Source organism: Cibotium barometz, chromosome 52 (assembly GCF_041138505.1).
Source record: "Cibotium barometz isolate CiBa-2024 chromosome 52, ASM4113850v1, whole genome shotgun sequence".
Taxonomy (NCBI): Eukaryota; Viridiplantae; Streptophyta; class Polypodiopsida; order Cyatheales; family Cibotiaceae; genus Cibotium; species Cibotium barometz.
The window spans coordinates 7,429,218-7,573,396 of NC_141097.1; the positions used below are offsets into that span (position 1 = coordinate 7,429,218).

At 41.6% G+C, this 144,179-nt stretch overlaps 3 protein-coding genes and 1 long non-coding RNA gene across 4 annotated transcripts; 2 read left to right on the plus strand and 2 right to left on the minus strand.

The window, feature by feature from the left end:
• Positions 1–16,449: 16,449 nt before the first annotated feature.
• LOC147608741 (peptidyl serine alpha-galactosyltransferase) lies at positions 16,450–70,996 on the plus strand. The gene is made up of 8 exons (XM_086788756.1): positions 16,450–17,388; positions 30,637–30,807; positions 30,925–31,168; positions 54,774–54,974; positions 55,102–55,640; positions 59,527–59,691; positions 59,883–60,126; positions 69,858–70,996. Exons 1-8 carry the CDS (start codon positions 17,015–17,017, stop codon positions 70,557–70,559), a joined length of 2,640 nt encoding a protein of 879 aa, XP_086644882.1. The 5' UTR covers positions 16,450–17,014; the 3' UTR covers positions 70,560–70,996.
• Positions 63,811–66,661, minus strand: LOC147608742 (uncharacterized). The gene is made up of 4 exons (XM_086788276.1): positions 65,059–66,661; positions 64,615–64,930; positions 63,983–64,529; positions 63,811–63,866 (listed from the first exon to the last, which is right to left on the minus strand). Exons 1-4 carry the CDS (start codon positions 66,489–66,491, stop codon positions 63,811–63,813), a joined length of 2,352 nt encoding a protein of 783 aa, XP_086644402.1. The 5' UTR covers positions 66,492–66,661.
• An 11,549-nt stretch (positions 70,997–82,545) lies between the features above and the next one.
• LOC147608743 (uncharacterized) lies at positions 82,546–86,109 on the minus strand. Its single transcript, XR_015264385.1, has 2 exons — positions 85,467–86,109; positions 82,546–83,901 (listed from the first exon to the last, which is right to left on the minus strand). It is a non-coding gene; the product is annotated as an uncharacterized LOC147608743 (long non-coding RNA).
• Positions 86,110–96,495: 10,386 nt separating this feature from the next.
• LOC147608744 (putative GPI-anchored protein At4g28100) lies at positions 96,496–97,603 on the plus strand. Its single transcript, XM_086788304.1, has 3 exons — positions 96,496–96,702; positions 96,735–96,953; positions 97,286–97,603. The coding sequence occupies exons 1-3, from the start codon at positions 96,496–96,498 to the stop codon at positions 97,601–97,603; spliced, it is 744 nt and encodes a 247-aa protein (XP_086644430.1).
• Positions 97,604–144,179: the final 46,576 nt, after the last annotated feature.

The following is a 144,179-nucleotide window of genomic DNA, read 5'->3' on the forward strand; positions in this document are numbered from 1 at the left end:
GAACTCTCAGGCTCCTGGCAGCTTTTTGAAGCACTATTAAGCACTCAGAAGCAACAAAAGGCACTTAGAAGCACACAGAAACATTTAGATGCACTTGGAAGCACTCACAAGCACTTACAAGCACACAGAAACATTTAGATGCACTTGGAAGCACTCACAAGCACTTACAAGCACTTGGAAGCACTTACAAGCACTTGGAAGTAGTTCGAAGCTCCTGTTATCACTTCTGAAGCTCTGTTGAGCCATTACAAGCATAAGCACTTAGAAGCATTTGGAAGAATTCTCAGGCACCTGGCAGCTTTTTGAAGCACTATTAAGCACTCAAAAGCAACAAAAGGCACTTAGAAGCACACAGAAACATTTAGATGCACTTAGAAGCACTTGGAAGCACTTACAACAAGCACTTGGAAGCAATTAGAAGCTCCTGTTTTTATCACTTCTGAAGCTCTGTTAAGCCATTACGAGCATAAGCACTTTGAAGCATTTGGAAGAACTCTCAGACACCTGGCAGCTTTTTGAAGCACTATTAAGCACTCAGAAGCAACAAAAGGCACTTAGAAGCACACAGAAACATTTAGATGCACTTGGAATGACATAAAATTCCTTGGAACCACTATGAACCACTTAGAAGCACTTATGATCACTTGAAGAAGTATGTCAAGCACTATCAAGCATGGTTAAGCAATATAGTGCACTATCGGGCACTTAGAAGTGGTTTGAAAATGCTCAGAAGCACTAAGATGCACTCATGACTTGGAATTTCTTGGAATCACCATGAAGCACTCAAAAGCATCTGAAATCAATTGTAAAGCTTTATAAAGCACTATAGTGCATGGTTAAGCATTGTAATACACTGTGAGGCACTTGCAAACATTTGGAAGCATGGTAAAGCACTCTAATTCTCTATCATACAAAATTTTAGTACTGTCAAGCACTCTAAACCACTGACATTTAGAAATCAGTATCGTATAGAAGAGCATATCCGGATACACTATCAATCATATGCGAGCAACTGTGTAGCTCTTATAACACACTCTCAACACAGTGATATACCTGAGGCAAATCGAGTAGATGCACTGGATGCTATACATGCGCACTCTTGCCTATCCTCTTTTGAACAACATATTTCTTGTTTGGGGAGATGCGAGTTTCCACCGACCAAAACTGAAACACGATTTCCCTGATTTCACTGGTGATGGTGCTTGCCCTATGCAATTGACGGTGACAAGAATCCAAGGGAAGTGACCCTTCCTCCGCTTCATGTTGCAGCCAAAAATTGGCCACAATGACATTCCTTCGATGAACTCCTCAAGCCTTGGCAACTTCTCTACCACTCATTTGATTGTCAACACCAGATGCGACATTGAGGCATGCCACGATAGTAGCCCGCTTTAAAAACAACTCGTTATTTGAATGGGGTGTCTTCACCTCAGATAATGTATGACAAATGTTAGAGAAAATGAGTCTCTCAACTATCTCTGACGTGTGCTACAACACTGAGAACGTTGGATGATAGAGGAGTTGTTGTAGAATCTTTGTTTGAAGGCCCTCGGAAAGCCCGTTTGTTTGTTTGCGCCAGCACTGAGAAACTGCTCTCTACAGATTTTCTTTGCCTTTCGCTCATCAATGTCACCATCCTCGCGCGTACGTGCCATCCTCCTCTCAATGCTTCTTTGTTCCCTCTTCTTTGCAACCCAGTAGTTTCGAAGACTTGGCAGAAGTTCTCTCGGGATGTGTTGTGTGATAGACAATGGGGGAAGATATATGGAGCCTGTATTGCCATTCTGTATACTATGAGACTCCATGTGGAGCCAGTTATGAGGGAGCTAGGAGGCTGAGGTTATTGCAAAGAAGACCATTAAAGCAGTTATGAGGGAGCTAGGAGGCTGAGGTTATTGCAAAGAAGACTATTAAAGCACAACTATAGTCTTCATGGAGAGAGAGAGAGAGGGAGAGCGGGAGATAGTACAGATGAATACAGCTTGCGCTCAGGCAGGAAGAGAGGCCCTTTTGTGTAGGCGAGAAGCAGAGGCTATGGCAGAGAGAGAGAGAGAGAGGCAGAGAGTGAGAGAGAGTGAGAGAGAGAGAGTCACGGCGGTAGGCCAATGGATTGCAGGACGAGTGCAGAGTGGAGGAGAGAGAATATTCAGAAGCGTTTAATGGACACGCCATTCCCTTAATGAATACATAGCACACACACACGTGTGTGTGTGTGTGTGTGTGTGTAGACATACACACATATATGCAGACCAAAGTGTCTTATACATTCTTTAGCAATGTCAGTGCCATATGTCACAACATCCCCATTATAACCAAGTATGATTTCTACAATAGTTTCTCTGTACCTTTTCTAGGATAGTTTTTTTTTAAACCTTTTAACATACATGATGTGTCCAAGAGATCAAGCCTTCTAGATAAAAACCTAGCTTTGGCAGCATCTTTAGCATCATGCTCATCTAGGCATTTTACATGGTTGTCTAGAGCAGCTTCTTCCTCAGTAGGATTGAGTCTGAGTTTGCCTTTATCTCTTAACGTGACCACTTCAAAGTGCACATAGTTGATAATTTGTTTGCTCTTCTGAGCAAAACTCTTTCCACACATTCTAACAATACATTGCATTTTAGAGACCAAGAGCAGCCACTTCTGCATAGACATACACACATACATATACACATACATGCATACATACATACATACACACATATTGACATACATGCATGCATGCATTCATTTAGACATAAGCATATACATATATAGACATACACACATGCATACATACATGCATATATAGATATACACACACATACATATATACATACACACACACACATAATAGATATACATCTAAATATACATGCACACACATATATATACACACATACATAATAGATACACATCTAAATATACATGCACACACATATATATACACACATAGATATACATACATACATACATACAGTGATGGGTCCTGCAAACTCTTGGACCTGGCTTTAGTAGGCCATGATGCAATTTTCGTGAGTCCCAAATTTTATGTATATTCACATACATGTATATGTTTATGCATAAAAAATATTCACATATATGTGTTGTAGACCATATGAGAATTTTAGTGTGTGAATATATTTGTGTGTCTTTATGTATGTATATACTCTATGTGTGTGTTGTTTGTGTGGGTGTCTTTATATGTGGGTGGGTGCTTTTATGTATTTGTGTGAGTGTATGTATGTCTCTCTATGTGTACACATGTTTGTGAGTGTTTGTCTCTCATGTGTATACACATGAGTTTTGGTTTGCATGTGTGTCTATGTTTATATACACATACGTACATGACATGTCTATGTGTATACAAACATAGACACACACATGTAAACCTCTCTCTCTCTCTCTCTCTCTCTCTCTCTCTCTCTCTCATGAGTACACACATGTAAACACCTCTCTCTCTCTCTCTCTCTCTCTCTCTCTCTCATGAGTACACACAAACCACACACATATATATGTGTCTATGGATGTATGGATGTATTCATGTATGTATGTAAATTACAAACACATACACACTACATACATTTGTAAGAGAACATTCTTTTTTTTGTAAAGCTTTGAATATGTATTTTTCTAAATGTTTATGTGTAAGTGTGTTAAATTATGCGCATGTGTGTGTGTGTGTGTGTGTGTGTGTGTGTGTGCATGTTTTGCTTTGCATTGTGTGTATGTGTGTATCTATGGATGTATGGATATGTATTATGGATGTATACATGTGTGAATATGTAAGTGTCTATGATAATACATATAGTTTGTGCACCCACAGATATAGACACACACATAGTGTAAAACTACACACACACACACACATCAATAATCGACACATACACACATGTGCATGCACATGCACATGCACATGTGTGCATAGATAGAAACATGTGTAAATATGTAAATGCATATTATCATACATAACACTCACACTGAAAATACGGAAGTACACACATTGTGCAAATCAAAAGCATAAACATAGAGATAGACAATTGACACACAAACACACATACATACAAAAAGATACATATTCAAATATTTTTTTAAAAATGATTTCCTCTTACAAATGTATGCATGTAGTGTGTGTCTGTGTGTGTAATTTACATACATACACACATGTATACATCCATCAACGCATATCCATACATCCACAGACACACACATACACATAGTGCAAAGCAAAACATGCACACACACAGAGGTGGATAATTTGACACACTTACACACATAATTTCTCATGTGAATGTGAAATTTTAATATACTTGTAGTTTAGTATCTACAAGATATTACCTTAAGATACATGCAATTCCTTTGTTCACAAGAGGTGCAATTTAATATCCACGCTGGATTCACTAGATATTAAGCTTAAAAATGCTTAACAAATTTTTTTAAAAAGAAAAAATTGACACAAATTAAGCTCCCAATCAAAAATTAATAACATCGAACAATGGAAAATCATTCATTCATCATTAACTTAGTCCTTCACATGGATGCAAGCATCCATAGGCTCATAGCTTGGCTCCCTAACAGTGGTGCCAATGTTCACAGGGGTGCACAATGCTTGGAGAACCACACCTATGCCACATCTATCTCCTTGGGGATCTTGCTATAGTGATGGAGTACAGTGATGCACTCACCTAGTTGTATGCTGACATGGAAGGATTTGACCCCAACTTTTACCATCACAAAATAAATTTAATAGAGGATGTAATCCCAATAAATTGGCAAAGGTATCAAACAAACCCTAATTATGAAAAACAAGTGAAGGAAGAAATTGACAATTTACTGAGAGTATGACTTTTCTACCCTATTCAGAAGCTACATGGGTATTCCCCATTGTAATTGTGCCTAAAACAAACCTTAAGATCAAAGTTTGTGTGGACTACCAAAATTTGAATGTGGCCACTATTGTAGACCCAATTTACTTTCCCTCTATAGACTAACTATTGGATAATGTAGCAAAAAGGAAGATGTTGGATGGGTTTAGTCGCTCTAATCGAGTGAAGATAGCTCTGGAGAATAGAGAAAAAACTATCTTTGTAATGGAATGGGGGGTGTTTGCATCATGAGATGGCATGACCTTCATGCTCAAAAATGTCCCTATAACCTTCCAAAGAATGGTTCAATATTTCTAGAATCACAAACTCTCAGTACGCAAAGTTTATCCATGGTTAGCCCACTAACCATGGAGGAATTTTATCATTTGATTAAGGAATTTACGACCACAAAAACTTCTTGAACTACACAAGAAGTTATTTGTCTCTACGAACAAGAGCCAATTAGTCTCTACTACGGACAATTTCAACTATCATCCATTAACATGGACGGACATGCGACGTTGATGAAAATCAAACTTTGGCAAGACTATGCTCCTAGAAAACAAAATGGCAAAACTGAAGGTGACGATCCTTATTTCCAGTAGGTCACCTAATTGGGGGTTTGCCAACTTTGTGTGCTTTGCCACATTTTCCCATAATGTGCCCTCTCCAGCCAAGGGAAATAATTCTTCTAAATCAGGGTAGGAGCTCGTAGAGGGTATGGCATATTGTGCTGCTTTGTTGGTGTGACCTCGGATTAGGCTTATGGCATGATCCGTCGAGTTGTCTCAAATGGAATGATTTGCATGAGGACCTTGAACATCAATTTTGGCTTTAAGAGAGGATTGCCAGCGCGAATAAAACCCTCGTACTTTGCAACAGACAATGATTCCAAAATTGTGTCATCAGTGAAGGCTTCAATATTATCCTGTGGAATAGGATAGTGTACCTCTTGAGGGTGCAATTGTGGAGACGAGTGAGGTGCCAGTATCTCCTCGAGGGCAAGAGGGTTAGTGGGAAAATCTATCTGTTGAGGAATGAAGGTTGAGAAAATGCAGTCAGGTTGAGATGTGTTAGTAGGCGGTGTATTAGGATAGGGGTTAAGTAGCTTACTAGTAGCGACATTAGAATAGACAGGGTAAGTTGACTTTGAAGATGAGGATGAGGATTCTTCTTAACCCTGACCTATGCTAGGGGGTGGGTGGCTAGGCTTGTGAGACTTTATAAATTCTTGTACGTCAAGGATTTCCTCGGGATTGATAGTATGATATTCAATGTGGGTAGCATCAAAATTGTACTATACATTTGTTAACATGGCTTCTAAGTGTTTGTAGATATTAGAGTATAGCTTAAGAGTTCCAAAAGGATGATACAAAGTAGACTCACATAAGTTTAGATGCTGGTGAGTATTATATACTTTGAGCCACCCATGAATTATAATCCACTGATAACTATGTGCTATCACCTCATAGTTGGCCGGTGTCTCGGGACTATCATCTGGGACAAACGTGTCTAATTTTTTGACATTGTTGTTTAGAATTTTAGAATTTTGGAGGACCCGACACCAACTATGAAGGTTTAACACTATAGGATGTAATGGGTAAAAGAAGATGTCTTGTGGATTACTTAATACTATGTCCCCCCGCAAAATTCCCATTATTATTGTAGGGTCAGCATCTCATTCGGTATTTTGTTTAATGAGGGTTAGTTCACCTAGGCCTATGTCTTTAGATAGATTTATATCGTATTGAAGTAAAGAGAGGATTATTGTAGATAAAAATAAAGTGAGAGTTTGAGTAGGGGCCCAAGGAGTTACTAGCAACCAACCCAACTCCGTGGCACGCTCAAGGAGTAGGCATAGGTCATCGATAGGCTCTGGCCGCTGACTTCTGTCTTGGATCGCCAAACCGACATTCTAACTCTTGTAAAGTAAGAGTCAGTGTTGCTGAGGAGGTTTGAAATTACAGTTTCCTAAACCATCCTTGCAGCCTCTAACTCCTCAAATCTTCGGGTTGCATCCTCCTAGGCATGCCTGGCCATTGCTTCTCTTTCTTGAGCTTCGGTGATTTTTTGGAGCCTTTCGGCAACCAGCATCTAAATGTTCTGTAGTTGTTGTGTAAGCTGTGCCATTGCTTCTTGGTTTGCCAATTATTTCCTTTGTATTTCGACCTGGCTTGCACTTATAGTGTCATTAAGTGTTCTTATTTTTTCTGCATGGGCCTTGTTTGTTTGTTCTCTCTCTTTCTGTAAGCAAGTTGCCCTCTCCTCCACTACTTTCAAATGTGAGGTTAGCTGCTGGATCTAGCTTTACAGTTCTTCTTCTTTGGCCCTGGCATTGTGTTGGAGCTCCTATACTTGGTGGGCATGAAGTGCTGTGAGCTCATTGGTGTGGGTGACCTCCTTCTAAAGTTGCTCCTTAGCTTGTTCTAACTTTGCCTTGAGGTCCACATTTTCCTTGATTCTTTGTACAATTGTTTGGCTGAGTACCATATTATTGCTTTCTAGGGCTTTATACTTGTTCTCTTGCTCCTCTGTGGCCTTCAAGTTTTTCATTACGACATCTTTATGTGTGGCTTCAGCTACTACTACCAAGTGGTCTTTTAAGCTTTGTACTTGTGTGTATGAGTCATTAACCTGCTTCCAAAGGGCAGCATTACGATCGTGGAGCATGTGTGTTGTGAGGAAGTGGCAACGCTAGCCCTTTTGTTCCTGCTCCCAGAGTGCACTTGTGCTTGCGCCTTCTTCGAGCCCAACCTGTGGTTGGTTTGACAGCTCATCCAGCCCTTCCATGGTCTCTTGCATGAATTGTTGATAGTCGACTTTTTATAGGGAGACTAGCTAGGGTATTCTTTTCTCATTTTCCAACCGCCTTCTTTTTCTTGGGCTTGAGGGCTCTGCACTTCTTTGTTTTTTGCTTGCTTCATTGTGGGCTTTTGTTTCATGTACTTGAGCCATTGCCGCCTCAAGGCTTTGTGTTTCCTCAGCCTGTACTGATGCTTCTTGTTCGGGTGACGTCTCTATGGGCGTGTCTACCAGAGCTCAATCCTTGAGTGGGGATAGATCCATGAATATCAGCTCTGCTGGGCTTGTTGGGGGAGTAACTTGCTGCATGGGCTCCTATGTGACTTGGCTGATTGTGGTTTCTTGCAATGCTTCTTGGTATGTCCGGATTTCCTATGCCACTTCCACCTCTAATCTTTGTGATTCGGCAGCTATATCTGGGATAATCCCTCTAATTTTCTTCTTTGTCTTCTTCTTTCTCCCCTTCTTGATTTCCTTCATTATTGCCTGGGTCTCCATTAAGATAGCTTTCCCCTCTTGCTGCATGTCTTTAGCTATTAGTGTTGGCTGTTCTGCAATGCCAGTTGCAAGTGCTCTGCTGGTTCGGGCTCTGGGAGAGGCCTTTTTGCCACGTGATTAAGAACTTGGGTGAGCAGGTATGGGTTGCAAATCTTGGATTGGTGGACCTTCAAATAGTTCATCTCTCTAGGATATAGTAGGCCCAGTCCTCCTCTTTCTCCTCATGTACCTTAGCAATTTTATTAAAAGGCACCCTGTTATATCTATCCACGGGCTTGACCTGCATCATTAATGACATGGTCCTGCAAGCTTTTCCTGTAGCCTCATCATGGATGTTATCGTACTCGGCCCCATTGGAGTTGTAAGAACCTTTCTTAAGCATTGCATCTAGAGGCATTTTGTTGAATGCGTGGGCGTGGACCTTGACTACTAGCGAGAGCTGCAAAGCATCCTGTATGAGCTCTTCTATGATTGCTATGTAGTGCCGTCAGCCTGTGATAGTTCCCCGTTTGGTGCCCTTGTCCTAGGTCTTGATGTATTCAACATAGAGTTCTGTATCGATGCTTCTTAGGAGTATACTGGCGAGAGCTGCAAAGCATCCTATATGAGCTCTTCTATGATTAGGAGTTGCTATGTAGTGCCGTCAGCCTTTGTGATAGTTCCCCGTTTGGTGCCCTTGTCCTAGGTCTTGATGTATTCAACATAGAGTTCTGTATCGATGCTTCTTAGGAGTATTTGTGCCATTCTCCCCAAGCCTACCTTTTCCAACTTTGCTTTTACTTCAGTCTCTTCCAGAATTGGAGGCATTCTGGGCTATGGTAATTTAGGGCTACCTTTCCATGGGCCGTGAGGGCTTCTTTGCTAATGATGGCCCCATGGAAGGCTTGGGCATAAGGGCCCAAAAACTTCAACTTCAGGACCCGCACTGGTTTTTTTTTCTGACTTGCTGTGGATCCAGTGGCGTTGGCTTGAGTGGCAATGGGGTCTCGATAGCTTCCGACTCCGAGGGCTAACATCTGTACATAAACAGCACATCAGTCTTCCGACTAGTGGGGTTGCTACCATTTCTTCTCTTCTTCTTCTTCTTCTTCTTCTTCTTCTTCTTCTTCTTCTTCTTCTTCTTCTTCTTTTGGGTTAATGGGTAACCAGTTAGTTGAAATGAGAAGTGTGTTAGTGGAGGAGTAATCACATGGTATGTTAATAGACAAGTGAAAGCTATGGTGTGAAGACACAAGGTCTGAGTGGTTTTGTGAACCTGCAGGCCATGAAGTTAGGTTTCGTGAAATAATGAGGTTTCGTGAAATGGTGAGGTTCCGTGAAGTTAGGTTTCATGAACTAGTGAGGTTCCATGAAACGATGAGGTTCCGTGAAACAGTGAGGTTCCGTGAAACACGGTTTTGTGAAGTTAGGTTTCGTGAACCGGTGAGGTTCCGTGAAGTTAGGTTTCATGAACCGGTGAGGTTCTGTGAAACACGGTTTCGTGAAGTTAGGTTCCGTGAAACGGAGAGGTTCTGTGAAACACGGTTTCATGAAGTTATGTTTCGTGAACCGGTGATGAAACAATGAGGTTTCGTGAACCAGTGAGGTTCTGTGGAACTACAGTTTCGCGAACCTGAGGTTTCATGAAACTACAGGGTGATAATATCGTGAAACTTTAGTGAAGGTGCCGTTTGTTATGTTATTGGTTTTCCATTTTTTCTTTCGTTGTTAAGGTGCCGACTGTGCTTAATGAATGTGAAGATACCGTGAAGAAATCTTAGAATAATTATGATTCAGTAATTTATGTACAACAAGTATTGCCGAGAAGATATTGATAACCCATGAAGATCAAAAAATAAAAAGGAAAAAGAAAACAAACAGGGAATGGATCAAGCTCCCACCTCGATAGAAGACAGCCGATTATAGCACAAAATTCGGGACGGAAGATGCATAATGATCAGCAGCGGAAGCACAATGAAAAAGCAAAGGTCACACAATGCAAAATGACGAGAAAGGAAAGAAATTTGATTTTATAACGCAGCCGTCAGACAGGGTGGCTGTCTTAATGAAGAAAACCACTTTGGCGTTGTTTGATTGGCCCGTACATGTAAGTGTGGGTTTTTAGAGGGAGACTCTATGTGTGTGTGCACGTGTATGTGCATATGCTACCATGTGAAGAGTGTATACTTGTAAGTGTGGGTGTGTGTATATGCTATTTACATGTGTGTGTTTTTAAAATTTTATGTTATTTTTAGTTTTATTTTGGGTTTCAAGTTTTTTATCATTCCATATGTATGTACAATTAATAGGAAGTGCTACGTTACATATGTACAATGGGGTTTTAAGATTTTGGCTTACCATGTGGCTTCACCTAGCGAAGGCAGAGAGTCGCTTGGGTTTCAAGTTCTTAATCATTCCATATGTATGTACAATTTATAGGCAGTGCCACATTACATATGTATAATGGGGTTTTAAGATTTTGGCTTACCATGTGGCTTCACTGAGCGAAGGCAGAGAGTTTCTTGCCCATTCACAAGGAAGGCTTTGACATCATTGTCACCACCACTAGCTTTACTTGCATGCTTGATTGAGCTTTGTCTTTTTAATTCTAGCTAGCGAGTTGGTGTTTGTGGCATGGTGTACAAGGGTGTTATGGGATCGTGGTGATCTTTTTGAACCTCAGGGGTTGCTTGTATTGGCAGTGCCATACTAGCATGTGTATAAGAATTTCTTTATAAAGAGAACTTATCGGGACACTCGGAAATTCAAGGATAAGAAGGCTTTGATGAGGTGTGATATGTCCCTCATGCAATATTTGCACTCATCACTTAGCTCATACTCACCCAGAGGTGGGCTTAGACCTACCAATGTGTAGGAAATGTGCACTAATCCTTCCCTAAGAGGTGATGCCTCTATTGGGATTGAAATGAATTCATCACCATCACATTAGAGAAAATATTGCGGTGACTGATGACCCATGGAAGGCCAACTTTCACCTCCCACTAAGTCCTTCACTACATCTAGCAATGCAGTTGGAATGGTTCCAGAGGCAGAGGTTAAGAATGGTGGGTTTAGCTATAACCCTTGGCATGCTCTGAGGTTCCCTTACTAGTTTTGTGGAATCTAGTTGGATTGGTTCCAGAGGTAGAGGTTAAGAATGGTTGGTTTAGTTATAACCCTTGGCATGCTCTGAGATTCCCTTACTAGTTCTATGTAATTGACTCTTGAACGAGGTCAGAGGTAGAGGTTAAGAATGGTCGTGGGTTTGGCTATAACCTTCGATAATCCAATTTTTCTATGAGGAGTATGTAAATTGCCACTTTATCCCATACTCTCTCAAATAGTCATTGAAATCATTGGAGAAGTAATCTCCACCACCACCTGTTCTTAAGCGTTGTATGTGCTTTCTCTACCATGGCTATGAAAGTGAGTAAATACTTCACTTTTGTCTTTCATGAAATACATATACACTTTCTAGTGTGGTCATCATCAATGAAGATAAATGAGTAAGTCCTCATTGTAATGCTGAATAAGTTAAGGCTTGCTAGAGTGGCTCATATTCCTTCTACTAGGGTGATTGTCACTTTGTTGTTGGGACAAGCATGTTTGAGTCCTCACTGGTAACATGTGCCTCCATATGTAATGACATTGGGATTTGGTAGTGGATTCAGGTATAGAGTTGGGATACTTAGTGCAACGGCTATATGAGGACACTCAACAATATGGTGTAGGCCCTTGCAATGAAGACATTGAAGAGGTGGCTTCCGTGACACGTTATTGAAGTCTCTAGCTAAGGACATGTGTTATGTGAATGCCTTTTGTAAATCCCTTCAGTTTGATTAGCGTTTTATCCTCCTTGTGTTCCCTATTCTGAATGGAGAAGAACTAGAACTTTGCTTCATGGTAAAGACACTTCTATAATAAGATCCTATGGAAATTAGGACTATTGCTTATATTGTGTGTTTTGAGGAACACTTATCCCTAATAGTATTACAAAGGAGACATGTTCTAATTAGCATAACTATGGTTGTTAAGCTACTTGGTCATGGTCAGCTTGGGATAATCCCAACTCAAGATCGACACCAAATGTTTGAAACAATATGGCATGACATGGTTTGACCACTTCTTTTAGAGGGAGTAAACCTTGAGGTTCCTGATCTTGCTCCCTCTCTTGCCCTAAAGCTTCGCCCAAGGAAAGGGCAGTTTAGTGCCATTTTCATGAAGTTTATGCTGTTGTTTAGAGAGCCCAAATCAAGATCTCAAAGGACTGTGGCAGCTCTTATTTCGAAGTGTTCTATTGTTTGTCCACTCATGTTTGTGTTTAGTTGGATCATTTTGTCCCAAATATTTTCTTGTGGGAGGTGGGTTAGAAGAGGTTTTGCCTTCTTATAAGGGGAGCACTCTATTGATTGTCGTTTATTACTGGGAGTGAAGACTGGTTGGGTTTGAGAAAGTGTGGTTTAATGCACTATAGTTAATTGTATTCTTGTTTCCACAACAATTAGTCTAGATCAAGTTTGCATCAAAGGTTTCACTATGGTTAAACGATCTCTAATGCTTCCTGACAGGTCAAAAATTGACTTTAAACACATCTATTCTACTCAAGCTATGAAAAATGTTTGTTGTTGGGGTTGAATGATGGGTGGATTTGAGAAAGTGTGGTTTGATGCACTATAGTTGAATGCATTTTCATTTCCAACAATTAGTCTAGATCGAGTTTGCACCAGTGGTTTGATCTCTAGTAAAATAGTCTCTAGTGCTTTGGATAGGTATAAAATCAATTTTAAACACGTCTGTTGTGCTCAAGCTACAAAAAACCTTTATTTTTAGTTTTATTTTTTGGTTTCTTTCAAATAGGCTCATGTCTCTAGGTTCACGCCTTTAGGCTCACATGTCCAAGCTCACGTCTGTAGGTTCACATGTCCATGCTCACATCTTCAAGCTCACGTGTCGACTCACATGTATAAGTTCACATCTTCAAGCTCACGTGTCTAGGCTCACATCTCTAGGCTCGCATCTATAAGCTCACGTCTGCAAGCTTACGTCTATAGGCTCATGCCTTTTTTATATGAAGTAGGTTGATGTACTTTATTTTTATGAAATAAGCCTACCTGGGGTGCTGACTTTTACGAACTAGGATCAAGTACTTTATTTTTATGAAATAGGCCTATCTAGGGCACTTTTATGAACTAGGCTCATGTACTTTATTTTTATGAAATAGGCCTACCTAGGATACTAATGTTTATAAAATAGGCTTACCTAGGACACTAACTTTTATGAACTAGGCTCACGTACTTTATTTTTATGAAATAAGCCTACCTGGGACACTAACTTTGATGTAATAGGTTTATAACAAGGTTGGTGTTAATTATTGTGCAATTATTAGGTATTCTACTTCAATGCCCCAATAATTACAAAGGATAAGAAGTTTTCTAAAAAATTATAGCTGGTACAAATTGTATGACAAGAAAATCCTTAAAGGAATCCTTTAAGGACATGAGTAGGTACACCTTTACAAGTCTTTAAAGCAGTAATAATGGGTTGGTACGATGATGGAAAGGAAAAAGCAGCATTAGTGAGAGAGATTATCTTATCCATTAAAGGATATACCACATGCGCTTGTGCTCCTCAAACACTAAAAGTAACTTCTCCTCATAAAGGGGGCCTTTAAGTCTAGAACTAGCCAATACTAGGGTGGAGCATTGATAAATTGATCAAGGGTGGTGGATGATGGGCAAAGAGAGAGAGAGAGAGAGAGAGAGAGAGAGAGAGAGAGAGAGAGAGAGTTGTGAGTGTAAGTAGGAATGCAAGTGATGGGGTGAAGGGGGTGGTGATAATGGAATGGGTGATTTTATGTTGTGGGGGTTGGTTTGGTGATAGACTTAATGAGGTAGCTTGGTACACATTTTCTAGAGAGGGCAAAAGGATGCCGGGGGAAATGGTGGGTTTAAAAATAAACCTAGTAGCATTGCACATAGAGAGAAGGTGATAGGTGTGAGATCTTGGGTCCCACAAAAGTTTTAGTGGGGTTGGGAGATTCTCAGGACACTTAACCTAATATTCATAGAATAATGTAGTTTTCTATGATAGATTCTTCCTAAAGTTTATCCTCATAAAAATCTAGTAATTAATTTTACACACGTATGAGTCCACCGTATTACATTTATATTTATCAATCATATTCACTCATCATCACATCATCAATGCTTTATAGATCACTTGACACCCATGTTAGCACATCCTCTACTATGCAAAAATGACTTAATAGAATGGTAGAGGCCATGCATCACCATGGCCTATATTTGTTTCCATTCTATTAAACCATTTATTTCAAAATTTGCTTTGATAGAATGGCAATGCATCTCCATGTATGTGACTATACATGTTTTGAACTATGCCTTCTTATGCTTTTCATATTGTAAAACGGTCCTATTCCTCAACGCAAACTCTATCTATCGTTCTTGCTCATAAAAATCTTCCATCTATCCATGTTTTGAACTGTGCCTTCTTATGCTTTTCATATTGTAACGATCATATCCCTCAATTGCAAATTCCATCTATCATTCTTGCTTATAAAAATCTTCCATTGCAATAAGAAAATGGAAAATTAGACTAATGACAGGTTAGCTTCAAAAGCACGTTAGATCTTGGCTAATGTTTACGGCAACTTATTAAGAATCTTTTGTTAAAAGGCTTGTAAGATAAATTTTGAGCTTCAACAATACGTTTGATCTTCGCTGGTTTTTATGGCAACTCATTAAGGATCCTTTATGAAAGGGGCTTGTAAGTAGAACAAAATTTACTTAACTAGATAATGCTAAAAAAGTTGGACTGCTATTTTCATTTTCATAAAACCCCTTGAACTTGTACTAGGAAAAGCTTTTCAAGATTTTAACATAATTGTGTGAATAAGTAGCTACATATTTCAAAATCTCACATTAAAACCACAAAATATTGGGCTTTTTTTAAAAAGATAATGCATATATTAATATTTATTAGGAAAAGATGATAAATAATTTGTTTTCATGTTTTGGAAATTGTAGACACAATCATGAGATCCTTCTTATGATAAATTTACATGTTAAAAGCATAGGATATAAATTCACATGTAAAAAAAGCATGGGTTATAAATCATATCTATTTTTTAAAACTTGATTATTTGGTGCATAACAAGGCTTTTGACATGATGCAACCGCATACAAATCACGTGGAAATATTTTCTTCTACATTTAATATGGACCATATTTCTCAAAGTTTAAGAAAGTGAATTACCAGAAGGCTTAAAAAAAACTATTGCAAGGCTTATAAAAAGATGTAATGCCTTATACCTTATTATATTGACTTAAAAACCCCAAGGCAAAAAATGCCCCTCAATTTCCAAAGGAAAACATGATCAACAAGTGTTTCCCTTCCCTTAAGTGTAACAATAGATGACAAATAATAATTGCTTTCAAGGAAGCGTGACTCGAGGTAAATTATGTTCTAATCATATCATAGGCTTCTTCCTCGTGCAAAGCTCAAGGTTTTTTATATATAAAGAATACTACATGATATAAAGTGCTAGAGTTGTCTTATACATGGGAAGTGAACTAAAGGCCATTGAAAACCTACCACACAAATTAACCAAATCTCTTAAACCTTGCGTTGCATGCATATAATTTACTCCCACCGCAATTTAATGCTTTTACCCATCGATCATGCTTACTTTTTTGTTGTAATATTGAAGTTGGATTTTTTGAAATTCAGAAACCACATTTGAGATATGTGTAGGCATACTTAATCATGTCCTTGCAATGTGAAATCAAATATATATAGAGATTATAGGGTGTAAGTTTGATAAATTTTGATTGCACAAAGAACAAGAATCAATCATGAAATATATGGTAATTTGTGGTGTGTAGGATTTTTGGGCTAATCATTGTGGTGAGAGAATGCAAGAGGAACAATAATAACTTATAATAACAAGGATCAATCATGAAATATATGGTGTTTTTTGGTGTGGAGGATTTTTGGGGTAATCATTGTGGTGAGAGAATGCAAGAGGAGGAACAATAATAACTTAATTAAGGAAGACACTAATTAGTCTTAGCGCCATTAACAACACACTTTCTTTTAGGTGCAACTTGAAGCCTTAAAGCCCTTATGACTTTTAAGAATGCCTACCTACACCCACTTCCATTTTGTACCCCACTACACCAACTTGGTAGATAATAAATGTGTGCTAAAATAAAAGATAACCGCACAAGTCACAAGATAGGATGGTACGAGTTTATTAATTGTATTGGGTGCTTCACACCATTACATTCGTTTGAGATGTAATTGTTATCATGGCACAAGTGTCTTTTTTATATTATAGTAGGTTTTATGGATACACTCACATTGTGGGTTGGTGTGGCATGCTTGACAACATGGGTAGGCAATACCGCATGGTGATAGACTCGAGTCTAGTGCTCAAGACATAAAGAAATTCACCCACATTGCTGTCATTGCATGTATGCAAAAGAAGCTACATTGGATTCTGCATGTCTTGAAGTTATTTCTGCAAAGTGATTCCTACACATGTAGGGGGGCTTGTCCAAACCCTCCATCCTACCTATGGCGGTCACGGTCCTCTCGGATGGAGCTCTACTTGTCAACTCCTTTGGAACCTGCCACCCACCGCGATAGGCCTCGTTCAAACTAGGTGGCATGTTGCGTGAACGCGTGATGACTTGGCCTTTGATCTTTGTTGTGGTGGAGGGGTTGTTAGCCCAATTTTGGTCCACCCTCCAAAAGGTCCACACGTTTGGTGCTGGTTGTCACTTTGAAAAAAGGTCCTCGGCATGATGGGGGTAGTGTGAGCTCATGAATGCTGTTGGTAGTCTATTTTAGATGTGAAGCGTCAACCCTGGATGTGCACAAGCGCCATGGCGTCTGACATGCACAAGCGATGCCGCTGCTCATCACCAAGATGGCTCACAGTTGTGATCCTCTGGTCACTTGGAGTGATGGGCTGTGCAGCATCAATGGAGAGCTTGCTGCAGCAAAACAACAGCTCGCAGCACGGATCGCCCAAATTGCACACCCTCTTCTCCGTGGAGTGCAACTCGTACTTCGATTGGCAGACCGTTGGCCTTATGAACAGCTACCGCAGAAGCGGCCACCCAGGACCCATCACCCGCCTTCTCAGCTGTACGGACGATGAGCTGGAGAAGTACCGCGGCATGGATCTGGCCCCCACCCATGTCGTACCCTCCATGAGTCGTCACCCCAAGACAGGAGACTGGTATGTTCTTCCCAACTTTCATCCTTTTACTGCTGTCATCACCCCCGTTCATTAGTGCATAATCCCCACTTAATTCATCCTTGATTGTGGTTACTACTAAATGCAGAATGCTCGTGTTCAGAAATTAAACGATTTTACATTGTGGTTTGTATAATTTAGTGCATAATCAGTAACTAACTTGTCTTTCATTGGGGCTGTGATTAACCCATCCTTACTTGTGGCTACTATGACTTAGTGTGATTAGTTGTTGCTACCATGACTTCGTGCATAGTCAGCGATCAATTCATCCTACCATGACTTAGTGCATAATCAGTGATTAACCCATCCTTGATTGTGGCTAATGACTCAGTGCATAATCCGTCATTAACCCATCCTTAACTGTGGCTACTACAATTTACTGTATAATTAGTGATGAACACATCCTTAATTGTGGCTACCATGACTTACTGCATGATGAGTTTTCTTAACATTCCACTAATCTAGAGTGAATCAAAAAAATTAATAAAAATATAATTAGAAGATTAAGATAACTAAAAGCTTGATTAAGAAAAGGTAATACACTAATTAAGGCAAACAAGCATGGTGCACAAAAGTATCAGGTACATCAAATAAATAGGTCTTTGGCCTCATCTTCCACCTTGACCTCATTTACTCCAAAGCTTATTCATCCTAGTCACCTCCACAACTAGCCTACCCATGTGGCCCTACCACACCTCATCCATGGCATCACTTAGAATCTACACTTTTCTATGCACCCATTTACAATTACCACACAAATTTAACCTAAGAACAATCAACCTCCACTCAACACCATGCAATTCGGTATTGATGTTCAACTTAATTTTCAACATGATCAAACCATCTTGATTGTAGTTATCATGAATTAGCACACAATCACAGATCACCCCATCCTTAATTGTGACTACCATGAGCATAATGACTGACGAATCCATCATCAACTGCACTACCATGACTTAGTGCATAATCAGAGGAGTAACCTGTCCTTAATTGCAGCTATCATGATCAGTACTCAAAGATTATCCCACTCTTGAGTACATAACTACAATTGAGAATAGGGTTTGATGACTAATGAAGGTGTGAACGCAGTTGTTATCAAGAAGTGGATTGCTTGTTTAGAAATCCCATTACTAAGGAGTGCAATCATGCACTGATCATCAGGCAGCCATCATCGAATTGATTACTGAGGAGCGAAATTATACAGCTTTCTGCCACATAGCCCAAGGCTTTGTTAGCATAGATCATCTCTTGTTGGCGGCCGTTTTGGTGTCTACGGGTGCCATTCTCATGTTCAAGCACCCCCCATATTTTCCCTTGTTTTTCCCTATTTTTATTGGGCCTTTGATGTGGGCTGCCCACCCTTTTATGGTTTTTTATGCCTATTTTTCCCATTTTTCAGGTCATGTAGGAGTCTTGAGGGAGTTGGCCAGTTCATATGAAGAGTATATATATGCTGGCCCTCCCCCCTCACTTTTCATCATTGCCTTTGGTCATCTTGCGAGCACCCTTCAGCCCTCGGCCTGCGGAGTCCACACCTCGCCTACGAGCTGGTTGTATTCATCTTTTTCTTGAGGATTAGTGCATCAGCGTTTTGGTGTTTTCTCTTCTCTCTCACCTGGGGCTTCAGTGTTTTTGTCATTTGTCTACATCTTTCTGCTGCCCTCTGACATGGTATCAGAGCACAGGCATCTAGACTTGGGATCGCTGACTGGTGCTGATTTTTTGCCGCATTTTCACGCCAACCTGGTGGCTGCCCGTAGTGTTTTCACACCTGCGTTTTCATCTCTGGAGGGGAAAATCTGCATTCTCTGCGTTTTTTTCTCATCTCCACTCACTTTCTATCCCTCCCTCCCTCCCCCTCCCCTCCCTACAAGTGCAGAGAGCAGCTCTTGGCTGTTTTGGTGTCTGCATTTTTCAGAGGGGGTACATCACGACACTCATTCAACCTCGGGCAGTTCAGGTACCCACTCTTCTGACTTTTCCTTCAGATGCAAATTTGGATGGCACAAACTATGACATTTGGAAAGTCATGGTGGAAGCAGTCTTGGAGACACACGACCTTCTAGAGTTCATCATGCACCCGGTCCTCCGGCCTAACGTGGACATGAGGATACGAGGGATACCCTTACGCGTGAAGTGGCTCTATGGGATCGGCTTAATGCTTGTGCTCGGTCATTCATCCTTTTGAACTCTCAACCCTCAGTCATTGCTCACATCAAATGGGATACCCATGCACATGTTGCTTGGAAGAAACTCTCTGACATCTACGATCGGAAGACACCCATGAAGAGAGTTTCCCTGGAGCTTCACATGTTGAAGCTTTCACCCATTGATTCCACTTCCATGTGGGATCACATCAACAAATTGGAGTCATTGCGAATTGAGATTTCTGGGTGTGGGAAGGAGGTTTCCGCTGAGGATATGGCCATCTGGCTACTATTAAGAGCTTCTATTCTTCACTTCTTACCTCAGGACGGATAGAAACCATTACCTGGGATGACCTAGTGCTTATGGTTCTTGATCAAGAGAGCAGATTCAAGGATTCTTCTTCAAAGAAAGGTAACCAGGCTTTCATTCGACAGAGAGGGGGGCAGCCTAACAAAGGTAAAGGTGCTGCACCTCCCTCTAAGGACTCGGATTCCGAGGACTCTAAGGACTCCAAGGATTCCGAGGACTCCAAAGGTGCTGCACCTCCCTCTAAGGACTCCAAGGATTCCGAGGACTCTAAGGATGCTAAGCGAAAGGAGTCTTCAACTCCTAATTCTTCTAGCAACCATAAGATTTGTGATTACTGCATAGCTTTCGTCACCTTGATTGATCTCGAGTTTGATACTTCCCATCCAGTGGTGGAGAAGGCTTTTCCTTCTTGTTCCAACTCACCTCAGTGGATTTTGGACAGCGGTGCCCCACAGCATGTAAACTGGCCTCGGTCTTCAAACAAAACCAAAGGGCGGTGCAAAAACAAACTTGCACACAAAACACTTCAACACCATCAAGGATCTAGAAAAGGAAAACAAATAGGGGGAGCTAGAGTGCTCCTGCAAACAATACACGGACACCAGTTGGCCCCAAAAACGCAGTGGCGCCCCTTGCGGTATTTCTTTAATTGATTATAAGAGAGCTTTGATTACAATAAGGCTGGAAACTCAACCGTCATAGTAGAACTCCTGAAGCCTGCAAAGGCCCTGCATCATGGCTTCTTGTCCACTCGACATCCACAAACAAATCCAGCCATTGTTCACATCAAAAGACTCTTTCACATGAGTCCTGTATATAGAAGCTTTCTCCCAGGGAGTATGTCATGTGCACAATGTGTATCTATCGCGTGCTACACGCACGCAAGACTAGCTTTGAGGTTTGGGGAAGCTTGGAGCTAGGCAGGCTGATTGGCGAGCTGAGTTAGGGATAAACTAACGGGCGGGCACCCAAGTATGGACGGGCGGGCGCCCAAGTGTGGACGCCCGATGACCGGCCAAGAGCCTATAAAAGGGTGGCCAAGGTTAGTGATTGAGATATAGAGAGTCTCACGAGTTTGTGAGAGCTCTATGGTCTTGGAGCCTGGATCTAGTGCAGACGTGCACCTGCTTTATGCAGCGAGGCCGGCAGCAATCTCGAGGCCCGCGAGGGTAGCTTCGTGGCGGTATGGGACGTCGTGAGGAGGAGATTGGTCGGTACGTCAACCTAGTTAGCTCAGCTTGTGGCTCGGTGGGGACAGCCAAGACTGTGGGCTTGCCCACAGCGGTCATGGTTGGGAGGTGAGTCAGGCCTGCACCCCCTTGTTGTTTATTCGTTTGTTTGCAGGATTCGAGTCTCGTACCAGGAACGATCATGAGGAGATCCGGTGGGGATTTGATAGGTATGCACCCATGAGAGCTTGCGTCGCTCCCATGCCAAGAAACATAACCAGGTGACCTTGTACTTGCAGCCAATAACCCATGTACACATTGTACTTGCAGCCAAGCAAAACAGCCCATAAACAGTCTCAAAACATGCCCTGTTGCAAGGAGGACTAGCATACTTGTGCACCTCTGTCTAGCAGCCAACTGGTCTTCTCCCTCCAAAAAGCAGAGAGAGAGAGGAAGGTTCAGCGCCTGTGTTCTCTGTAGCACAGCAGCCAATCAGCTAACCTTCTCTCTCCAAAAAAGTAAGCCTGGTCTGCGCCTATGTTCTCTGTAGCACAGCAGCCAGAGAAGCGCAGCCCATGCACTCTCCCAAAAAGCAAGAGTAGCGCTGCCCGCCAGTAGTCCTTCCAGAAAAGCATGAGAGAGAGAGAGCCAAGGCGCATGTGTAGTCCCACTGTTTTTCCACCAGTAGAGAGGTGCATCCAACCATCTGCTTTTTCACCAACACAGAGGCGCATCCAGCCATCTGCTTTTTCACCAAAAAGAAAGGCGCATCCAGCCATGTGCTTTCTGCAGTCCAGCCAGCCGGCGTGTAAGTGCAGTCCAGCACTCTGCTTTTTTCACCCATAAAGAGGCGCCTGCTGCAGCCCACACATGTGGCCCCCAATAATAGCATATGGGCCACGTTATCTTTCATAAAGGGTATTATAATGTTTTTAAAGGTTTTTAAAATCTTTTGTCCCCTCCCCCCACATGGGGTTGTGAAAAAAAAGACCTTTTTAAAACCTTGAGTCCTTTTTGACTTCCAAACCGATGCCATTCACACTATCCACCATGTCCCCGTGCACACCTGCATACTGTCCAGAGAAAAACACAGGGTCGTGACACAGCACATGAGTTATCGCATGCATTGGGAGATAACTCTAGTGTCCCCATTCTTGGTGAAGGGACAACGCCCCTCATTCCATATGGCAATGGAGGGAAGTACACCTCGAGAGCACTATATGTGCCAAATTTTGCCTTGCCATAGGAACTTGTCCGTGAGAAGTTCACGAATGATCAAAGAGTCCTCCATAAATTCTACCTTAGTTCCCAATTTGCAAATCTCATGTATGAAATCCTTAGAGGACCACAAACTCACAGCTCTTTACTCTCACATAGGTACCCGCATAGGCGATCTTGGGCATGCTAGATTTGGACATCTTCATTTGGAGGCCTTGGGGAAGGCTTTTTGGGAGCAGTTGGTGGATGGGTTGCCAAATGTTGGCACACGTGAGGGCCCTTGTCATTCTTGTCTCAGAGAAATATCGGGAGGTCTTTCCAAAGAAGGCTACACGGCGAGCTACGGCACCTATGGAATTGGTTCATGCGGATTTGTGCGGCCCCCTGCGCACTTTGTCTCTTGGTTATGCTAGTTGTGTTTTTCTTTTGGTTGATGACTTTAGCAAGTACACCTGGGCCTATTTTCTCAAATCCAAAGACGAAACTTTCGATAGATTCCAAACATGGAGAACCTTGGTGGAGAAACAGTTGGGATACTTTTTTTTGACATTACGAGCCGACAAAGGAGGTGAGTTCACTTCTCGCCAGTTTAACCAATATTGTGACCTCCATGGTATTCAATGGGAGTTTGCCAACATAGGTACTCCTTCAGAGAACGGCGTGGTGGAGTGGAAAAACCAAAGGTGATTGAGATGGCTCGGACAATGTTGGAACATTGGAGTTTGCCTCAAAAAATTTGGGTGGAGACAATTGCTACTGCTGTTTACATTCTCAATCGGTCCCCTACTACTGTTGTGCCAGGGCATACCCCCTTTTAGGCGTACATAGGAAGAAAACCATCGGTTTCACACTTTCGGGTTTTTGGGTTAGATGCATTTGTACATGTACCTAATGGTGATAGGGGGAAGCTGGACGCTAAGTCCAAGCACCATATTTTGGTTGGTTATAGCTCATAATCCAAAGGTTATCAACTCTACAATCCTGCAACTTCGAAGATCATCGTTAATAGAGATGTGGTGGTTGATGAGACTTCATCTTCCACTGCAGAGGGGGTTTCTTCATCATCAGAGGCTGATGCGACTCAGCCTGTCCTTGGTTCCTCGTTGGATCCTTCTGTTCCTCTTACTTGACTTGAACCGGCACGTCCTCTAGTACCTCAGGTGGAGGAATCATCCAACATTAATTAGGAGGATGAGATTTCGGTGGATGTTTCACAATAGGCTACACCTCAAGAGCAGGGTTCGACTTCTGATGGGGGATTTCGTATTCCCAATTGGCTGTACTAGACATTGCGGGACTGAGGGGTAACATGGTTGCCTTCACCTACAGCAGGGGGTCCCCGTCGATCGGAGCGGTTGCATACCATGACATCACCTCGAGAACCTGAGCATCGATTATGCACTGATGTCACGTATCGAGAAGGACTCGGAACCTACTCATATTCGGGAGGTGCTCTCCAAACCGACTTGGAAGCAGGCCATGGAAGTAGAGCTTGACTCTATTGAACGGAATTAGACTTGGGAGTTGGTTCATAGATTGGCAAAGCGGAAGGTGATTGGTGTCAAATGGGTCTATAAGACCAAGTACAAATCAGATGGGACTCTGGATAAGCACAAGGCTAGGCTTGTGGCCAAAGGCTATTCTCAGAAAGTTGGCATGGATTTTGATGATACTTTTGCACCGATTGCTCGATGGCGACCATACACTGTAACTATTTGGCTCTCCGAGCTCTTTTCACATGATGGAACTCATGCCCGAACACACAGACAAGTTGATGGGACACATGGGAACAGGGTTCCTAAAGCTGGCACAGGAAAAAACACTAGTCTTTGGTCAAAAAGCAAGAAAAAGCAAAAATGTCAAACTATGTCGACCGAGAGTTGAGGGCACCATTGGAAAGAGGACATCGAACTAGATCAAAAAGCTAAAAGCCGCTTTTCCAAAAAGTAGCTCCAGAGCCAAAAAGCAAGGCCTTGAAGCTACAAAAGCACAAATCAAGAACTTTGGCTATTTTTGACTATTATTAAAATATACATCATCACTTGTGGAGAGCCATAGTGGAAGATTCACCTTGTGAAGAACAAGGAGTTTCATTGCTGTCATCATCTTACTCTCCACCTCCTTGTGCCACCCTGCTTTGCCTTAGAGCCGTCGGCTGAGCAACCGCCACCGCCGCCCCAGAGCCACCTCCGTCGGTTGAAATCACCGCCTTTGCCACCACCGCCGGCTGAAACCGCCGCCTTCGTTGGCTGAGCCACCAACAGCGCTACTGTCGGTTGAAACTGTCGGCGGCGGCTGAGCCACCAACGCCGCCGCCACCCATAAAAATCTGCCGCCGCCACCCAGAAGATTCTCCCACTGCCACCGCTTGTCCTTGAGCCACTGTTTCTTGTATAGCATTGCCTCCGCCTTGAGCAGCAACTTTTCCAAAAATTTCAGCATAAGGGACTACTATTTGGGGCTTAATAACCACCACCTTGGTGTTAACCCTATTTTTCGAGATTCTTTTTCCGGATTGGGGTGTAGAGTTTCTTGTGGGATTTTGTGAGCAACAAGAATTTGATTCATACCCGGTGTAAAACTCTCGTGGGTCTTCCTAGTGGTGAGCTTAGGCATCAGAGATCTTGTGCCTCGACGTCGAGTCCAGAACCGACCTCGTCATTGACATATTTGTTTGATATTGTATTCATTTGTTGTATTGGTCGTGGCTTGGAAAAACCGTGGATCGCTCTTGAAATAAATTCCTGAAAAGGGGGCGGGGCCTATTCCCCGCTCAGTGTGGTGTATTGTGCAAGATCTCTATTCCCTTCTCTCTCTCCCCTCTCTGTATCATTATAGCTTGGGCACGTGGTTGCATCTATCATTGCATGCTCCGTTGGGCTTATAGTGGTATCAGAGAAAGGATTTCTCTTGAAGAAATCTTTCTTGGGGTGACAGAGCCATGTCAAGAGCAGAGGGAGATCAAGGGCCTCAAGAAGGGAACAACTATAAAGCCAACACCGAACTTCTAGGAGGGAACCAAGGCCGTTGATCTATCTCTCATGAGATTGCGGCCATGACATTAGCATAATATCGAGACTTTCAGAAGTTCAGATAGTTTCTCCAAGATGAAGAATTCCTAGCTTGGAGAGCCAAGAAGGAACAGGACCAAAGAAGAGCTCGAATGTTTGAAGATTTCATGAAGGATCGAGCCACCAAAGCCGAAGGAGTTGAAGTTGCTAAAGCCTATCTCGGGCCAAAGGAGTCACCATTGCAGAAGGATCCAGAGTTACTTGGTCTATTTCTCGTGGAGGAAACAGGGAGGCTATCCCTAGGCCCGCTCTCTCGGATGCAGCTTCGTCAAGATAGCTAAAGGAAAGGAAGGCAAAGGAGCCTTCATCAACCGGCAAGATGGACTTCAAAACCAGAGGAGAAGAGTGTCAAGTTTGATGCTTTTCCTGGAAAGCGGGATACCCATAAAGCTTTATCCTCTGTCGAGAAATTTGATGCTGCTTTTGGAGGTGACGACTACTCCAAAAAGTCAAAGCTTCGCATGTTTTGTATGCATTTGAAGGATGCCGCTTTGAATTTATGGCTAAAAGTAGTACAAGAAGGGACCAAGCCGAAGACATGGACCGACTTCAAGACTTTGTTCAAGAAGAAGTTTCTACCCACAAACTTTGAAGCAGATGTGCAGAAGGAATGGGATGAGGTAAAGTAGAAAGTTGTTGAGAATGTGGCATCTTACCTCAACAAATTTTTAGCAATTTCTTTGAAGTTTACTTCATATACTCCCATTCCACCACTAATGGAGATGCATAAGTTTGTGAATGGATTGCAACCTAAGCTTATGCAAGCAGTTGATATAGCTGGACCGAAAACGTCGGAAGAAGCCAAAGACAAGGCTTTACAAGCCGAGGCCTTGTACATGCCTTGGATGGAGAGCAAGACAAAGAACGACAATCTGGATCCATCTCAAAGGAAGAAGTTTAAAGCCCGATCCCCATCAAGAGCCGAGTCTCAAGAGAAGAAGGATGGGAGTGGGAACAAACCCCCACTCTTTCGAATAAGATTGTCCCTCAAGCAAGTAGAGGAATATGCCAAAGAAGGGAAGTGTTTCCAATGTGGAAAGAAGGGACACTTAGCTGCAAATTGTCCCAACTTGCCAAAGCAAGAAGCTAAAGAGACCAGAAGATCATCAGATTGACATCTTGCCAGGAAGGTTGTCAAAAGGAGATTGCATTGGAGCAATCTTGTACCATGAGGGCCATGTTGTGGCCTATGAAAGTCTTAGATGAGGATTTCTAGGATTGTGTTTGCAACTCAAGCTTGGGAGAAGCTACTACTATTGGCCTAGCAGAAAGAACACTAAGTTTTATGTTCAAGAATGTTTGGAGGTCAAGTTTGACCGACAAAAGATAGCAGGAATATTTCACCCATTGAATGTTCCATGAGAGAGTATTGTTATATATTTTTATCTTTGGATTGCCAATGTCAGGGAATGATGGTATATGGACCTCATTAGGAAACCAAGAAGATCTACCATGTATGTCAACGGTTGGACCTTTTAGATCATTGGAGGATATATAATGCCTTCCATGACAGTTTATGGAAACCATGTACAGGTTTACCCCTAGAAGAGCTTGTTTTGAAGGATCCACCAGGGGTGGAAGAGCTAGAACAAATTCTTTTTCATTCTATGAGAAAAAGAGGAAAGACAGTGGTCAAAAGTTCCTCTTGGAATTCGAGAATATTCGCTATTGGATGCGAAATGGATCCCAGAAAAGTACTTCAAAGACTATCCAGATATACTTTGAGCTTATGAGGAAGTGGTTGGTCTGGATGTATTTGAAGTACGGATATGGACGTTTTGCGATCAAGGCAGATTCAAGAGGGAGGGATTGTACCTCTAGCCCTCTTCATTGTATATATATATTGGACTGGAATCGATCATTATTTTGCTATAATGGTAACTTGGACATGATCTAGTTGGGTGGCAATGATGCCTGATAGTCCAAGGAGCAAGATTTGTATATGGGAGGCAATGATACCAAATGGCCGAGATGGCTGTATTGGATTTCGTAGTCGGGCGGCAGTCATTGCGACCAGATGGTCCAAATGATTGTATTGGACTTCGTAGTCGAGCGGTCATTGTGACTAGATGGCCCATATGACTGTATTGGACTTCGCAGTCGGATGATCATTTCAACTAGGTGACCCATATGATTGTGTTGGATTTCACAGTCGGGCGGTCATTGCGACCAAATGGCCCATATGACTGTTATTGGATTACTTAGTTGGACAGTCAATGCGATCGGATGGCCCAGATGACTATGGAAGAATTCTCGAGCAGTCCTAGTGACTAGATGGCCTTGAGCGACAATCTGAGTGGTTTCCCTCAGGAACCAGATGGCGCAGCACGGTTTCAATGAAACAGGACAGGATAATCCATGAACAGGAGGATCATTACTTGAGCATTTCATACTGATGTATGTTTAAAATTCTTTGACTTTGTGTGCTGTTTCTGATGTGTGGACAATGCTTGGATTTATGGCATGTGATAGTCCACTGGGCTCCAGATTATCTGGCTAGTACCAGTAGACGAGAATGATGCATACTTGTTTGTTGACTAGCTTTTGTCTAGTTTTTGCAGAAGGTAAGTCTGCATTTATTATATCTAACACGTGACAGGCTATGAAGATGTACCATCAAGAACAAGGACATTGGTCAAAGAAAAGGCATAAAGATGTTGCCAGATGAGCAGAAGACACCACATATATGAGGAAAGACCAGATGCACAAGAGCACCAGATGGGGCTAGTACCACGATCATATGGACTATTTGTATCCCACTGTTGAGGACAATTGTGATGTAAAAGGGAGGGAATGTAACTATTTGGCCCTCCGAGCTCTTTTCACATGATGGAACTCATGCCCGGACACATGGATAGGTTGATGGACACATGGGAACACGGTCCTTGAAGCTGGCACAGGAAAACGCACCAGTCTTGGTCAAAAAGTAGGAAAAAGCAAAAAAGTCAAACTATGTTGACCGAGAGCTGAGGGCACTACTGGAAAGAGGACATCGAACTAGATCAAAAAGCTAAAAGTTGCTTTTCCAAAAAGTAGCTCCAGGGCCAAAAAGCAAGGCCCTAAAGCTACAAAATCACAAATCAAGAACTTTGATTGTTTTTGACTGTTATTAAAATATTTAAAAGAGAAAAGCAAAAAGGCAAAGGCAAAAAGTAGGGACCCCCTCCCCCCCCCCCCCCCCCCCCCCCCCCCCCCCCTCCTCTCAAGTATATAAGAAGCTTGTACCCTTTTGAAGAGAACATCATCACTTGTGGAGAGCCATAGTGGAAGATTCAGCTTGTGAAAAACAAGGAGCTTCATTGTTATCATCATCTTCCTCTTGTTTGTACACCACCATTGAGTCCTCTATGGTCGTGTTGTCATACTTGTACATTTTATTCTCACTCCACATTTTCCTCTTGATGACTGGAGGAACATCATTGTACTACTTGTTTGTCTCATAGGCCAATTTTGGCCTTTTGCAGACGTTAATATATCTTTCTTTCTTTCTTTCTTTCTCCACCTCCTTGTGCCATCCTGATCTGCCTCAGAGCGGTCGGTTGAGCCCGCCACCGCCGCCCCAGAGCCACCTCCGTCGCCTGAAACCGCTGCCTCCGTTGCCTGAAACCGCCGCCTCCGTTGCCGGCTCAGCCACTACCGCCTAGAGCTGCCCACTGCCCAAAAAATCCGCTGCCGCCACCCAAAAAGTTATGCCGCCGTTGGTTGTCCTTGGGCCAGTGTTTGTGGTATAGCATTGCCGCTGCCTTGAGCAGCATCTTTTCCAAAAATTTCAGCATAAGGGACTACTATTTGGGGCTACATAACCACCACCTTGGTGTTAGCCCTATTTTTCGAGATTCTTTTTTCGGATTGGGCTGGAGAGTTTCTTGTGAGATTTTGTGAGCAACAAGAATTTGATTCATACCTTGGTACTGGCCTGGTGTAAGACTCTTGTGGGTCTTCCTAGTGGTGAGATCAGGCATCAGAGATCTTGTGCCTCGATGTCGACTCCAGCACTGACCTTGTCATTGACATATTTGTTGGATATTGTATTCATTTGTTGTATTGGTCGTGGCTTGGAAAAGCCCGTGGATTGCTCCTAAAATAAATTCCTGAAAAGGGGGCGTGGTCTGTTCCTCGCTCAGTATGGTGTACTGTGCAAGATCCCTATTCCCTTCTCTCTCCCCCCCCTCTCTCTATCATTATATCTTGGACACGTGGTTGCATGTGTCATTGCATGCTCCGTTGGGCTTACACGGACAGTTCTTGCTCTCGCTGCACACTCTCACTGGCCCATCTTTCAGATGGATGTTGGGGAGCTCAAGGAGGAAGTTTATGTGGAACATCCCTCGGGATTTTAGGTTCCTGACTCCAAAGGAATGGTCTATAGGCTGAAAAAGGCGTTGTATGGTTTCAAACAACTCCCTAGGGCTTGGTATGAGAAGATTGATGCATTCTTTTAAAGAAGGGTATCAGGCAACCAACAGAAATGGAATGCTAGAAAATAAAAATTATGCATGAATCCTAGGTTCCAATAATAAATGTAAGACTACTGGTTAGATGCATGCATTTAACAGAGGGAGAACAGTAGCAGAAGACTGAAAACACAAAAAACACAAGTTGGGATGTCCCGTCCTAGGTCTGGGATGCTGGACCCTTATCACTAGGATAGCAATATCCACTTGAACTGCAATACGCAGTGGAGAAAGAAAGACTCAGCTACTGCAAAAGGTAGAATGTTATTGTCAAATGAAATGATAAAGATTCACAAAACCACAAAATAAAAACTGTTCAGTTGGTTATATTAGCCATGTTGTTTCATCTACAATTTATAGGCATGGGCTTCTTGGTTGGTTTACTATTAGATCTGTGGTGAACTGTTAATTATAAATATTTGCAAGTGGTTTTGATTGGAAGAAAGCAACCCAGATGTCACACAATGATTACTTTGTTTGCCAAGCAGTGCAATGACACTTGAATGTTATGAAGGCATTAATACGTTGCCCATGTAGAAACCACAAAAAAAGTCTGGTCCATTGGTTATGTGAGCCATTGTATGAGAAAATGTCATTTAAAATTTGTTGGCACGAGCTCCTTGGTTGGCTTTACTATTTGTTAAATTTTGAAGACAAAATTTATGCTAGGTCTGCAAGGAACTGTTAATCATTCAATATTTGCAAGTGGTTTTAATTGGAAGAAAACAATCAAGATGTGGCACAATGATTGCTTTGACTGCCAAGCAGTGCAGTGACACTTGAATGTTATGAAGCCATTAATAGGTTGCTCATTCTGGAAATGTTTGCAGTAGTATATGATTGAATGCTTTTGGTATGTAGGTACCCTGCAATCAATAAGCCTGCTGGCGTTGTGCACTGGCTTCAAAACAATGCTGATGCCAAAGATGTTGAATGGGTTGTCATCTTAGATGCTGACATGATAATCCGGCATCCGATTGTTCCTTGGGAACTTGGTGCTGAGAAAGGGAAGCCTGTTGCTGCACTTTATGGGTATGCATAGTTTAAAAAAATTGAAAAGAAAACGTGGGATGTGGGAAGATGACTTGTTTCATATATTATATTAGAGCTTGCTAAACTGATCTTATACGTATATCTCATTTGCTGCAGATATCTCATAGGATGTGATAACATTTTGGCGGAACTCCACACACAGCATCCCGAGTTTTGTGATAAGGTTGGTGGGTTATTGGTTATGCATATGGATGATTTGCGAGCGCTTGCACCATTATGGCTCTCCAAGACCGAAGAAGTCCGAGCTGACAGGGAACATTGGGCCACAAACATCACAGGCGACATCTATGGTCAGGGTTGGATAAGTGAGATGTATGGCTATTCCTTTGGAGCTGCAGAGGTAAGTATCTGCATGAAACTTTTCTATGCTCTTTGTGTTTTCAAACTATGCTGCTACTTTCTAGCAACTGGTTGTACTTGGTATGCCAATGCATTCCCGTTCTTTAAATATCTTGAGGTTGGTTGTCCTAGTAGAGACCAAAGACCATACATTTTGTATGGGTACTGTGGTGGGAGATGCATAGGCGTTCGTAAATCCTAAACAGAACTGAAAAATGTAAAACAAAGAGTGAAAACAAACAAGTATTACCAATACACAGTGATGGTCAATGACAGTGCCATATGTCATATCCTGATGGGTTCTAGGGCCATTTAAGAACATGATCTTATCACTACCAGATAAAACGTGGTGTCAGTGTCAACCTCCTGTGGCAGAGCCGTTCTATGGTGCTGGAGTTTGTTTTTGATTTAAAAGGGTGAGAAGAGGGTCCACATCTTGAGGCTTGGGGGCATTAGCACTCTGAAAAAATTGCTCTCTCTCTCTCTCTCTCTCTCTCTCTCTGTCTCTCTCTTATGACCGACGTGTGTTGTGAGAAAGAAAGAAAGTTGTATTAACGTCTACAAAAGGCCAAAATGACCTATGAGACCAAAAGGTTACATCATATCCATGAAATTCATCATCATGGGTACTAAAAATAAAAATAAGAGCTGAAATGTCAGATCTGATCCCAAAACAAAAAGTGTGGAGCTCTCATATCACCCTAAAATATCCTGCATAGGGCGCTGCAACATGGCACCCAATGTTGTAAAGTTGGGCCGGCGGGAGAAAGTCCTGTGGTGGTGGGAGATGATGGCTTTGATCCTCTTGTAGTGACGCGGGCGTGGGTGGGGACCACGAGGTCGAGGGTGTCAGGCTGTGCATAGCTCAATGGCTCTGTCTAGTGTCACTCCTCTCGGTTGGGCTCCCGCATCAGCTTGAAGCTCGGTGTAGTGGGTGAATCCGCCCTCGTCACTCTAGTCTGGAAAAAGTCTGTGAGAGCTCTCTGTACTGGTCCTTTGACGGGTACTGTTGGTCTAAGCCGCAAAAGGGATCTACGAAGCTCCAGAAGGAAAAGTCCATAGCATCTCTGGTTTGGGAAATCCATGATCCTGGAAAGTGGTCCAAATCCATCTCAGAAGAGGTAGTGGAACCTCCCCCTAATCTCATAGTATACTGGGCATTTGCATACATAGTGGGCCTCAGTCTCAGTCTCTGTGTGACAAAGCTGACATATCGTGTCCTCTGTTGCAGTTGACCTCGGCCCATATTTGGTTGTCTCCACTCTCAACTGATGGGATGAGGTGGGGATCTGTCCAATCGCTCCTGTTGACCCTGCTTAGCTCTGTGCGGCTGAGAGCAAAGGAGGACGCCTCTATGCTATACTGGAACGGAGGGAGTGCCTCCATCTGCATGCCATGCATACCAAACCAAGTGCTCACCTGGGCATACCAACATTGCGTGTCTCCGTCGAGTGCCAGCTGTATCAAAGACTCTAGGGCGAGAGCCTGGGGTATCTGTCTGGTGGGAGCTCCCATAATCTGTGCAAGTATGTCACTGTCTGGAAAATAGCCTTTGTCACAATTAGTGCAGCCCCTATCTCCGCCCGCACAATCTCGTGTGGCATTGATGGTTATTTCTAATCATGTGTGAGATGATCATCACTAGTGGCCTCTCCATCGGCTTCCACCCATCATATACATCCTTTGTGTCTGTCTCAGTTGGCTCCTCCCTCCGTCTCCTCCTGTGGTATAAACTAGGACTCCAGATGGAAGCTCCATATAGTAGTGCGGGTGTGACTAGTGTGTCAAATAGCCAGAGCTTCGTCCTCGGCTCCTAAAACTGTATCTGTGAGCACTGCCTCTCAAGTGAGCCCAAGGCTGCATAGCCGCGCATCAATCTGGTTTCGGTTGCCATCCGCATAGAGAAACACGGCCCGGTAAAAGTGATCCCAAGGTATACATAAGAGCTCACATGCTCCACTGGCTCCCCACTATATGTAAACTGTTGTGCAGATCTGCATATCCACTTTGAGGAGGTGTTAAAGATCATAACCTTGGTCTTCCCAAGGTTTACGGTGAGGTCCCAAAGGCCAGTAATGCATCCAAGTGCCTCTGCAGCCGCTTTGGTGAGTCAGAAATGAGGACAATGCCATCTGCATACAATAGAATGGGTATCAAAACTCCTGCCAAAAGTGCTCCTGGATCTCCGTGTCTGTCTATGTAGTCAAACACCTCATCAATGTAGAGCCCAAATAGAGTGGGAGATAAGGGACAACCCTATTTCACCCCAATAGTGCTATGTATGTCCTCTGATCCCCCCTGGGCGCGCACTCTGCCAATGACAGACTCATAGAGTGTGAGGATCCCCCAAAGCATCTCTGCTGGTACTCCCATATCCGGTGCCCATGTGCTCTCCCCTCAATGATACCCTGTAGTGTGAAGATGTGGTCCAGTGTGGAGTGCCCTCTCCGGAAACCTACCTGCCCTGATGCTCTGAGTCTCTGCTCCTCCGCCCATATGCTGAGCTCATGCTCCAAGATCGATCCATAAATCTTGGCCAATGTGTGACCAATCATAATAGTTTTGTAGTTACTGGGAGCCATAGGGTCACCTGCTTTCAGAATGGGCACAATGATATTAGAAGACCAACTGGCGGGGAAACCCTAGCATAGGGTCCTGTTAAACATATGAACCAGAAGTGGATCCAATGCATCCCTCGCATGTGAGAAGTGCTCGGCAATCAGCCCATCATGATCCTATGCTCTCCCATTCTGCATCGGGGCCGGTGGGCGACGATCCTGGAAGAACCTTAGGCCTCCTTACAGTCCTGTCCCAGAAACAACTGGTATAGCTCCTACTCGAGGTGAGCTAGGTAGGCTCGCTTCTTCCTCCGTACGAGATTGCAGACGATCTGTCGTGCCTGCTGGCGAGTGGTGGAGCCCAAAGCGACTTCTCGCTGTGCGGCTGTAGGCGGGCACGGGTCTCGCGGCACTCCTCATCATACCAACTGCTCTGTGGAATAGTCCCTCCAAGTGGTCCGGGGTTGGCTTTGGTGTGAGGGAAAGCGGCTGCGGTGGATGTGTGAAGGGTGGCTGCAAGCTGTGTGGTAAGCTCATCAAGTGGTATGTGTAGGTCGAGGTCGGACAGGGTACGGAAAATGTGGTCAGAGTAGACGGAAGAGGTATCCCTGGTGAAGTGGTATCTCGGGTGGCGGCGGTGTGGTAAGGCCAGCGGCTGGATTGTGTATTGGCAGAAAGCCAAGTATGCATGATGAGCATCAATGGGGCGGGGTGAAATGGTAAAATCCGAGATGAAGGTGTTAGAAGTCATCTCCTGTCTTTATCAGACATCAGGGCCTCTGTTGTGGTGTGCCGGCTTTGTATAGGTGTTTTATCATTTTTCCTCACTCCCCGTATTTTTTCCCCATTTTTCCCTATTTTTCCAGGAAGTGGGAGGCAGTGTAGGACTTGTCGACTGTACCACTAGTCACAGGCAGTCTCAGTTGCTCCCTGCTGCTGCTGCTGGCCGATTGCACACGAGTGATGGCCGACTTTGATATGCTGGCCGCCGACTGCTGTATTTTCAGGTCGTGGTGGGCATTTCAGGTCCAGTCGGCTGTCCATCTACTGGTCGACTGCACTTATGGGGTCATATAAATAGGCCCCATTGCCCCCACATTGTATTCATTCAGTTTTCCTCGGGATCTTGTGTATAGAGAAGAGTTATACGCCTATCTCTCTCCTTCTCTTGTGCTGTCTATTTTCTGCACTCTACTTGCTCTTGTGGTCTCAAGTTTGGTTATCATTTCCGCTGCGTATTTTGACATGGTATCAGAGCCGTAGGCTCTTGATAGATCTTGGGAGTTTTCTGAGCAAGAGGAGGATAGTTACGTTGCTAATTGGTGGACTGTTTGGACTGTTCAGGAAGAGAAGTTGCAAGAGGAAGGCGGGCTAAAGTGCTGGGACAGCCACTTGCAGGTTTAGAGTTTTTTTTTCCCACCCACCCACCCTTTTCAGTTACATCCCCGCGATAGCAGATTTGTTAGAGATGGCTGAGAAGCATGTGAAGATCCCGACTCTCCCCATGTTCCCAGTAGACTGTCAGTTGGATGGGAACAATTACGGCATCTGGAAGGTGATGATGGAGTTTGTGCTGGAGTCATATGACCTTGCTGATTTCATCGTTATCGGGATTCCAAGGCCGGAAGCAGAGGAAGGGGAGTTACTGTCGATGAAGGAGGACCGAGAGGCACAGGCACAGATGTGGGATCGTGTCAACGCCAGGGTCCGGTCATTTATTTTCCTCAATTGCACACCACAAGTAATCAATCACGTGAAGCACATGACGCTGGCTAGAGGCATATGGCAACACTTGGCTTCTCTTTATAACAGGGTATCACCCATGAAGAGGATCTCCTTGGAAGTGCAGATGCGGGTTATGAACCCTGCAAAGTCATCGACGATGTGGGAGCACATTAACAAGCTGCAGGCTCTTCAGTAGGAAGTCCTCCAGGCTGGGAAGGAGATATCATGTGAAGACATGGCCATTACTTTGCTGTCCCACTTGCCTGCTCAGTATTCTGCTTTCTACTCCTCTTTGATTACGAGTGGCAGGCTCAGCACCATTACTTGGGAGGAGCTTGTGCCCATGGTCTTGGACCAGGAGGAACGTTTCACGAACCCTCCTCACAGCAGAGGTTCGGAGGCCTTAACTGGCCAACGGTCGAAAGGCCGGAATAACAACAAGGGCAAAGGGAAGCTTCACCGGAGAAGTCTTCTGAGAAGAAGCCCGACACAGAACGAGAGAAGCTGAAGGCCGAACGATCCTGCAATGATTGTGGCGAGAAAGGCCACTATTGGAGGAAGTGTCCTAAGCGGACTGGGAAGAGTGTTGATTCTTCAGCCTCAGCTGCAAAGACTCCTGCATTTGTGCACTTAGAGATGATGGACTCCGATGCTTCATCGTCTTCGAGCGAGGAGGCAGTTGGCTTCACCGCGAAGGATACCCGGGAATGGATTCTTGACAGTGGTGCTTCCAGGCACATGACTCTGTCCCGTGACTTCTTTTTGGATCTGAAACGGCAGTCAGGTCGCATTTTTATTGGCAACAACTCCACTATTCCGATACACAGTGAGGGCTGGATGGAGATTATTCCCGACGGCAAGGGGGGCAAGCATGCTTCCCGTGTTCTTTACGTCCCTGCTCTGGGTTTTCATCTTCTGTCAGTGCATGAAGTATGCAACACTGGCTTTCGGGTGGAATTTGAGGAGCATTCAGTTGCTCTACGGGACCGTGAGACTGGCCAGGTTGTTTGGAAAGGCGGTGTGGAGAATGGTATCTACAAGCTCTCTGCACTCTCCTCGTTGACAGGTTCTCAGGTCGGAGATCTGTGGCACCTTCGTTTTGGCCACTTAAATGTGGATGCACTGTGGCGAGCTTTCCGAGACCAGATGGTGGTTGGCTTGCCAGATGTTGGCAGTAGGCAAGGACGTTGCAGTTCTTGCATACGTGGTAAGCAGCACAGGGAATCCTTTCCGAAGCAGGCTTCTAGGCGGGCTTCGAAACCGTTGGAGTTGATTCACAATGACTTGTGTGGACCTCAGCAGACACCATCATTGGGAGGATCTCTCTATTTTATGCTGCTTGTTGATGACTGTACCAGATTCACGTGGGTCTACTTTCTTTCACAGAAGGACCAAGCTTTTGCACGGTTCAAGGATTGGCACGTGATGGTGGAGAAAGAGTCTGGATTGCAGGTAAAGACTCTCAGGGCTGACAAAGGGGGTGAATTCTCCTCGATTGTATTTCTCAGATTTTGTGTAGACCATGGCATCAAGAGGGAACTGGCGAATACCGGATCGCCTTCAGAGAATGGAGTTGTAGAACGCAAAAACAGGACTGTGGTGGAGATGGCGAGGACCATGCTGGAGCATCGTGATCTTCCTCGTTCACTTTGGGGAGAGGCTGTGGCAACGGCTGTCCATACCCTCAACCGGTCTCCAGCGACTTCAGTACCTAATATGACTCCGTTTGAGGCATACTTTGGCAGGAAACCTGATGTCTCGCACTTCCGTGTTTTTGGGAGTGATGCGTATGTACATATTCCGAAGAAGCAGAGGGGGAAGCTTGACTCCAAGTCCCGCAAGCTTATATTCGTGGGGTATAATTCTCTTTCCAAGGGATATAGATTGTATGATCCAGACATGAATGAGATTGTTGTTAGCCGGGATGTGGTCTTTGATGAGCATGTTCCAGTATCCACTGTCGAGGAGCCGCCATTTCTTGGAGATCCAAAAGAGTCTGATGATGATTCCCAGACCATTGCTCCAGTTGATCACCCTCAGTCAACACAGGAGGTTGAACCCGCAGTTGGAGTAGAGCCCCCGCAACAGCAAGAGGCTCCACGATCTGTTCGAGTACCTAGGTGGTTGTTGGACACCCTTTGGGAGTCGGGTGTCACAGAGTTATCCTCCGAGTGGACCACACAGAGGACGGCCCTCGAAGATCACACAGAGTCTGATACAAAAGCTTTACAGTGGAGCTTCTTCAGGTAAACTATGCTCTGATGTCTCGTATTATGCGGGACAAGGAGCCCACTTCCGTCAAGGAAGCCCTCTCACAGGATACTTGGAGGAAAGCCATGCAGGTGGAACTTGATGCCATCGAGAAGAACAACACATGGGAGTTGGTACCGAGGCCGTCGAAACGGTCAGCCATTGGTGTCAAATGGGTCTTTAAGACCAAATATGCGTCAGATGGGTCGGTGGACAAACACAGAGCCAGACTTGTGGCTAAAGGTTATGCTCAACGGCCAGGCATCGACTACGAGGATACCTTTGCACCGACAGCACGGATGTCCACGATTCGGACCGTTCTTGCCCTTGCTTCTTCTCAGAGGTGGCATGTGTATCAAATGGATGTAAAATCTGCGTTCCTTAATGGTGACCTGCAGGAGGAGGTGTATGTTGAGCAGCCTCCAGGCTTTGTTGTTCCAGGATCAGAAGGGATGGTTTACAGGTTACGTAAGGCCTTGTATGGTCTTAAGCAGGCTCCCAAGGCTTGGAATCAGAAGATTGATTCCTTCTTTGTTCGGACTGGATTTCAGAGATCGGTTGTAGATCCTAACCTGTATCTCTTTCAAGAACACGGCATGGTTACGATTATCATCCTTTATGTGGATGATCTCATTCTCACGGGTGGTCATGTGGAGCACATTAGCGTGACGAAGGCTGCCTTGTCAAAGGAGTTTGAGATGACCGACTTAGGCTTACTCCACTTTTTTTTGGGATTGGAGATCTGGCAGACCCAGAGGGGGTTTTTTGTCTCTCAGCAGCGGTATGTTCATGAGTTGCTTGAGGCCTTGGGGATGGAGAACTGCGAACCTATTGTTGGGGTAAAGGCATTATGCCCACCCTTATAGTGTGTACTAGTCCATAAGTTTTATAGTACATAGTACACTTAGTACTTTTAATGTACTAAGTGCTCTATGTGTACTAGAGCAAATATACATGTGTGATAGGGGAGTCACACACTCATACTGTGAGTTGACTTATCCCCACATCTCTCTCTCTCTCTCTCTCTCTCCCCCCTTCTTCTCTGTGTATGTCTCCCACATGAAACCCTAACTCTCTCCCTTCAACTGTTATTAGAGCTGGCAGGTTGAGGATTGGTGTGTTGCTTCTGCTGAAGCTTCAATGCACGATTGGAGCTGGTGATCCTGAGGAACTGCCGTCTGCCGTTTGCTGCCCTTCAACCCCTGCGTGTGCTGTACGGACCTGCGTGTGGGGTTGCCTGGGTGTGCTGCGTGTGCAGAACTGGTCGCTGGTCGCCTGTGTGCAGAACTGGTCACCTGTGTGCAGAACTGGCCACGTGTTGCAAGCAATCGAGGGCGACACAGCTCCCACAGTTGGGGCATCGGGGATCTCTTCTCGACAACATCACAAACATGAGGATCGACATCGACGAGCGAGGCTGGGTCCTGTTGCGGCGGCGAGTTCAAGTCGACTGTCGAGTGCAGGCCCAGGCTGCTGAGTCTACTGGCGTCGCTCAATGAGAAAATGCCGCTCTTTGCTGAAGATCGCCTCTTGTCTGGGTGCAAATAAGGACGGACGTTGATCTCTGGGACATTAAGAGACGAGTTGAGGTCGGCTGGTGGAAGGCGTGGCTGCCGTCTAGGGTCGGAAGAAGAGCTGCGTCCGTTATTGCGATTGAGGTAATATATCTTGCCCGTCTTGAGGCCGCCATGGCGTGATCGCTGCAGAGCTCCTCCGCTACCGCCCACCTGCACAGCAGCAGCAGCAGCAGCAGCACACGAGTCAGCAAATACGACACCCCCCCCTTTTTGCAAAAGAAATCAGAAATTTTCAGAGGTATTTGCTTCAATTTTGGGATTTGCATGTCCATTTTTATCAATTGAGCAGGTATAGGTCCAAATGGCTCAGATTTTGAGCAAAATTGGGTGACATTGGTCACATTCCGGGTCAATTTGCAGGAAATTGGGTGTCAACATTTGGGGCTTTTGATGTAATTGTGCCATTGGGCATTCACATTCCGGGTCAATTTGCAGGAAATTGGGTGTCAACATTTGGGGCTTTTGATGTAATTGTGCCATTGGGCATTCATACATGCTGTATGATGTGAGCAATCTCACATTCGGGCCAAAATTGCAGGAAATTGGAGTGTAAATCAAAGGGCTTTTGTGCCAATTGGGTTGATTTGCATGCAGGCACTGGCATTTGATGTTTTGGGCAATGTGTTGATGCCTGTCAAGCACTCAATGTGCCAGTGAATCAAGGGGATTTTATGTATTGGATGTATATGTGGCCAGGGGGAAGCATTGTGAAGACTCTGGATGCCTTCATGTGCATTAATGTACCATTCATGATCAGAAATTGATCTTGAATCAAGGGGCTTTTCAAGATTCTGTGCTTGTTGAGCTTGGCAAAGCAGCAGGGAAGACTTTTATGCCTTGAACCCTCAGTAATCCACTTGCAGTCAAGGGGCTTTTGCCCAATTTCTGTCCGGGACTGCTGTATGCAGTGGTGGGGACTGTCAAGGTCTGATTTTCACTCATTTGGACAGCCAGGAGAGCATATATTGTTGCTGCACTTGCTGGTACAGATTTGGTACAACTTTGTACAAGTTTTGGCATGGCTGTACACTGATTTGAGTGAGAAGAAGGTTCATTTTCAGCTGCTGTACTTGCCGGTACAGATTTGGTACATCATTGGTGAGCACTTAGTACTGTTGTACAGTACTTTGGAAGGGGAACAGAGCACATCCAAGGTGCTGTCATAAATCTGCAGCAACCAGATTTTGGTGATTTTATCACATTCAGTGGGAGAAGAGTTGCATTCGTGCTTCCGCAGTGGGAGATAAAGTTTGGGAGAACAACTGTGAGCATTTTGTGTGCTTTTGTGCAGTGTTTGCACATCTTGCAGGGAGTCAGGCATTGACTGTGTTAAAGGTTGCATATTGCTATGGCAACCACAGGTGAGAGCTCTTCATTGCTTCACATCAAAAAGCTTGAAGGCTCACATAATTATGACATTTGGCAAACCCAGTGCTATAATGTGTTGCTCCAGAAGAAGCAGCACAAGCCCATCAAAGAAAGGGGTGTAATGCCCGCTTCTCTTACTGCTGAAGAATGGGAAGATATGGATGAGCTAGCAAGATCCACCATCATGTTGTCTGTGTCAGACACTTTACTTTTCAGCATACGTGAAGAGAAGACAGCTTGGGGAATGTGGCAAAGATGGCAGGACTTGTATGCCCAGCAAAGTGCCTCAAGCAAAGTGTATTGGTTGAAGAAACTCATAGGTCTTCAAATGAACGAAGGGGCGTCTATGACAGCCCATCTAATTGAGTTTAATGGTGTTGTCAGCCAGGTCATCAATCAAAAGTTGGCAATGGACGATGAGTTCAAAGCCACCTTTCTCTTATGCACTTTGCCAGAGAGTTGGGACACATTCAGGACAGCCACTAGCAATTCAAATGCTATGCTGTCATATGCAGATGTGGAGGGTGCTTTCCTTCAAGAGGAGATGAACAAGAAGAACAACTCTGTTGGAAAGTCCAATGCAATGAATGCACGTGGAAGATCCCAGCAAAGGGGTAAAAGCCAAGAACGGGGAAGGAGCAAGTCCCGCTCCAAAAAGGACTTGGAATGCCATTATTGTGGCAAGAAGGGACATATCAAAAAGCAATGCTACAAATGGAAGAATGATCAAAAGGAAAAGGGCAAAGGAAAAGACAAAGACAAAGATGAAGCCAAAGATGCAAAGCCAAAGGGCAAAAGTGGAGTCAAGATTGAAGAAGTCAATGTGTCACATGCAGGTGACAGTGAGGATGAAGTCCTATTCACGTCTTCACTTGATGCCCATTCACTCCTTGCAGGAGATGGTCATGGTATGCACTCATGGATCATTGATTCAGGTGCCTCTTTTCATGTCACAGGTTGCAGAGACTTGTTTGTCAGGTATACTGCTGGCAATGAAGGAGTAGTTTATTTGGGTGACAACCATGCATGTCAGATTCTTGGCAGAGGTGATGTGAGGCTTGTGTTTTCAGATGGCTCATAGCTTATGCTCCATGATGTCAGGCATGTGCCTGAGATCAAGAAGAACCTGCTTTCTACTGGAGAGCTTGATGATGCTGATTATGTTACCACATTTGGTCATGGAAAGTGGAAGATTAGTAAGGGCTCACTGGTTGTTGCCAGAGGCTCTAAGGTGGACACTCTTTACTTCATGCATGCTGGTGTTTGTCACCATGTTAATGCAAATGCATCCGAGCTGCCTGAAATCTCTATGTGGCATAGCCGGTTGGGACACATGAGTGTCAAAGGAATGCAGCAATTGTCTCGTTTTGGTTACTTGCCTTCTCTAAAGTTCTCAAGTTTTTAGTTTTGTGAGCATTGTATATATGGCAGGCAACTCCAGTGCCCCCACAAGAAAGCTCTTGGACAGAAAGATGCTCAGTTAGAGCTTGTGCATACAGATGTATGTGAGATGCCTCAGCTTTCTTTGGGAGGGGCAAAATATTTTGTCTTTTATCGATGATGTCACACGCAAGGTGTGGGTTTATCCTCTTCGTTTGAAGAGTGATACATTCTCAGTGTTTGAGAAGTTTGTTGCTCATGTTGAGAATCAAACAGGCAAAACACTGAAGGCTTTGCGTTCCGACAATGGTGGAGAGTATATGTCCAAACAATTTCAGGACTTTTGTGATGCTAAAGGCATCAAGAGGGAGCTCTCTACTCCTTATGATCCTCCACAAAACGGGACAGTAGAGAGGATGAACAGGACCATTCAGGAGAAGGTCCGTTCTGTGTTGTCACATGCTGCGTTACCTTATGGTTTTTGGGCTGAAGCTGTTATGACAGCCGTTCATCTTATAAACAGGTCACCTAACACGAGGCTTGGTGGAAAAGTGCTAGAGGAAGTATGGACAGGGAAGCCTCCGTCCTACAAGCACTTGAGAGTGTTTGGTTGCGTTGCGTACGTGCACATACGCAGGGAAATACGCACCAAACTTGATCCTAAGTCTCACAAATGCATATTCCTAGGATATGGTGACAGAGGTGAAATGGGGTATAGACTTTGGGATCCAGTGAATAGAAAGATTATACGCAGCAATGATGTCATTTTTGATGAAACATGCATGTATAAGGAGCCTGCAAGGCAACAGGAGCCTGGCAGAGTCATCTTTGATGATGATGGACATCATGGACAACAACCAAGGGCTGTAAATCAGCCATTACAGCAACAAAACCAGCCCTTAAATGGTGCTGAAAATGGTCCAAATGGACAGCCAGAGATGGTAGAAGATATCCCTATGGATATTCCACAGTTAGAGGAGATACTGGGCATGATCTTTCAACCTTATGGCATGGAACAGGAGCCACCAATAGGTGATATGCAGGCTGGACAGCAACCTGCAAATGATGATCATTGGGTACGGAGGTCCACAAGACCCTCTAGACCCCCTGACAGGTTTGTTCCAGGGGCTGACTACTTGATGCTCACTGATTGTGGGGAGCCCTCATGTTATAAGGAGGCTTTACAGAGGGCAGACAAGGCTCTTTGGGAGCGTGCTATGAAGTCAGAGATGGATTCTCTGCACAAAAATGGAACATGGAAGTTGGTACATTTGCCTACAGGCAAGAAGGTTTTGCCATGCAAGTGAGTTTACAGGCTCAAAGTTGCACCTGATGCAAAGCCAAGATACAAAGCCAGGTTAGTGGCTAAGGGCTTTAAGCAGGAATATGGTGTGGACTTTGATGAGATCTTCTCTCCAGTGGTCAAAATGACCACTTATTAGCTTTGGTTGCTCATGATGATCTGGATTTGATTCAGATAGATGTGAAGACTGCTTTTCTTCACAGTGATCTCCATGAGGAGATATATATGCAACAGCCAGAGGGTTATGCAGTGAATGGAAAGGAGAAGCTTGTATGCAAGCTGAAAAAGAGTCTTTATGGGCTCAAACAGGCACCAAGGGAATGGTATCATAAATTTGATACATTCATGAAATCCCAGGATTTCAAGAGGAGTGAGATAGATCACTGCTTATACACCAAGAAAGCTTTGGATGGCTGTCTATTGATCCTCATCTTGTATGTTGATGATATGTTGATTGCCGAGAAATCTCGCAAAGAGATGGATGCCTTGAAGAAGAGGCTGCATCAGACCTTTGATATGAAGGATTTGGGTGATGCAAATCACATTTTGGGTATGCGGATACTTCGGGACAGAAATCAGCATGTGTTGTATTTGTCTCAGAAGGAATACATTGGCAAAGTATTGCAGAGGTTCAATATGGAAGGGGGGAAGAAGACTAGTACTCCTTTGCCTCCATATGCGAAACTCAGTGCTATGGACAGCCCACAGTCGGATAGTGACAGGGCTGATATGGCCAAGATTCCGTATGCTTCAGCTTGTGGCAGTCTCATGTATGCCATGGTTGCTACCAGGCCGGACATTGCATTTGCAGTGGGAGTGGTTTCTAGATACATGGCCAATCCTGGCAAGAAGCATTGGGAAGCAGTGAAAGGTGTCATGAGATACCTGAAGGGCACACTGCTTTGGCAAACAGGATGCATTAGTGCATGGTTACACGGATTCGAATTATGCCGGTCATCCAGATAACCGGAAGTCTACTACCGGTTATGTGTTTACATTCACAGGAGGTGCTGTGTCATGGATATCCAGGATGCAGAAGTGCACTGCCTTATCTACTACAGAGGCCGAGTATATTGCAGCCACAGAGGCTTGCAAGGAGGCATTATGGCTATCTCGGTTAGTGGTTGATTTGGGTTATACAGGGGATATTCCATTGTTGCATTGTGACAGTCAGAGTGCCATCCAGTTGGCAAAGAACCCGTCTTTCATGCAAAGACGAAGCATGTGGATGTGAAGTATCACTTCATCAGAGAGGTGATAGAGAACAAGCTGATTCAGCTTGTCAAGATTCATACGGATGACAACCCGGCTGATTTGTTGACAAAGAGTTTGCCTCCAGAGCGATTTGCTCATTGCAGACACTTGATGGGCATTGGATGAGGCCAGTTTCAGCCTTGATATGGCCTTGTATATTATCATGTACATGCTGATTTTTTTTTCTTTTCCTTCATTTAAGGGCACTTTGCCTTTAAGTGGGAGGTTGTTGGGGTAAAGGCATTATGCCCACCCTTATAGTGTGTACTAGCCCATAAGTTTTATAGTACATAGTACACTTAGTACTTTTAATGTACTAAGTGCACTATGTGTACTAGAGCAAATATACATGTGTGATAGGGGAGTCACACACTCATACTGTGAGTTGACTTATCCCCACATCTCTCTCTCTCTCTCTCTCCCCTTCTTCTCTGTGTATGTCTCCCACATGAAACCCTAACCCTCTCCCTTCACCTATTACTTTGCCGATGGACCCAAACACAAAGCTTACCGTTAATGATCCTTGTGAGCCAGTTGATGCCTCGCAATATTGGAAGTTGGTTGGTTCATTGATATGGTTGCTAAACACCAGATTGGACTTGAGCTTCTCTGTGGGGCTGTTGAGCTCTTTTATGCAGACGCCATTGAAGTCTCATTGGGACGCAGGATTGCGGATCTTGCGGTATCTGCAAAGTACGAAGGATCTAGGACTCTTTTACGAAGGAGGGGATGGAGTCAGACTCCAAGGTTGGAGTGACTCAGATTGGGGAGGAGATCCAGACACGAGGAGATCTACTTCAGGTTACAGTTTTATCCTCGGCTCAGGAGCAGTTTCTTGGAGCAGTAAGAGGCAGCCAACTATTGCCCTATCTTCGACAGAGGCAGAGTACCGGGCTGCTTGTGGTGCTGCTTGTGAGGTTGTGTGGTTGCGGAGGCTGCTAGGCGAGATTGGGTTTCCACAGAAGGAGCCCACAGTCATCCAGTGCGATAACCAGAGTTGTATAGCTATTGCTCGGAACCCGGTCTTCCATGCCCGGACCAAGCACATAGAGATACAGTATCACTTTGTACGTGAGAAGATCTTGGCTAGTGACATCTTGCTACTTTATTGTTTGACGGAGGACAATGCGGCGGACCTCTTCACGAAGTCTCTACCTCAGGCTACGCTCAGGCGGCACTCCAGCTCCCTTGGGTTGATTTCACAGCCAGGAGCTGAGAGGGGGTGTTAGAAGTCATCTCCTGTCTTTATCAGACACTAGGGCCTGTTGTGGGTGTGCCCGCCCTGTATAGGTGTTTTATCATTTTTCCTCACTCCCCGTATTTTTCCCCCATTTTTCCCTGTTTTTCCAGGGTGTGGGAGGCAGTGTAGGACTTGTCGGCTGTACCAGATGCTGGCTGACTGGTCACAGGCAGTCCCAGTTGCTCCCTGCTGCCGGTCGACCGCACACGAGTGGGGCAAGGAGAGATGGTAAACTCCGAAATGAGTGCGATCAAAGAGAGGGATCCCATTAGGTAGTCCACTGTACTAGCTCCATGTCCGAAGGGGTAGGAGGTGAAGGAGTTGGATCTAGGCCATCTAGCCAGGCCATTATAAATGGCTAGCCTATGAGCCCCGCCGAGGGCTAAGAGATACTCTCCATAGTCTGTGCGGGCTGTTGTATCCTGTGAGGTCCGCTCCATATCTGTACCCATCGTGTCAATCTCTTGGTACATGGGATCATCTGTCTCAAAGAAGGGTACTCAAGAAATCTGTTAGGGTCCTCTCTCTAGGTACATCATAGCTCGGCCTCTTGTCTGCCAAGAGGGTCTCTCTGTGTCTCTTGAGCTCAAGTAGAAACAATCTCAAGCATCTTTGATCCTCAAACTCCATGACCTTGCGTAACGGCTCAAAACCCTCTCGGAAGAGGCAGTGATATCTCCCTCGGATCTCATAATAGATTGTACATCGGCAAATGTAGTGTTCCTCTGTCTCTACCTCTTGGTAGCATAGCTGACAAATGCGGTCATCCACGATCTGATGCACATATCGCCCTGTCTCAATCCACAGCTGGTGTGATGAGGTCATGATCTGTCCAATGGCACAATGTATCCCATGTGATAGGTGTACATCCATGTACGCCGGGCGGGTGATAAAATCATCCGGTGAGAGGTGTAGAAAATGGCTCTTGTAATGAGCCATTTTCGTGCCCAAGGGCTCAAGGGGGCTAGTCCATGTCCTCTCTGTGTCCACTCTGATGATATCCATCCTGATCACGCGGTTTTGCTCTGAGCGGGTGAGATCCAAAAATGGACAATCCAGACTGTACTAAAAGGGTGGTAGTGCCTCTATCCGCAAACCATATAGGTCAAACCATGATCTCATCTGAGCGTACCAACAATGAGTATCTCCATCCTCTGCCAACTGTATGGATGAGGTCAATGCCAAACGGAAGTACCTCTGCTGAGGGAGCTCCCATAGCCGCTGTAAAAAGGTAACTGCCTGGAATAGCGCCTCGGTTATTACTGGTGGGGCACCTAGCTTAGCCCGAACAATCTCATGTGGTACTGATGATTTGCTCTGAATCATGCGGGCAATCATCATAATCAGTGGTCTCTCCATTTGCCTCCATCCCTCATCTGTCCCTCTCTGAGATCTGTGATGTATACTGGGCCCCCAAATTGGAGCTCCGTACAGGAGGGTCGGTGTGACAAGCGTATCAAATAGCCACAATTTGGTGCGTGGCTCCTGAAACTGTATGTGTGCACACTGCCTCTCAAGTGCCCCCAAGGCTGCATGCCCTCGAGCTAATCTAGCTGTTGCTGCCTCCTTCAGGGAGAAATGCGGTCCTGTGAAAGTAACTCCCAAGTAGACATATGACCTGACATACTCTATCGGCTCCCCTCGGAAAGTGAACTGAGGCTCTGATCTCGTCACCCATGCTTGTGTGGTGTTAAACACCATAACTTTGGTTTTCCCAAGGTTCACTGTCAGATCTCTATCCGCACAGAAAGCTTGTAATGCATCCAGTGTCTATGTAGTCCCTCCGGAGAGTCTGAGATTAGAACAATATCATCAGTATATAACAAGATGGGTATCAACACCCCTGCTAGGCATGCCCCTGGGCCTCCCAATCTGTCTACATAATCAGAGACTGCATCAATATACAATCCAAAGAGGGTGGGCGATAGCGGGCATCCTTGCTTCACCCCTATCGTGCTGGTCACCCTATCAGATAGTCCGCATGGAGCTCGGACTCTGCCTGTCACAGACTCATACAAAGCATATATCCCCCACTGCATATCCTCGGGTACCTCAATGTCATGCAATCTGTGCATAAGCCTGGCACGTGGTACGGTATCGAAGGCTTTGCGGAAGTCTACAAAGCAACAATATATCCTTCTCTTCTGTGCCCTGCCCTCTTCAATAAGTGCCCGAAGTGTCAGTATGTGATCCAAGGTAGTAAATCCTCTCCTGAAGCCAGCCTGTCCATGTGCTCGATGACCATGCCTCTCTGCCCATCGGCTCAGCTCCGACTCCAATATAGAGCCATATAATTTGGCCAAGTAATGACCAATCATGATCGTCCTGTAGTTGCCTGGTACCATGGGGTCCCCACTCTTAAAGAGTGGTACAATGATATGCTCTGTCCAGCTTGTCGGGAAACCCTCACAAATGGCACGATTAAACACATGTACGATGAGCGGAGCCAAAGTGTCTCGTGCATATGAGAAGTGCTCTCCAACTAGCCCATCATGTTCCTGTGACTTTCCATTTTGTAACCTATCTATCGCATCTAGCACCATCCGCATAGTAAAAAAGGTGCTGCTAGCCGGTCTAGCTCCCAGTGGAGGGGGGGTGGGGGCTGTCCTGGTGCATCATATAGCGCTCTAGCATAAGTATGCCATGCCTCGGGTGGAGTAATCGGAGTACCAGGCTGTCTCTCCTGAAACATCTTCCATGCCCTCTTGCTGTCCTTCCCCAGGAAGAGTTGGTAGATCTCCTCCTCTAGCTTAGCCAGATAGGCTCGTTTCTTCCTCCGCACAAGGTGTCGAAAGATCATCCTGGCTTGTCTATGCGTGTGAGTTCAATGGCAATCTCACGCTGTAGTTGTGCTCGTGTCTCATCATCATACCGACTATTCTGTGGGGCAATGCTGCGGGGGTGGGTGGAAGGGATCATAGTGCAGGGAAACGCATATGAGGCGGATGCATGTAGAACACCTGCCAATCCTCTCGTGATCTCGTCCAGAGGGCTATGCGGGTCTAAAGCGAACAAGCCTTCAGATACTGCATCTCGATAAACCCCAACTGTCTCACATGTAAACTGATATCTCGGGTACCTAGGTAGATGAGTGGCTGGCCCATCTCTCGGGGATCTACCTACTAGTGTGAAACTCAGGTATGCATGATCGACTGCTATGCCAATGGGCCTACTGGAAATCGTGAAACCCTGCACATCAGGTATCAATGAAGGAGATCCCATCAAGTAGTCCACTGTGCTCGCTCCCCCTTTAGAGTTCCAGTGTGTGAGAGCATCTGATCCTTGCCATCTCGATAAGCCATTGTATATGACCAACCCATGTGCGCTCCCGAGTGTGAGAAAATGCCTGCCATAATCTGTAATCTCCCCCTCATCCTGTGCTGATCTCTGCAACCCTACATCCTCTGCCATGATCGGTACATAGCCTCGACTCTTGCGTTTCCGCAATCATAAACCGCCTCTCCAAACTCGAGAAGGGATTTGACAAAATCCAAGAGCTCGAAGAGAGAACATCCAGGCAAGAGGCTGAGATTTCAGCCCTAAAGGAGGAACTAGTGGAGGCCAAATTGCATGCTAAAAGTCAAGCGGCTGAAATCTCAGCCCTCAAAAAGGAGTTGGAAGCCACTTCACAAGGCAAGCTTGAGGATGGAAAATTTCAGCCCTCCTTGATTGAAGAGCTGAATACCATCAAGGAACAAATGAGGATCATTTGAGAGGAGGAGGAGCAACATAAAGAGAAGACATCTTCATGGGTGGAGGTGATCACAGAGACAGAAAAGAAGATGGACGAGGCGGAGAAATGGATCGAGGTCGCCAAGAAAGGGAAAGGTAAGGAATCGCCACCCATCCCCACTCCCACCATCATCAACATGACCCTTGAAGAGGAGCAAAGGAGGAAGACCTGGGCCTTACATGTACGAGTGTCCGGTCTAAAAGACCGTGATGATGCGGAAGGGGAAACCAAGGAGCTCTTCTGTATTATGGGCATTGAAGCCATGCACACAAAGGCATGGAGAGTGGGAAAGAAGAGAGAAGGTAGTGGCGAATCTTCTAAGGAGAGAGCACTTATCATTCGTTTTCCCTCCATGGAAGCGAAGAAGGACTTCTTGAAGAGACGTCCTACACTCAAGAAGACGGGAATACTTCTTGGAGATGACCTCACACTCTCGCAGCTTGCCCACATGAAAGAAGTTATGCTCGAGATAAGGGCAGCCCGAGAGAAAGGGAAAGTGGCCTTCTATAGAGATGGTAGAGTGGTGATTATGGAGAGGCGCTCTTCATGACGGCGCGAGACCTATGGGACTACACTCAAAGTTGCTACTTGGAATTGTAATGGATCTCTACGCCTTGATGTAGGGGCTTTTGAGGATAGTTTCACTCGGAGGGACATCATCTTCTACTCTGAGACGCATCAGGCTCTTGGACAGTCCATGCCACATGTTAGTGGATATCGATGGGAGACAGCTTGTAGACAGGAGACTCGTTCAGAGCATAGAGGACGGGGCTCAGGAGGAGTGGCAGTATTGTTTAGAGAGGAGCTGCAGCCACTGATACATATAGTCCGCAGAGATGAGTAGGCTAGGTACATGTGGGTTAGATGAGGGCAAAGACGGGCAGATATCTCTACATTGCTATATGCTATTTTGCTCCTAGTACATCAGTGTATGCATCACCTAGAGGGCAGTCTCCCTTTTCTATTTTGGATGATGACATTTGGGAGTTCTCCAGGGATGGTGACATCATTCTCTTGGGGGACTTCAATGCTAGGTTCGCCCATAACCAGACAGTATTTTATGATACCTCAGAGATGTTGAGGGAGCGTGATGTTAGGGATATGGGCCTATCTAGACTCTCACAGGATGAGGAACACACTGAGTATGGGCGGTATTTGATAGACATGGGGACTGCACATGGATTGGCCATCCTGAATGGCCTACAGAGATTCCCGGCAGCGGGCGGTTTCACTTGCTTTCCACATCGGCATGGTGCTAGTACAGTGGACTATGTTATGGCTCAGCCCAGTCTCATTCCCTCTTTTCAGGATTTTATGGTAGGCACTAGGCCGGTTGGAGTAGCAGTGGATCATGCTATCTTGTCTTTCACTCTCACATTTCAGTTCAGCACAGCTCCATTGGGACAGGTCTCCACACACACTCGTTATACCTTTACGAGGGAGACTGACACCGTGTACATGGATGAGATATACAGACGCTTATGTGCCGAGGAGCCAGGACGGCCATTAGATGAGCTCACTCAGATATTGATAGAGACGCTTCATGCTGCAGCATCAAAGGCATATCCCCATAGTCAGCCTACACGGAGACGATCTGGGAACATGCCCTAGAACAGCTGGTATGATGAGGAGTGCAGAGAGATGAGGATCAGATTACAGAGAGAGGTGCTCATGGGTGTTACCACTCATAGACAGTCACGGATTACCTTCCGGCGCCTAGTGCGACGGAAAAAGAGAGAGTTGTATTAACGTCTTCAAAAGGCCAAAATGACCTATGAGACCAAAAGGTTACATCATATCCATGAGGTACATAATCCGGGGTACAAAATAGTAATAAAGAAAGATAACAAAAATCTAGAACTTTAAACTCTGATCTAGGTACATGAGCAGAGAGCTCTCATATCACCCTAATACATCCCTCATGGGCCGCTGTGACATGGTGCTCAAGGTGGTAAAACTGAGCTGGCGCGAGAAGGTCCTACGATGATGGGAGATGATGGCCCGGATCTTCCTGTGGTGGCGTGGCTGTGGGCGTGGCTGTGAGCGAGGGCCATGGGGTCTGGGGCATCGAGCTCTCCATAACTTAGTGGCTGTGTCGAGTGTCACACCTCTCGGCCGAGCTCTTGCACTAGCCTGTGGTCTGGGTATGAGAGAGAGAGAGAGAGAGAGAGAGAGAGAGAGAGAGAGAGAGAGATTAAGTGTCTACTAAAGACCCAATGGGCCTATGAGACCAAAGTGATACAATAATGTCCATGGCATATCTCATCATGGAATGGAAAATAAGAGAGAGAGAGAGAGAGAGAGAGAGAGAGAGAGAGAGAGAGAGAGCGTCTACTAAAGACACAATGGGCCTATGAGAGAGATATATTAAGCGTCTACTAAAGACACAATGGGCCTATGAGACCAAAGTGATACAATAATGTCCATGGCATATCTCATCATGGAATGGAAAATAAAACAGAATGAAAACATAAATTTAGTTATCTCACTGGGGTGATACAAAACTGTCCATGGAAACTCGTCATGGAATACTGAGAACATAAAAACATGGGAGCAACCTCAGCTCCGAGTCGATGGTATACCACTCTCCAAAATGTCAAGCATGGGGCTGACGAGTATGGCCGAGAGGTCTCCCTCAGCTATGTCACGTGGAAAGGTAGCTCGATAGCGGTGGAGCATGTCCTGGATCTGGAGCTCATGAGGTGATTGTGGCCGATGGGGGGGTCGAGGGCGTCGGGCACGCTAGAGTGCCGAGGCTCGGTCCGAGGTAACTCCTCTCGGGCGAGGTAGGTCCAGAGCAGCTCGTGGAGGGTCCACAAGATCCACTATGTCGGTGTCCTCCACCTCTTGGGTCCGGAAGAAACTGGTGATGGTTGGCTGTCGAGGGAGGGGGCGGGGTGGCTGGGGCGGATGGGGCCTGTGTCTCAAGAAGGTGTCCCTGTGTCTGCGGAGCTCAAGTAGGAAGAGGCCCAGGCAACGTTGGTCCTGGAAGTCAATGATCCTGGAGAGTGGATCGAATCCCTCACGAAATAGAGAGTGAAACCTCCCGCGGATCTCATAGTATACCGGGCAGCGGCATATGTAATGCTCCTCCGTCTCAACCTCTGTGTGGCATAGTCGGCAGATCCTCTTCTCTCTGGGTGTCCGAATGAGCTTCCCGGCTTTGAAGTTGTGCTCAGCTCTACCTGTCTCCACTGTGAGGCGGTGGGAAGAAACCCGTATCTGGCCAATCGCAATCCGCATGGCATGGGAAATGTGAACACTCAAGTAGCCCAGCTGTTGGATGAATCCATCCTTAGTGAGTGTGAGGAAGTAGTCTCTATAAAAGTGCATCTTCGTGGGGAGCTCCAGGGGTTTGATCCATGTGCAATGTGTGTAGAGGCTAAGAAGATCTGACTAGATAACACGGTTTGTATCCTCGTGAGACAGCCGGAAAAAGGAGGAGTCCAACCTGTACCGAAGGGGGGGTAGGCGGTCCATGTAGAGCCCATATACTGAGAACCAAGTGGAAATTAGTGCATACCATACTCCAGAATGCCCCTCAAGTGCTAGCTGTCTGGAGGACTCTAGGGCAAGCCTCGGGTACCTGTGGGGGATCCATGTGACTGATGCGATGGAGGTATGTGACTGTCTGGAAGAGTGCCTCCACTACCATCGGGGTTGCAGCAAACTTTGCCTGGATAATTTGGTGTGGGATTGATGGTTTGGTGCGGATTATACGGGAGAACATCATGACCTGGGGCCTCTCAACTCGCTGGCAATCCTCATCGGATAAATCTGGCCCCCAGAAAGCTGCTCCATACATCAAGGCTAGTGTGACGAGGGTGTCGAAAAGCGAGCCCTTCGTCTTGGGCTCTTGGAAATGTGCCTGGAAGCACTGCCGCTCAAGTAAGCTCAAGGCTGCATATCCCCGCGTCACTCTGGCATGTGCTGCGGGAAGCATGGTAAAGCGTGGGCCAATGAAAGTGACACCAAGGTAGACATAGGATGAGACAATCTCCACAGGATCCCCTCTATATGTGAAGCTCAATCTGGATGTGACGGGGCGAGAGGTATTGAAGACCATTACCTTGGTTTTACCAAGGTTAAGAGAGAGATCCCGCTGAGTGCAAAAGTCATGTAAGGCATCCAACTGTCTCTGAAGCCCTTCTGCAGAGTCTAAGAGGAGGACGATGTCATCTGCATAAAGTAGTATGGGGATCAATATGTCTGCCAGTGTGGGACCAGCCCTGCCTAATCCATCAATGAGGCTCGAGATCTCATCAATGTAGAGGCCGAAAAGAGTGGGTGATAGAGGGCAGCCCTGTTTCACCCGAATAGTGCTGGAAATCTCCTGTGATGTACCTCTTGGGGCTCTCACTCGTCCGGTGACGGACTCATAGAGGGCGATGATGCTCCAAATCATGTCAGATGGGACTCCGATCTCCTGTAGACGGTGTAAGAGGCGGGCTTGAGGTACAGTATCAAAAGCTTTGCGGTCTAAGAGGCCATGATGGCCTATGAGACCAAAACTGAGAGTACATCTAAAGTTGGTGTCTAATCAAAGAGAACGAGAGAGAGAGAGAGAGAGAGAGAGAGAGAAAGAAAGAAAGAAAGATTTTATTAACGTCTTCCAAAAGACCGAACTCGGCCTATGAGACAAATCGGAGTACTTGTATGGGGTATCCTCTGTCATCTTGACAAAATGAAAAAGTACTGAACTAAAAAAAGCTGAATCTGGGTGTGCAATAAGTACAATGAGTGGTGAAGGGGATGGAGCTCTACTACTAGGAGAATGCAAAGCTATATGCATGGAGTATACAATCATGATATGCAACCTAGCTAGCTCCATCCTGTACCATACTGGGGGTATAAAATGGTATACATCAGTGAAGGGAGAGAGAGAGAGAGAGAGAGAGAGAGAGAGATTAGCGTCTGTGAAAGACCTCAAGGGTCTATGAAACCAAAGTGATACAACGGTACCATGAATATACTGAGCCATGGAAAACTGAGAGAGAGAGAGAAAGAAAAGAAGAAAGAAAGTTATATTAACGTCTACAAAAGGCCAAAATGACCTATGAGACCAAAAGGATTGCATCATGTCCATGGAATACATCATCATGGGTACTAAAATGAAACGAAAGAAAATGACAAAGCTAAAATGCTAGAGCTGATCCATGTAGAGAGAGAGAGAGAGAGAGAGAGAGAGAGAGAGAGAGAGAGAGTTTTCTTGGCACAGGTTGGTCTTCGCCACCAGATAAGTAATGACTTGATGATTTATCCTGGCTATGTTCCACGTAAAGGAGTTGAACCTATCTTGATGCACTATGGACTGAGGTTTTCAGTGGGTGATTGGTCATTTAGCAAAGGTGATCATCATGATGATGATATTGTCTATGATTGCAACAGGCTCTTTCCTGCTCCACCTTATCCCAAAGAGGTAAGACATCTTGACTGTTAATCTTATTTGCTCTAGTTAATCTCTAAGGATTAATTTCTAGTAAAAATGGTTGTGTTCTAACTTCTTTATCTCCTGCATGACAGCAAGTGACTTGTGTTGTATGCAGGTTTTGGCAATGGAACTGGATTCAAACAAACGTCAAGGATTATTTTTGAGCATTGAGTGCATGAACTCCTTAAATGAGGGCCTCCTGGAGCATCACATGTCTCATGGTTGTTTGGAACCTCCAAAGTCAAAATATATTAGTTTTCTAAAGGTGTGGCGGACGACTGTAAGAAGGTTGTCAGGTTTTGCTTTTAGCAAGACAAGGGATGACAATCACAGTGAGGAGGATGAGGAAAGTGTAGAGGTACCTCCGGAGAAGAACACAATTCCAGCAGATTATAAGCAATCCACTATGAGCAAGGATGACAAGAAATCCGTCTCTTTTTCAAGGATTCATACTTTGTTTTCTGCGGAGTGTTCAACATATTTTGACTGGCAAACAGTAGGGCTGGTGCACAGTTTTGAATTGAGTGGTCAACCTGGGTCTATTACAAGGTTGCTTAGTTGCACTGATGAGCAGTTAAAGACATACAAAGGCATGGATCTAGCTCCAACTCATTTGGTGCCCTCTTACAGCCTGCATCCTCTCACAAATGATTGGTACGTCTTGGATTGAATACACTGTACTCGCTTGGCAACTGACTTTTCGTCTCTTACCTTTTATATTTTGCAAAACTTTCCACATCCTTTTGCCTTTTGTTGTGTTTGCTCGATCCCTTCTTGACTTTCATGTTGTCTTTTCTTTCTTCGAGTGAGGTTATGGAACCTGTGAATGGCATTTTGATAAGCTTCTTTATCTCCATACGAAGCAAGATCAATTACTTCCTACTTCCCGTTGTGTATTTTGGCACTCTGTATCAAACCATTTTTTGGGAGAAGATTTTCAGCATTTGTTTTGCAAAACATTTTTTGAGCATGCCCATATGGTACTTTTAAATATTTCCCATTTTGCATCTAGTGAGCTATACAAACTCTCTGTAAAGGTGAGTTTCTTGAGTTTTTCCTCCACCATATAAGCATATATTGGGGCTTTGTTGAAGTGCACGGTTAGCCTTATATCATTGCATTCGCAAACTATCAGTTCTTTCGGTTCGTCCATTTTTCTGTGACGGGAGCATGTCATAACGGCAGAGAATCTTCTGGATCTGCCTTTGTTCGATGGAGGATTGTGGTGCTTTGGATCGAGGGTGCTTGGCCTGTAGGATAGATTGGGCTTGCTCACTGAGAACTATAGTTTTTCCATATGGCAACCATACGGCAAAGGTTGCAGGGCCCGTTTTAGGGTCTTAACGGTTTGAGATGGCCATGGGAGCTGCGCAAGTTCCTACAGGATTATGCTGTAGTCTAATATAGTCCTAGCCAGATGGTATGGTAGGTTGGTCATTTTGGACCAAGTTGTGGGTTAGTTGACATGGCTGACCTGCGTCCAGGCACTGTATATGGACTAGTTTTGCAACCTTTGTTCATCATATCGAGTGCATTGTGTTAAAGCGCTTTTGTAAGCAAGACATCCGCCGTTGAGAGGAGAGTCTATCTAGATCGCCATCAAAGCTCCTTACCTGGACCTGAGTACACGAGCGGCTAGACAGCCATCGATTCGTAATCATCATTGTGCATCGGGTTTGCTTCCGTCTTCACCTGTGTGCCTTGATCTTTGGAAGGAGTACAACTGTACAACTCTACATCTTTCTTTCACCTCACCTAGGGTCTAGGGAGGAGTGGGCAGCCCCCGGGTACCTACTTGCTGAAGGAATGCACAACGGAAGATGGAAAAGTGGAAATATAGGAGAGAGAGTGAGAAAGAGAGAAATGAAATGAAATGATATATTAACGTCTTCAAAAGGCCAAAATGACCTATGAGACCAAAAAGGTTACAACAATTGGTGGATCTGATACAATGTCTGTGTAAGAAAAGCTAAAAACAACTAACTGAAACTGAAATAACTGTGAGGAAAAGTACGGTACTAGGAGCTCCTAATGGATAACATCTGGGAGGAAAACTCCAGCAACAAAGGTAAGCATCATACACATCACTATCCAAAGATGTCTCTCATCGGTCGATGGCGGATATCCTCAATGTCCTCCATGGTGAGTACTCTGACTGGACGTCTCCCATGCCGTGCTAGTATGGTCCTGATCCCTCTGATGTAGTCTCCGCCGGTGTCGAGATGGGCCTCTCATGTTGGTACAAGTCCCGAGAAAGAGAGGAAGATGACCTCAGAAGACTCTTCCATGGAATCAGATTCCAAGAAGCAACAACAAACACATGATCCCTGTGAAAGGATCACACCTCACAGGCAAAACACCCTCCCTTCTCTGCAAACACTACAAAGAACATAGGCTGGGCCAAAAAAAACTGTACTCAGGATCTCTAAGAAGATCACTACTCTCGTCAAGAAAGAACTACTCTCCTCCAAAATTTGCAAACTCCAGTCGCAGAAGGAAGTCTCCACAGATACAAAACAGCTCCCGAAATTGATCCTCGAGTGAAGTAGCTGGAGATGGGCCCCCTCTGAGTGTAGAAAACTCTTTTAGGATGGGATATATTCATAAGATTAAATCTCCTTGGGGGGCAACGGTACTTCTGAAGCACAAGGACAGAAGTTGGAGAATGTGTCAACTATTATAGTTACGATCAAGTATAGATATCCCCTTCCGAGAGCAGATAATTTGATAGGTTGCAGGGAGCTGCATTTTTTACGAAGATTGACCTCCGTAGTGGGTATCACCATTTACGAATAGCTGAGAAATATGTCAAACGGGATTCTGCATGTGGTATGGCCATTATGAATCTCTTGTATTAGCATGAATGCTCTTGCTACTTTTTCGTAGATTATGAATGATCTCTTTAGAGATTATTTAAGGAAATTCATGGTGGTATTTTTAGATGATATCTTCATATACAATCGTTTGCTGTGAGTTCTTCAAACAGGAGCTCATATATCTATGACATCGGATTTCTGAAGGTGGGATGAGCATAGATCTGGAGCGGATCCATAAGGTTTTAGATTGGCCGGTTCCTTAGACTATAAGGCACTTTGGGCGTTTTTTGGGATTCACCATCTTTCTCAAGAACCTCCTTTTGGGAAGAGGACGTAAGTCCAACAATCCAACTTTTTGGAACGAGAAGCTTGATGAGCTCTCAAGCGTAAGGTGAAGAATGCACTTGTATTGGCCTTGCTGGATCCCAGCAAACCATTTGTGGTCCAAACAGATGCTAGTGATTTTGTGATAGGCGACCCGTGGCATTTGAAAGCAAGAAGCTTGACAATATGCAGGTTAGATGGCACGCTCGGGAGAAAGGGTTGTATGTAGCTATACACGCTCTGAAAACTTGGCAACTTCATCTTAATGGAACCAAGTTTGTTTTGTTGACTGACCACGAGTTGATTAAGTACATCTGTGATAGACCTGAGTTGAAGGGGAGGAAGGCACGGTGGGCTGAGTTGATGCAAGACTTTGATATGTAAATAAAGTATCGGAAGGGTAGCATGAACACTGATTGGTGGATGCCGTGAGTAGAATTGGGGAGTTGACCTCTTTGAGCTTCATCGAGATTAGGGCTGACCTTTGTGACTCTATGAAAGGGCTATGTGAGACAGTCAATTTGCTCAGTATTGGCAGCATGTCCATGCAGGGAGCTCCATAGATTTAGACTAAGACTTAGGAGTCATGCCATCTTTGAGTGTGGCAGGTGGTCAGTTCCTTATCCGGAATGGATTGGCAATCATGTGTCGCCCTCATTGTAAACAGAGCATGCAGCCTCAATATCCACCTGCCATGTCAGTGCATCTCTCTGTGGTTGGAGTATGTCACTAATCTAGAGCTGATGGGAAGAGGGTTCAGACCTGTAGGGGTAGGGACGTGTGGTTCTCTGGAGATATTGTGCTCACCTTTGGTGACTCCACGGGTCTGCTGAATAGTATTAACACCTGGTGAAAAGGCAGTCCTGTGTCGAGATCCAGTGCATCTTTCATCATCTATCTACTCTCTTTGGTGCTGGTGCCACCGTGATACTGGGTATCCATCATGGTTGTCTGATGTGGGCTATAGGTAATTCATGATCGAGAAAACAAAATTATAGTAAGGTCTTACAAAATCTGTGTAACTTTTTCAATATCATATGCCTTTATGCTATGGTCATCATGAATGTAGGTTGCCTCTCTCCTGGTGGTACTCCAACTGATGCTTTATGCATTTGCACCTAACAGCATACAGACTTGACGTACATTTTTAAGTATTGCAACCTTTTCTTATTTAGTTACTGACATAGTTGCAATCATGCCTATGATATTTGTTTGGGACCACACTTTTGTTTAATAAGGAGTTCTATATGCAGTAAAATGGTACGATGTATGATAATTGGCGGACCCTGAAATTTTAAATGTTTTCATACTTATCATACCTCCGAAATTTTGAAATGAAAAGTATGATTGGGATTATGGTTCCTGATGAAGATGTCAAGTAACATTCTTGTACTTTGTAGGTATCCAGCTATTAATAAGCCTGCTGCTGTCCTGCATTGGCTTAATCACGTCCCAACGGATGCAGAGTTTTTGGTAATCCTTGATGGAGATATGATATTACGTGGACCAATAACTCCTTGGGAGTTTGGAGCAGAGAAAGGACACCCAGTGTCAGCTCCATATGAGTATGTTTTCTTTATAAAAAAATGTTGTAAGCTAAGAATAGGTTGCAGAACATGTATATGTACATATGTGCATACATGCATACGTACATATATACATACTGCATACATATGCTTTTTCTTATACTAATGAGAAGTACTTTTCTGAGGTAACAATAGCTTGCTTTATTTATGATGTCAGTCTGTGGATGTAGCTACTTGATAGGTTGTGATAATGCACTGGCCAAACTTCATACACGCTATCCTGAAGCATGTGATAAAGTGGGAGGTGTGATCATCATGCATATCAATGATCTTCGTGCATTCGCTCCGTTGTGGCTACATAAAACAGAGGAAGTAAGAGCAGACAAAGCCCATTGGGCTACAAACCTCACAGGAGATGTCTATGGACAAGGCTGGATAAGTGAAATGTATGGCTATTCGTTTGGCGCAGCAGAGGTAGCGGAAAATCTTTCATTAAGACTTTAGACTTTGAGTTTCTTGCTCTTTGTTGTGCCTAGATTTATAATTATTATATGATTGATTTATTTTTCTCATGTGTTCCACCAGTTCTATGAATGGCTCAACTGTGTGTGCGTGTCTTTGGATTGAAAATGGTGGATGTGTCTAGTCATAGAATCAGTTGGGTAACTTGGGCAAAAGTCTGCATGCCAGATAAAGAGTGTCTCTAAAGGGCTTGCCTCTAGAGAATGGTGTGGCCAGTTGTGTTACTGTCCAAGCTTGATTCTTAACATCACACACACACACAAACCCAAAAAAAAACCCTGGGCGTAGGGCTGCACCCAGTGGGGGGAGAGTTGCATAAAGACAGCTAGGCGGAAAAAGGTCATGCTGTGAACAGGGGGGAGAGAGAAAGAAGAAAGAAAGAAAGTTTTAGTAAACCTCTACGAAAAACCTGGATCTATGAGACCTAAATGAGTTACAATAGCTCCATGAGGTAACTAGATCATGGAAAAAGAAAATGAAACAACTACATATAGAATAGTGATCATGTGAAGAGTCAAGATAACATCTGAGTACAAAAAAGTAACAATCCGGCTCATATCCTGAAGTTATATAAAGCAGCATCTATGAGCTCTATATAGACTCTTTATGTCCACCTCCCGTGGGAGAGCCTCCCTGTGCTTTTGGAGGATCTCATGGATCTGGATCTTCCGCATGGATGGTCGCCAAAGGCCTGTAGGACAAGGACATCTGGTGTGCTGCAGCTGATGTGCTCTATCCAGGGTAACCCTAGAAGAGTGTGGTGCCTCTGCCTGTGTGTGCTGTCTAGTCTGTCTGGGGAGGCTCTCCAGAATTTAGTGGGCCACGAGTGGTCTCTTGGTGCTGCTCTCCGGTACCACCCCGAGAAGAAGCTTTTGATGGAGGGCTGAGGTATTGGGAGTTTGCTACCCTCTTTGAGAAGGAGATCTCTGTGTCTGCGTTGCTTCATCAAGGCATTGCTAATCGTGGACAATGGGCCAAAACCCTCCCAGAAGAGGCATTGAAATCTTCCCGGAGTCTCATTGTACCGGGCACCTGCAGATGTAATGTGGCTCTGTCCAAAGTGGAAAGACCACATATGTTGTGCTCCCTGGCGATGCCTTCTGCCCTCCCGGCCTTTACTCGGCGGCTGTGAGATGAGGCTTGGATCTGCCCAATCCCAATCCACATGGCATGAGAGGGGTGTTTGTGTGTGTGTGTGTGTGAGAGAGAGAGAGAGAGAGAGAGAGTAATATTAACATGATACAATGATACAATGGTCTATGAAACCATAAGTGATACAATGATACCATGGATATACTGAGCCATGGAAAAAGTAACTGAGAGAGAAGGAAAAACTACTCACACTAGCGGATACAGATGTGATATCATCATTTGACCCTGTACGGGGGAAACTAGCCATGATCAACTAATAATGATGCCCCCTTCAGCCAAATATGGATCTGATAGCGGAGATAATATCTGTCCTCTTTGATGGAAGCATGTCATGGTGTTGAAGGACCTCCTAGATCCGCATCCGTCCGGTGGAGGGTCGTGACCGTGATGCTTTGGGTTGGCGTTCTGGCCTGCTATATAGATTGAGCTCTGTCACTGAGGGCAGAGGACCGGATTTCTTGTGTGGATGGCGGGCTCTGATGTGGATGCATTGCAACTGAAGAAATTTGTAATGACCCTCTGGAAATTATCATGTCAGGTCCTGCCTCTCGGTATGCTGTCTCAATAATGCATGCCTATGACGCCTGAGCTCCAATAAGTACATACCCAGGCATCTCTGATCATCAAACTGCATCACCTTTGCGAGTGGACCGAACCCCTCACAGAAGAGGCAGTGGAATCTCCTCCGTATCTCATAGTAGGCCGGGCAGCTAAGCATGTAATGCACCTCATCTTCCACCTGACCTGTGGTGCATACTCTTAGAGAGATAGATTAAGGTCATAGCTGAAGCTAGTGGACCACACATGATCCATATGAGTGTGCCAAAGTGCAGGAATGGGAATTGAACCCAGGATCTGTCTGATAGGAGCCTGATGCATAAACAGCTATACCAGCATTCCACACACACACACACACTTTTTTTTTTTTGTAAAGCTTCATGTCATTAATTACAGGTGGGAAACCTCAAAACGAGGAAAACCCACTAAAAAGACCATTTACAAGGGAGACTAGTAGAGTGTTCACTATGTTCAGTGTGAACATAGTTAAACATCTAAAAAACAATCTGTAAAAAGAGCATACAGAGATGAGTCAATCTCATGAAGAGAGAGACAGTCATATAAAGATTGCTGAAGAGAGGAACGGAAGAATGAGTAAGCAAGCATCCAAATGAGGCCCAGCAAAAACTATCCTGTTGCGAGACTGCCAGGTAGTCCATAAAGCCCAATAACGAACCCAATCAAAGAAGACTTTATAGGATCCAAGGGGTGATGGGAGAAGACCGAAGATCCAAAAGTATTTCCCAAAGGGTGCCTGTCGGAAGCGGGCTCTCAAACGTGCAGCAATCTGATCCAAAAAAGTCCTGGTGAGAGGACAACTCCACAAAAGATGAAAGACTGTCTCTTGAGAAGCACCACAACTATGACAAGTTGAAGGTGCCAAAAGTCGCCTAGCCAAGAAAAGCCCGACTGGCAAGACTCCAATCAAGCATCTCCATAAAAAAAGTCTACTTTTCAAAGGCAGACTGCATTTCCAAAGAGAATGAAGCCGCTGTTTCCACCAAGTCTGACTTTTATGAAGATGCCAAATCTGATTCGCATGTTCTTGAACCCAAGAGGCAGGCAACAAGAGATGATATATCGAACGAACCGAAAGTTTAGCCATTGATAAAGGGCCTCGTGCAGGTTGTTCTCTTCTAAGGCTCCAATCAACCAAACGATCAGAACGATCCAAATCTGCAATTGGTTCAAAAGGAGCAAGAAGCTCTCGAATAAGCTGCCAGATTGTTCTATAATGCATTCCCAGACCAAATTTTCTGGCGGCAACCACAAAAGAAAGCACATGGCCACCAACATCCAAAACGTCATCAATAAGATAAACTCCTTTCTTTGAAAGGAAATATGCCTTCCTAGGCTCACGTAGAGCCAAGGGTATATCAAAAGCCTTTGACCAATGAATACTCTCAAGGCGAAGCGAAGAAGATTGCCCATTAAGCCTGGGATTCCAAAAAAGATATTGCGTAACCTGTTTCCAGGCAGAAATCAACTTTAGATGAAAGAGGGCAACCGACAATTTTTCCATCGAAATGGCTGAAAATTGCATCCCAATACGTAACAGTCCACTTTCCAAAAGCAGATGAAGACATTGACATACACATATGACCCAACATAATAGCCCATGGCTGGCGCTGTTGTACAAATTCTAATAGCAAAGTGGATTTACGAGCAAGCACATGAAAATGAATATTCAATATGTTCAAGCCACCATGTATCTTTGGAGAACACATCTTTGGCATTGACAAAAGACGAAGACCCTTTTTACGATGTTGAGTTTTCCACACAATTGCCATTGCCAGAGACATAAACCGATCTATATCAGCTTTCCTCCACATAATCAATGGAAGAAAGAACTGTATGTAAGCCATTACAATAGCCTGCACTATCCTGAGACGTACATGAAGAGGCCAAGTGGAAAGCTGCCAATAATCAATTTTGCGATTCAATTTTAGCATAACCCATTGAATCATTTGTGAAGATGACATCTGCCAACCCAAAGGGTAACCCAAATGACGAACGATATGTCCACCAGGAGGTATTCCACCGGGCCACAATACATGATGCCATTGCTGTACATTAAGCGCAAGCAAGGTAGACTTACGGAAGTTTACTTTCAAACCAGCAGCCAGACCAAAAAGTTCCAAAGCCTCCATTAATCTCTGAAGATCTTGTTGCGTATTCTTGGGCATAAAAAAAGAATCATCAGCATAAGCCTGAGCCAGGAAAGTATGCCTAGCAGGAAGCTGTAAGCCATGCAATTCATCAGTAGCTTGCAAAAAATCCAAGTAGCAAAGAAAAGGATGTGTGGCAATAGCAAACAACAGGGAACTAAGCGGACAACCCTGGCGAACTGAACGTCCCAATTTCCAAGAATCTGATAGAGAAGAGCTCAAAATCAAAGAAGCATCACTGTCATTATAGAGCCAATACACAATATTTTGCCACTTTGCACCAAAACCAAGATAGCTCATACCCATAGCTGCCCGCTCAAGAAGCTTCAAGTTACAATTGCAGAAAACAAGACGCTCAAGTTGGGCTGTAGTCAACTTGTTCCTCCTCTTCGTATGGTAGAGCGCCCATGTGCTCCAATTCCTCTCACAAGTTCCAGAGCTGCAATCTTGTGAGAGGACTCGAATGGCAAGACGTCTCTGTTCAAAGAGCAGATTTAGGATTAGTACATTATACAAATAAGGTGTCGCCGTTAAAGCTTAAGCGGAGGGGCTTCTTACTCACCAACGTAGGCACACCATGTCCATATTTCTCCCACCATGAGACCGGCTGAAGCTGCGTTTCTCGAAGTTTTGCAGTAGGTCTTGTGAAGTAGCCAGTGTTGTTGCGGAAAGCAAGGAGATCATCCTCTAAGCATCGCAACATCTGCAAATTGCCACCACACCATTTCTCCACATAGGTTTGGAAGTCATCGTTTAGCTCCTCACACTCAAGCTGATCCTCGCTACGCCATAGAGGATGCAACACATGAGCCACAGCATGGATTGGTCTATGAAACCAAACCCAACGGTTTTGCCAAATCTGCTTGATCTCCGCGATTCTACAAGTTACAAGTAACAAACAAAACCAAAGAAAGACTTTAAAGTTATAACTTAGAAAAGAGCCAAGACAAAAAGGCAATTTGGCAAAGGCTCATGAGCCATGAGTCATGAGCGAAGAAGTACGTACCTCTCTACAGATAGGTAGGCATTGTTGTCTAGTGCCTTCCCGATCCTATCCATGTACTCATAAATGAGGCCTAGTGTACTCCCCTCCATGTCCGTGATGCGCAAGACCGTGTAGATGAGATTTAAGGTCTTCACTAATGCCTCTGTCTCTTCCCACCATGCTTCATTGAGGATCTTGCGTCTAAAATCCACAAACTTTGGGGTCATACTCTTACCCGACTGGATCCATGCATCACAACTAATAGTGCGAATCAGATTTGGCCGCACACGAAGAAGCCGCTCAAGCACTATGAACATGTATGCAAACCTCGTAGTGGATGGCTTGAGAAGCTCCAAGGTACTATTAGCCCTGTACATGCTCAAAACCTTTGGTCTTTGTGTCACAAATTTGACAATGCTCCTCGCGGTGGCAAAGATTTCGCTGACCCAAAAAATTCTCCCCAAATCCTCAATCAATAAATCAAGACTATGGGAGGCACAAGGGGTCCACACAATTGTTGGGAATGCATCCTCCAACATACTCCCCATGGAGACACAATTGCTTCCATTATCCGTAATAACCTGCACAACATTTTGTGGGCCAATCTCCTCAATCACCTTCTTGATGTGTGTCCAAATAAAGAGACCTGTAACGGTGAGACCCGCAGCCGATGCATCAATGGCCTTGTAAAACATGGTGCCTTTGCAAGAGGAGATAAGCACATTATACACATTCCTCTTGCGTACATCTGACCATCCATCACATAAGATAGTGCAGCCATATTTCTTCCATGTTTCTTTCAAAAACTCAAGCTGGCCTTCTACGTTGAGTTTCTCCTTCTTTAATTCTCGTGTGCGGATTGTCTCAGCCGAGGGACCCTCCCACTCACAGCCAATGCGGCTAACGGCCCGCATGGTCTTCTTCCATTGTATGGTGCGAGCCACATTGAAAGAGATAGCACACCGTATAAACAAGCGCGTGACCTCCCTTGTTGCCTCCTTCATGGCTTGCTTTTGCAAGCCTGCTGTAATGCTTGCTCTTTGCAATGAACCCTTTGCAGGCACTTCCACACTAGGTAAAGGTGTCCTCTTTGCACTAGGGCCCTCACCCACACTCGAAGATACATCTGTCTGGCTCTCAACTCTAGTCCTCTTTGAAGAGGCCACTTGGCTCGAGGATGCTTCACCTGTTGCATGTGCTGCCATATGTTGCTCACCAACATCCAAACCAAGGCGTTGCTTTCTCCAACCCTCAAGTGATGCCAATACATCGGGCGGCACATTTTGACATAAAGCGACATCTCTGCCTGGGACATGCCCCAAATGGTCTTTTACCCGGGTCACTGAACCTGTTTTTTCGTATCCACAAAAATTACATTTCCACTTGCGGGAACCCCCACCTCCGACATATCCATCCCCTTTTGTTGCATACTGCCAATAGGGATCTGTAGGCATAGTGAGACTTGAAGTTGAAAGCACTTACCCTCGAGAACACTTGCCCTTGGAGGCTTGGAAGTTGGGCTTGAGCCTTGGCCCTTGAAGCCTTGAAGAATGGGCAGCTACCTGTGAGATTGGAGAGCACTGGAGCAGGCTGCCTGCAGAGTACAGGCCTTGGGGCCTTGTGGGGGGCATTGGGGGCAAAGGCTTGAGCCTTAGGGCCTTGGCCCTTTGTGGTGAATAGGCGCAAGGTTCGAAGAAGCGCAGCGCCGCAGGAAAGGAGAGCGAAAATGAAAAAACGCACGCGGCCCCCCCGTCAAAACCTGAAAAAAAAAAATACACGGAAACGGCGTTTCCGCCGGCCTGCCGTTTCCGGAAACGCCCGAACCGTTTCCAGGGGGCGGAAACGCCGTTTCGTGCTACTATGCGGCCATGTAATAAGGACCATAATCACAGATCACAGCCTGCATGCGCTGAACAAATTGAAACCAAGCAATGTCAATATCCTCATGTATTTGAAGGGACAAAGGCTCAATGGCTTGGAAAACCATTTCCTTGAAATCAGCATGCACAAGGTAATTGTTGTTTAAAAGCAACAGCCTATGTTTCTGAAGAATAGAAACATCCTGTGGCATATCAAAATAAAGGCCTAACCATAAAGGAGAATGATCAGAGAGTAACATGGAGCGATCAATCCATAGCTTGCAAACAAAATCATCGTATTGGTTTGCATGTAACAAGTACCAGCGATCCAGACGTGTCTAGATATGCGGAAAAGCATTGTGATTAAAGGTAAACCCTTGCAGACGAGGGAATACATGTTGCCATAGGTCCAAAATATTGCAGGAAGAGAGCAAATCATTCCATGTTCTGCGTTCAGCTCCAAGCATATGAGTTCTTCCGGTGGAATTAAATTCAGGAGATGGAGCATTATTAAAATCTCCACAAAGGAATGCATTATGGAGCCAGGGATAAGCCAACATTTGCGACCATATATTTGCCCTGTCAGCTGAGCTTTGTGGCGCATAAACTGCTGCAAATTCATAAATTTGTCCATACAATGAACATTGAATGACCATCCATCTGCCAGCAGAATCATTGTAGGCCAACATTGGTTGCAGATCATGCTTAACAAGCATAAAAACTCCTGAGTAATGCTGAGTGCCCGCATAAAATATATCATAACCAGCAAAGTGACCTGATTGACCCACTAAGGTATGCTGATTGTGTTCTTGCACACACACCAGATGAGGTTGCATTTTATGTACATAGTGCCAAAACAACCTAAATTTACCAGGATCACAAAGTCCTCTAATATTGTACGAGAGACATTTTATTGGAGCATCAAACATCAAATCTGTACAAAGGTATATACAGTGAACGGCCAGCCAAAATCAATGCTGCATAACAGCAACTGAGTCAGGGAGAGAGCCCTCGCCCTGAATCAAGAGAGACTCATGCATATTCGTATCAACACACATATCCAAAGGATTTACATCGGCATCCATACTTGAGGAAGCACCTCGAACTACATCTGACCATATTCTAGAAAGCATAGTCGAAGAAGTGGAAGACTCTGCAATAGTGGCAGATGCAGTCCAATTACGTGAAGGAATGGGAGCACGATGAACCATAGTAGCTTTTTTCGGAGTTTTCCATTCAGCCGAAGATATTTTATCTTTTCCTTTATCCTTGGGTTGATTAGGCACGGCCAAAGAAGAAACAACTTGTGGAATAACTGTAGCTTTTCCTTTTTCTTTCTCCTTTTGAGTATTTCGAGTGGCTTGATTTGTTGGTATCTCCTTAACTTGAGTAGGCTGCACATTCGCTGAAATGGGAGGTACAACAGATAATGGCGGAGGATGCAGCAGAGAAGGACATTCAGAAGCCATATGCCCAAATTTATGACAAGTGAAACAAGCACCTGCAAAGACTCCCCAATTTAATTTGAAATAACTTGCACCCATGCCATGCACATTTTCTACTTCAACAGCAATTGCAGGTGGTTGCTCATGGTCCGTATCCCACAAGATGCAAAATCTGTTTTTATTTCCTGTAGGACGAGGTGCACAAACCACTTTGCCCAGAGTGGCTGCTATACCTGGCAAGTGTTCCCTCAAATATTCCGGAAAATCCACGACCTCGACCCAAACAGGACAACGATGCCTAATCAAGGACTGATAGTCCTTGGTCGGGGACCAAGGTAACACATGTACCAACTGTATACCAAACATAAGGGGAGAAGTTTCAAGCATCTGCTGCTTATATTGACCATCAGACAGTAATACATCATAAAAACCCCTTGCTGCAAAGTGAACTCCATCTACAAAGGGTCCACCTAAAATGGACTGAATCCATTGAGCTACTTCTTGCGCAGAAGGCATTTTGCCCGGAAAGAAGAGGATAATCCCTTTTTCTGAGTATCTACGCAGAGGAGACACAATCGTCGGCAATTTAATCTTATAACTGAAAGAAGGAGGCGGGTCCTTCCATTTGACACGACTGTCTACAAAGTCCTCACATAAAGCCTCATATACAAACTGTGCATCCGACGAATCTTGCTTAATCATGGTGATAGATTCAATTGCAGTATGCTGCCTCTTGTTACTGTCTGCAGCAGTATCCCGACGAGCATAGGTCACAACAGTCTCAGACATAATTGTAAGAGTAGAGTCTATACAACACTGCCAAATAACTTTTTATTTTATTTTATGAAAGCTGTATGCTGTATACAGTAGCCTAAAAATTTCTGCTGATGCGAATCAAAAAGCAGCTCTATTTGCTGGAATGTTGAAACTGACTTTTGCTGATGCGAATGAAGAGAAGCTCTGCACACTGGAAATCTGAAACTGATTTCGAACTGTAGAAAATCTGCAGAAGCGAAACTGAATCTGAAAAGGAGGGCGAAGCTATACGAAGAGAGAGGAAGGCGTGTGAAGAACCGACGAGAAGAAGCGCACACACACACTACACACACACACACAGCCGCACACACACACACAGTCGTATAGGCGCACACAGAACGCGGAAGAGAGGAAAAGGGTCTGATAGACGATGGGAAGGCAGAGTAAGCGTGCGTAAAGAGGGGATCTCCAGGTGAACGCGATGAAGGCTGGAAAGGCGACACAGTCCAGGAAAAAGGCGAACCAGGCGAGTAGGTCGAGGCGAGCGAACAGGTCGAGCGAGCCACACCGCTTTCTCCCACACACACACACACACACACACACACACGGTTTCACACACACACACACACACACACACAACACACACACACAGAGAGAGAGAGAGAGAGAGAGTTTTCTTTTTCGTGAAAGTTATGGCTTTCATGTGTTGCTTTATTGTATGTGTGTCTTCTCTTAATTGCTCAAAATGCTTACATTGCAGTTGAAGTTGAGACACAGGATCCGAAGCAACATTATGCTTTATCCAGGATACATTCCGCCCAGTGATGTTGATCCCCGTGTGCTTCACTATGGGCTTGAATTCTCTGTTGGCAGCTGGAGGTTTGACAAAGCAAACTGGCGTGACGAAGACATGACCAATGTATGCTGGAAATTCTTTCCGGATCCACCAGACCCAGCCTTTTTAACATTTGCAGATGTAGATGAACTTAGGAGGGACACCCTAAGCATTGAGTGTATACGGACTATAAACAATGCCTTGTATCTTCACCACAAGAGAAGAGGTTGTCCTGACCCAAGAAGTGGGAAACAAAATAATGGTTCAGAAGTGGAGAGAGAGCCTCCAGATTTGGATGCTGACAAGGATTTGGATGCAAAAGATGAAGCCAAAACTGTTGAGAGTGGAGACGATAAGGCAGAAAAGAGAGAGAAACAGGATGTCAGTGGCAGATCAGAGGTAAAGACTGGTTTGGAAAAGCCAGCAGACTCTGTGGATAATGGCCCGGTATTGGTGGTGGGCCCAATTTATTGGATGGTAGCTTTGTGGTCCCTCTTAGTTTTTTTCTTTCTGTTGATCGTCTCTTCTATTTACTCGAGCCAAGGGCAAAAGCAGAAAGTGTCGAAAAGTAAAGGCAGACGGTTGATTGCAAGCCCAACCTCCAATGGGAGCCATATAGACCTGTGAGCACTTCCTGTACAGACAAACCAACATGTTCTTGTATGGTTGATGTGTCACAAATAGAAAATCTAGTTATTAGAAAAGGCACAAATAGCTGTGCCTAATGTGTTGAAGGACTTGACTGCCTTTTCCAAAGGTTTTGGGCACATGCACAGTTCACTGATGTAGGGAAAATTCCTCAGGTAGGTGACTTTGAATGCTCGCTTCCCCTCGTACAGGCAATCGAATAGGTTATGGCTCTTGTAGAGGCAAATTTGCTTTGGAATTGCAGTCAAGGAAAGAAATAAAAACCTGATGAGAAGCATTTGATATTGTAACCTTCGACCAACATCTTACTCCCTTTCTTATGTGCCTAATGGCTGATGAGAAATTTTCAGTTTCTGCGCCAAGAAAGTCATCAATTAATTTTGCTGTGGTTAATCAATGGCTTTGGTTGTGTCCAATCAACTGGTTTTCAAACTCGTATAGTTGGCTAAAGTGTTGATTCCATGGGTTACAACATGAAATTGAATGTTTAATTTGTAAATGGTGGGCGTGCGCCCAACCATGGGCAGGCGCCCATGTGAAGTACACGGTGATAAAGAGAAAATGTGTGAAGATGGTGACATTGTGCAGTATGAGATTTTGTTTTGTGCAGGGCGATAAAGAGAATGTAGTTCTTCATGTTGGTTCGAGGCTTAAATGCCACTTATGGAATGAAAAGTCATGACATGTGAAAACAGAAAATATAGGCATCTGAACAAACAGAAAGTGCAGCTGTGACTAGCTGATTTAGTAGTTTTCATGTGGCTGCATTCTAGACACTAGTAATGGATCTATATGCAGCAAGCTGCTAAGGACCTTATTGCTCACCATTTATTATCGAACTCTGTTATTTATTTCTTTGCTTCTTGATCCTGCTCCCTCCCTCGGTCATTGGGGTGAGCATGACTGTAAAACCTCCACTTAGAATCATGCTCCCTCCCTCCCTCCACTTAGAATCAAGCATTAGGCACCGTGACAGCGTGGGTTCAATACCCGCCCCCTCCTCCCGCGTGGCATGCGGTCTGTCAATTCCCACACTAAAAATAAAATAAAAAATCTCTCTCGCAATACAAAAAAAAAAAACTCATCTTAAGTTCAGGAAAAAGAAGCATCATTTCAAAGCTTTTGAGAAGAGATACTAGGTGCTACGATGGTAACATGATCCTCGAGTTTCCTCCACCTTGAACTCCATCCATAAGTGCACAAATATGATGGGCCTTCATTGGTGAAAGGTTTCCTAACTTTTCCAATGTGTTTTTGTAGTTTAACAAGACTAAAAATCTCATTGGCAAGCTATGCATATCTAAAACAATTGTAATCAATCGGAGCATTGATATTTTTCTTTTTTATAGTGTAAAGCAATGTGTTTTCCTTCTTTTAATGTAAACAAAATTGGAAAATAGGATGCATTCACCCATAAGAGGATGGATGAGTTTAGAGCCAAAAAGGTACTCCTTTATTTTGATTTATTTTGATTAAGTTTGGATTTAATTTAATGTAAGGTAGTCCTCTACTTTGACAAGGACTTCAAACACTATCATGCTTACCTTGCACAAAAATGTTGTTGTTTACTGCAAAGTCAATGTCCCCTCCTATTTCATTGAGAGGGGTAGAGGAAAAGAAAAGTGCCTCTCGGTTGGAGGTGATTTTTCACGCCAAATCATTTTTTGCCTTTTTGGAACATATTTACTTCCAATGGACTTTAACAATCAATCTAGATCATGTAATCCCCTTAATAACCTCAATGGATGAAATTATTTTGGTGTGATTTTCTCAAGAAATTCATGGCTTGGATAGTCACGCGCGAAAAACTTGAGATAATCACGGTTGTAAAAAACTCTAGATTTTTATGCCAGAAGATTTTAATCTTTTGGTTTACTCCCAATGGACTTAAAATTTTACATTTTATCACCTTCTCAACCTCAACAAATGAAATAACTTTGATGTGATTTTCTAAAGAAATTTATGGCATGAATATATTGGAGATAATTAGGCATGGAAATTGTGACTATGAAGTGTCAATTTTGAGTGTGTATGCTCAATTTCTAGTTGGAGCAAAGTTACAATAGAAAGTCTGTGCAGAGATTATGAGTTTTGTAGGTGGTTCGTGGATGCTCAAAACAAGTGGGTTTCAACTCCTGTATTTCTTTAATCACGTAGGCATAATGATGGGTTGAATATCCATCATATCTCAATCTGTCAATAGGGTATCTAATCCTCGTAGACTTGTGTACACCTAGATCATTGCCAGGTGTCGTTTAGAATAACCTTGGTTCTCCTTGCACCACAAGTAATTGATAGAAGGCCAAGCTCCTCATTAACCAAGGCTCTGCTTAGAGCCACTAGAGTCACCATTCACATATGAGTGACCTGATGCTCACAGATTAGGCATAAAAGATTGATTTACCTTTTCCTATTGTTGATAGATTAGGCACAAAAGGTTGATCTATCTTTTCCTACAGTTGATAGGTCAGGCATAAAAGGTTGATCTACCTTTTCCTTCCCTTTACGTAATATGTGTAGCTACATTTGTCTTCAATCTACCTGACCATGGATTAACACAACCGGATCCACTGCTAGAGGATTCTGTAGGTCCACTAAGCACGTGTGATTGTTGCTCTACATATGGGGCATCATCTCATTACTTCTTACATCTGCATTGGTGCTAATATGGTGGATATCCACTATACTTGGTATCTATATAATCGATGTTATCCACATTGTTGGTCCTAATTTCTTACTAATGTATATATCTAAAATATGAATATTTAAAAATATTAATAATATTTTAACTATGGATTTAAAAATATATAAATTATAATACATAATTACATATATTAACTTCATATCTTCTCTTTCTTTACTTTGAACAAGAGGAAGATTTTGAATTCATGTATGTTCCTTTCTCTCCTCTATCTCTTCTCCTCGTCCCTCTCTCTCCTTATCTATCTCTTCTCCTCGTCTCTCTCTCTCTCTCTCTCCTTATCTATCTCTTCTCCTCCTCTCTCTTCTTATCTATCTCTTCTTCTCCTCTCTCTCTCAAGTATGCCTTCTCCTTCTCTCTCTCCCCTTGTCTTTCTCTCCTCTCTCTCTCTCCCCTTCTCACACCTCGCCTCTCCCCCTATCCAAGTATGCATAGGGATTGAGGGCAGGAGAGGAGAGGCACAAGCATTCGGGGTGGCTTGTTAAAAGTTTGGATCAGCGAATCCTTGGAGTAGGCTTAGGTGATCACACTAGTCGAGTCGGTTGATCCGAGAAGCAAGCGATCCAAGAAATCAGAGTGATTCAAGCATTCGGTAATTCAAGAAGTTGGATCATGGCATTTTGAGAAGTAGGATTGTAGATCCATGATTCTAGACTTCAAGCAATCCTAGAAGCTAGCGATCCTAGAGTTGGATCGGTGATTCAAAAAGTAGGATCGTTTTGATAATTGAATCGTTTCGATCCAAGAAAGTTTTTCTCAAATTCTTTAAGTGCTAGTGCAATAACTTTATGTGCCTAATGTCGTGCGTGCAATGTTAGTGCCCTAGTCACCCTTCATATAGTTTTGTTATGTTGTGCAAAAACACTTAGTGAGGGTACATGGGCTTTTGATGTTGAGGTTTTATATGGCCAACATGTTCAATGCGTAAGTGATGTGGCATTTTTCAAGTGCTTGGGAGATCAAAGGATAGAATAGTGCCTAATGCTTGTGTTAGTAATGACACCTAAATACTTTGAAAAGAATGTTCCAAATAAGAACTTAGCTATATTGCTCCTCTTGGACTTGACTCTTATGCTTATCACATCCCATATAGGCAACTCAACTGAACTCTTATGCTTGTCTCTACAGCATAAGCGACGACTTGTGAAATATCAATTGTGTTCTTATGTATAAGTAATGTGAACCTTTTTAGGAATTACACTTGGGCATGTTTCTCTTGCAAAACTCTTGACTCTTATGCCTTATGCTCGTTTTGGCACTTGGCAACTTGACTTCTCTTATGCCATTGGCACATTTTGGCCTCCGATGAGATTGGACCTTTTAGTCAATTGCATTCCTAATCTCATTCCTTTTTTCTTTCCCTGTTGATATGCTCTATGCAACTGCATCTCTAACTTTGTTTTACTAGAGAGTTAAGGGGATTTGCATCATCTTTAAGGCTTTGATTGTCCTTGGACCTTCTTGTGATGGGATGGTCCTGACATTGTGCTGATCAGAGGGTTCATCGGGTAGGGAAGCTGGGATTTTATGTAGAGCTGAAGAAGAGGGTAGTTCTTGATTTTTCTTTTAAATATGCTCCTGCTCTTCCATAGTCAATATGTGCTCTATCTTAGCTTTTCCCTTATCTTGCTTTTTGGGCATCCACACTTGCTTTGGTGCGACTTCGCTACTGCAAGGCGCTTTTGAGCATGATGATGATTTTGTTAACTTTTCTTTTCTCACTCCAGGAGGGTTGCATCTTTTTGCATACTGCATCCTTGGCACCTAGATCTAGCGTCTTCCTTGGTAGTATCCTTGGGCTATTAGTGATTAGTGAACTTTGTGTGGTCACCCATCCATGTGTAGTTGGATCACTATATGGCTTTTGGCTTCTTCTCGGCTTAGGGATCCACACCAGCTTGTCATCAACTTTCATCAACATCTTGGGGATACTCCATTTTTGAATCCACACATGTTTAAGTTTTTCATTCTTGGGCTCTGGCAATTGGCCTTTTTGGTGTTTCTGGCACCCACGCTTCGTTTGGTTTCTTGGGACTTTATTAGGGAACTGAGATAGCAAGATTAGAAGTATTGGTGGTTGCTGGCCTTTGGTTTCTCCTACGATGCCTCTATAGTTTTTGAAGAGGCTTCTCCTCCTTTGGTTGGGCTTTTGGCTCCCTAGCTTTCCTTTTAAGGAATTTGGTGAGGGTTGATTGGATGAGGTCTTGAGTTTTTAGATAATTGCACTTACCGGATTGACGGGACCTGCTTGTAGTAATGTCAATAACTTCTGGATATCAGTAGAGATCTATCTTGTCTCTCCTTTGGCAATTAGAACATTCACCATCCATTGTGCAAGTTTGCTTGTGGCCATCCTTATAGTCCAATCTATGCTGCAACTGTGTTTGGCAATCCATCCACTTTTAAGGATGCTCTCTTTCTGCATTATACCTACATTCATAACATAAAAACTACCTTCCACCACGGGATAAGAATTGATGTGGAACTTAATCTTTATCATACCTTTACATTCATTATAAAGACCCGAGGACAGTTTGTACCAAACCTTTTTTCAGATCAAGGGTAGTGAGGCCCAAGTCTCATATGACATTAAGTTTCTTCATGCTCCTATCACCAATAAAACAAGTTTGGCTATGGTTTGTTTGTTCACCGGAAAGCCTTGTGCGTTTGACCTCTTCCTCCTTGTGATTGTTATGCATTTCGTCCATGCGGACATGTATAATACCCTCTCCTTTGCTTGTCTTTTTTCGCCCAAGCTTTAGCTTCTCGTTGGGCTCGTCTCTTTATCTCGACCTCCTGTTTTCTCTTTTCTTCAGCCTTGTGAATGGCCTGAGGTCGCTCATAGGACAACGGTCCATTGTATTTTAACTACCACTTGTCTGTAAATTTTGGGATAAGATTGCGCAGATGAAAGTCAATACAATTTCTGAAACTGTGCGTCTGAAACTGTGCGCAAGTTACCAATTGGCACGTGATCTCCCAACTTGTGTGGTTTTCTGAAATTTCGGCGTCGTCAGATGGTAACCAAACTTTGCAGGGGAGGGGTCTCCTGCCCCCCCTTGCAAAGCTTGGTTATGATCAGAAGTCGAAAAACTGAGACGGGGCCTTATCGTGGGGCGAATTCCGCACATGGGACCCGTCTCGTAAAATTCGCCAAGGCCCCGTCTCATATTTTCGGTATCAGATGGTAACCAAACTTTGTAGGGGAGGGTTCCTAGGTCCAATGTCCCTGCCATCGGAAACCATTCTCGAGACAAGGCAAGTTTAGGCGAACTTTGCAGGTAATTTTAATTTAAAAAGTTACCTATTTTTTAATTTTTAAAATATTTTTTTACAAATTTGATGTGAAATGAGCTCAAAAGGCCCAAAACATTAAAAATGACTGTAAACATGACCATGTAAATTTTTATTTTTATTTTATAAGAAAAGGCACCGAAAATGGCGTCGAAAAATGCACCGAAAATGATCGGTGCTGTTTCTAGCGCATTTTTTGGCGCCTTGTAAAAAATTTTAAAATTGAAACCCGAGGCTCACTTGCCCTAGATATTTTCTTGCACCGCTTACACTATTGCACACACACACACACACACACACACACACACACACACACATGCACACCCCTCTTTCTTTTTCACTCTATTGCGCGCGCGCACGCGCACACACACACACACACACACACATATCTTTCTTGCCTAGTAGGTGTGTGTATGTGTGTGTAGGTACATATGGCAAGCAGCAATGGTCTCCCTAAGCACAACGCTTCAATCGAATCCGGTGGCACGCACATTGCAAGGTAAGATTAATGTTGATTTTGCTTGTATGCACGCGCGTGCACACGCGCACACACACATGTTGCACACATGTACATAATGCGCGCACACACATGCATATAGACACACGCATAAACTAAAGCACATACGCACACACACACACACATGTGCACATGCGCATGGTTATGCACAAATAAGCATGCATAGCACACCAAAAGCACACACACATAATGCACAAACACACAATGCACACACATAACGCCCACACACATAATGCCCACAATGCACACACACACACCATGTATGCACACAATGCACGCATAATGCCCACAATGCACAGACATTGCATAACACACACACATAATGCATACACACACGTATATGCGCACACATTAGCGCATATGCACTTATGAATAAGCGCTTATGCATATGCGCTCATGTAAGCGCATATGCGTATGCGTATGAATAAGCGCTTATGCATATGCGCTCATGTAAGCGCATATGCGTATGCATAAGCATACATTATGCTTATGCTAGCGCATAATCTCTTCTTTATGCACATTAACGCTTGTGCATAAGCACATATTAGCGCATTAGTGCATTAGCACTTACGTATATGCACTAATGCATGTGCACTAGCGCATGTGCCCTTCTGCATAAGCATTAATTAGCACATATGCCTTTATGGATAAGCACTAATGTACATGCATAACGTAAGCGCTAATGCATATGCAGATCTCGTGTAGGGCTTCTTGTGGGGATACATATCGGGACGCTCTTGCTACACTTTGATGCATAATGCATTAGGCATACGCATATCGCATAACGTATACGCCCAACGCATTAGGCATACACAATGCATTAGGTAAAGTGCATAGCTATAACGCATTAGGTAAAGTGCATGGTGCATTAGGTAAAGCGCATAGTGCATAACACATATCCTAATGCCATAACATATAGCACCTTAGGCATACGCATAGCGCATTAGTTAAAGTGCATAGCCCATAATGCATACGCCTAATGCATAGCCATAATGCCATAGCGCATTAGGCATAGCCATTGCACATAACATAACACATTAGGCATAGCCATAGCGCATAACGCATTAGGCATATGCATAGCGCATAATGCATTAGGCATACGCATAGCCATAATGCCATAACGTATTAGGCATATGCATAGCGCATTAGGTAAAGTGCATAGTGCATTAGGTAAAGCGCAATGCATAATGCATATCCTAATGCCATAATACATAGCACATTAGGCATACGCATAGCGCATTAGTTAAAGTGCATAGCCCATAATGCATACGCCTAATGCATAGCCATAATGCCATAACGCATTAGGCATAACCACAATGCATAACGCATTCCATAGCCATAGCCATAGCCATAGCCATAGCCATAGCCATAGCCATAGCCATAGCGCATAATGCATACACCTAACACAAAGCCATAATGCGATAACATATTAGGCATATGCATAGCGCATTAGGTGAAGTGCATAGCGTGCATACGCTTAACACATAGCTATAATGCATCAACATAGAACGCATTAGGCATACACAGCACACATTGTTAAAGCGCATAGTGCATAACGCATTAGACATACGCATAGCGCATAGCGCATATGCCTAACGCATGGCGGTAATGCCATAATGCTTACGCATAGGCCATAACGCTTAGTGCATACGCACATAGTGCATAACGCCATAATGCATTAGACATACACATAGCGCAATAGGTAAAGCACATAGTGCATATTGCATACGCCTAATGCAAAGCCGTAATGCCATAATGCTTACGCATTAGCATACAGATAGCGTATTAGGTAAAGCGCATAATGCATTAGGCATAGCGCATTAGGCAACATGCATAATGCTTACATGTGGGCCATAACACTTAGTGCACACACACTAGGTAAAGCACATAGCGCATAGTGCCATAATGCATAATGCATTAGGCATACACAGCGCGCAATAGGTAAAGCGCATAACACATTAGACATACAAATTAGGCATACGTGCATAATGCTTACGCATAGGCCATAATGCGTAGTGCATACACATTAGGTAAAGCACACTGTGCATAACGCCAAACGCATAACGCATTAGGCATACACAAGTGCATTAGGTAAAGCGCATAGCGCATAACGCATATGCCTAACACATAGCCATAATGCCATATTGCTTACGCATTAGCATACACATGGTGCATTAGGCCATAATGCATAGTGCATACACATTAGACATAGCGCATATGTATAACACATAGCGCATATGCATGAGGCGGGCAGAGTGGATATGCATTAGGCTATAACACACATAGTGCATATACATTAGGCAGGGTGCATTAGACCATAACGTATAACACCATAGCACATACGCATAGCGCATAACACATTACACCATAATCATAATGCCATCGCGCATACGCATAGCGTATTAGGCCATAACGCATAGTGCATAACACATACACATACGCATACAAAATACACATTACCATAATGCATATATTAATGCATTACAACTTCATGGAGTATAGCGCTTTAGGCAAACACATGCGCTTTAGGTATTGCGCTCATTGTACTAGGCATAGCGCATATAATGCTTTAGGCAAGCATTACACTTAGTGCATTAGGCGTAGCGTATAAGACATAGGCATACTGCATAGCGCATAACGCTTTAGGCATTAGGCATGTGCATTGCACATAGCGCTTTAGGAATTACGCAACCCTTCATTAGGCATAGTGCATAACACATAGCGCTTTAGGAATTATGCAACCCTTCATTAGGCATAGTGCATAACACATAGGCATTACGCTTAGCACATAAGACTTTTAAGAATTAAACTTAGCGCATTACAAATTTTGACATTATACCTAGTGCAAAGTGTCATACGCATAACATAATACTTTAGGTTATACTTGGCACATTAGGCATACACATAACGTATCGTGCTTTAGGTATTATGCTTAGTGCGCAACGGATAGCAAAATTAAATATTTGCCATGCATTTTCTACAAAACTTGCTAAGAACTCATTTTTTTGTGACATTTTTAACATCATAAATAAACTCAGAAAGGCCAAAAACATTAAAAACAATTGGTCATATGACTGTAATTTTTTTTAAAGTTTTTAGTAGAATTTTGTTGCCGCCATAAGAAGCATCGGAACTGACTTGCCGAAAGCGGGTCTAAGTGGGCTAGACCTACCGTAGATGGGTTGGGCCCACTTGGAAAGAGTTTCACAAAGCCGTGCCACATGGTATGAATTTGGAGGTTCGAGAAGGAGAGGAGGAGGTTTGAGGAGGTTCAAGTAGAATTTGAATTTGGAGGTCTCGAAAGACGTGCGAAGTACGGGCCCACTAGTTGTGATTTAAAAGAGAAGCCAATAAATAGGGGGTGAGCTAAAGGAGAGGGTTATAGGTGGTGAGCACCAAAAAACATGGATAATTATGCCAAAATATAAGTGGAGACATAAATTTCAAAGATTGTACGTGAAAATACCCAAAGAGGCTAAATGGCACTTAGTCAAAAACTTAGAAAGTGACTGATATATATATATATATATGTATGTATGTATGGTCATACGAAAAACAAGCGATCCTCGGTAAAGAAAAATTTATATATTTATGAGTAAATAAATAAATATTTATATTAAAAAAGTAAATATTTTTATATTCAAAATATATTTATATCTATTATACAATAAATATATACTTCTAAATATCTACATTTGTATATTAAATATATTTATTTATATGATATATAATAAATGTGTAGTATGTAAATAAACAACTTTTTATATCAATGTATATACCATCTATTTGCATATTATACATATTTCTTTATATAGTAGTAGTAGTAGTAGTAGTAGTAGTAGTATATATATATATATATATATATATATATATATATATGTATATATATGTATGTATGTATGTATATATATATATCGTGACGAGAGCTGCAGCCATTAATGTCTCTCTCTCTCTCTCTCTCTCTCTTTGTCTTTGCAATATATATATATATATATATATATATATATATATATATATATATATATATATATGTACGTACGTATGTACGTATGTATGTAAGTATGTATTTATATATATATGGCAAAGAGAGAAAGAGACATTAAAGGATGCAGCACTTGTCACAATATATATATATATATATATATATATATATATATATATATATATATATAGCATGTATGTATTTATGTATATATACATACATACACACATATAGTATTGAGTGATGCCCCCGAGTATGTATATACACTAGTGGCCCCTTGGGGATATACACATCCCACAAACAAGAAAGATTCGGATGGGAAACTAAATCTTTTGAGTTCCTTATGCCTTGAATGCCCTACTAAGGAGAGTGGACTCTTGAAGAGCTAGATATCTCAAGAGCAAAAAGATTCGAATGAAAAACCAAATCTTGAAGAGCCCTTCTCATGAGGAGCTACCCAAGCATCTACGTGCACCAAATGCCTCATTAGGATTAGTCTCATTTATTGAGATAGCAAGGAGCTACACACTTTGAAAATAAGGAAAGGAAGAATCAGATGTAAAATAGAATCTCCATGGAGAGGTCCCTCATGCTAAAGGGCCAAGTGCCTTGATACAAAGAGTACACACTTGAGGAGCTAGACGTATCATAAGCAAGTAGGATTGGCAACAAAATAGAATCTTTGAGGATCCTCCCTTGAGAAGCTCTCTATCCTTTTCAGGCCCGAAGTGCCCCATTAGGAGTTGCCCAATGTATCTAGACTAGTGTGTTCTCCCAGGGTGGAATCTACACATCTCATACACAATAAAGATTCAAATGCAAAATAGGAGCTCTCTCTGGAGTCTTTCATGCCCTGATTGCCTACTCATGAGAGTGGACTCTTGAAAAGCTAGATATCTCATGAACAAGAAATATTCTGATGCAAAACCAAACATTTGAGGAGCTCTCCCATCAAGAACTCCCCCAAAGGAGTGGGGTGGCAGGGGAGAAATTTTAGATACCAAAAAACAGTCGAACAAAAAGCCAAATTAAATTTGAAGGTTATTGACTGCTAACATTGGTATTGACCCTAGTGTTCATTACATTTAACTATTTTTTATATTTATTGAAATTGTGTATGTTATGCTTTCTTCATGTTTTTACAAGATGATTCATTTGGAAGTACCTTTAAGGTGTTTATTAACATTACCATTCTCCATGAGATGAAAACTCTTCATTTGTACTCAACTTTATCGTCACTCCAAAAGCGGGTGTATTTGAACACTGCCATTTGCAATGAGATAAAAATCGCTTTATTTTGTGAATCATTATATATGTCCCAAAATTCAACCAATTATATTATTTTAAATTAAATGGAATTTTTCCATAAATCATGGGATGATGCCAATGCAAGGATTCCCAAAACTATGGGATTTCCCTAAAAAATAAAAAAGTAAAAAATCAAAACGAGAGATTTTATATTACTAAAAAATAGTCATGTCAGATACAACAAGCTTCTTAGAGAAGCTTAACTCAGCTCCTGGATGGTTTTCTTAAGATTAGTTAGCTCCAGAATAAATTGAGCTAGCTCTGCTTCTTCCTCTGCCAACAACTGGTTCCCTACATCTGTCCAATCTTGTTCTTGGCTTGCCCGGTTGGCTTTGATATTTCTGACCTTCTCTTCATACTCTTCCCAAGCTTCGTTTAATAGCAAGAGCTTCTTCAACTTCGATGTGTGACTGCTGTGCTTGGCAGACAATCGTGTTGGCTTTCAGTGTCATCTTCATTTGCACATAAAGAGCACTCTTCAGGCCTGGGCATTTGAGTGAAATTGCATCGTGAAACACTGCATAGTTATGCATAATCCACACGCACCATAGATATTCAGCTCTTATTGTATTCCAAATCTTTGATGAGCATCCAGTAAAATCCCCAAGAAGGATTTGTTTCCATGTTAACTGAGAGACCTTGACCGGGGCAAGGCATTGGTGAATCAGTTCCAAAAGACTTCTATTAAATTTGTATGTAATAAATAGATGAGAGATGGTCTCTTCTTCCTGTGTGCAGCGGGGGCATATACCATCCCCAATCCCCAATATTTTTGCTCTAGAGCTGGTTCAAATTCCTTTATGCAATGACGAGCCATAGTAGAATCGATTTTTTAGGAGGAATAATATTTGACCTGATTTTAGAAAAGCGGAATTCCCACTATTTTCTATCCCAGATAATGCTCCATGTTAAGTTTAGTCTCACATGAATCAACATTCCATTAAGAGGCAGGGGAGGGATGGGCAGTAGCGAGTTGGAATGTCCCCAATTGAATGCATTGAAGGTGAGGTACTTCTGCATTATATGAGCATTGCCTTGTTAGGATCCCATTTGGTTATTCTGGACTGGATGAAGAGTAGATCCTCCCTATTGATTCTATACAATCGCATTAGCTTATCTACCTCATACCACGTTTGAGTTGTGAAATCCCAGATATTATCCCAGCATTGTATTCCCTTCTTTGATAATTTATGGGTTCTCTTCAAGTTGACTGCATCCACACAATCCTCTAGGCAGATAGAAATCCAGATGGAGTCTTTATAGAAGATACCTGTAGCTTTCTTGGTGCTCTTTGATAGGTATAGATGACTTTTATAGTTGAGCTCAGGTATTTCTCTCACTGAGAGCATCTGATAGATAACATCTATCCAACCGAGCCTTTCTTGTCAACAAATCTGACCTTCCATTGCTCTAGGTGAAATCATTTGTGGATGCCAAGTCATGTAGGGCATGCAACAGTTTGCATTCCTCCCATATTTTCTTTTCCGGACCTTTGATAGTTTGGCCAAGTTGTTTGTACCTGTCAGCAGAGTGAGATTCAACCATGTTAAAGTCCCCAAGCAAGAGAATTAGAGACTGAATTCTCAACAGAGATGTCCATAACTTTGGTCTGGCCCCTGCATGGCCCGAGGCATACTCTAAAGTCATAGAAAATAGATCTTCCCCTGTATCAATCTGGACAGCTATCCATTTATGTTTGGGGTCAATGTGAACCTCTTTGATGCAAGCAGCTAAAGATACATCTATACCCATGGCTGTTCCCCCGCTGCCTTGCTGATGGTATGTCACAAACCAGTGATGATTCTTGGAAAATGTTAAGAGATTCCTCTGCAATGTATCACCCACCACCTTGATTTCTTGTAGACATATGATGGAGGGATTTAAGCTTTACTGTCACATCCAATCTTTTATAACTTGGGGTCTAATTTCATCAGTGAGTCCTTTGGTATTGAAGGACAAGGTTGTGATGTTATCTAGCATCATGTTCATGGGGTTTTGGAAGGAGATTTCAAGAGGGCTTGGGGGTCTTTTCATTGGGGGTCGGGGAATGCATCGCTCCCACTTGATATTGCCTCCTTTTAGAGGAGGCCCAGTATCACTCAGGTTGCCATTCCTTAGCCCTTGCTTAATTGCAGCTAGAGAGACATTTTTTTATTTTTTGTCATAAAGGGGTGATTAATTGAGTTCAAGAGACTCTTGATTTGCTTGTGAGGGGAGTAGTTTCTCTTCATGAAAATCTTCCTGGAAATCCATGTCCTCAACTTCCCTTGCAAATGTGCCTTGCCTAACCACCACGGCCTGAGAACTTAGGATATGTTCCTCCATGGACATCACTGGATGACTCCTCCTCTGGCTGGGAAGGATCGGTAAGATCCATGAGAAGGGGGGTGAATCTATTGTTCTATTTAACTTTGGAGTTAACCTTTGGTTGCCAACTCTTGTTGAAGGGTTTGTTCCTCCTTCCTACGTTTTGAAAACCCCGATTGTCTGATTTTGGGGTCTTCTGCTCATCTAGTTTAGGAGGAGGAGGAGGGGGGAATTTAATTGGACAATTCCTAATATAGTGATCCTTGGCTCCACAATGGAAACATGTATTAGGGATATTCTTATATATTATCAACTGGTCTATAGATCACCCTCTTCCCACAGAAATGGATAAACTGGTCGGAAGCTCTTGAGTGATATCCATCTCAATAAGAGCCTGGTGGTGCCATATAAGGTTAAGGTCAGTGGGTCTTATCCCTAATAGCCTACCCAATGGGTTTACAATAAGCTTCAGCAGTGGGTATAGATGTAAAGGCAAATTTGGGAGATCTACCGAGATTGGTACGACAAAGGGTTTGGGTCCCTAATCATCCATTGAACTGCACCTAATACATTGAGATCCATTTGTTCATTTTTAAAGAGAAAACAATAGTAGTTATTGGGAAGAAATTGTAATTTCTCTACTTCCCAGCCTCTTACAGTCCAATCATTCCTAATCCAAGAGTGTAGAAACTCGACTGGTGGTCTAGGGAACATGCCTAGTAAGAAAACTCCATTTTTTAACCAAGTCTTCAGGTAATGAAACGGGGATGTTCTTACCAGCTCCAAGTTGCCTATTTTGCATTCGATCAGACTGGTCGCCTCCTACTTCGTTGCTCTTTGCTGTAGCCTCAGGACTTTGTCCTTGGTCACCTTTGAGAGGGCTTTGTTGATTTGTCGAATCTCGCCGCATCCAGAGTCAACGAGATTTCTTCGCTCCTCAAAGATGACCTCGAAGGCACTTCTGTTTCCGAGTCCAACTCCTCCTTGGGTGTTATCGCCTTGGAAGCCATACTCAGGATTGAAGGTTGAGCGAAAATCAAGCAGCAGATTAGGCTGGAAGTGCACAAATGTGAGGTTATCTAAACCTAAGAATGGTCATGCAGTGGAGGAGGTGCATGGCAGCTATCCTGCATGATTTCTCGGAATTCGACTGATGTCTGCCAGGCCCCTTGGATACCTTGTGTTGATGCAACCACTTGGGATGTTGAGCCCCCGCCCAAGCCTACACTTCTTATACTGATGACTTGTTCTGGGATGCTTGTTCTGGGATGAAGAGCCTTTCACATGATGGGACACCTGGCTTTGAGTTGTTTGCTTAGAGGATGGTTTGGGGTGCCCGAGCTGGACCCCCTTGGTTTCACCATGGGGGAGACCCCTAGGGCCTGAGAATGAGAAGGCATACAGTCAGGTTAGCCTTATCCACTTGCTCTTCAAGCAATGTTCCCTCCTGCCGACTTTTCCTTCATGTCGATTTCCCTCAAATTTCAATTTCCCAAAGTATTAGGATTTCAAACACCAAAAAAAAATTGAACAAAAAGCCAAATTAAGCTTGAAGGGTATTGAATGCTAACATTGGTATTGACCCTAGTGTTCATTACATTTAACAATTTTTTATATTTATTGAAATTGTGGATGTTATGCTTGCTTCTTATTTTTCAGGAAGACCAGACAAGATGGATTCATTTGGAAGTACCTTTAAGCTATTTATTGACATTACCATTCTCCATGAGATGAAAACTCTTCATTTGTACTCAACTTTATCTCCAAAAGCGGGTGTTTTTGAACACTGCCATTTGCAATGAGATAAAAATCGCTTTATTTTGTGAAACATTATATATGTCCAAAAATTCAACCAATTCTATTATTTTAAATTAAATGGAAATTTTCCATAATTCATGGGATGACGCCAATGCAAGGATTCCCAAAACTGTGGGATTTCCCTCAAATTTCGATTTCCCAAAGTATTAGGATCAGTGTTCACAGAAAACCCACAAACTCTTACAATGCACCTACAGAATTCATGATCTCACTTGTAAATTTTATTTTTGTAATTTTAAAGATCGCCAAAATTTTAAGTATTTTAGTCATATTTTAGTGAAAAACCTATCAATATTGAAAAAAAACTTGCAAATTTTAAAATTGCAAGTTTTAAGATTTGAGAAGAAAAATATTCTCCGTGAACACTGATTAGGATTTCCCCACTTTATCTAATAATTTACTTCATAGTTAATGTGCATTGAATGCTTTTATTTCCTTCTTACTAGCTATTGGCGCAGGAGCTCCGCAGCTAGGGCCCTGGGCACCGTCGAGACAGTGCACACGAAAAACATTTTTTTGAACCAGTTGCAAGGTTGAAGCTTAGATGGTAGGAAAATCGTACATTTATCCAGTTTTATTACTAAATTTGTAAAATATTTTCTAGTTTTGTCAAATAAGAAGTTGAAATCTTACTGAGAATTTTAAATTTCAATCAATTAAAAACACACTAAAGGTTGGTTTTTCGTGAGCACTATAGACTCTCTCTCTCTCTCTCTCTCTAGCTAGCATAGAAATAAAGTTTTATAATTATTGAAATACTAAATGCTAGAAACTTTTGGTTTTCAAACGTTAAAAATATTTTTTGAGAGAAAAGGTAATTTAATATTAAGATCAGTTAGTTATAAAAAAGAGGTAATGTGTCGCCTTGCGATCAACAGGCTAAGAGCTGAGGAGTAACCACTTGGCTGAGTCTAGGAGCTCCGACTTGAAAGGGACAATGAGAATTCTCAATTCAGTTTGATCCAAGGCCAGATACTTGGTGATTCTAGGTTAAGCATTGTGGTGTCCCCCAACAGTGCGTGCTTCCAAGAAACCTGATGTTGTGTGCCCCTATTATCTAGTCACTTCTTGGTGCCTCTTCATAGAGCTTGGGCTATTGGACATGCCCGGAAAATATGGAATGGGTCCTCATTATGGGTGTGGCAGAACAGACACATCGGCGAGATCGGGGCCAAGCTAGAGAGTCTGTCCCTTATAGGGAGCTTGAGATGTAGAAGCCTCGAGAGAAAGACATTAACCCCTAGGGATAGTGTTGCCAACCATACAGCCACCGTGTGACAGGCCCAAGTTCCCATGGAGCTTAGACGTTTCCATCGATGAGCAAGGCTACTAAACTAGTGTGCCTGTGGCATGTATAATTCAACTCCTTTTAGCTTAGGCAGTGGTTTGCCCTTGTTAGTGGCCTAGTGAGCAAGCCAGTTTTCAGCCTTGAGAAATAATGCAGTTGGACAAGGGAACGTGAGAGTCTCTACATCAGCTTGTAGGGTAGCAAGAGCAGGAGGGGCAAGGCCAAACCGATGGGCTATAAGATGCCATTCCATCCATTGGGCATTTCTATTGTCCCATAAATCATTCCATGTATGCACTCCCTTTTTGTGCAGTTTTCGAGCCTAATTGACATCCCACATTGTGTTATGGACTACCACACCTCCAAGAGGGAACTCAATGCATTCACCTAAAGGATGAGCAATAGATCACAACCATCGTAGGGCACTTACCAATGCTTTGAACTTGAGTCGCTTGAGGCCAGCTCACTTGTTAAGCTCCAAACCTCCAAGCTACACCTCCACACTATCACTGTAGAGTCGCTCGCACCGTCGTCACTCTCTCTCACTCCCCCACGCAAGCATGAATCATACAAGCATAGAAGAGGCACGATGCTAGAAAGCTCTCTCTCTCAATCTCTCTCAAGACACAAAGAAGAGCTCTCTATAGCACAAAAGGGGATTGTATCTTTTCATTATGAGAAAATGCCTTATATACATTTGGCCCTTATTCACACTTGGGCGTCCAAAACTTACTTAACTAGGCCTTGGGTGGCCAATATCTCATAATGTATAACTTTTTTAGTGCCGTTTCATGACACTTATTATTGTCCTCAATTGGAGGAGCATGTTTGTTAATCCAAAATGGACTTATTAATGTCCTCAATTGGAGGAGCATGTTTTTTAATCCAAAATAGGATTAACATCCTCTCCTTCCTAATGGAGGTTCTATCCTCAGAACCTGTTACCGCCGGGTCTAAAGACCTGGTCACCAAACTCATGTCAGTAGAAATTTCTTCGTGATTGAAGCTTCCCAAGTGTGCGTCTGAACGCTGCGTGGGAGTGCCAAAATCTTGTGTCCACCATGTCTTCGAACGTGACATGCATGTAAGCCATAAGACATCTTAGACAATGGTAATAGAGAATCCTGCCCCGATTAGATGGCCCTTGATTCATGTCAAACTTCAATCGCTTAGTTTCAAGTCATCATAGGGCTCTTTAGGCAATCAGGACCACCAGCAATTTCAAAAATCTAACACTTGCCATGATTTTTGGGTCTAAAATTCGTCACCATGCTTGTATCCATGTAAGCATTTGTTTCCTTTGCTCCCGTATGTCTGGAAATGTTGGCGACAAGAAGATCGAAAAGTTATAATAGACATGGGAGTCGCGCTGTTTGGCCTCTTGAAACTCCAGCAACGTCCATCTTCTCTTAATTGGCATGTATAATGGGTCAACTCGTTGTGTTGGTGGCGCACACATAGACTTGGCTGTACTCTGGAATTGTTAAGTACTCTTTCTGCCAGTCTAGTTGTATTCCAAAATTCTCTAATTTGGGCTGTGCCTCATCTGTGACAATGGTGGCATAGCCGCCTCTTGTGTGTATGAGGTGAGCCTTCCTCCACCTATGGAAGTAGTAGTTGATCATGAGGGTGACAATCCTGATTTATAGCAGGTCAGCTAATTGGGGATTGGCCAATTTTGTGTGCTTTGCCACATTTGCCCATAATGTGCCCCTCCAGCCAAGGGAAGTAATTCCTCTAAATCAGGGCAAGGTGCTCGTAGAGGGCATGGCACATAGTGCTGCTTTGTTGATGTGACCTTGGAGTAGGCTTCTGGCATAATCTGCCGAGTTGGCTCAAATGGAGTGACTTGCATGAGAACCTTGAACATCAACTTGGGCTTTAAGAGAGGATTGCCAGTGCGGATGAAGCCCTCGTATTTTGTACCACACAATGATTCCAAAATTGTGTCATTAGTGAAGGCTTCAATATTGTCCTGGGGAATCGGATAGCATACCTCTTGAGGGTGCCATTGGGGAGATGGGTGAGGTGCCAATATCTCCTCGAGGGCGAGAGGGTTAGTGGGAAAATCTATCTGTTGAGGAGTGAAAGTAGGGAATATGCAGTCGACCTGAGATGTGTTAGTAGGTGGTGTATTAGGATAGGGGTTAAGAAGCTTACTAGCAACATTAGAATAGACAGGGTAAGTGGACTTTGAAGATGAAGATGAGGTTTCTTCTTGACCACCATGACCTATGCTAGGGGGTGGGTGGCTAGGCTTGTGAGATTTTATAAACTCTTGTAAGTTAGGGATTTCCTTGGGATTTATAGTAGGATATTCAATATGGGTGGCATCAAAATTGTACTGTACATTGGTTAACATGGATTCTACGTGTTTTTAGATATTAGAGTATAGCTTTAGAATTCCAAAATGATGATACAAAGTTGACTCACATAAGTTAAGATGTTGGTGAGTATTATAAACTTCGAGCCACCCATGACTTATAATCCATTGATAGCTATGTGCTACCACTTCATTGTTGGCCGGTGTCTCGAGAATGTCATCTGGAACAAACAGGTCTAATTTTTCAACACTGTTGTCCAGAATTTCAGAATTTTGGTGGAGTACCCGACACCAACTACAAAGGTTTAACACAATAAGATGTAATGGGTAAAAGAAGATATCATGTGGATTACTTAAGACTATGTCCCCCTGTAAAATTCCCATTATTATTGTAGGGTCAGCATCGCATTCTCAGTATTCTATTTAATAAGGGTTAGTTCACCTAGGCCTAGGTATTCAGATAGATTTATATTATATTGAAGTAAAGAGAGGGTTAGTGTAGATAAAAACATAGTGAGAGTTTGAGGAGAGGCCGAGGAGTTTACTGGCAACAACAACTGACCCAACTCCGAGGCACCCTCAAGGAGTAGGCATAGGTCATCTATAGGCTCCGGCCACTGACTTCTATCTTGGATCGCCAACTGGTGTTCTAACTTTTGTAAGCGAGAGTCATTGTTGCTCGGAGGTTTGATATTATAGTTTCACGAACCATCCTTGTAGCATCCAATTCCTCGAATCTCTGGGTTGCATCCTCTTGGGCACGCATGGCTATTGCTTCGTGTTCTTGAGCTTCTGTGATTCTTTGGAGCCTTTCTGCAGCTAGCCTCTGACTATCTTGTAGTTACTGTGTAAGTTGTGCCATTTCTTCTTGGTGGGCCAATTCTTTCCTTTACATCTCGACTCGACTTGCACTTATAGTGTCGTTAAGTGTTCTTATTTTTTCTGCATGTGCCTTGTTCGATTGTTCTCTCTCTTGTTGTAAGTGAGTGGCCTTGTTCTCTACTACTTTTAGATTGGGGATAGTCGTTGGATATGTCATTGTTGCAGCTCCTCTTCTTTGGCCCTGGAATTGTGTTGGAGCTCTTGTACTTGGTGGGCATGAAGTGCTGTGAGCTCATGGGTGTGGACGACCTCCTTTTGAAGTTTATCCTTAGCTTGTTCTAACTTTGCCTTGAGGTCTGCATTTTCTTTGATCCTTTGTGCAATGATTTGGCTAAGGACCACATTATTGCTCTCGAGTGCTTTATATATGTTCTCTTGCTCCTCCATGGTCTTCAAGCTTTTCATTTTATGACATCTCTATGTGTGGCTTCAGCTGCTGCCAAGTGGGCCTTTAAAGTTTGCACTTATGTGTTTGACTCATTAACCTGCTTCCAAAGGGCAGCAGTATGATCATGAATCATGTGTGTTTTGAGGAGGTCGCAATGCCAGACTTTTTGCTCCTGCTCCCATAGTTCACTTGTGCTTGTGCCTTCTTCGAGTCCAGCCTGTGGTTGGTTCAACATCTCATCTAAACCTTCCATTATTTCTTGCATGAATTGTTGATAGTCGACTTTTTACACAGGGAGGCCAGTTGGGGTATTCTTTCCTCATCTTCCAAACGCCTTCTTTTGCTTGGGCTTGATGGTTCTACACTTTTTGGTCTTTTTCTTACATCATTAGGCTGCTGGTTCATGCACTTGAGCTGTTGTTGCCTCAATGCCTTGTGTTTCCTTAGCCTGTACTAGAACTGATGCTGCTTGCTCGGGCTCTATCTCTGTCGATGTGTCTGCCATAGCTGAATCCTTAAGTGGGGATAGGTTCGTGATGAAAATCAGTTGTGTTAGGCTCGTCGGGGGAGTAACTTGCTGCATGGGCTCTTATGTGGCTTGGTTGACTGTGGCCTCTTACAATGCTTCTAGGTATGTTTTGATTTCCTATGCCACCTCAGCCTCTAGTCTTTCTGATTCTGCAGTTACGTTTGGGATGATCCACCTCATTTTCTTTTATGTCTTCTTCTTTCTCCATTTCTTTATCTCCTCATAATGGCATGGTTTCCCCTCTTGCATTTCTTTAGCTCTGTCAGTTCTGGTTGCTTTGGCAGCAGTGCCAGTTGTAGTTGCTTTGCTAGTTCGGGCTCTAGGAGAGGCTTTTTTGCCACATGATTAAGAACTTGGGTTAGCAGGTACGGGTTGTAAATTTTGGACTGATGAGCCTTCTCTTTATGAATATAATAGGCCCAGTCCTCCTCCTTCTCTTCATGTACCTTAGCGATTCTATTCAAAGGCACCCTGTTGTATCTATTCACCGGCTTGACTTGCATTATCATTGACATGGCCCTGTAGGCTTTTTCTCTAGCATCATCCCGGATATTCTCGTACTCTGACCCATTGGAGTTATAAGAACTCTTCTTTAGCATTGCATCCAAAGGTATTTTGGTCGAATGCATGGGTGTGGACTTTGATTGCTGTGGGCAAGAGCTGTAGAGCATCACATATGAGTTCTTCCGTGATCAGGAGCTGCTCTATAGTGCCATCAACCTTCATGATAGTGCCCCGTTTGGTGCCTTTGTCATAGGTCTTTATATATTCGGTGCAGAGCTCTGTGCCGATGCTTCTTGAAAGTATTTGCACCATTCTCCCCAAGCCTACCTTCTCTAGCTTCGCCTTGACTTCTACCTCTTCTAAAACTTGGAGGCACTCTGGGTTGTGGTAATGTAGTGCGACCTTTCCATGGACTGTAAGGGCTTCTTTACTGATGATGGCCCCATGGAAGGCTTGGGCATATAGGCACAAAAAATTCAGTTTGGGTACCCGTGCACACTGGCTTCTTATTCTGACTTTGGGAGCCTGTAGCACTGGCTTAAGTGGCAACAACTGGGGTCTCTACAGCTTCTGATTCTGACTTTGGGAGCCTGTAGCACTGGCTCCCAAAGTCAGTTTGGGTACCCGTGCACACTGGCTTCTTATTCTGACTTTGGGAGCCTGTAGCACTGGCTTAAGTGGCAACAACTGGGGTCTCTACAGCTTCTGATTCCGAGGCCGGCATCTGTACATGAAAAGTACATCAATCTCCCGCCTGGTGGGGTAGGTACCATTTCTTTTCTTCTTCTTTTTTTCTTCTTTTTTGGGTTAATGGTTGAAATGAGAAGTGTGTTAGTGTAGGAGTAATCACAAGGTGCGTTAATTGATAGGTAACAGCTGTGGCATGAAGGTGCAGGGTCTGAGTTGTTCCGTGAAACTGTAGGTTGTGAGAAGTTGTCTCATGAGTGAAAGGTGGTTTTGTGAGAAGTGGCTACGTGAATTGAGGTTCCGTGAAACTACAATTTCGTGAAATGAGGTTCCATGAAGTGAGGTTCTATGTTGAAACTATAGTTTTATGAAATGAGGTTTTGTGAACTCAGGTTCCGTGAAGTGAGGTTTCATGAAAGTGAGGTTCTGTGAAACTACAGTTTGTGAACTCAGAGGTTTCATGAAGTGAGGTTTCATGAAACTACAGTTTTGTGAACTCAGGTTTCATGAAGTTGAGGTTCCGTGAAACTATAGTTTTGTGAACTCAAGTTTCATGAACTCAAGTTCCGTGAACTCAGGTTCCATGAAACTATAGGTACGTGAACTGAAGTTCCATGAAACTATAGGTGTGGTAATCCCGTGAAACTTCACTAAGCATGAGGGTGCAAATTTTTGTTATTGTATCATTTTTTCATTTTTTCATTAATTAAAGATTGTGATGCATGCAAGTGATGATACCGTTAAGAAAATTTTCAGAATAACCACCGAATCGGGTGTTATTTATATACAACGATTGTTATCGAGAAGATATTGATCATAAGCATGAAAATCAAAATAAAAAAGGAAAAAGAATACGAAAAGGAAATGGAGCAAGCTCCCACCTTGATAGATGATAGTCTATTATAGCTAGAAAATCCGGGAAGGATGATGCACGATGATCGAAAGCAGGACCTCAAGCGAGTAGCGATGGACACACAATGCAAAATGACGAGAAAGGAAAGAATTTTGATTTTATAATGTAGTCGTAAGATAGGGTGGCTGCCTTAATGAAGAAAGCCACATGGCATCTTTCAATTGGCCCGTAAGAAATGACCATTTCATAGTGTGAACCTTTGTGAGCCAGTTCATGGCGTGAACTTTTTAGGGTTGGTTCACAGCGTGAACATTTTTGGATCAGTTCACGGTGTGAATGTTTTTGGATTATGAATGCGCAAGATTGATACCTTCTATTTTTTTTGTTTTTCTTCATGCTCAGTCATTTAAACATGCACAAAATGAGTGAATGATACCCAGCTTACCTTGTACCCATTGTGCAACAATTGGATACCTTCATTTTTTATTGCCATGAAAACCAAGTTGACACCTTGGCACTTCTGGGTAGTTGTTGTTGATGCAGTCGTTTTAGCTCCATGTGGGAGTTTTTGATTCTTCCTTCCACCCAACTAAACAAGGTTTTTACTATGTCCTATGTGGTTGGGGGATTTTATCCGTGTCCCTTTGCTAAACTTCTTTATTTTGACTTTTAGGTTCCCTGTTTAGTTCTGTGACAGAAGTGGTGACATTGCTTTGGTAATTCCCAACCCATTTTGTTGAGTTGTCTTTTTCCTCCACACCAAGGTTGGCGAAGTTCCCACATGAGTTGGGATTTGATGTTGTATGCTTTTACTACTCCTTCCTTTGTTACTGGAATGCTTGTGGTGGTGGCCACTAAGTGGGGTTTGGGTACCCATATTGCCGTATTGCCTTGGTAGTATCCTTGTGCTCGTAGTAGTAAGTCTTTTCAGACCCATTGCTCATGGAAACCTTGTGGGATATTGGTATGCCTGGAGTCCTGCCAATCTGTTTGTGTAAGCTAGGTCTGACTTTTGATTTCTTTGTGAATTTTTCTTGTTGTCCCCATATTATTCTTCTTCTCCTTCTTGTGAGGTTGGTTTTTGAGTTGAACTTTGGGCACCCACTTCTGTTTACCTTGAGACTTTGGGTATTGTTGGTGTAAGTTTTGTGGTATTGATGCTTGTTCTGTTTTATGAGTTGATGTTACTATATTCAGTGTCATTTTTTTGTCAATCATGATCTATTTCCCTCTGTTTGTCAAGCTCCATAAGGGTATGGACATGACCTTGTCGCCCTCATTCACAACAACGTTGTCCTCTTTTCCCATTGGATATTGCATTTGCTAGCATAAATCTAGGATCGTCCTAGAATCATTTCCTCTTCCATGGAACCTGTAGGCATGACAAACACCTTCTCAACCAATGGATGATGGTAGATAGCTTGGATCCCAAAGAGAAGCTTGAAAGAGAGACCTACTGCAATGAGAGAAGGGCTTGGGAGAGAGAGAGAGAGAGAGAGAGAGAGAGAGAGAGAGAGAGAGAGAATCTTTTAGTTGTTGAGTCAGACAAAGAGGAGATGTGATAGTAATCAATGAAGAAAATGGTTTTTAGGTGGGTTTCCTATAAAATATAAATTTTAAATTTCTAGCCTATCCAAAAATTTAAATTTAAATTAAACTTTTTATGTTTTATGCATTTAAAAGTAAAAAAATAAAAAAACGTAAGTTTTCCTTATCTTTTAATGACTGTTGATTTAGAATTTGTGCCTTTAAAAACGCAATGAAAGTGTATTAAACGAGATTGTCTTTTAATGACTGTTGATATAGAATTTAGAGGGAACTTCAAAAACGCAATGAAAGTGCATTAAATGTGATTGAAAGTTATTTTGAGACAATTATTTTGAATTGTAAGAAAAAATATTTATGGGGCCCCTATATGGACGAGATTGATGATGTTTCGAGAGTTTTAGTGGCTAGAAAGAGAATCCTAGAGTGAAAATCCTAGAGAGGGAAAACTAGAGAGATCCCCTACTTTTAGGGCCAAAAGTAGGCTTCATTATGACTTTGTCTCTTTAAACCTCCAAAAAATTAGTCTTAGTTCCTTAAAATTAGGGATCCTTATAGGGCCCTTTTTATGCTCAAATGCCCCCTAATGTTGAGCTAGCAGATAATAAGTACATTAAAGTGATGATATGGAGTGGCCAGCTAGATATGAAGCATACATATCTCATATTCCTTTTGCATTCTTCACCTTTAAAATTTCTATAAATATCTACTGATAAACCTCAATCAAAGCTAGAATATCATTTTGAAAATTTGATTTTGCACAAGCCAATTTATCTAGTGATTCTGGAAATTTTATCAAATTGTAGCACATTTTGCAAATAGTCATTGCAGATAGTCAATAAAAGTATGTATAAGCCATTGCTCTAATTACAATTGAATTGATCATGCCTCATGCAGCAATGATCATCAATATACAAGTGCTGTTAATTTTTTTATGCATAGCAAGGATAGAAGGAGAAGTAAACCTTATTCACAATGAGGAGCAGAACATGTATAGGGGCTATGACAACACAATACCAGCAACACCAGTGCAAGGGCAAGAAAGCAGCTGCTCACTAGATTTGAGTGAGCAATTATTGGGAGGGGTGAAGGCAGCATGCATGCAAGGGCCACTGGATAGGACACATTGTTGCCCTGTGTTGGCAGCTTGGTTAATGGCAGCTTGGTTAATGGCAGCAAGGGCTAAGGTGGCATTACATCCTCCTTATCATTGAGCTCTTATGATAAGGCTAACTCTATTGGTTTGCATGTCCCTACAATAAAATCTGGCAAGGATGTGCCATTGCAGCCCTTTGTTAATGAAACTAGCATCAATTTGCCCACAAGCAGTAGTCCCCCTTTAGCCTCTTTCCCTGCAGGGTTGTATGATCTTCTTCAACAACTGGATGCAAACTGCACAGAGCATTCCTACAGAGGGTGCACAAGGTACTTAAAAACACTCACACAGGTACTACACGCTCCTTCAATTTAACATAACAAAAGCATGCAAATGATTTACTTTGGTAGCTAATTAAGTGCTAGCACAAGAAGCTTTATTCTTTGGACACTTTCTTAGGGGCCCCTTTCTCTTCTCTTGTCACTAATAGTATTCAACATTACCTGGGGCTGGTCGTCCCCACATGTAGCTAGTATGCGGTGCCGCTTGTGCAGATGCTCATGATGTTGTCGTAATTGAAAACTGAACTGTATGATTATTCAAGAGCTCATGCCACAAGAGGTTTTGAGCATTTTCTCTTGTGGGAAAGGGGCCCCTTTCCTCTAGCTAGATGATGAATGCAGGAAATGAGGAGTGAGGCAGCCAAGGAGATAATAGAGGGGAGCAAAGAGAAAACAAAGGAGTGTGAGATGATAGGGCTTATGTGGTTGCTTGAGTTGAGCAAGACCTTGTACATACCCACTATCTCTGCTGTTGTGAGGGCTCTCCTCTTCAACAATAATCCCACATACAAATGCAGCCCAGACACACATAACATGCCCCTTGCCCTTGATTACTCTAAGCTGATCTCCACCTCTCACTCCAATCATCTTCTTAAGCCCCTTTTTGCCCCTCCCTTAATCACCTCCCTTGTATACTTTTTCACTCCTTACTTCTTATAAGTTTCTTGAATTTGATTATTGCAAATATTATTTCATTTCCTCTCCTTCCTAAAACCATGTTCTAGTCTCAAAATTCTCGAGTCAATTTTTGAAGAACTAGATTTAGCATTAGTATATGTCATATAATATCTTGTAATTTGCCTCCATCTTTCTTTCTTGCTTGTATTGTGTTGTGTTGTGTGTGCGTGATTGCAGATCTTTTCACAAAGGCTTTGACTTGTGAGAAGTTTGAAGCTTTTTGAGAAGCTTTGGACTCCCATTTGTGGATTGATTGCAGGCCATAGGGCTTGACACTACCCTATACATTGAGTGCTAGCTTGTCACTCCTAGGGGGGATTTGTTGTTGCCATGTTATGGTAGTAGGACCGCCGAGGCACTTTTTCTCTCGTTCAGAGGTTTTTTCCCCCATGCATGTATATATGCCCAGATAGGGCTTCTTTATCTTTTATACTAGCACACTTAGTGAATATATCTTCTTGGTTGTGTGCTCCAAAGCTTTGTGTTCTTGTTGTGTGTGTGTGTGTGTGTGTGCACACACGCACGCTTGCTTCTTGCAACCCTAACCCTAAACCCAACACTTGCACAAATGGCTTGGGGCATTAAAAGAATAAAAATTCTAGTTTATTAGAGGAGATTTAGGATCAAGATCAAAAAATAGTAAAATTATGTCAAAATGGTCAATAAACGACCCGTTTTTAGTAGTTCGAGACCGTTTGGGCATCAAATGAAAGATCAAAGGTAGGATTTAGGATGATGGGGGTAGGATTTAGGATGATGGGGGAAAACATCAAAATAGCTTAAAATTTCTAGAAAATTCTTGAAATGATAAAAAAAAATTGATTTTGGGCAAAAGTGGGTGAAAAAAGTACCATCGGCAAGAACTCGAGAGCAGTAGAAGCGTATAACGTGGATGCACTGAACACAAGGACAAGTCAAAAACTTGAATATGTCCATGTGCATGGGCTGGAATTCTTATGAGAAGTGGAACAATCATCAAATGAACAACTTGACGTTCATGAAAAAGAGCAATTTTTAGCTGAAATGGGCAATTTGGCCACCACCAATGTGAAGCTAGGAGCATTAAGAGACCAAACAAGGTTTAAAAACTAGAAAAAATCCCACGCATTAGCTAAAACATGATTTCATCATGGGGGGGAGCAAGAGCAACTCCAGCAGTAAACTGATGCATAACAGTGAAGTATGAGTAGTAAAGCAACCCTCTAGTAGGAAAACCACATGAAGAGAGCTACTGCTCAACACTAGATGAAACATGATTTCATCATCCAAGATAGTAGGGGCACTTTTGGCAAAAATTAAGTGGGACAAGAATTAAGTTTGTTTATGCTCTACTCAAATAATATGCTGAGATGCCTCACCATTAGCAAAATAGAGCTTGCACTCACAAGAGAATGCAAAGCATGAGCAGCACCCAACAAGTCAACTCCAACACTTGTACATAACCATATGATAAATGGTCATGGGCAACCTATAGGGTTTTCTTCCCTTGGCCATATCCGGTGTAACGCACCACAATTCACTATTTGTATATTGTAGCCCTTATGTCCTCCATGAGGCAACCCTTTGTGGCTATTGGTAGTACAATTTATAAGAATTTGTACTAGGCATGGGATTTGATTCATCATCCTTTATAAAGCTCCCTTTAAGCAAAACATGCACCCGATTGGAGATGAAAGTTTGAGATGCACTTGTTCATTTGTTTTTCTTCTTCTTTGGTCAAGTCTCAAGAACCAAGGGGCTTTTGGTAGAAACAACTAGGGGCTTTAGGTTGAAACAACTTCCCAATAGGTCTAGTGTGAGGCCATAATATTGGGTGTTGATCAATTTCTTGCCGATCATTCCTTTATGCTTTGCTCCCCTTAGCTCTAGTGATTCAAAGGGCAACAACTATATTTTCAAAGATATGCCTTGGGTTAAGAAGATGATTAATCAAAATACCTCCCCAATATGGAATTTGGTAGAAAATAGATAATTGTTTCATTCTAGGGGGTGGTTCACTTGCATTCTCTTCCCATGTAGTCTTCCAATTTCTCACCTTACGTATATGTAGAGGCCGGCTTAGGTAGCCTTCCCATAATTCATGGTGAGTTGATAAATATTTTTTTGGCCCTTATAAAGTTTTTTCTATGATGCTTTTGAATAACAAGCATCTAGTGAAGGGCAAAATGTATCCAGATTAAGATAGCCCAATAAGATAAGCTCTAGTCAATTATAAACTATTTGATATAAGATGATTCACATTTTTATGCCATAGTAACCGAGGAAAAAAATCGGGGCTATTTATAGCCCGATGGTTTTTTCTCAAGGGTTTTCAAAAATGTTTGGCTATTTTACAGAAACCATTTGTCAAAAGACTCACCCTAATTTTCCCAATTTTAGGGAGTTTTGGAGAAACATTCACCAAAATTACCCTAGAAACTACCAATTTTTGTAGAAAACTTGAAACATTTGCCCAAAATTACATATAAGTTTATGAAGAAGATACATTCGCCAACCCATCTACACTTACACATTCTTGAAGGTGTCTTAATTTTTATCCTGAAACTTACTAGAGCATTCTCCTTAGGGTCAACCTTGTATGACCTACATGATTATTCCTCACACATTTTTTGTCCTTTGATTAAATTTCTTGGACATATTCTTAACTTGGATACCAAAGTGCTTGTAGCTCTTTAACTAATGGTGCTAAGTATAGATCCATACTCAAGGCATGCGTTCAATAATAAAAGTGTCTATCTCGTGAGTTCAACTCAAGGAAAATTTTTATTTGCATTTTTTGATGTTTTTTAATTTACAGGGGGTATTTTCCTAAGAAATTATAAAAATTTTATAGATATATGATAGCAAAAGGATGTGTTTTATTCATATTAACTTCACAGGGATTATAAAAATACACACACAATATACTGGGTTTTAGTAGAGCAAACTCCTTGAGCATCAATATTTTCCACCTTGTACTTTCAAGGTACTATCAAGGATAAAAAAAATTATCCCTTGTACATGGCCAATCATAGTATAATATTATGGTTCACAAGACAAACTAGCCATGTACTCCATGTATAACTACATAAACCAGATGGATTCATGCCATGTGCTACTAGTGCAAGGTGAATGTTACAATATGCTTCTTGAAACATTGGCAAATTCTCCTCCAAGTAAGGGAATATTAGGCACACACATCCCATTGTTCTTGGATTTATTTATCTCATGACATGACATCAAAGCTACAATGGACTTGCACTTAAACATGGTTTGAATACATGGAATGATGGGAGAATGTCTCAAAACATTGTTGGAACCCTCTGCCCTTGGACATCTTGTCTATATATATTACTAACACATTTTGAATATTTGGTAAGTTCCATTAATCATTTCAAAAGAGAATGCAATCGTTTGGCCATGTGTGGTGTGAATTTATAGCCTAGGAGACCAATAATGATTTTGTTTTTTTGGATACTTGGTACATTTACTAGTAGCAATGAGCATGTAAGAGACCAAGAATTCTACTCTCATAAAGGTTCAAGGGGGATATCTGCATCTAGAGAACACACATGTGGATGTGTGTTTAGATTGATAAATCACCACAATAAAATTTTCAACCTTCATATGGTGCATGAGGTGGTAGAGGATCCTATTCCCAAGGTAGACGGAGATCTAGCTCTAGAGGAAGAGGTCATTGAACAATAATAAAGAAATGGGATTGATTGTCACAAAATGGTGGCAAGATTCATCATATGGTAAAAGATTATTACAAGAAGAAAAATGACATGCATGGTGGAAGAGTCCAACATGGAAATTATGCATCATCTAGCAATAATGAAAGTACAAATCATTTTTTTAGACAACATGGCTTCACATAATGAAGTGGATGAGACATGGTACATGGATTCAAGAGCATCAAACCACATAACTTTCCACGGAGAATGGTTTGACCAGATGTCACCTACGTAATTACAAGATTATGTTGTTACATGGTATGATACACAACATCCTATTAATCATGTTGGGAGTGTGCCATTGAGGATTCATAACGGGAGAGTGAAGACTGTATATATGTGCTATCTATGTAACAAAGGAGACTTTTGGATGCACATGCACATGGGGGATAGACCTAGGCACATAGAATTTAGAAACATTAGTATTAGTACATGTGAACCTTAGGACTATGAAAAGCACTAACCCTAGGACTATTATACCCTTTATAACCTTTTGACCACTTTATGACTATTATGAATTTTTTTCCACATGCTTCTATGGCTGATTCCTAGACAATCTTTCAAGTGGCTACTCTCTTATGAGCAACACATGTGTAATCCATGCTAATGAGTACAATCCTAGATTTCCCTCATTTTAGTGGTATGAGAGCCATGATCCCTTCATTGTATTGGTATCAAAGCTCTTGGCTTTGATCTTGTTATTTTGATTTAAGAGTGATTAGAACACTTATCATTTTTAGATTAGAAATTTAATAGTTAAAAAATAATCATTTCTTTTTAATTGTTCTTGATCTTTAATCTTTAATTAGTGAGATGATTACACTTAATTATTTTTTAATTAATGTTTACACAAATTTTTCCCAATATTGAGTTTATCAAGAAAGTGTAAGGATTACAATTATGTAGATAGATCTAAGCAGATCTATGTAAAGGGTATCGTACTGTAATATATTTAAGCTGATCTATGTGAAGATTGTAGTTCCATTGAAGATTTTATCTAGATTTCTAGACAAGTAGCTTATCTATTTGAAGATTGTAGTTTGGTTGAAGATTTTATGCAGCTTTCTGTGCGGTTAGTAGTTGTGTTCTAGATCTGTACAAAGTTTATTGTACATAGTAAAAATTCAACATGATTCTCAAAGTTTACAAAGATTATTGTACAAAGTAACAAGTTGTGAAAACAACATTTTAATACAAGTGTGCAATATTAACAGATTTAAGTGCAAAAATAGTTGATAACCATGTTGGGAGTTAAACCCAACTTTCTGGTGCAAGAACCAATGCACAATTTGTGCTTAGAGTTCCATACATGCATACAAGGGTCAAGAATAGTTAAAGAGGAAAAGTTAAATCATAAAAAGAAAGGCATATTAACAACAAAAGAAGCTGTACTATAACTATAAGAGATAGAGTTCAAACTGTATCTGATCCTTGATCGTGCATGTGGTTAGACACCACATCTTCAACCCACCCACCAATGAGAGGAGAAAAAAGATGTTAGTATCACCAAGCTTAAAGAGCTCTTAGTATTTCACTAGCTACTTTAATTACAATTAATCAAGTAGCATTGGGAATGATTTGACTATTTTTGGACTCTAGTGTTACCATTTTGGTAGGTTCTTTAGAACTTGAGCAACATTACACTACCAAGAGAAAAGAAAAGGCTCCATAGCTTTGATAATGTGTGTGTACACATGCCTATGGCTAGACTGTAAAGGAGCTATGATGTGTCAACTGTGACTAAAAGAGAGGTAAAAAAGAAGAAGTAAGAAACCAATCACCAACATCAGTGGCTCATTCACAGTTACAAGGTATTTGAATCAATGGATTGTTTTGAAGGTTTCTAGACATACTACAATATATCAACTCAAGCTATTGAATTGAAAATCTAGCATGTAGGTGTGATTAGAGTTAATCAAAGCAAGCGACAGGACTAATCAAAGAAAAAGGAAAGCTTAAGACTTGATTAGAGTGATAATGTGGGCTATTTATAGGAGACAAGGACTCCTTAGGTTGGGCTTGATCAATAGGGAGATGAGGATCTAGACACAAGGGCTCTCCAAGTTAATCTTCACCACCATAAGCTTTTGAAAAGGTCACCAAAAGAGTAGACTATGGTTTAAAATAACCATAGTAAATATTTAAAATGGTTTAAAATAACCATAGTAAATATTTAAATAATAAAGCTATTAATTCAAGACCTCATAAGGGGAAACAACATATGGATCAGTAACCAATCACATGAAAAATTGGAGTGCCAATTTTATGGAAAAAATAACTTAATAGGTATTATAAATTTTGGGCTATTAACAGACCATTTTTTAACATCTATGATAATCCATTTGTGAAACTGTCTTCATTTTACCCTGCAAGAGTCTAGAGAGAGAAAATTAGTCTAAGAGAGAAAGTGGAAATTCAAAAAAGGATTTCAATAGAAAATTTTTAATTAGAACATAAATCCCATGTGGGAAAATTGAATGCAAATTGTAGTTCATATGAACGAGAGTTAGGCCCTCAACTTATTTTGATCACTTATTACGAGTGTTGTTTGATCATCCCAATGGTATGGGAATTTGAAAAATAGCAACTTGATCAATGTGATGTTCATTTGCTTGATTTTGACAAATTTCACTCTCCCATGAGTAAAACTTGGCATCTTCTTCTCATGGGCTTCTTGTTATTACAAACATAATGATGAACTAATTAAACTAATGAAGATTGACTCAATTTCAACTAGGTTACAAGATGAAAACTTGTACTCATAGAAAGACTTGAGAGTAGCTTGTATTCATTGCTTGAAAATGACCCCTGGGTGGTACACCTCTTACAAATGTGCTCATATGAGATAATGTCCAAGTGTGATGCAGCTCAATGCTCATGATCCTAGTCCTCTACTCATGCCTTGCCTCCGTGTTATGCTCAAGGCACCACAAATCTCACCAATGATTGCTTTTGTCTTCACACTCGCCTTGTTTTCTTTGGCAAGGATCATAATGATTGCTTTTGTCTTCACACTCGCCTTGTTTTCTTTGGCAAGGATCATAATGATTAGTGGAGAATCTTTGGGCATTTTGTGTAGATGCTCTTCATGACCTCTCTAGATCATTGTCTTATGTGAGGTCAGATTCACATCTTTACCAGTGTGTCTCTCCTTGTGAGAGAGAACCGCCTCTAACTCCTCACTCACACGTCTCGACTTGAGTATGTCGGTGCTACTATATGAGACTTTGAGCATGGAGGTGGTACTATATAAGACTTCGACCAGTAACCATACGTGGTTACATGCTATTTATCAAGAACTTACTCTTTACATGCCCCATGTAAGCTTAACTTTGTATAGTGATTATCCCCTTCAGGAGATCTATTATGGTATGCCAGTTTGGTAATACCATCACCTAGAGGCATTGACTTAGGAGGGATGGCGTGAGTCAATAGACTTTGATGTACTTAAAACTTTGATATAGCTCTACTATATTCGATGCATGTATCTATTGATCAAGCCAAATCTGGCTAGGAAGCTAGCCCAATGGATGCTTCGTTTATACATACTCCAGGGACTAGCCACATGAAGATTACCTATCTTGGTTGGAGACTAGAGAGCCTCCTACTAGAGTGTTGGATGATTTGCTAGATGTGAAGCTATTTGGAGTTGAAGTGGCCAATGTGGTAGTTCCATGTACTTGGTATTATACGATGATGTTTTAGTTCATTACCACCACAAGTATCCTAAAAGTGAGGAGCTAACTCGCGATCAAATGAAATTGTAAGGTTCCTCCTTATCCCTAAAATATGTATAAGCTCTCATCTCAATCCCCTGTAATTATCCCCTATTTCAAAATGCAAGAAAACATTGTTTTCCCTTGTTTTTGGCCTAGAGAGAGAAAATGTTCTAGAGAGAGGTAATACAAATTCGAGATATTTTTAGATACAAAGTTTCTCCTAATATCTAAGAGGAATTCCCTTGAAACAGATGTTCAAAAAGAAATTTCCAATGTGCATTAGAAATTAATTGAATATGTGTATTAGAGACCTTAGCCTAGGGGTCCACATTTTCAGAATTTTTTGATTAAGGTCCAAATAAGGTTCTAAAGGGCCAATAGGATTAATACAAGTGTTTCAATAAGAAAAATTTAAAGAATAAAAGAAAATACCCCAAAAATGAGTAAATGCTCACACATAAGATGAAGAGTTGACGAAGTACTGCGTTTATTAGTTAAAAATTGAGGTTTATTAGTAAAAAAATCAATTTTTGACACCTCAGGACTGGGGAAGGGGGCTCATGAAGGTGCCACCTATTTCACATCATTACCTTGCATTTTTAATTCAAAAAAATGAGATATTTTTATCTCTCCTCTCTCCTCCTACAAACTGGATCAAAAAGTGAGCCAAACTGGTCCAAATCTTGTCCAAATTGGATCAAACTGAAGCTGGAATCCTCTAGAACCCATTTGAACTTGGTGAGGGGCCTCCCTCACCTATAAATAGACCTTAATTTGTTTGTATTTTCATCTTTGTGTATTTACATGCCAGTATTATCTTCATTTTAGTGTAATTTTATTATCCCTCTATTTTGCCTCTACTTTGGGAAGCTTTGGAGCTTCACAAATCTCCATCCTCTCTTGGAGATTACCCTCCCCATCTTGGTGGCCAAGCTTTCCTTGGGGGCTTCACTTCTTTTTGAAAGAATCAAGCCAAAAATCAAGGGTAAGTCTTAATCCATGGTATTTTTCTATTAATCTTTCAAAAAGAGAGATTTACTAATCAAAAACATTATAATTAAGCATAAAGATTAGCATTAATCCAATTAAACATTATGAAAGCTTGATTTCAAGAAAAACCCATTGATTAAAAAGCTTCCCAAGCATTAGAGAGGTTGGGAAAGAAGATTACCATTGAGAAAGAAATCATCTTTATGGTTAGATCCTTGTTAGAAGGATGGATCTTAATGACAATCTCAGTATCTTAATTAAAACTCTAGGCTTGACAAGCTAGAGAAGAAGATTAGGTATTTTTATGATTTTAATCTAGTTAAAAATGATGGTTAATTTCTTTAAGCTTGTTTATGATTAAGAAAAATCGTATTAATTCATTTTTAAGTTGAAAGAGAGTTATGCTAACATTTTTGTAAGTATGAAATGATGAATGGATATTTTAAGAATAATAAAAAGGTTTAAATATAATTATGTTTATAATTATGCTATGTATGCATAATAAATTTTTAGCTTAAAAGAGGAATTTCCACCATATTTCATGGTTATGAGTATTTATTTAAAAGTAGAAATTTGAGCATTTCATGGTTATGAGTATTTATTTAAAAGTAGAAATTTGAGCATTCTCATCAGAAATTGCAACAAAGTTATGGGGTAAAATTTTCCATTAAATAAATGAATCTTATTTTTATGCATAAATTTAATAATGCAAAAAGAGAAATTCCCATCATATTCTAGGCATAAACATTTTTTATGCTAAAAGAATGATTTTTGATATATTTATGAAAAATACTTTCATAGTATTTATACATAATTGTTTAAATAGAGAAAGGAGAAATTTTTGTTATATTTATTTTTACATGCATAAAAATTTAGATGCAAAAAGAGAAATTCCCACGATATTCTAGGTACAAATATTTTAAATATTAAAAGAGGAATTTTTGGTATATTTTAAAATATTTATATACATGGGTATTTTTATTTATTTAAAAGAGGAATTTTCATCATACTTTAATTAGGAAAATGCATAAATTAATTTCGATGTTAAAAGAAAAGGTTTCACCGTAATTCCATGTAGAAAATCATGGCATATTGATGCCTAGGTCAATATGGAGAAAAAGGCAATTTCATATTGGGTGTGTAAGTGGTGTGTCTATTTTGTAATTTGCTTGAGTACCGGCTAGGGGGCTTGGGAACTCTTTTCCCTGGTACCCGCAAAAAAACACAACCAAATTTTTATATAAAGGGATCCTACCAATACAGTGGTTGGGCAGTTGGCTAACACATGGGCTGGTTGGGGTTAGCCTGGATCAGTGGATTCCTATGATATAGTTAGATACGTTCAAGCTAGGTTAGTTAGAATAAGTCCTAGGAAGATTCTTGTTCTATGGGAAAGAATCAACGGTTGTGCCTCGCTTAAGGGAAAAAAAGCGATGATTTCTATGAACCAAGTGCAAGTCTCTTCCTTGATCTGGCCATGTGACCTACGGGTTCGGTCGGATTAGAAAGGATAGTTAAGGCATTGACCCGTTAGATAATTTTTTTTAAAGAAGATTTTCCTAGTGGAATCGTCCGTGCTTTCCGGGCAAGGGAAGTTTTTTCGGTCTCGATTTTGGAGGAACCGCCGCCGGATTAGTCTCTTGTCCAGACATTCATGGGCGAGGCCCCGAGTGGGAAGCCCTGCCCTCGCGCGAGCGAGAGGCTGCTACTTCGCTGCTAGCATCCCAGAGAAGGCCACACGGAGAGGGCATGGGTCTCACAGCTGGTATCAGAGCTTTGTTGAGAGCTTAAGAAGGAGAAACAAATTTTATCAAAATTTTTTAATAAAAACTTAGAAAGATGCATTTTCATGTTGTATTCTCATTCAGATTAAGCTTCATTAATGAAGACTTTTAATCAATGAATTGGATTTTATAGATGGACGTCTCGTGTTTGGTATTCCCGATCTTACTCAAACTCAGGATATGACTGCTTTTGCTTTTGAGCATATCCTCTCCTCCGCTCTACGACTCGAACGAGCAGAGCAAGACTCGCTAATCATTTTGAGGAGTTGTATTTTCCAAACCCAGCAGAGAGAGACAGCATAAGTGGTATGCAAGGCAATATGTCCACGCCTCTTACAACCAATGCCTGATGCTGAGGAAGAATATCTCTTTAGTCATGGTGCTGTTGAGGCTAAAGGTGGTTCGCGGTGTTATCCTATATCACCCCACACCTCGAGATTTTAGGCTTTCTTGTCATATTTATAGACTTCTTAGCTATTTTATCCCGAGAAGTAAGATTGTAGCACCTTTAGCGGTAAGGGAACAATTGTATCACAGCATGTCTGTAGCCCAGTGTAACAGAGGCTTTGATTTTTTGGAGCATGTTGCTCTATGTATATATTGCAAACTTTATGTAAATAAAGAATGTTTTGTGAAAAATTTCCAGTTATCTAAGTGATTTGACTATCAGATATCGAGTTTAAAAAAATAAGATCTGTTTCCTCGGACGTATGTCGTAGATCTCCTAACAAGATGGATTATCTTGTTTAAAGTAATTATTTCCAAACTTCTTAAGTCTTAGGATCTCAATGAAAAAATCAAACAGAAATTTAATGATGTATCGTTTTGGCAGAACCATGGGATGTGCGAACCGTGGGCAGACAGCCACATCCTCTCACGAATGAGGAAGAGCTTGACCCCGATGTTCGCAAAGCCCTTCATAAATCTCAACCAGTCCCTTCAAGGGTAAAGGGAAAAACTTGGGCAAGTCTGTGGAAAAGTGGACCAAAGCAATGGAAGAATACTTCGATGTCACTCGATACAATGAGAAAAGTAAAGTGGCTCCTCTTTGCAAGGCTGAAGATAGTAGAAACAGCCAGAGTAGCATGGAGAAACCACTGTGAGACAAACCGTTTGGATATCGGAACACCCACATGTGGAATGATCTCAAGACTTACCTCAAGAAGAGATTCTGTCCTCCCGGCTTCTTGGAAACTAAGATGAATGAATTCTTGGAGTTAACCCAGGGAAGCAGAACCACGGAGGAGTATCACCAAGCGTTTCCTAGGATTGATGAACTTTTGGATCGGTTAAGTGGAACCCAAATGTTCACTAAGATAGATCTCAAATCCGGGTATTACCAGATCAGAATCAAGGAACAAGATATCCCAAAGACAGCTTTCAATACTCGCTATGGGCATTACGAATTCACAGTCATGCCATTTGGATTAACTAATGTCCCACTGACGTTTAATCGCCTCATATGCAAGATATTCTCAGAGAATACTTGGATGATTTTGTTCTTGTCTTCTTTGATGACATCTTGGTATACTCTAAGAATGTATCAGATCATGAAGATCATGTGTGTAAGGTCCTGGAGATCCTAAGGATGCACCAACTCTTTGCAAAAAAGAGTAAGTGTACTTTCTCTGCTGACCATGTAGAATAATTGGGATTCATAGTATCTAAAGATGGGATTTTTCCTGACCCCACAAAAATCCAAGCAGTCATAGATTTAGGCTAGAGCCCAAGACAGTAAAAGAAGTCAGAGGATTCTTAGGGTTAACCGGGTGGTATCGAATCTTTATACCCAGATATGCTCAGATAGCATCCCCTTTGACTAACCTTCTCAAAAAGAGTACCCTATTTTAGTGGACTGCCATGTGTAAGAGTGCTTTTGATAAGCTGAAGAGAGACTTAGTAACCAACCCTGTCCTTAAGTTGCCAAATTTTTCCTTACCCTTTGAAGTAGTTACAGATGCCAGTGATTTTTCCTTAGGCGGTGCTCCGGGTTATTTTATTTATTTAAAAGAGGAATTTTCATTGTACTTTAATTAGAAAAATGCATAAATTAATTTTGGTGTTAAAAGAAAAGGTTTCACCATAATTCCATGTAGAAAATTATGGCATATTGATGCCTAGGTCAGTATGGAGAAAATAATATTTTAAGAATATTTCTATGAGAAAAATTCAATAAAATGAGGTATGCATATTCACAAATGGATCATTGGAAAAAGAATTATCTTTATTAAATTCCATTATCCTTGAATAGAATTATTTATAATTCTATTGTGGCCAAGAAAGAATAAATTTTCATAATTTTGGATTTTACCTGTACGAATGGAAATCACAGTTAATTTATCAGATAAATAGAAGAAAAATATTTAGGTAACAAATCTAGGATTAAATCCGAGTAATTCAGGATTAGACCACAACAACGTGAGAAGGTGGGCCAGTAAGATGCTTGCCCATCTCTCAAATCAGAAATTAACCGTGACCATTCCCAAATTCTTCAGTACACGAAGAATGGATTACTGCGCTGATTTAGAGAAGTTTCCCTTAGACCCAAAATCATCAAGAAATAAGTCAAAAATTTGTTGTAATTGATGGGTGGATTACCGAAATACGAGATTCGTGATTTTCATTAAGAAAATTTAGATTTTGAGAAAAAGGGTCTTATGGAATCAAACTCAATGGGAAATTCTTACTTGCATAGAAACTCTGTTTTTGAAAAGGATTGTCTTATGCTAGAATGCTGGAGAAAGAATTTGGCTTATGGTTTAACTAAGGAGAGTTACGTTGCAACAGTTGTTGGCGGGGAGTCGTCAAAGAACGTCGCTCATAGGCAAAGCCTGCCAAGGTCTTGACCAGCCTCAGTATGGTTAAAATGGTGTGCTTCAAGTATAATGGGCCAGGACCGACGAAGCGGTCCCTGAGTGAAGTGCTAGGACACCTAAGGAGGATCCTAGAGGCTTCTAACCAGGCGATGCACGGGCTCGCGGTTGCTAGGACACCCATGCGTATGTCGAGGAAGATATGGATGGATTGGAAAGGAATTATCTATGTGAACTGGAACTTGAAATTGGATCTCGTTGGTTGACTAGCTGGTCTTAAAACGGAGAGTCTGGATGATATTTTGATTGTAAAACAATGGACTGGAATTTTGAGGATTATGATGGAAATACTATGGTTTCATTCCAATTCTGCTTTAAAAAAAGTTAAATTTGTGAAAAAGGAAATTTCATATTGGGTGTGTAAGTGGTGTGTCTATTTTGTAATTTACTTGAGTGCCGGCTAGGGGGCCTAGGAACTCTTTTCCCTGGTACCCCGGACAAAACACAATCAAATTTTTATATAAAGGGATCCCACCAATACAGTGGTTGGGCAGTTGGCTAGGTTGGATCGTTGGATTCCTACGATACAGTTAGATACGTTGAAGTTACGTTGGTTAGAATAAGTACCAGGAAGATTCTTATTCTATGGGAAAGAATCAATGGTTGTGCCTCACTTAAGGGACAAAAAGCGATGATTTCTATGAACCAAGTGCAATTCCCTTCCTTGATCTGGCCATGTGACGTACGGGTTTGGTCGGATTAGAAAGGATAGTTAAGGCCTTGACTCGTTAGATAAAATTTCCGTTAAAAGATTTTCTTGGCGGAATTGCCCGTGCTTTTCGGGCGAGGGAACTTTTTTCGGTCTTGATTTCGGAGGAACTGCTAGATTAGTTGCTTGTCTAGACATTCATGGGCGAGGCCCCGACGAGTGGGAAGCCCTTCCCTGCCCGAGAGGCTGCTACTTCCGCTTCTGCTACTAGCGCCCCAGAGAAGGCCACGCAGAGAGGACAGGGGTCTCATAGAAATGGTTGGCAATAAATTCCACATCATTCTTAGCCAATTATATAAGCAAGGGAGTGATGAAGTTCTTTGGTGGTGCATTCTACCTCATGAGTAGGAGGCATGTGTAGTATTTCCACCTACTTGGTATGATGAGATATTCTAGTTTTTTGCCACAAGTCTCTTGAGTGAGGAGTTAACTTGAGATAAGAGGAAAAACATTTCGCACTTGGAATTTCCATGCCATTATTGGCCAATTGTACATGCAAGGGATTGATCAGGTTCTTCAAGGGTGGTGCATTTCACCTCATGCAAGAGGCAACTCTATAGAAAGGTCAAGAAGGTATGAGTGGAGGGAAATTGGTGATCTAATAGGAAGAAAGATCCTTCAAGTAGGAGTACTCTGGTGGCCTTCAGTGATTGAGGATGCTTACTAGTTTGTTAAATAATGTGATATTTATCAGTGGCTCAAGGAGCTAAGTGAGCGAGATCGAATGCCTCATAATCCAAGTCTACAACTCTTAAATAATTCCAAAGATAGGGTTTGGACTTTGTGGGTCCATTCAAACCATAATCTTGATGGAAAGCAATAAGTACATTCTTACCATGGATTATTGCACACCAAAAATGAGTGGACGCAATGGCTTTAAAGGATAATATTGCTCACTCAATGGCTAAATTCTTGTAAGATATAGTTATGAGTATATTTAAATGTCTGATTGAGTTTATTAGTGAGGGAAGCACTTCATTTTGCATGAATGATGTCATCCCACTAATTGGTCTCAAATATGGTCACTCAGCATTTGATTATTAAAAGCGGTCTCTACAGTGTACAATAAAAACTTATAGTGGATCCTTAAAAAGTTGGTGATGAATGACAATATAACATATTCAGATGAATGAAAATAGAATAGATTGGGATGAAAAACTCTATTTGACATTATGGGCTTTTTGGATATCCTATAAGGTGGCAACAAAGTTTGACCCCATTCAAATTAGTGTATGGGACTGAGGCAGTGGTGTTGATGGAGTTCCTGCTGGCAAGATTAAGGATTTGAAGGTGGAAAAACGAGTCTAACTCCATTCAAATTAGTGTATAGGATCAAGGCAGTTGGTGCCAAGGTGTTGATGGCGTTCTTGGTGCCAAGCTTAAGGATTACAATCCTTGATCCAGAAGGGTCCCTTAGGAGTCGATTGGATCAATTACTGAAATTGGATAAAGATAAGCTCTGTTGAGTTTCTATGTTGTTGGTGTTATTCATAAATGAAGGAAGAAGTGGGTGGATCAATATTCAAAATTTTAAATCTTTGAAGAAGAAGATCTGGTCCTACTATTCCAATCTTGGCTCATACTTCATTCGGGCAAATTGAAGCTAAGTTGGAGTGGCTCATTCTGGATTATCAAAAAAAACTTATGATAGAACTTTTCATCTAGGCACATTATCCACCGGCAAAAGATTTGTTAAGATAGTAAATAAATATTGTCTTTGATTGTATGATGGGCCAATGTCACCCTATCCTTTTCATCATGAAGATGATGATCTAGCTATCAACATATTCAGGTGGAAGTTTTTAATGAGACGATGGTTCAAGGGAATTTTTCTGGCCATGCAAATTATTAGGTAGTAAAGGCCCTTTATTCTATATGTGCGTGGAACAATCATGAAGCCTCATTCATAGTGGGATTGCATGGCATGCATGGGAATATCATTATTCTCCTTAATTTTGGAGGGTTAGCATCCTTGCCCTGTAATACTTTCCCTCTCGCTCTCACACTAGTTCTCTATGCAATGCTTCTCACCTGAATTTGTTAATTGATGAGGAGGTGACCATTATTGTCTTCCTTGATCCCTTTTCATGCTTAGCCATCAAAGAAGACACAGTGCAAGCATGGCTCCATCTAGTGGGCCTTGAGAGTGGTGGTGGTTTGTTGAGAACCCATAGCAATCAACACTAGTACACCCCTCTACATAAAAAAATAGTGGCACAATTGTGCAGAGTATTTGGCTAGGTGCTCCCTCATTGAGGGAGCTTTTGATAGCTTGGATCTTGTGGAACAATCTTCAAAAGGAAAACATTTCACTAAAATATTGGGTGGAGGAGTTATCCCCCCCTCCCAGTGCTCCAGCTTGATCAAGTTCAATAAGAGATGACCTCTACAAGTAGTATAGCAGAGAGGGTAACACATGAACATCTCCCACTCATTGATTAAGTCAAAGAGCAGATGGTCAAAGCACAAACTTGGTTGAGTTTCCTTGAAGCCCAACTTCAATCTTATGTTTAGTTGTCTGAGTCAATGCATTGACATAGCTTTTTGATACATTGTTTGAGGAGATGGTGGCTTTATGGGAGGAACACATTGAGAGGTTGAGGCTCATGCTCTCAATTTAGGCTGTAAGCCTAAATAGTACTTAAGGGCAAAGATGCAAATCCCAATTTGGATGGCCAAATCGGCAAACTCTTCTCCAATTGGACCTCTCCAATCAAACAAGATGTATAAAACATACTTCTAAAAGCTATAGTGGGGGTGTAGAACCCGAAAGAAGGATCCTCTTCTACCAACATCCTCACACAGACGATAAGATGATGAGAAAAATTGATGCTTTGGAGGCTCAATTAGCCAATTAGTGAGCTCAAAATGCAAAGTTATGTGAAAGAGGAAAACAAAGGATGGAGGAGCCACAATCAAGATTAACAAGTTAGAGTTAGCTATTGTTAAATAGTATGGTATAGGTAGTTTCACGGAACACTCGACCCTCACCATGCTAAAAGAACACTCTTGTACTTCAACAACATTATGGTGTTCTTGATTAGTTAAATGCACTTAGGTCCTATACACATTGGAGGGTATCTGCCAATTTTTGATGTAGCCAATAAGGTTTCTTAAAAAGGGCTTGGCAGAGCACTCCCCCTTACACACTGCCAAGTTTAATACTCGACTTTAATCCTAGTCAGCTATCACCTATTGCCCAACTTTTTCAAAACTTATGTAACACTAAATTGTGGGAGAATCAATCTTGCTTATGGAATTTCTCTAGAGGTTCACACGCTATAGCTAGTTGTATATTGCATATTAATATTTTAAGCTAAAAATAGTGTGTATGATCTAAGTTTAGTGTTTTTACTTCCATAATTAGACTCTTTAAGCTAAAAATAACTTTTGTGCATAGCTAGAGGTGGCTCTTCGTGAAAAGTGGTATATGTAGTGGTCCATGTCAACCGAATATAATATTATATGCTTTAAAAAAACTACTTAACCTAAAAATAGTGTCAATGAGCTAAAAATAGCTATCTATGCTAAATTTAGAGAGCTGATAAGCTAAAAATGAATTGTCCTTGTTAAGTATAGCATTTAAGTGCCAAAGATAGAATGTAATGTTAAAAATAGCATCTTGCGCTAATTTAGGACATTGGACTATAATTAGTAACTACATTTAGCTATAGGTAGTAACCACATGAAAGGAATGCTATTTGAAGCCTATCTTTGTGTTAGCGTCTAGATCCTTGATTAAAATTAAAACCCAAAGAGACATTGAATGCCCCGAAGTAGCGTGGAAGGATGATCAGTCTATTGGAAGAATGATCAATCTATTGTGTAAAGGGAAACTAGAACTTATAGTTTGCAAATATAGTCCTTAAGAAAGAGGAAGGATCTACCAAATTGTAAAGGTTTACATGCCACCATTACTTTTTTTGACACTTGGTGCATGTTTTTAGAAGAAAGAATTGTTTATAAAAGTAATATTTTTTTTTGGTTTATAGTGGTGGCCTATGTAACGGTACCTCATAGGTGGGTGTAATGTTGTGTTGTTGTCGCAATGGGGACTTCACAGGAAGGCATTTTTTAAAGACCTTGATCCCTCTTGGATTGAACATGGAACATTCCAATGTACAAATCAGTAAGGCATGTAGCTCATGGTAGCCCTATAGCTAAGACACACCAGGTATGTAAAGACTTATATGTTAGTAAAAGAAAATTTTATTTTGGCCCAAAATCAAGAGAGATGTATTATAATAGCATATATTTTTCAAGAATGCATAATATTTATGGTGGTGGATTGATTAACAAATGTTGCTCACTTGATCCCTATAAAGTAGCTTTAGATGTTGCTAAGAGTTTCTTTAGATAGATATGCACTTGATCCTTATAAAGTAGCTTTAGATATTGTTAAGAGTTTCTTGAAAGAGGTATTCACATTGAACGGATTACCTATGAGAATTATAAGTGATAGAGATGCCAAATCAGTGCCAAATTTACATCTCAATTTTGGACCGTGTCCTTCAAAATATACATATCTCTCTAGATCTTAGAACTACACAATATCATCTAAAAATCAGTTGGATAGATAGAGAGAGTAAATGAGGTAATCAATTATCTCTTTCAAGAGTCTTGTGGACAAGAACTTAAGAGGTGGATGCACTATTTGCATTTAGTGGAGTGGAGTTTGCTTCTAGTTCTTCTCATCATCGAAGATTTGTGTGCATATACACGCATGTATGTATGCATGCGCCTGTATATATGCATGTGTATGTGCCTTTGTGTGAACGTATGCAAGAGAGTGTGTGTGTGTGTGTGTGTGCACATATGCAAGAGAGTGTGCGTGCACATCTATGTGCATGTGTGTGTGGATACATGCATGTATATACGTGCATGTGTGTGTGTATATGTACATGTGTGTATGCATGAACATGCACTTTTGTGTGCATGCATACATGCTGTGTGTGTCTACACTCGAGTGTGCATGCACGTGTATTTATATGTGTGTGTATCTATGTGTGTTGTGCATGTGTGCAAGTGTGTGTATGTGCATCATGTGTACGTGTGTGGGTGGGTGCATGCACGTGTATTTATATATGTATGTATCTGCATGTGTTGGGCATATGTGTGTGCAAGAGCGATGTAAGTGTGTGTGTGTGTGTGTGTGTGCAAGTGTGTGTGTGTGTGTGTGTGTGTGTGTGCAAGTGTGTGGGTAGGTGTGCACGCACATGCATGTTAGGTGATTGGTTGTGTGTCGATTCTATGTGCACTCATATGGGTGTGTGTGAGTGTATGCATGTGTAGTCGTGTGTGTGTGCATGTGTGTATGCAAGTGTACAACTATGCATGTATGCTTGCGTGCGTCTATGTATGTATGTGTAAGTGTGTGCATGCGAGTATGTGTGCACATGTGCATGAGAGTGTGTACATCTGTGCGTTTGTGTGTGTGCAAGTGTGCGAGTGTGGGTATGTGCATCATGTGCACGTGTGTGTGTGTGTGTGTGCATGCCCATGCATGTGGGTGATTGGGTGTGTGTCAATTCTATGTGCATGGATGTGAGTGTGTGTAACTTTATGTGCATGTACAATCAGGTGTGTGTGCATGTGCATATGCAAGTGTACGACTATGTGCTTATATGCTTGTGGGTGTCTATACATGTATGTGTATGTGACTGTGCATAAGTGTGTATTCATGCGCACATGAGAGTGTGTGCATATGTGTCTGTGTGTGTGGGTACACGTGTGTACGTGTATGTGTGCATGTGTGTAGAATTAAGACAAAATATTTTTCAAAAATAGAAATGGTTATTGCTTTTACTTTTTTTTTCATTGGTGGAGATGTGTGGTGAGGTGTGCTCACTTATTATATCCTCAAATAGATAGACCTTACCTATAATGATGGGGTGTTCTATTTTAAACAATGATAGAGAGAAAGAGAGATACATTTACATCATATAAGTGGCCTCCCTACTACTACAACACTACCCCCTCTTACATTAAAATTTGAATTAAGCAAGTGGATGCGGAGGAGTTAGAAACATTGCTAAAAATTTACATGTGGCAATAGCTTTGCATGGTGTTGGATCTGCATCCAAATCTGGACTTATCAATAGCCTAACACAACAAACTAGTCGGCCAGGGCAAACATGTTGTCTTGAATCAAAATGAGACACTTGCCTGCTATCTAAGAGAAATGTAGTTATCTAAGAATAGAGAAGAGCATTTCACCAAGCAAACAAATTGTCTTGAGTCAAGATGAGACACTTGCCCACTATCTCAAAGAGAAAATGTAGTTATGTGACACCAGTCCAGAGCATTTCACCATAGTACAAAACTCATAAATAATGAAGTGATAGCTCTAGAAATGGGCCATCAAGACTTGGAAACACATAATGTAGAAATCAAGATCAAGAGACAAAAGTGTTGAAATATGGCGCCTGCCATGTCATGTATGGGGCACATGTATGTGGGAGCAAGGGATATGGAGCTTAGGATATCATGAAATTGGAATGGATGAATTCTAAGGTTATTAGAGGATGTGAATGGATGAATGTAAAAGGGAAACAATGGTCAAAACATAGGCACATGGAAAGTACAAGGATGCACAAGGCATGTGGGCATTTATGATGAACACATGGATGGCACAAGGGTGCATGGACCATGTGGATGAGAGCTCTATGAGAGCTATAAATGCATATATCAAGCTCATTTTCTTAATGCAAAAGCGTGAGTATGTGATTAGCCCTAATCCATATATTCTTTATCTTCATTAGTGTCAAAACTATACTCTAACTATGTCTTCTTCCATCTTTCATCCACCATAGCTCTCATTTTCTCATGTTCATGCATTCATTTCCTATTCAAATCCACATCATTTCACATGGCATCAAAGCCAATGTCATTCCTTTATCTCATTATCGTTCCATAATAGCATAATTAGGAAGATTAAATCCCTAATTAGTGAGTAAATTAGCTCATCTTGTCCTATAAGAACCTATGGTGGCAGAGAACCACCCGATGGTGGAGGAATTCACATTGCCTACTCTCTCCACCATTGGGAAAGCCCTTTAAGGAGATGGTAGAGGAGATTTGGGCAACCATGAAACCTGTAGGATTCAACATGATTCAGTGCGGATCGATGGGAATCAGTGCTATAGTTGACGCTTCATGTTTAGGGGAAAAATAATCTACTGTCGGGCTTGTGTAGCCATCACCTAATTCCACTTGGTTTCGGGGGTTTTTGGCAGCCATGAACACGCTAGTGAAGACGGATTTCAAAATGGCATAGTAGAAGTCGAGATCCAAGCATGTACCTTCATTTTTCATTATTTTGATAATATCTCTAATCCTTGATCACTCAAAAGCTTATTAATCCAAGTATCATTAGCTCACTCATTTCTATTTAACTCTCTCAAAACATTTAGCTCAATTGTCGGCAAAACTACCTCAATTGATCATTCAAAGATACCTATATTTTTATCTTGAGATTCGTGAGTGATTAGTGATCTTAATCTTTAACACCCAAATCCGAGCTAAGTTTGTTCAAATCATTGTAAGATGATTAGACACTGCTGAGATTCACTTAAAATCTCGATAAGACCTTCCTCATTGAGCCATGGCCACTTACATCTTAGAGGATAAATTCAGTGGTGGCCAGGGTGAAGGATTTCATACATGGTAAACAAAAGTCATGTATCTACTCATACAAAAGGAACTTTGGGGGGTAGTAAATGAAGATGAGCTTGATGAAGGGAGTGATGATGAAGTTCAAGTATGGATAAAAAAGGATAGAAAATCCATGGCCATCATTGGGTTAAGTCTTGGGGATAACATCATTCATCATATCAGCACAACAAGGAGCATGCCAAAGAAGCCTAGGATAAGCTAGAGAAGGTATTTGGAGCTAGGGCAAAAATTCAGAAATAAATGTGAAAATACAATTCTATGGGATCATTATGGAGTTCAAAGACTCATTTGTGGAACTTGTAGGAAAGACAAAGAAAATTATGATGCAGTTTGTAGGTATCAAGGCACCCATGGATGAGAAAGATGCAATTGCAATTGCAATCATAATTAAGAGCATGCCTCAAGAGTTCTCTTCAGTGGTGGTAACATCTTACTAATCTTTCGAATCTTACTCTTGAAAGTGTTGAATCTTCTTTGTTTGAAGAAGATAAGAAACTAAAAGGTCCACAACAAATCTCAACAAGGAATAGGGAAACTATACTCTTTAACAAATCCATTATCAAATGTAATCATTATGGAAGGATGGGGCATGTAATGGCCCAATTTCGTCATCGACATAAGCCCAATCTTGTATGTGATGCATGTAGCAAGGTAGGCCACCTTGAGAAGAATTATTGTTCAAAGGAGAAGCAACAAATCAACTTGATGGTGGAAGCAACTTATGAGGATGCTCCACACAAGAACACCTCTTCTAGGTGTGATGATGTTTCATAGCATGTCTTATGTTGATGTCAACCTTGGGATGGGGCAACCCTTGGTGGAGATGTGTCCATACGTATGTGGATGTGATGATGTCTATGTTTATGTCCATAATTTCATGTCATGTTGATGTAATCACCTCTAGCCATTGATGATGTAGGCTAAGTGATGTACGTATGCATCCCCATTAAGGGGCAAAAATGTCATGTCTATGTATGTCATATTACCTTCTTGGGATGAGACCCATTTGGGCACCAAGGAGGGGTGTTGAAATATGATGCGTCATGTTATGTATGCAGCACATATATGTGGGAGCAAGGGAGATGGAGCTTAGGATATCATGAAATTGGAATGGATGAAGTTTAAGGTTATTAGAGGATGTGAATGCATGAATGTAAAAGGGAGTCAATGGTCAAAAAGTAGGCACATGGAAAGTGCAAGGGTGGACAAGGCATGTGGGAATTTATGAACACATGGATGGCATAAGGGTGCATGGAGCATATGGAAGAAAGCTCTATGAGAGCTATAAATGGATGTATCAGGCTCATTTTCTTAATGCAAAAACGTGAGTATGTGACTAGCCCTAATCCATATCTTGTTTATCTTTATTAGTGTCAACACTATACCCTAACTATGTCTTCTTCCATCTTTCATCCACCACCATAGCTCTCATTTTCTCATGTTCATGCACTTATATCCTATTCAAATCCACCTCATTTTACCAAAAGCCATGGAGAAAATCAAGCTCTTGAAGAAGAAAGCTATATCATCAAAAGAACTCCATGCATTTGTATGGCTAAGTTAGATAAGTATAAGCAACATATTCAAGAGATGAATACAAAATATTCTAAGCAAGATGTCAAAACTCTTAAGGAGAAGGCAAGAATTTGATAGCAATAGGCACATAAATGAAAAAATCTATCAAAGTGCTAGAGATGGAGATTGCTAAGTGCTCCAATTTCATTCAGCACATGTAGAAGAAAGTTTAATAGCCAATAATTTGCAAAAGCCGCTACCAAACCGGCACATTGTGCAGATGATCATTGTGGCACATTTTAGTAGACAAGTGACTCCCCTCCACCAGCAACCTCCTTCGTTGTTGCATGCTTCCAAACACCCCATTCTCATTGTCCACATTTGTCTTTGTAGTGTCTAATGTTTCGTATGCTGGAGCTTCTTCTTGCACACCACGGTGTTGTCACCTAACTATATTATGTTCAAAGTGATGATTTAGATCAACAAATACAAATTAAAGACACAATCCATATCCCTACATAACAAATAAACATTTCCCACTATTTACAGATTCTTATACAAATATTCATCCATTTGCCCATGTAATAGATGTAATTTTTAGGCATCCACCATTAGATAAATCTGGATTGGGATTTCATAGAGATTTAGATTCATACCAAGAAGCTACCCCATTGGGATCTATTATTACCTATTCAAATAATAGTCCTAGTCATAGTTGGCTCAACTTTTTTCTATGGGGTGGTGGACTACCCATCGAGTGTGCCAAGTGAACTTAGAAAATAACCCTTAGTATATTAGTTATTTATACCTTAGCTAAGGGTTAGCTTAGGAATAAGAGCTAAATAATCATCGAGTGTGCCAGGTGTTAACTTTATACCTTAGCTTAGGGTTAGCTTAGGAATAAGAGCTAAATAATCATGCTGATCAAGAGGTGATGCTTTGTTCCTTGATTTGGGAAGTTATATATACTGCACTAAGTGCTAAACAGATGAGTTATGATATGATATTCAAGATGATGAATACAGATATAGTTTTCTCTTGAGTATAGTCTTATTTCTATATTCAGAATCTTGAATGTAATTATTGGAATGTTAAATAATCTGTGTATGAATGTTTGCAATGTTTAGTAATCTATGTGAATATTTAATTAATGTTGCATAATAAGATTTGTTTGATGTTTACCCTGTAAGCTCTATGTTGGTTTATCTTAACACCCTCATCATTGTCATTGTGTGGGTGATGGTGATCTGTTAGGGGAGTTTGCCTCTATAGCTTGTCCGAACACACCACCGTAGGGAGGGCTCCATAAATGAGCTATAAACTAGCACAACACAAATCCAAAGTACCAATCCACTCAGGTGATATTCTCATTCCTTCAGCTGGGGCTTTGATCTTCACTCCTAACCCCCTAGCTAACCTTAGCCGACACCCAGTTGACTAGAAAGGCTCCCAATTAACACTCAACTGATTAGTTGCTGACTGTAACCTGAGTTGGATGCCTTCCTGTTGACCCCAGCCAAAAATATGTCCTCCAAGCTCCAAAAAAATCCTCTAGTATCAGCAGACTTCAAATTCCTTGCTTCAGAACTTCACTAATCCTATCAGCTCTCCCCTGACCCAACTTGAAATAGTTGACCTAGTTGATTCAATCGATTCAGATCTGACCCACAACTCACAAACCCCAGTGTTCTCTGACACCACTTCTCAAAAACCTCAGAAAACACCAAGAACCAACACAACAAACCAAAGACTGACAGCATCTGATTGCATGGGAGACACCTTCAACCCACAACTCAAAATTGACTGCAAAAGAGCTCAGCCTCACAAAATATGACCATGCTCCATTTGCTGTAAAGATGGCATATCAATGCAGAGTTCAACCCTTAGGATTAGTCCGAGGGGAACAAATTCAAATTATAGGCTATGAATTCCCAATCATATTTCTAATTATGTGCTGATTGGACTCTGACATGCAAACCAAACTCAAAATTACCTCCCTTCAATCCTAAAGGATCATATTTACCGTTGTACACCCTTAGTTGATTCCTATTGATACCTAGCTAACCCTATCTGACACCCTTTTGACCTGAATTAGCCCCCCTTAGCTCACACCTCTAGAGTACCATCTAGTCCACAACTTATCCATTTGACTTTTTACAGTTCTCTGATTTGTTAGACTAGACTTTAGAGGCTTTCAAACAAGATAAGAACTACTTTTCTATAGCATCAGCTAACTAACCCAAATACATAACTGTCTCTAGCTAACTCCTGTCAAATCTTGCCTGCCTGCTGACTCAAAGTTTAATTTTGTGACACAGTTATGATTCAACAGATTTCATCTCTTCATTGACAATTGACTCTTTTCAACAAGTTCCATAAAAAAATAACACAAATAACACCAAAGCAGCCTATAAATTAATCAATCCAACACACAATCAAGCCTTTTGTATATAATATGTGGGGTTTGAACAAAGAGAGAAAGCACCAAGAACTAGAGGGATTCTCCATAAATATATACCAACAACAATAGTTCAATACCACAAAACCAAAAAAAAACAACTGCCACTTACAATAGCAGATCTCAATCTAATAAATAGGGCAATGTTTGAGTAAAACTATTGAGTGTTCCAAGTTCTTATAGAGTTGCATCTCAAAGATCCTAGGGAATCTACCTCCTACAAGATCATGTGCTTCCCCTTGCACCCTTTGCTCTGGACAAATCCAAGATTCCTCACACAATTCCCACCTCTTCTTTACAAAACAATCTTGTCGTCTCAATGTCCTTCAACCCAAATAGAGAAAAACAACAAAACAACTTTCCAACAAGCTTCCACACAGCTTCTACACAATCCTAGAAATCCTATTTCTCCTGGCTCCTTTGTCACCCTCTTCCCTTCCCTCTTCTAGTTCCTAGCTCTCCTTGTTGACTACTCTTCTTCCCCCACACATGCAAGAGCTCCTTCTTCACTTAACTGGAACTAACAACACTAGTTTTATTTAGAAGGTGGGCCATGCAAGAACCACTTATTTCCTAAGGTCCTACTCATACCTGATGGGTTTATTCTCTTTTCCGTGGTTTTGGGCATCAACATCCTGACACAAAAAAAACTGTCATTATTTTCCCAACTCCCCCTTGGTTACAGCATTCATGCTCAACCACTTATTCTGGAAAAAACTTAGCCAAACATTGCAGCTAGCTCAAGCTCCTACTAGTTGATTTGTACAACCACCGCATCAGTGTGATCCTCCACCTAGATCAAATGCAAAAAAAGGTGCAATCCATGCATTTGTACCACAAACTCCACCCCTCTTGAATCAAATGGTGTTTCCGTGGCCATTTCATGCATCACATCTACATCAATATAGCTTTCATCACTTTCTTGACTACTCTGTAAGTCCAAGACACCACCCATAAACATAGATCTCACATCAAGCACTAACAAGCTCTCATGAAATCCCATGGAATCACCTTGCCTCAAAACATTTTGACTCAGCATATCAGGAGAGTCCATAGAAGCATCCAACACATCACTAATATTTTCACAAACATCATCATCAAACTAAGGTAGGATATTACACTTGCTCCTTAACATAGCAATAATGGATCTGTTGGTTGATCTTGCTGATCTTCAACGAAGAGTCCATCTGGATTTTTCTTATGTGATTATATTTCTGGGTACTATGAGCTAGGAACTATTGAAAAGGCCCATGAGTGAGTGGCGTTCTGGTTAACCAATGATGCCATAGGTACACCGATGAAGGAATGATTGCGAATTAGAACTAAAGCTAGATATTTTGGAGGATTATGATCAATGATACTATGATTTCATTAAAAGATTGTTTTAAAGACAGTTGAATCTATGAAACAGGCAATTTCATATTGGATGTGTAAGTGGTGTGACTATCTTGAAGTTTGCTTGAAGCACCGGCTAGGGGGCCAGGGAGCTCTTTTCCCTGGTACCCCGGTGTTATGTGTGCTATGTTATATGCACATTATGTGTGCTATGTTATATGCACATTATGTGTGCATGTACTAGGAGGCTAACCCACATTAGGCTTGTGAGCATGGGAGCATGGGAACAAGCTCAAGTGGAGCATGGGTTAGGACTAACCTTAAGGGTTAAGGTTAGGGTCAGGCATCCAAGGGTCACACATGGGAAATGGAAAGTCAAGAGTCACTTGAGGGCCCTCCTATATAATAGGGGCATGGGGCACACTCAAGGAGGCTTGGAGGCTTGGGGGCTTGGAGGCTTATGCTATGGTCTCTTGTGTAGAGGTCCATATCTACTCACCTACCATCTCACACTATAGCTGCTATTGGATTGTGTTATACCTTTGTCTTTTCATTTTCCCAAAAGAAACTTTTGGCTTTTCGTATACCGGGAAAACCGTTGGAATTCTGAAATTTTTTGAACGTTCGTATTCTAAATGTGTTCGGGGTAAATTAAAAATTTCAAAAAATTCTTGAAAATTAGTGATGAAAAATTAGACAAAGGTTATTTTAAATTTTGGGAAAATGTGGGGTTGGTGTTTGGCATGTGGTGTGTCCATTCGGGCGCCCGTGACCATTCGAATTCCTTTAAAAAATTAAATTTTGACCCAAAAAATTAGAAAAATCCATTAAAATTGTAAATTTTCATTGGATTTGAGAATTGTCGGGCAGAATCAAAAACTTCGTGAATGATGGGATTCTCAGAAAAAATTAGAAATATTCTAGATATTATTTTTAGAAATCCTATAAATTGGTAATTTTAAAATATCAATGGTATTTTGGCAAATTTAATTGCTAAAAATTTTCTGAAAAAATATAGGTTTGGAATGCCATAAGATAGATTTGGTGGAATTTAAAATTATCATATTTTGAGGACCTATAAAATTAGGGAAAATTAGGAAAAAAATCATGATAATTCTTTTTCTTGAGAATTTAATATTTTCGAGGGTTATTTGTTGAAGTACGTTTTCTCGTGCTGACATTAGATAGATGCGGGTTTTTTGCATATTATTAATACGATTATACCTTATATTAATGGATATTTATGTTTAGATTAATTTTAAACGATGTATTCATGATTTTTTACCATTGTTTAGCCATTCTTTTTGGACATGTTCTTTAATTTCTTTTGATGTCTATAATTTGCGTTCAAAGTGTGTTTCACCTTTGACACTTTTCCATGATAACTTATTTTGCACTTGTTTAAGTGTGGTTTGTGCTTAATTTCTTAAGCCTAAGACAAATTCTATCATGGGTTAGTTGATCGGTTTGTTTTGGTGGATTTTATTGGATGTTTTCCAAGTTTTATATGGACTCATCTCTCAAGTGCTGCCTAGATCACTTGTGTCTAGGGGTTTTTTATTGAGCGCTACACACATGTGCTTCACTTGTTTACTTTGGAGTTTTTCTTGAATGACACCACGTTCATATACTCTGGGGGATTGATGAGTTGGCCACCAATTTTAATGCTTCTTTTGGCATGATTAATGTCCATTAGATGGTATGCATTGATTTTTATGATCAACTATGATTTTCATGGATTTAAGGAGCTTCTATGCTTTTATCCATGGTTTTATAAGGATCTTTTGATCTTTGGGTGGATAATTTCATGTGCCTTGAAGAAGGTAGCATTTGCCTTCGTTTTTTGCACATAATTTTGGAGTATATTTCTTATACTCTTGTATATATTCCAACTCGGATACCTAGTTGCTTATATATCTAGGTGAGTTATTTTTCTATCCTAACTTTACTGTGTTTTGGGTAGTTAAGAAAGGCGCCAATAATTCAAAATTCTTTTCTAATGATGTACTCGATAAGGGTTATTCCTTGATGTAGTCTCAAGTATATAGAGACAGGTTTTAGCATGTGAAAGTCTGGGATAAGGCCATTTTATTCCTTTTATACAGGATTTTATTCATATTTTCCTAGACGGCATACTAGGGAGTTTCAAATTGTTAAGGTATGTATGGGTAGTATCATGGTGGTATGGGACGCTAGTGATCCCTCACATTATTATCTTATGGGATAATTTGGGCTCAAGATTGTTTTTTTGCTTACATCACTTAGCATGTTGACCTCAACATTCAAAGACAATCTCATTTTTTAAATTCACTAGAAGTTATATTGTGGGCATTCTCTAGATAAACTTCTTTTATCTATAGCTTGCATGTTTTGATGAGGATAATCTCGTCGACATTTTCACTTGTTGAAATCTCTTCCGTTAGAGTTCAAACAAGTTTATCTTGTTGTGTTCGGATAAGGAAATTGGGATTTTTCCTTTGTGTGTATTTCTTTCTCTAGTTCTGTACTTTATGTGATTTATATAGTCAACCTGATTGTTTACGGATGAACATATGTGACTCATCGAGACGTTGATGACTCTCTATGTTGATATGGGTAACTCGGGACATCAATTATTCTATACGCAGATGTGGGTATGTCGAGGCGCTGATGAATCCCTAGTTTCTGCTGTTATAATGCCATGCTTTCTTACTTTATTCTGAAAGGTTTACAACGAGGAAGTTACTTTCAATGTGAATTGCTCTGATCATCCGCAGTAGTCTGATGGGCAAGTGTATGAATCAAATTGTAGAGGATATGCTTTGTGCATATGTCTCTAGAAAATCATCATATTGGAAAATATTCCAATGATGGAATTCGCCTATAACAATTTTAAATATACGGCTATTGGTTTTAGTCCGTGCATACTTAAGTATGGGTATTAACCCATGGCACCTATTGATGTCGGTCTTAAGGACATCGAGCTTGATGCATCGAGGGATTTCTTGCGTAATATGCAGGAAATGCTGACCGAAGCTCGGGATTCTATCAGGAGTGCTCAAGATAGGGCACGGTTCTATGCTGATAGGGGATGCTCATCTCGATCTTTTAAGCCAGGAGCGTTGGTTTATTTTAATGTTCCTAAAGATTCTCAGACTTTGTCAATAGAAAAATGCTTGAATTTATCTCCTAGATATTGTGGTCCATTTTCGAGTTATACATCGGATTGGCACGATTGCGTTTGAACTTAAAACTACCTCCACATGTTAGAGTTTAGAGTGAGAGGCTCTGGCCTGTGCAAGAAGTGCTACTTCCACTGCTAGCACCCCAGAATTCGTTGCGTGGAGGAGGCAGGGATCTTTCAAGATCCATCTTGAATTGTGGCTCTGGTGTCACCCTTACCCACCTTTTTCACCCTCCTCCTGCCAGTTCTAGAAGTGGTTGCATATGCTAGTTTCTTCCCTTTGTCCCCCAATTGGGCTTGGGATCATGTCAGGACATTGAGCGTGATGTTTCTCGGTTGCACCCTTCATGTGCCTGGGTTCGGTGACTATAAAGTGGAATGGCACACTCTAAAATGCATGTATAACATAAGCAAAGGTGCAAATGCAAAGATTCCATGTCTATATTGCATGTCAAGTGCCAAGACTTTAGATCGTGTACTATGGAACAAAGCTCCTGATAGGCATTTAAAAGATAAAGATTTCAAAGCAGTTTTTGATATTCCTCTATCCAGAGTGCACATATGCACATTGCATGCACTACGTAGAATTGTAGAGAAGCTGGTGTATTTGTAGATATGTTTTGCATGGGCATTAAAGCCTAAAAAGGAATCTCTAAAAGAAACCAAAGCAATAGAAAAAGTGCTACCAGACATTGGCTTGCATGAGGTGGGAAGGTTAGGCTGGAAGGGGATATCACTTGAGAATTAGAGCTGTGGAAACAGTTGATGGAGCATGGACATTTCTGAGTACAACAGGATGGAGCAGTGCTATTCACTATTATCTGTAGGCTCACTTAAGAATTGGGAGAGCAGATCTAGCTAGGTAGGAGGAGCACAGCAAGGCTAGGAGTAAACTGAGCTAACCGGGTATGCCAGGTGCAACTACACGAGGGTAGACTGAACATCAAAAGTAGTGAGCCAGTGGTAGTATGGGCTAAGTGTGACTGTGTCTCCCCCTTGAATCTTCTTTGGAAAAGGTCCATCCTTGTCTCACATCACCATATTAGTTCCTTGGGTCATGCACCCTCTTTAAACAGGTGTGCAAGCAAATTATAACCAATATTTTTATCAGGCTATAGCATCATGCATGTATTATAAATCAGCGTAATGCGCTTTTGTTGTTTGTCACTAGTTTGGCTTATGTCTGTACGAGTATTCATCACCAGACTGGATGATTATGTGGGTGAATCCCTTGTTTAGCTAATCATCCGCATGAGGATTCTCAAATTTGGATAGTTATGCGGGTGAATCGTATGATAATTGACTACCAAGTCATTTGGCTGGATGCTCGGGTTAGGATTTCATACCCGAGGAGCTAGATTACAGATACTCAATGCTTGAAGATTGTTGGATTATCGGAGATACATTTGCATTGTGCATGAGCACGTTGCTTATACTAAAACCTAGGGACAAATATAAGTTGGGCGCCTCTTCATGGGTTGCCCAAATAGTAGTCATTTGTGTGGGCACGGGAAGTCTCTAGTAGGCAGTTGATAAGTGGCTAGACCCATGTGAAACATTTATATATGCATACTACATATACGTATGTATGTACATACATATACATATGTAAACTTATATACATACATACATACATATATGTATCTATGTATGTATCGAGATCTCTCTCTCTCTCTCTCTCTCTCTCTCTCTCTCTCTCTCTCTCTTTCTCTCTCTCTCTCTCTTGATTTTTTAATTTTATTAGCGTACAAAATTCTTATTGCTCACTTTCTTAATATAGAATAAGTTAAATATCTCTCTCTGTCTGTTGTTATAAATTTTAAAGCTTATTAGCATAGTTAATCTATCCATCTCTCTAAAAACTAAGTCATAATTATAATAAAATAGCTAGTATCTCTCTTTCTTTGACACATACACACATAGGCACACACACACATACTCACACATGCATGCATGCGTGTGCATATGTGTGCCTACAAACAAGTGTGCATGCATGTGTGTGTATACGTGCACACACACACACACACACACACTTTGTAATTTAATATGCATTTTGCTTAAGGTAGAACTTGTGAACCATTAACTCAAATCTATAGTGTTTGGATTATTTACCTTAGTGCTCATTATTTCAATAATTGTTTATACATAATACCTTATTTCTCATTCTTAAGGTATAACTTTTTAACCACTAACCCAAATATCTAGTGTTTGGATTGTTCACCTTATTGCTCATTATTTTAATGATTGTTTATATTGAATACGGATATGCATACTACCCCAAGTGTAACCTTTTAATGTATTCATTAAAATAAAGGTTAATGACTTTGTACATACACATTACCATAGTATATACATGATCTACCTTTGCTCTAAAAATTCAAAGATCGACGTTGGTACACAAATCTTTAGATCATACACATGGCCACATCTAGTGTCTAAACTAGGAAAAGTAGAACAATTACTCATATAGAGGGCCTTACAAAATATATAAACCCGTTGATAGGTTTTTTGTGTCAAGATGCTAATGCCCAAAACATGTGCCTCCCAAAACCCCGGAAAAGAGAATAAGACCATCAGGTATGAGTGGTTCTTACATGACCACCTTGTAAATAGAACTAGCTACTATCAGTTTCAGTTAAGTGAAGAAGAAGCTCTTACATACATGGCGGAAGGAGAGTAGTCTCGACAAGGAGAGCTGAGAGCTAGAAGAGGGTGACAAAGGAGCCAGGAGAGATAGGATTTTTGAGATTGTGTAGAAGCTATGTGGAAGCTTGTTGGATAGTTGTTTTGCTATTTTTGTCTGTTTGGGTTGAAGGACGTTGAGATGCGACCATATTTTTTGTGAAGAAGAGGTGGGAATTGTGTGAGGAAGCTTGGATTTGTCTAGAACAGAGGGTGCAAGGGGAAGCAAAGGATCTTGTAGGAGGTTGATGCCCTAGGATCTTTGAGATGCAGCACTATAAGAACTTGGAACAGTCCATAGTTCTGCTCAAACATTCCCCTATGTATTGAAGATTGAGACCTGTTGTAAGTGGCAATTGTTTTTTACTTTGTGGTGTTGAAACATTGTTGTTAAAATATATTTGTGGAGAATCCCTCTGGTTCTTGGTGCTTTCTCTCTTTGTTAGAACCCCACATCTCAAGGTTGTTGAGATTGGCTCAATTTCTTATATATAAAAGGTTTGACTATGTGTTGGATTGATGAATTTCTATGCTTTGAAATAAGCATGATAATAACTGGGATATTAATGATTTTAGTGAGAATGAGCCAAAAGTGGAGCTTGATCTAGAAGCACAAGTGAATGTGCAGCATGCATGTAGGCATTCCTTCTTGATGCTCCGGAAGTGGACTATCACAGGGAATCCTAAAATGCTAGCTGAGGGGACGGATGCGGGGTCTACGTGTTTACCAAACCATCATACTTTGGGGGCACCTCTATGCTAGTTCTTATTGGTCTTGGTGTTTCCCATCACTACCATATCAGATCTTGAAAATTCCTTATCCGTAATACGAAGTACTCTACACTCCTTTAGAGTGCTTTTCTATTGCAAGCTTATTCTTAAGGTTTTATATCCTTGTTAGTTTCCTTGTCTCATACAAGTTTTGCATTATTGTGTAATTCTTTGTCTCATATTAGTTCTTAAAAACTTTTCATGCTTCACATGCTATGATAGTATGCATCACTAGATCAGTCACATGGGTGAGGATGGCACATATTGTATCTACATTTGTATATCTCCATGTGAAAGGATGACATGATTTGTTGAGAAAAACAATGTGTGAGGGTGCAACATATATAGAGCAAGGGGAGGAGGATGCACATTAGAAAAGGAATAGACTAAGGGTACATTGGCAAAGGTTGATTTGTGTAGTCATTTGTAAAAGGTGAAGTCAAAGGTCAAAAAGGTAGCCAAAGGAAAAAGCAAGGAAGCACATGTAGTGTGAGCATTTATGGACACATGGTTGGCACTAGCGTGCACACATCTTGTGAGTTGGGAGCTCCTTGAGAGCTATAGAAGGATGTACTTGGATCAACACTAATGAAATGAGATGATTATTGTGTCTATTTCCTTGAGTTAATCCATTATTAATCTCATCATTTATCAAGCCTTCTAGTTTTGTTAATCACTTGAATTTGTTGCTAATTAGTTTTGATCCTCCATAGACTAGCGTGAGATCCATGCTTTTTAACATGGTATCATAGCTATGGTGGATAGGGATAGGAATGCCATCACGTTTATGGTTTGCCTTCATTAGTATTTCCATTGAAGAAATTGATTAGAACAATTTAGGGTTTTCTATCTTCTCAATAGCAACAATCCTGCAAGAGAGAGAAAGGGAATCTTCATCGACACATAAGGAAGAGCACAAAAGCGGATACACCAACATCTTAGGCTCCATGAGTTGACTAAAGAGGTGGTCATCTTCAAAATATGCTACTAGAAACACAACAAGAACACGTGTGCTAGGCAGCAAGCAGAGCATCATAACAGAAATATCAGAAGCCACACAAAGGGTCCTCCATCATGAGCAAGATCTGCAAGAGTTTGTGGCACAGAGTGGTTGAGCATGAAGAGAAGCTGGGGAAGAGAACCTGCTGATCACAGCAGTGGTAGAAGTGCATCACGGAGCTGCTGAACGCCTAGCGTAAGACTGAGAGCTGCAAATAACACTGGCCGGGCGCATCAAGGCACCAAAGCAAAGAAGATCGACAACTGCTAAGAAACAGTGGACAGAAGCCAACGATTGTTACAACGCCCATCAGAAGGATCAAGAAGCATTGCTTGAGCAATACACAGAGCATTGCGGCAGTGCGGTGAGAGAGCAGAGCACGCGCGATAGCGAAAGTCGACCCCCATCGCCATAAGAAAAGAGGGTGGTTGAAAAAGGAAACCCTAAGGTGCCTTTAAAAGAGGGTGTTTCTATGGAAAATGAAGGTTAGCTCACTAATGATGTCATTAACTCATGCATGTGAGGGATTAGACATTGGCCATACATTTGATAATGGCAAAGACCTTCCTAATCTAATCTTGACATACATTTCATGGGTTGCATTATGTGGAAAGCATGTGAGGAAGATAGAAGAGATGCCAATATTAGCACATGCATCTTGGAGAGTGGATGTGGATGCCTACACAATAAATAAACTAAGCTCATGTGCATTGTATGTTCAACTCTTTGTAAATGCTGCCAATATGAGCAGGGAATTTCATGACCAAGAGTTGAAAAATAATGTAACCTTTGAAACGCGGCAAAATGAGCACGCATGGAGTAAGTGTGTGAGGGAAAAGAGAGAGCTCTCAAGAAAGAAATGGCCAAGAGCCAATGAGTTGTCCACAAGCGAAAGGAATAAGCTAAAAGCCTATAAGTCCAAGGTGGAGAACAAGCCAAAGAGCCCAACAAATGAAGGGCACCAAGGGTGCTAGTAAAGAAATGGCATGGCTCCTAACTCCTGGTTCTAACCCCACTCTCCCGATGTGTAAAGTGTCAAGACAAAGCCAACATTGTAGCTCATAGAGCAACCTAGATGGACGGCTCCAACCATATGAGTATGGAGTGTAGGTCAGGTCAATACATGTTAGGTGTTAGACCCTCATCACATTGAGGGGAGGCATTGAGAAAAACAATACACATCTATCCCGATTCACATCCCATCACATCTCATCCATTCACATCACATCTCATTCATTTCACCTCACATCTCGTTCATTCACATCTATCCCGATTCACATCCCATCATATCTCTTCCATTCACATCACATCTCATTCATTTCACCTCACATCTCATTCATTCACATCTATCCCGATTCACATCACATCCATTTCACTCAGGGACCGCTTCGTCGGCCCTCACGCATCGTATCGGATGCGCTGGGCAGGCTTTGTCGCGTGAGCCGTCCTTTGAACACTCCCCGCCACAGCTGATTGTAACCGAACTTTCCTTAGAAAAACATAAACCAAATGCTCCCTCCAGCATCCTGGCGTAAGATAGTCCTTTAGGAGAACAGGGTTTCTATGCAAGTTTTCAGTTTGATTTTCTTTTGAATATAAGGAGTATTTCTTAAATCAATATCCCCCCCAAAACGTCTTGATCGAAATTTTGAATTTCATACCAGAATTTCTCGAATTCGATAACCTTGAACCACAGATCAATTCGAAGGGTCTCAACTTAGTTTCAGATTTGGTGGAGTTTTGAGTGTATTTTTCTAAACTGGTCACACCTTCTTTCCTCGAAACTAACAAAAGAGTTTGGTCTTGGTCATAGTCTGATTCAGGATTCGAGTCGGATAAGATTTTTCCTAAATTATCTTTCTCGAAAATGTTTGATAATTCAGTTACTATTTTACTAAATTTCTTTCTTTGAATATTCACTTAACTGATTTCTAAATTAGTTACGAATTCCAATGAGGAATAAATTAATCATTTATCTGAATATTTCGATCTCAATAGATTTCCTGAATTTTTTTTTACAATCTGTGTGAATATAAAACAATAGAAATTTCTCTCTTAGAGCATTTAATTGCTCATTTATCAAATACTCATAGAAGTTAAACATAGAGTTTAAGTGAATTTTAATTTTGATATAAAATTTATTTATGCATAAAAATCAACTTCAATGGGAATAACACTTTTATAAAAAAATCCTTTTATGCATCTATTTATGCATAAAATCAAATTTAATAGGAATAACACTTTTATAAAAAAATATTCCTTTATGCATCTTTCTATGCATAAAAATAAAATTTAATAAGAATAACACTTTTGTAATTAAAAAAATTCCTTTATGCATCTTTCTATGCATAAAAATCAAATTTAATAAGAATAACACTTTTATAATAAAAAAAATTCCGTTATGCATCTTTCTATGTATAAAAATCAAATTTAATAAGGATAACACTAGGACACATGGTTGGCACTAGGATGCACACATCTTGTGAGTTGCAAGCTCCTTGAGCGCTATTAAAGGATGTACTTGGATCAACACTAATGAAATGGGATGATTATTGTGTCGATTTCCTTAAGTTAATCCATTGTTAATCCTTAAAATGAGATGATTATTGTGCCTATTTCCTTGAGTTAATCCATTATTAATCTCATCATTTATCAAGCCTTCTAGTTCCCTTAATCCGATGACTATGTTGCTAATTAGTTTTTATCCTCCATAGACTAGCCCGAGATCCATGCTTTTTAACATGATCTACTAGATTTGGAGTAAGACCTGGCTTTGTATCGATCCCCCTATTGCGGTATCTCACAACTTATAAGAATCATCTTAAACTTTCAGAGAGTGTGATTTATCTCATCCAACTTACCATCGTCGAAAGGTTGGGCCATCTCTCAAAATCCGCCTTCAACAAACTGCCAATATGAGCGGTTATGTCATTTATAGGTTGGGCCATCTCTCAAAATCTATCTTTAGAAAACAGCTAAAAAAAGATTTCCTAAAGTCGAAGCTCTCATATGATGTAAGAATATACAAAAATAAAAGTGTAATCTTCACAATACAAAGCACTGAATTGTAGAAACAAGTAGAGACTAAATAATATTATCACTTGTAAACTTGGATTATAAACTAATGGGTGTTTGCCCACCCGTGTGCTCTAGGTAAGGATCTTTGATAACGATCTAGGAAGACTATAGGTAGAAGATGTCTTGTTCACAAGAGCTCTTGAACACAATGAGCTCGATGATAAACAAAGGATGCCAAACTAGTATATATATAGTGCCTAGGATCAGCATGGATGTAGGTCAGCCATGCTGATATAGTGCCTAGGATCAGCATGGATGTAGGTCAGCCATGTCGGCCAACCCATGGCTTTGGTCCAAAATGAAGAACCAATTATATCATCCAATTGAGACTATATTAAACTATAACATATTCCCACGACTTTGTTCCAAAATGAACAGCCAATCATATCCTTCGATTGGGACTATATTAAACTACAACACATTCCCATAGGACTTTGTGTAACTACCATGGCCATCTGAGACCATTTGGACCCTCAAACAGGCCTCCTAACAACCCAAGAACAATCTTGAACTCTATGACCTTTCCTTTGTTGTCCCACTGCTCAAGCACAAATGCAATCACATAGCTTGCATAAGGAATGCATCTCACTTGGCAAAGTGCCAAAGCCATCTCCTAACCATGTGGCCACATTTGGCTAGATGGTCCATCTAGTGTCTAAACTAGGAATTGTCGGTGGGTGCTTGGGTGCTAATCACTACCACAGCTACTCCTTATACAGGGGGCCTTACAGATAGAGCACATTCATCACCCACAGTGAGAACATGAGGGTGGAGCATTGATGCTTTTCCAACAAAGTTTTTCTAGTTTGGTAAAGATATCAAACTCAAAGGACTAGAAGAATAGGTTATACCAAATTGGGGAGCAAGAGAAGCCCATGGGGATTCCATTGTTCTATTTCATTGATATAATTAAAGAGCGATTCTCCCAAGCTAATGAATAATGAGCGAGTCATTTATTTCCACTACTTGGTTGTATTAAACCTGAGGGGTCCACTTCAAGACCATGAGCATTGTAAAATTTTAAGCCTTGATCCCCGTTATGTGGGATGCATTCATAACACTTTTTAATATCTAACTCTGGATCACAAAAGTTTACAAAAGCTTTATACACAGAGACATGCACAAAATTTCTTAATAGGTTCTAGGCAATAACTCCTTAAGAGGATGGATACAGGGGTAAACATACAACTATAAGAACTTGTGACATCAGAATTCCTCTTTGTGGGGGCGATTGGAATGAGACTGGAGTAGGTATTAATCTCTCTAAGTCCCTTGTAATATTAGTCAAGGGAGTTTCGATTTGATAAAATCATGGCTTTGGATTCTTTCAAAAGCAAGGTCAAATATTAATTTCTTATAAATATGTGATAGCCTTTTCGACTGCATCAATGAAGAAACATTCTTCAACCTTTGGATTTTAGAATGAAGATCATTATTTACAATTTTTTTGAGAATAAAATATATTGTGATTGATGATTTCCTTGTATAGGAACTATTAAAAATGGAAAAGTACATCATTGCAGTAGAAAATTATCTTCAATAAGTTGAGTAAAAATATTTGATAATGAGTCTAGAGCTTCTTTAATGGAATAATACTTCATTGGATACATAATGAAATGCCTTTCTTCAATGAGTTTAGCAAAAATATTGCTGATTGAGTCTAGAGCTTCTTCATCAATGTAGACCTTTACTAAGGATTTATTGTAGTAATCAACAGAAAGGTAGTTGATATTATCTTAATAATGTAAAGATAAATAATTACCTTATTATGTAAATAAGCCTATTCCAAAAACACGACGCTTAAAAAACAACTTGTGTTGGGTGTGTGTGTGTGTGTGTGTGTGTGTGTGTGTGGGTGTGTGTGTGTTGGGTGTGTTGGGTGTGTTGGGTGTGTGTGTGTGTGTGTGTGTGTGTGTGTGTGTGTGTGTGAGAGAGAGAGAGAGAGAGAGAGAGAGAGAGAGAGAGAGAACTAGGGTAAAATTTAAGCTATTAGTATTATTAAGAAAATAATATAATTTTTTTAATGTAATGGAGTAGTTATGACTAATCAGATTAATTGTATTTAATTTAAATTATTATTTACATCTCATAATTAATTAATATCACAAAACTAGAAACTAGTGTTGTTGTATAAATAAACATAGATTAGAAGGGGAAGATAATTTAAAGTTTTGTATTTCTGATTGAGGAAACACGAATGCACTTTCATACATTTAGTATGGACAAAAAAACATTTGGAATTGTGATTCTCTCACACATGCCATGCTTATCTTCTCATGTTAGTTATATTACACTTAATGTCACACACACACACACACACACACACACACACACACACACACATATCCCTTCCTCCATACTTCTCTCTCAATATTCATCATGATACATTGTACTACCCTTTGGTCTCATAAACCCCTTTTGAAGAATTTAATCTCTCTCTCTCTCTCTCTCTCTCTCTCTCTCTCTCTCTCATGCATTAAAATTAATATTTACAATTAGCAAAGGGTTTGCTTGTGTTTTTTATACACCTAACACAACTAAAGCCCAAGGGACTCTAAAGTATGCAAACAATGTTACATATTGGGGGTGTCTAATAAGGAAGGATTTCTAAACACAAAAAGACATGGTAGATAATGGTACACATATCTAGGTGTTGTCAGGGTTTAAGAATTTCACTTTTGATGCATATACAAGGATACATATTAAGGGGTCATACATGCTAGTTGCATTGCATATATTGACTAGGTGAACCCCACTTGGGGAGAATCTTTTAAGAGAAGAATTTGATTTATAAATGACTATCATTGAAAAAAAACAACAATCAGGCTCATATATACTAATGTTGAAAACAAACATGTTGCCAATAAAATCCATCTAAAGGTGATTACTGTTGAGTAAAAAACAGTAATCAAGCTCATATATACTAATGTTGAAAACGAACATGTTGTCAATAAAATCCATCTAAAGGTGATTACTGTTGAGTAAAAAACAACATATAAGCTTATATAAACTAATGTTGAAAGCGAACACATTAACAATAAAATCCATCTAAAGTTGACGGTCGAATTTTTGGCAGGTGCTTCCTTTATGAATGCATGTGTCTATCTATACCCTTTACGAGGACTTAAAACTTGCTCACAAAGTGGACATACCGCGTAGTGTGAGAAATGTATTCTAGGATTGATATATTATAGAAAATACTTTTGCAAATCATGTATCTTGAGATACCATACCAATTGTATAGCCCATTTTGTTAGTCTAGTTGTTAGGGTATATCGTAGGTTCAAACCCTCTGGGGAACTTGAGGTGGTGCCTTATGAAGATGGGTTGTGTGAGTTGTAATTTTTGACTAATTCTCCAAATGTTAGAAAAAATAGAGACCATAACAGTCAATTCAATTCAGATCTAGTTTCCTTGTTTGATGTGGATGTGGAGAAAATCAACTGATGTAAATTTACTCAAGCCCTTAAAGAGGCCCTATATCTAAGACATTATCATATGAGCTTTTGGTAAACTTCTTGCCTTGTCATTATTATGACCTATTTTTTTCATTAGCTTTGGTACTAGTCATAATCTCTTTCCTACATTTCTAGTATGTCAAGATGTTTATTATAATCATTTGTACACACCTTAATCCACCGTAGCTTTGCCTTGATCAATGTGTTCAATCATGGTATCAGAGAGCTAGTTATGCATAGGTCTATGTTAGGATTACACAAATAATAGCATAGGTAGGCTCCTTTCAAACTCAAATAACAATAGATTAGGTGATGAATTCATTGGCAACAAATTAGGTTTTGTTTAATCATTTTTATGATTTGTAGTAATAGATAGTGTGCATCTTCATTAATGTTGTTTTTTTCAAGTGTTTAGGATTAGATAGGAAGAGAGTGCAGATTTAAATATGAAGAGAGAGAGATTGTGAGCATTGTAAGTTTCAAGTGTTTATTCCTATCTTTGATCATGAAAGCTTAGCAGTCCAAAAGAATTAGAAGAGAGATTTGAAGGGTAGCTAAATCCTTAGCACACACATAGAATAAGAGAAAGCATCTTGTAAAAGCCTCTGTAGTTATAGTGCAATCCTAGCATAGATATAAATCAAGCAAGAGTCAAATCAGTGAGAGGAATTGAGTCTCTCCTCAGAAGAAAAGAAAATGAGTGAGAGGAAGTAAGTCTCTCCTTATAAGAAAAGCAAAGCTCTACATAGATAGTTTAGTAGAGTAAAGAGGAGGCCTCATTTCATCCAATAAAAAAAGCAAGCAACATTGACAAGGCTAGTAGCACAGCATGCCATTATTCAAGCATACAAAAGCGCGCTAACGTGAAATTCTCCTTGATGGCATCTAGCTTCATCAAAATCATTGCAAATGATAATGTTTTCCTTTTTTTTGGGTGATAAAACCCCTAAGGGTTATAGCCTTAGTTGAAGTTGAGGGTGGTGTAAAGAAGCCTTAAATAGGAGACTATTCACATGGAGAGTTCACATGGTGTAAAAAGAAGCTTGAAATAGGAGATTGTTCACATGGAGAATAAGGGTCTTACATATATGGGCCTTCATGACTCATCTTCACCAATTTTTTTCATCAACTAGATTGTCATTGACAAGGGCTTCATTAACACCGAATTCATAAAAAAACATTTCACTGAAAGAGGCCATGTGGGCAAGGTAGATGGTGCTCAAATCTAAGAAAGATTAAGGGGATGTCCAACACATAACTCTCCCAATGGCTCCACCAATCACTGGGAGAAGAGGAAGGTATTTCTGCTTGAGTCTCGGGAAGCAAACTGTCACGAGAAAGCCTGAAACGCTAGCCAATGGGTCACATGCGGGGTCTACGTGTTCACCAAACTGTCATACTTTGGGGGAACCTGTATGTGGTAGTTTTTGCTCGTCTTGGTGATTCCCACCACCACCATTTAATCTTGTGAATTCTTTATCTGCAATATGAACTTCTCTACACTCCTTTAGAGTGCCTTTCTATTGCAAGCTTTTTCTTAAAGTTGTGTATCCTTGTCAGTTTCCTTGTCTCATACAAGTTTTGTATTATTGTCTGATTCTTTCTCATATTGGTTCTAAAAACTTTTCATGGTGCTTCACATGCTATGATAGTATGCATCACTAAATCCGTTACATGGGTGAGGATGGCACATAATGTATGTGCATTCCTATGTCTCCACGTTAAAGGATAACATGATCTGTTGAGAAAAACAATGTGTGAGGGTGCAACATGAATAGAGCAAGGGGACGAGTATGCACATTAGAAAAGGAATAGACTAAGGGTACATTGGCAAAGGTTGATTTGTAAAAGGTGAAGTCAAAGGTCAAAATGGTAGCACATGGAAAGTGCAAGGAGGCACATGTAGTGTTGGCATTTATGGACACATGGTTGTGGCATTAGGGTGCACACATCTTGTGAGTTGGGAGCTCCTTGAGAGCTATAAAAGGATGTACTTGGAGCTCCTTGTAGTGTTGGCATTTATGGACACATGGTTGTGGCATTAGGGTGCACACATCTTGTGAGTTGGGAGCTCCTTGAGAGCTATAAAAGGATGTACTTGGAGCAACACTGATGAAATGAGATGATTGTTGTGTCTATTTCCTTGAGTTAATCCATTGTTAATCTCATCATTTATCAAGCCTTCTAGTTCTCTTAATCACTTGACTATGTTGCTAATTAGTTTTGATCCTCCATAGACTAGTCCGAGATCCATGCTTTTCAACATGGTATCAGAGCAATGGTGGGTAGGGCTAGGAATGCCATCAAGTTTATGGTTTGCCTTCATTAGTATTTCCATTGAAGAAATTGATTAGTAAGATTTAAGGTTTTCTATCTTCTCATTAGCAACAACAACCCTGCAAGAGAGAGAAAGGGAATATTCATCAACACATAAGGAAGAGCACAAAAGTGGCTACACGACCATCTTACGCTCCACGAGATGACTTGCAAAGAGGTGGTCATCTTCAAAAGAGACTACTAGCAACATAAAAAGAACACGTGTGCTAGGCAGCAAGCAGAGCATCATAACAGAAATATCAGAAGGCACACAAAGGGTCCTCCATCGTGAGCAAGATCTGTAAGAGTTTGTGGCACAGAGTGGTTGAGCATGAAGGGAAGCTGGGGAAGAGAACCTGCTGATCACAAAAGTGGTAGAAGAGCATCACGAAGCTGCTGAACGCGAGCAATTGACTAGCGCAAGACTGAGAGCTGCAAACAACGTTGGCCGAGCGCATCACAGCAAAGAAGATCAACAACTGCTAAGCAACAGTGGACAGAAGCCAACGACTGTTACAATGCCCAGCAGAAGGATCAAGAAGCATTGCAGCAGTGCGGTGAGAGAGCAGAGCGTGCACGATAGCAAAACTCGACCCCCATCGCTAGAAGAAATAAAAAACAAGATAACGATTTTGTGTGTGTGTGTGTGTGTGTGTGTGTGTGTGGGGTCTACTCTTAGTGTGGTTCAAAGCCTTTTTTTTTTAAAAGAGGGTGTTCCTATGGAAAATGAAGGTTGACTCATGCAAGTGAGGGATTAGACACTCCCCATACATTTGATGATGGCAAAGACCTTCCTAATCTAATCTTGACAAACATTTCTTGGGTTGCATTATGTGGCTCGAGCATGTGAGGAAGAGAGAAGAGATGCCAATATTTGCACATGCATCTTGGACAATGGATGTGGATGCCTCACTAATGATGTCATCAACTCATGCAAGTGAGGGATTAGACACTCCCCATGCATTTGATGATGGCAAAGACCTTCCTAATCTAATCTTGACAAACATTTCTTGGGTTGCATTATGTGGTTCGAGCATGTGAGGAAGAGATGCCAATATTTGCACATGCATCTTGGACAATGGATGTGGATGCCTACATAATAAATGAACTAAGCTCATGTGCATTGTATGTGAGATATTCATCACAACAAAATTTTTTCAACAAAAATATTTAATCTTTGTAAATGCCGCCAATTTGAGCAAGCAATTTCATGACCAAAAGTTGAAAAATAATGTAACCTTTGAAATGTGGCCAAATGAGCACGCATGGAGTAAGTGTGTGAGGGAAAATATAGAGCTTTCGGGAAAGAAATGGGCAAGAGCCACTAAGTCATCCAACACAAGCGAAAGGAACAAGCTAAAAGCCTCTTAGTCCAAGGTGGAGAACAAGCCAAAGAGCCTAACAAATGAAGGGCACCAAGGGTGCTAGTAAAGAAATGGCATGGCTCCTAACTCCTAGTTGTAACCCCACTCTCCCTATGCGTAAAGTGTCAAGACAAAGCCAACATTGTAGCTCATAGAGTAACCTAGATGGACTGCTCCAACTATATAAGTATGGAGTGTAGGTCAGGTTAATATATGTTAGGTGTTAGACCCTCATCACATTGAGGGGAGGCATTGAGAAAAAAATATGTGAGGGTGCAACATGAATACAGCAACGGGAGGAGCATGCACATTAGAAAAGGAATAGACTAAGGGTACCTTGGAAAAGGTTGATTTGTTTGGTCATTTGTAAAAGGTGAAGTCAAAGGTCAAAAAGGTAGCCGATGGAAAGAGCAAGGAGGCACATGTAGTGTGAGCATTTATAGACACATGGTTGGCACTAGAGTGCACACATCTTATGAGTTGGGAGCTCCTTGAGAGCTGTAAAAGAATGTACTTGAAGAAACACTAATTAAATGAGATGATTATTGTGTCTATTTCCTGGAGTTAATCCATTGCTAATCTCAACATTTATCAAGCCTTCTAGTTCTCTTAATCACTTGACTATGGTGCTAATTAGTTTCGATCCTCCATATACGAGCCTGAGATCCATGCTTTTTAACAAACATGATCTACTAGATTCGGACTAAGACCCGACTTTGCATCAATCCCTATTGCGGTATCTGACAACTTATATGAATCATCTTAAACTTTCAAAGAGTGTGATTTATCTCATCTAACTTACAATCACCGAAAGAAACCAAGAGGGCGAGTATGAGTGGTTGCATTATTTATAGGTTGGGCCATTTGTCAAAATCTGCGTTCAGCAAACTACCAAAACGAGTGGCTGTATCATTTATAGGTTGGGCCGTCTCTCAAAATCTACCTTTAGCAAACTGTCAAAAAAAGATTTGCTAAAGCCTGACACCATGTAAGAATATTCAACAACGAAAGCACAATCTTCACAATACAAAGCACTGAATTGTAAAAAGAAGTAGAGAGTAAATAATATTATCACTTGTAAACTTTGATTATGAACTAATGGGTATTTTCCCACCTGTGTGCTCTAAGTAAGGATCTTTGATAATGATCTAGGAAGACTATAGGTAGAAGATGTCTTGTTTTACAGGAGCTAACACAATGAACTCGATGATAAACAAAGGATGCCAAACTAGTCTATATATAGTGCCTAGGGTCAGCGTGGATGTAGGTCGGCCATGTCGGCCACGACTTTGGTCCAAAATGACGAACCAATTATATCATCCAGTTGAGACTATATCAAACTATAACATATTCCCACAACTTTGGTCCAAAACGACCAACCAATCATATCACTCGATTGGGATTATATTAAACTACAGCACATTCCCATAGGACTTTGCGTAACTCCCACGGCCATCTGAGACCATTTGGACCCTCAAACATGGCTCGTAATCCAAGAACAATCTTGAACACTATGACCTTTGGTTTGTTGTCCCAGTGCTCAATCACAAATGCAATCACATAGCTTGCATAAGGAATTCATTTGACTTGGCAAAGTGCCAAAGCCATCTCCTAACCAAGCCACATTTGGCCAGATGGTCCATCTAGTGTGTAAACTAGTAGGTGCTCGGGTGCTCATCACTACCACGGCTACTCCTTATAGAGGGGGCCTTACAAATAGAGCACATCCATCACCCACAGTGAGAACATGAGGGTGGAGCATTGATGCTTTTCCAACAAGGTTTTGCTAGTTTGGTAAAGATATCAAAGTCAAAGCATTATAAGAATAGGTTAGACCAAATTGGGGAGCAAGACAAGCCCATGGGGATAGCCTATGGGGATTCCATTGTTCTATTCCATTGATATGCTTAAAGAGTGATTCTCCCAAGCTAGTGAATAATGAGCTAGTTATTA

Bases quoted from the DNA above. Each gene is read 5' to 3' on its own strand.
- LOC147608741 (XM_086788756.1), top strand. From the start codon at position 17,015: ATGTGCACAAGCGCCATGGCGTCTGACATGCACAAGCGATGCCGCTGC. The intron at 54,975-55,101 runs GTAAGACATCTT...TGTTGTATGCAG, and splicing joins CTCCACCTTATCCCAAAGAG to GTTTTGGCAATGGAACTGGA. The intron at 55,641-59,526 runs GTACGTCTTGGA...TGTACTTTGTAG, and splicing joins CATCCTCTCACAAATGATTG to GTATCCAGCTATTAATAAGC.
- LOC147608742 (XM_086788276.1), bottom strand. From the start codon at position 66,491: ATGCCTACAGATCCCTATTGGCAGTATGCAACAAAAGGGGATGGATAT. The intron at 64,931-65,058 runs GTACGTACTTCT...TGTAACTTGTAG, and splicing joins GCCTACCTATCTGTAGAGAG to AATCGCGGAGATCAAGCAGA. The intron at 64,530-64,614 runs GTGAGTAAGAAG...CTCTTTGAACAG, and splicing joins GACATGGTGTGCCTACGTTG to AGACGTCTTGCCATTCGAGT.
- LOC147608744 (XM_086788304.1), top strand. From the start codon at position 96,496: ATGTATAGGGGCTATGACAACACAATACCAGCAACACCAGTGCAAGGG. The intron at 96,703-96,734 runs CATCCTCCTTAT...TCTTATGATAAG, and splicing joins CAAGGGCTAAGGTGGCATTA to GCTAACTCTATTGGTTTGCA. The intron at 96,954-97,285 runs GTACTACACGCT...TGATGAATGCAG, and splicing joins ACTTAAAAACACTCACACAG to GAAATGAGGAGTGAGGCAGC.